Source organism: Lissotriton vulgaris, chromosome 5 (genome assembly GCF_964263255.1).
Source record: "Lissotriton vulgaris chromosome 5, aLisVul1.2, whole genome shotgun sequence".
NCBI classification, from domain to species: domain Eukaryota; kingdom Metazoa; phylum Chordata; class Amphibia; order Caudata; family Salamandridae; genus Lissotriton; species Lissotriton vulgaris.
In genome coordinates, this window is record NC_141693.1 from 1,957,065,239 (window position 1) to 1,957,209,417 (window position 144,179).

A 144,179-nucleotide genomic window follows, 5' to 3' on the forward strand; every position below is an offset into this window, starting at 1 on the left:
TATTAAACTTAAATGTAGAAAAAACGCTACAGAACTATTAGCTTAGTTTTTAAATATTTTACATTAATATAAAAACATTATATCAATTAAAAATATGTTTCTGAGATTAGAATTGAAAAGTAAATTCTATTTTAACCATTTTAAATAATTGAATTTAATTTAACCATATTTCCTATGGGGTTTTATTTTAAGTAACTACAACCAATATTTTATATGGGAGGGTGCTGCAGTACCATGAGTAGTACTGGACTTACTCTAAATCTGAGCCGGAGTAATTCACTGTAGTCTTTGGACACTTTTTGGGTGTAGAAACTTTAGAAGTGCAGTTTTGAATATAAATTGGCGTATTCTTTTATGTGTGTCTACATGTCTCTCCCCAACCCTCTCTAAACTCCTCCTTATTCCTCCTGAACCCCCTCCCCCCATTAAGCAGTTAGTATGCTCCATTTTCCTGGCACTTTCCTATTCCCTCCCACATTTACTATTAAGTAGTAAACTTACATGTATGAGGATCTCCCATTAGAAAAGACAGACAATGAGAGGTGAAGATTTACACTCGTAGGTTTGTGAGTAGCAATTTGTAGCACTTTAGTTGTACTACTGCAGTACTACTAAATGTATTACAAAATGCAGTTTGTGAATATATCCCAAAGGGTGTGTGTGTTTAGCATGTGTGTGGGCATGTGCTAACGTGTGTGAGCATCTGTGTGAACGTGTGTGCTTGTGTGTATGTGCATGTGAGCATGTAGGTGAACTTCTATGAGTGCATACATGTATGTTACTGTGTGCACATTTGTTCGAGGGTTTGTGAGCATGTGTGCTTAGCATTAGTGTGTGTGCATATGTGCAAGTGTGTGTGTGGGTGAACGTGCGTATTTAGCATGTGTACTAGGCTGTACGCCAGTCTCTGGGTTTTCCTGTCCTCATGCAGAAGGGTGGAGGGTGCCAGAGTCAGTGTGACTAATTGAAACGATTGAATCAATCAAACACCTATTGATTAGAGTGACACCACGTCATCCAGACAGCAGAGTCACACATAAGAGTCACTGACGGGAGTGTACATGTTCACATTTACAACCATTGGGTGCACTAATGTTTCTTCCAGGTGCACTCTTAAACAGATGCGCTTGGTGTAGAGTGGGACAAGCAGCGAATATCACCGACTAGAGCCCTGTCCACAGCATAGGTATGGCAGCTCGGGCCAGCGCTGAGGAGAGTGCTTTGATGGTAGACAAAGGAGGTGGACCAGCTTTGGTTTCAAGGTATGGAAAGGCATCCCCATGCGGGCAGGTGCTGGCGGAAAGATCGGAGATCTCAGTGATCCTTGTGGCCCTCTCCCTAGGAGCACCTTCACGGGGCGAACTGGCCGCCCAGCCTCCATGTGGTGCCCAGTCAGTGCACCTCCTAACAGTTATGCCGCCTCTGTGCCTCTGCGCCCACGTCTGTAATATGAAGCAGGCAGAAAGGTAAAGTGTTTCCTCAATTCTATGGGGTCACGCTGCCGTGCACATGAGGTAACATCCCATAGTGATCGGTCCAGCAAAAATTGGATGTATGACTTAGATATTTGGGTTACAGCTTCAGTCCTTACCGCAGGCTCCTTCATCGCTGATTCGATGTGAGTGGACTAATGTAAGTTTGCTAGGATCCAAAATCTCTGTTTTGTTGGCGATGAGGCGTCTCGGCTTGGCAGATGCACATCCTTGGATGATGCATGCGTATTCGTGAAGTCAGTCGATTCCAGCCTGTGGCAGCGATGATGAGTGATTGATGTGCGCCTTGGTGGTTTCAGGATCACGCCCTGTGAGAAGTTGGCCTGATATGTGGTGTTTCCAATTCTGGAACCTCCTTGTATCAGTCCAAACAATCCCTTATGGTGTCTGGTTGTAAGTCAACCTTTTTAGACAAGCTATCCTAGGGGTAGCATGGACTAAGCAGCCTTAAAGGCTTAACTTAAGAGGTCGTGTTAAGCAAGCTGTTTTACCACATACAATCCTGTAATACCAAATGAAAGGACACCACACAAGTATATATTATAAAAATATATGTGTTTATTTCTAAATGAATCCCCAGTACTCTTTATGAGCAAAGGGGCACAAGCGTTAAATCAAAAGCACAGTATAACATATAAAGTTGCACAATTATGGATGAGGGCGGGTGGCCACTCAAACCATATACTAAAAAAATGGTATAAGAGATACCAATCGAACAGTGGTTAGGCCTAGGGCCTAGAGAATCGCTGGGAGCAGTCAGGACTAGCAATGCTGAAGTCGGGGGAAGCCCGCAGAATTCGGGTGCAGCACGTAAAGTGCGGCTTGCACCAATGCAATGTCAATGGTGCGTAAAAGTTACACAAAGTTAGTTTAAAGATACTTCCGCTGAACCTAGAGGAACAAAACTTAAGACACAGAACCTAGAGGTGTGTACCAACGTGGGCACACCGGCGTTGCAATGTTACCTCACCCACAGGAAGTGGGTGCACAGGGTCGAAGTGGCGTCGGGTTTTGACACGCAGGCTCTTGGTGCTTGGAGCTGAAGATGCTGCAGGCGATGGGAAGCAGAAGTGTCCGGTGTGATCCAAGGGTGGATCGAAGTCGAGATGAATCTGAAAGCAGAGGGGACAGAGTCTGGGTCACTAGGCAGTGACCAGGGTGGAACCAGGACGGAACCAGGCAATGTCGGGCGCAATCAGATGGTTTTTGAGAGGCTTCTCTCCGCTGTCACGAGGGCTCTGGGGCATCTGCGATGTCCAGGAGCAGGTCACAATCTGTCCGACGCAGGCTCTCGCCGTCAGCACCGTTGGCTTCAAGATTGGAGCAAACAGCACTTGGCAAAAGCAATCCACACGGAACCGGGAGATTGCTTCTCACTCAGACCAGGAGGGTCAGAGCGGGGGCTCCTTTTCACAGGAGCTGGTGCAAATCTGGAGCAACCAGAAAAGCAAGTCGGTTTAAGGTTTTCGTCGGCACAGGGGCCACGAGCCAGCTGGCAAGTGACCGGGCCAACGCGTCAAGCCAACACAAGCAGAAGGGCCCCACGCAGCACTCGTCGAGTGTGGAGGGGGTAGCTTTGGTGCAAGTGTAGCTCAGGGTTGGGGCTTCTCAAACCCCGGTGTACAGCTTCGAGGGTCACTCGTGGGCTGCACGGTCAGCGTCTTGTGGCCTTTTCAAGATGGCGTGCCCCACGCTGCCGGTCGCCTCCACGGGTCTCAGCTCTGCAGGGACTGTGGATCGGGCTGGAGGAAGGCAGGCAAGCTTGATTTCGTCGGTCTCTGTCGCTCGAGTTCCGGCAGGAACTGCAACAAAGCAAGGGTCGAGGTGCTGGATGGTACCTGTTTGCACAGGGTGGTCACTCCTTGACCACAAGGGAGATTCTTCAGTCTTCTACGTTGAGTAGGATGTCGAAGGGTCCAGAGTTTCGTTTCTTATGTTTCTTCAGGATAATCTGAGTTGCATTGGCACTGCTCCCACTCTTATTCGAATCTGGTGGGCTGGACATCCTGCTAGGTCCCCTCCTATAGGTGGGACCCAGGAAGGGGGTGGATACACCCCTTTCCTTTGATCCAGGCCGCGCTGGGACTGGGGCTGGTGTGCCCCAGAACCGGTTTGGCCGGATTATGCAAGGGGCAGCCTTGTGCTCCCCAGGCAGTGTCTGGTTTCTTTGAAACCTCCCTGCTACAATCCACTATCTCCTGTCTGGGGTGGTGTAACACCGCCCTGCGACAGGAAACCCTTTGTCCAGGCCACCATTTGCTGAGTTTCGGTCAGCAGCAGGAGGCCAGACCTGTGTCTGTGGCAGAGGCATCCATTTTGTGGATCTGAGGCTCTTTTAAAATCAACCGCGTTTCAGTAAAGCAACATGTCTTCTCCCTCTAGAAGGGTGGAATGCTACCCCCGTCGCCAGAACTGGCGAGGGGGTAGTATTCCAATTCGTATGACACCTTACACGACATGTTTTGATAAAGCCAAACCAAAGTTGCTATATAACCGCAAGGATTATACAGCACTTAATAGTTTATGGTATGGCATTATCCCGGATCAGCTTAGGTAGTTGTTCCCGACCGTTGCAGACAGGCTCAGCTCATGCCAGAGCTCCATCTCACATACAACCATGCACTCTGCCTCCAGGATTGATAAGGCCTTCCATAGGAGTGACTCACAGGTTTATATGTGTCCAGATATAGGTTTAGATATAGGTATACTATATCTAAGCAAGGGGTGATTACACCCACTTGCCCCAGCTGAGTGGTCAGCCAGTTGTGTCAATTTAAGAACCAGCCAGGGGTGGCAAAAGCTATGCTTCAGCCACTGGTAGGCCTTGGTGGCACCTATGCCCTGAGCACCTATAGTGCATGGTACAGGGGCTGACAAGGAGTCCATTTTCCAATTGTGGTATGTACCTATAGCACATGTATTACAAATTTAGAGAGAGAACAGCAGGCTGGGGGTCTGATTAGCAGGCCCACAGCCTCAGTAAGTCGAAAACCAGTGAAGCAAAAAGCAAAAATTGGGGTGACCATAGGATAGCAGACCCTACTCTCCTACACGCCCTGTCTCAGTTCTGTGTAATAATGTGATGCCGCCTCACCACTCTTCCTTCTGCAAGGAACAAAAGAAGCCCCACTAGAGACTCACTAATAGGCCGCGGAGCACAATGACATCATTTGTAGGGAGAGCTGCTGGATCATAACACAATGTTGTGTTCAGGATTGCTGCCAAGTGTCGCAATGCAAATAACAAAAAACAAGGAGAAGTGATCCTGGTCTGGTGTCCACATGCCAATATCCAGCACATCCTGCAGAGTCTTTTATCATAGAATGGTCCAACAATAAAGAACGCCATAGGTGTGTTCATGTGATTTAGTGACACGTGTGCGACACTACATTGTCTCTGTCCAATCTCGGGTCTAAGATAGAGAGAAACATCTGAATCGGAGATGGGCTTCAATGTCCTCGCCCCGACTCAGAGGTTTGAGGCAAGAGGATGAATCTGGATGAATCTGCAAGAGACCAGCCTTGGAAGGCCTGCCATGGGAGATGGGCTCCAGTGTCCTCGTCTAGAATAAAAGGTCTGAGGCAGGGAGATGAATCTTCAATGGACCATCCTGGAAGGTCTGCCATGGGAAGTGGGCTTCAGTGTCCTCATTCAGTCTCAGAGGTCTAAGGCAGGGAGATGAATCTTCAATGGACAATCCTGGAAGGTCTGCCATGGGAAGTGGGCTTCAGTGTCCTCATTCAGTCTCAGAGGTCTGAGGCAGGGAGATGAATCTTCAATGGACCATCCTGGAAGGTCTGCCATTGGAGATGGGCTTCAGTGTTCTCATTCAGTCTCAGAGGTCTGAGGCAGGGAGATGAATCTTCAATGGACCATCCTGGAAGGTCTGCCATTGGAGATGGGCTTCAGTGTCCTCATTCAGTCTCAGAGGTCTGAGGCAGGGAGATGAATCTTCAATGGACCATCCTGGAAGGTCTGCCATTGGAGATGGGCTTCAATGTCCTCATTCTGTCTCAGAGGTCTAAGGCAGGGAGATGAATCTTCAATGGACAATCCTGGAAGGTCTGCCATGGGAGGCGGGCTTCAGTGTCCTCATTCAGTCTCAGAGGTCTGAGGCAGGGAGATGAATCTGCAAGGTGCCTGCCTGGAAGGTCTGCCATGGGAGGCGGGCTTCAGTGTCCTCATTCAGTCTCAGAGGTCTGAGGCAGGGAGATGAATCTTCAATGGACAATCCTGGAAGGTCTGCCATGGGAAGTGGGCTTCAGTGTCCTCATTCAGTCTCAGAGGTCTAAGGCAGGGAGATGAATCTTCAATGGACAATCCTGGAAGGTCTGCCATGGGAAGTGGGCTTCAGTGTCCTCATTCAGTCTCAGAGGTCTAAGGCAGGGAGATGAATCTTCAATGGACAATCCTGGAAGGTCTGCCATGGGAAGTGGGCTTCAGTGTCCTCATTCAGTCTCAGAGGTCTGAGGCAGGGAGATGAATCTTCAATGGACCATCCTGGAAGGTCTGCCATGGGAAGTGGGCTTCAGTGTCCTCATTCAGTCTCAGAGGTCTAAGGCAGGGAGATGAATCTTCAATGGACAATCCTGGAAGGTCTGCCATGGGAAGTGGGCTTCAGTGTCCTCATTCAGTCTCAGAGGTCTGAGGCAGGGAGATGAATCTTCAATGGACCATCCTGGAAGGTCTGCCATGGGAGGCAGGCTTCAGTGTCCTCATTCAGTCTCAGAGGTCTGAGGCAGGGAGATGAATCTGCAAGGTGCCTGCCTGGAAGGTCTGCCATGGGAGGCGGGCTTCAGTGTCCTCATTCAGTCTCAGAGGTCTGAGGCAGGGAGATGAATCTTCAATGGACAATCCTGGAAGGTCTGCCATGGGAAGTGGGCTTCAGTGTCCTCATTCAGTCTCAGAGGTCTGAGGCAGGGAGATGAATCTTCAATGGACAATCCTGGAAGGTCTGCCATGGGAAGTGGGCTTCAGTGTCCTCATTCAGTCTCAGAGGTCTGAGGCAGGGAGATGAATCTTCAATGGACAATCCTGGAAGGTCTGCCATGGGAAGTGGGCTTCAGTGTCCTCATTCAGTCTCAGAGGTCTAAGGCAGGGAGATTAATCTTCAATGGACCATCCATCCTGGAAGGCCTGCCATGGGAAGTGGGCTTCAGTGTCCTCATTCAGTCTCAGAGGTCTAAGGCAGGGAGATGAATCTTCAATGGACTATCCTGGAAGCTCTGCCATGGGAGGCGGGCTTCAGTATCCTCATTCAGTCTCAGAGGTCTGAGGCAGAGAGATGAAGCTGCAAGCTGCCTGCCTGGAAGGCTTGCCATGGGAGATGGGCTTCAGTGTCCTCATTCAGTCTCAGAGGTCTGAGGCAGGGAGATGAATCTTCAATGGACCATCCTGGAAGGCCTGCCATGGGAGGCGGGCTTCAGTGTCCTTGTTCAGTCCAAGAGTTGTGAGAGAGGCTGAGGCTCTTCTATATCCCAGGTGTCATGTAGATGTTGCTGTCCACATCTCTGGAGGGCTGGAACAACATAACATAAGAGGCATGATAGGTTCTTGTCCTCGAGTACTTTGTGCTTAGAAATGATGAAGTATAAGCTGAGAAAGTAAACGCAACATACACAGCTGAGAGCCAAGAGTGAAAGGAGAAAGAAATCCAAGGCAGATGGGACAGGGTCAAGTAAGTGAAAAGAGAAGAGTCAGTGTAAATTAAGGAACTTGAGCAGTGTGTACTGAGATGCTCGGGATACCAAGAAGGACTCTGTAAGCACATAAAACCCAGGAGATCTAATCTCACACTGCATATTAGTTAGTAAGTGCACTGGGTGCTGTGTAAGGGTGGCTTCTGTGAAAGGGAGTAACAGAGGTCCCCTTACAGGGACAATGAGTCATCTCACGCTGGTTTCGAATGATTAGGAGCATTGACCTCTGTGTAAAGGTGTAATGAAGTCATCTCAATCTGGGTATGTGTTAGGAAGTGCAGTCAGTCCTGTCATTTTGTGTAACAGAGGTCATCTCACTCTGAATATGTGTTAGCAGAAGCAGTGACTCCTTTTATCTGGTGTAACAGAGGTCATCTCTCTGGGTATGTATCGTCAGGCGCAGTGAGTCCTGTTCTCTGGTATAGCAAAGGTCATCTCTCTGGGTATGTGTCATCAGGCACAGTGAGTCCTGTTGTCTGGTATAACAGAGGTCATCTCTCTGGGTATGTGTCGTCAGTCACAGAGAGTACTGTTGTCTGGTATAACAGAGGTCATCTCTCTGGGTATGTGTCATCAGGCACAGTGAGTCCTGTTGTCTGGTATAACAGAGGTCATCTCTCTGGGTCATCTACCAACCCATATCCCTCCTCCCTTTCCCCGCCAAAGTCATTGAGAAAGCCGTCAACAGCCAGCTCGCCGCCTTCCTTGAATCCAACAACTCCCTCGATCCCTCTCAGTCCGAATTTCGATCCAAACACAGCACCGAAACAGCCCTCATTGCAGCGACAGACGACATCCGAACACTACTGGATAATGGAGAAACAGCGGCCCTCATTCTACTCGACCTCTCCGCCGCTTTCAACACAGTCTGCCACAGCACCCTCATACAACGCCTCAGCAACATCGGCATACAAGGAAAAGCCTTGGGCTGGATCATCTCATTCCTCGCCGGGCGAACTCAAAGAGTCTGACTTCCCCCATTCAACTCAGAGGCCACTGAAGTCATCTGTGGCGTACCACAAGGATCATCACTCAGTCCCACCCTCTTCAACGTTTACATGAGCCCACTCGCATCCATCACGCGCCATCACAACCTTAACTATCAACAAGTGGTCCTGAGCTTACAAGAATGAAGGAAACATATATATATAGATCACAATGGAATTCTATATAGTTCAGGATTCCTTGACCAGCCGGTCAGGGAATGTTTATTTGTTCAATGAGTATAGGATTTCAGAATGCAACATATAACCCAAAACATACGGGTTACATTAGGGCACAATCCTGTGCCAAGCGTAAGGAGAGAGGTAAGGAAGTGAGGGCAAGTGAAAGAAAATATCAGGCAAACAGAGTGAGCTTACAGGTCACTGAATTAAATTCACATTGACAGTGTATCCTGGAGTCATTCATACACACAATGATATCAGGGAATTAACTGTATGAATTACTCTACGGTCGTCGACGTTTCGATCCCCAGCTCAGTTACAACGGGATCATCATCAGGACAAGTAAAATAATTTTGCCTGAACAAAAAGTCAATTATAGCACCTGTTTTTGAATAAAAGGGGGGAAAAAAGAACAGAAATATGTACAGTCATTAGTCTAGTCAGCGCTCACATTGTAACTATAGACATTGCATGCGTATTCGCAGTATTAGGTGTTGCCGTGAGGCGTGAGTTTTTTGTGAAAGGCCTCAGGTACTCATGCATTTTTTCCAAAAAATCTTTCCATGATTTGTGAAGCGCCACACATACATTTGTGGTAGTGAGTACTCAATTGGTTGTGAATAGTGAGACTAGTTGATGGGAAAATTGGAGAGCCGTGAGGGTTGTGAGGCTTGTGGAGGTGAACCAACAAGGTGTGATCGGGGGTGAACGGGCCAGTGCTGGCAGGTCGGGGCGTTTGACGACTGTTGGCTAGTTGGACCTACCAAGGTGGTGGGGTGAAGTACGATTAACTTCAACGGGCAGATCTGTTTAATATCATCAGCGCGATTTGTTCTGTTGAAAATAGAGATTATATCAGGGGATGTCCTTTTCAATTAGGGAATGGAGAGGAAATTGGGGAAGGAAAACCAAAGTTGGCCTATTTACCATTAATGTGAATCTTTCCTTTTTGGAGTAGTCCAAACAGAGATGCTGTGCAGGCGCAGTGAATAATCCAGAATTACGCCTGATCTGTAACAGATATTACCGTGAATACACGTTTTTTACATTAGGAAACACTTATTCTGTGGCCAAGGTGAGGGAAGTTAAATTACCATTTGCCTTACATAGGAGTATGGCACCAAGGGAAACGTCTTGTGAATAGTCAGCCAAGTACTGTGGTATTTAATAATTATCCAGCTGTAGAGGTACATAAAACAGTTAGATAAGAAAGAATATTGGTCTCCAAACGTTAAGAAATAGTTTGCTAGGGTTGGGTTTTCTTATTACCATGCTTATGCTTGGAGGTTGCAGTTGCAGAGGTTTGTAGAAAGACTGGTTAGTTGGCGTGTAAATTATACGTCCAACCACTGTGGAGGAAAAGAGTAGAGGTTTAATTTAAAATTGGGTGAGGGGATTGAGGAAACACCAGGAAGTGGCGCGGTAAATTACCGGCAGCTTTTGGGCAGGGTCGCCTTCCTCTGCTGTAGAATAACGGCGACTCGTGCGGCCAGGCGGATCCCTGGTCCGCTCTAGGGAAAAGTAAAAATTATTAGGAATACCCTGCAAGCTTTTTGTCTGCTATTCTGCTTCGGGGCGGCGGATCTCCAAGACTTACCGGGTTTCAAGGAACGCTTTGCCACGGGAGCTGCTCTCGATGGGGCGCTTCCGGGTGTGAGGAGACCTCCCATATTATTGGTTTCAATAGGGAGTCACGTGGTTCGAGCTGGGTGGCGCTTACTCCATCTCATTGGTGGAGCGCCGGACAAGTCGTCTGTAGCGAGTCACGTGATACGGGCTGGCTGGGGCTTGTTCAATTCTACTGGTGGATCGCCAGACACGTGATGAGGGGGGGAAAAAAGCCAGAGTGGCTTCATTGTTTATGCGAGTGGCCATTTTGGGCAGGGAAGATATTCCTACACAGGGCGACAGATAAATCCTTCCTACAGTTCGGGGGGGTAGAATTTTGCATAATTATTTCTTAGGGTGTGAGTTTTCTGTGTAATTAAAATTAAAGTGTTAAAAATAAAAGGTTGTGAAAATTAGATAATAAATATTAAATAATAAATGCAAATTAAAAAAATGTGCTCATGCTGTGACCAACATCATTTGTAATTAATTATAAGGAACTTACAGACCTATACATGAGTGTAACCTAATATGCATAACAATATCTTGCAGATTTTTGCCAAAAAGGACCTTTCTGAATTCCGGCTGTTCCGGGCCAAAGTTTATAATTGAGGGCACTTTGTGGGCTTACAACAGCGTTGTCCAGTCCTCACTTCTGTTGAGCCCCGTGTGGATAGTATCAAATTGTATAATTGTCTTTAGTTCTTCTCGATTAAGGAGTTGAGCCAGGTTGCCTCCTCTTTGTGGAACTTTTACTGTTTTTAGCACCGTCCACTCGATGTCATCTGCCGTATGTTTCAGTTCTGCATAGTGTTCAACGAGGGGTGCATTTGGCGTTCCACATCGTATACGGCTTCTGTGCTGGCCGATGCGGGTCTTTATTTTCTGGGTCGTTTGGCCAACGTACATTTTTGGACACGGGCATACAATTGCATAAATGACATTGTGACTGTTGCAATTGGTGAAACTTTTCATTGTCAATGTCACATTATTATGGCTAAAGTTTCGTGCCTCGATAGTGAATTCGCACATTGTACAGCATCCACACTTAACGTGCCCCAGAATAGGAGGGAGACCCCAGTTACTTTCGATTGTGGTAGATGGAGTGGGAGCTGGTAATGCCGCTCTTACTAGATGGTCTTTCAGATTTTTACTCTTTTTAAAGGCAAATAGTGGCCTCTCTAGATGTATTGGGCCTGCATTCAAAGTGGGCCAATGCTTGAGAATGGACTGCCGTATTTTATTGGAAACAGGGGAAAAGGTGGTTACACATGCTATGCGTTCAGTTCTGTCTCTTTGTTTTGGTGTCAAAAGGGCTTCCCGGGGGCAGTACCAGGCCCTTTTAGTGGCTGTTTTGACCAATCTCCTCGGGTAGCCGCGTGCTTTCAATTTGCTCGACAGCACCTCTGCTTCCCTGAAGTAATCTGCTTTAACTGAGCAATTTCTTCTGATTCGCAGAAATTGGGAATAAGGTAGGGAGTCCCTTAATGCCTTAGGATGGTTGCTGTTGTAGCTCAAAAGTGTGTTGCGTTCCGTGGGCTTACGGAAAAGGCGTGTCAACAGTTCATTGTCATGATGGAAAATGGTCAAATCAAGGAAAGCTATCTGGTTTTTGTCATGGGTCAGGGTGAAACTGAGGCCGGCACAGTTGTTGTTCAACCAGTGATTAAAGGCATGCAGTGTAGATATGTCATGGTTCCATATAAGGAAGATGTCGTCTATATAGCGACGCCATAAGCAAATCCCTGTGTAAAAGGGGTTGCTTTCGGTTAGGATGTTGCCAGTCTCTAGGGCATCCATGAATAGGATTGCCAGGTTGGGGGCAAAAATAGCCCCCATGGAAGTCCCCTTAACCTGTTGGTAATACGTATTCTCAAACAGGAAATAGTTCCTAGTTAGGCACAATTCAAGGAGCTGTAGGATGAAGATGGTTGGGACCCTGTGAGGACGTGGTCTTGAGTCTAGGGTTTTCTGGATGACCAGTAAAGCTGCTGTCTGTGGTATGTTTGTGTACAACGACTCAACGTCCATTGTACAGAGGGTATGTATCGCTGGGTCGAAAGAGTGATGTTCCACTAAATTGATCATCTGCATACTGTCCCTCACATAACAGATAGTAGAGGGAACAAATTCTTTAATGAAGAAATCAACATAAGAGCCCAAGGGCTCTAAGATTGAGCCGCAGGCGGATACTATGGGTCTGCCTGGGGGGCTGTTAACACTCTTATGGACTTTCGGGAGAGTATAGATAACTGGCTGGCGTGGGCTTTTTACATTCAAGAATAGCTGTTCCTTCTTACTGAGGAAGCCCTGGGAAACTGCATCCGTGGTGATCTTAAGTATTGTCTCTTGTATAGTTTTGGTGGGGTTGCCTGGTAGCCTCTGGTAGTGCTCTGTGTTCCCTAACTGCCGTAAGATCTCAAGTTTGTAGGAATCAGCATCTTGGAGGACAATTCCACCGCCCTTGTCGGCGCTCTTGATGACTAGAAGAGAGTTGTTCTTAAGTGATTTGATGGCGTCTTTTTCTGCCCTGGATATATTATAGGGGACATATAGTTTTTTCTTTTCGATGGCAACTAGGTCCTTATGTACCAATTTTTCAAAGGTTCTAACCTCTGAGGGGATCATGCTAGCCGATGGGAGAAATGTGGAAGGTGGACGGAATGGAGTATTAGCATTGGTTGCAGGAGGGGGATGTAGTTGAAAAAAGGCTTTCAGACGGATTAATCTGAAAAACCTGAGGAGTTCGGTTTGTAACTCCATAAAATCTGGACGGATAGTAGGTACAAAAGAAAGTCCTTTCTTTAGTAAGGCTATCTCTGGGTCCTGCAATAAGTGTCTGGATAAATTGAAAATTGGTATTAGTTCTGATATATTGGAGGGGCGCGAGGAATTTGTGGTACCTGTGAGGCTTACCACTGATAAAAATTGTTCCTGGTCTTGCGTTCCCCCGGAGGGTTGACCCATCTCTGCGGTTTCTTGACCCTGCCTCTTTGCGGGGTATTGGGTTGGCCCCTCGATAAAAAATTAGTTTGGGCTCCTCCCCCGCGTCTTTGATTACTGCCACCCTCACCTGGATCAGAGCTTTCAGATGAATCCTCTGAGGTTTCAGAGAAGCCTACTATGTTTTGGCGTCTATTGTACTTGCCCCAGGGTCTGCTGTTAGGATTAAATTGCGGCCTATTGACATAAAAGTCTTTCTGGAGGTAGGGGTAAGTGTTTTCCACGTTATAGTTTTTGATATCTTTCTTTATTTTGTTGGACTTTTTATTCTGTTCGATGCGGTGGAATTCTGCCACCGTCTTTTCTACCTGTTCTAATAGTTTTTTACAGTCTGAGGACGGGTCAGAGTCATTAATTTGTTTCAGTAAGTCGCTAATTTCAGTTTCTAGCGTTTTCAGGGTCTCTGAGGCAATATCGATACCTAGGGCTAGCCAATGTCGGGAGCACGTTGTGCCTATGTAGCTAAAGTTGGAGATGTACTTCGGGTTGTCTGTAAAGATCCCCGGTATATTACGGACCTGTAGACCTACGGGAATTACATCTGCTTTAAGGTAATCTGTCAGCATAAGTACCATGAGTTGTAGTCGTACTTGTTTCTTTTTTAATTTCTCCAATTGCTCAGGTAAAGAAGAGTTAGTAACTGTGGGTGCATCAGGGGTATCCGATAGTAAGGATGGTCCAGAACAGAGTTGTTTAAGGTATTCTGCGGTGTACAAGGGAGCATGTGCTGACATAACTATTCAGAGTGAAAGGTACAGGAGAAGTAGTGTGGTGGCACTAGGGTGCCCAGCCTCGTAGTGACGAGGGTAAAGGTTTCAAGAGAAAAACCCCTGCAATCATGCGATTGCGCTTAATTGTTCAAGGAAGGACAAGGGGAACCCATAGAATCGCTCGGGACCATGGGTGGCAAGTAATTATCAAAACAACAAGTGGTCCTGAGCTTACAAGAATGAAGGAAACATATATATATAGATCACAATGGAATTCTATATAGTTCAGGATTCCTTGACCAGCCGGTCAGGGAATGTTTATTTGTTCAATGAGTATAGGATTTCAGAATGCAACATATAACCCAAAACATACGGGTTACATTAGGGCACAATCCTGTGCCAAGCGTAAGGAGAGAGGTAAGGAAGTGAGGGCAAGTGAAAGAAAATATCAGGCAAACAGAGTGAGCTTACAGGTCACTGAATTAAATTCACATTGACAGTGTATCCTGGAGTCATTCATACACACAATGATATCAGGGAATTAACTGTATGAATTACTCTACGGTCGTCGACGTTTCGATCCCCAGCTCAGTTACAACGGGATCATCATCAGGACAAGTAAAATAATTTTGCCTGAACAAAAAGTCAATTATAGCACCTGTTTTTGAATAAAAGGGGGGAAAAAAGAACAGAAATATGTACAGTCATTATTAGTCTAGTCAGCGCTCACATTGTAACTATAGACATTGCATGCGTATTCGCAGTATTCGGTGTTGCCGTGAGGCGTGAGTTTTTTGTGAAAGGCCTCAGGTACTCATGCATTTTTCCCAAAAAATCTTTCCATGATTTGTGAAGCGCCACACATACATTTGTGGTAGTGAGTACTCAATTGGTTGTGAATAGTGAGACTAGTTGATGGGAAAATTGGAGAGCCGTGAGGGTTGTGAGGCTTGTGGAGGTGAACCAACAAGGTGTGATCGGGGGTGAACGGGCCAGTGCTGGCAGGTCGGGGCGTTTGACGACTGTTGGCTAGTTGGACCTACCAAGGTGGTGGGGTGAAGTACGATTAACTTCAACGGGCAGATCTGTTTAATATCATCAGCGCGATTTGTTCTGTTGAAAATAGAGATTATATCAGGGGATGTCCTTTTCAATTAGGGAATGGAGAGGAAATTGGGAAAGGAAAACCAAAGTTGGCCTATTTACCATTAATGTGAATCTTTCCTTTTTGGAGTAGTCCAAACAGAGATGCTGTGCAGGCGCAGTGAATAATCCAGAATTACGCCTGATCTGTAACAGATATTACCGTGAATACACGTTTTTTACATTAGGAAACACTTATTCTGTGGCCAAGGTGAGGGAAGTTAAATTACCATTTGCCTTACATAGGAGTATGGCACCAAGGGAAACGTCTTGTGAATAGTCAGCCAAGTACTGTGGTATTTAATAATTATCCAGCTGTAGAGGTACATAAAACAGTTAGATAAGAAAGAATATTGGTCTCCAAACGTTAAGAAATAGTTTGCTAGGGTTGGGTTTTCTTATTACCATGCTTATGCTTGGAGGTTGCAGTTGCAGAGGTTTGTAGAAAGACTGGTTAGTTGGCGTGTAAATTATACGTCCAACCACTGTGGAGGAAAAGAGTAGAGGTTTAATTTAAAATTGGGTGAGGGGATTGAGGAAACACCAGGAAGTGGCGCGGTAAATTACCGGCAGCTTTTGGGCAGGGTCGCCTTCCTCTGCTGTAGAATAACGGCGACTCGTGCGGCCAGGCGGATCCCTGGTCCGCTCTAGGGAAAAGTAAAAATTATTAGGAATACCCTGCAAGCTTTTTGTCTGCTATTCTGCTTCGGGGCGGCGGATCTCCAAGACTTACCGGGTTTCAAGGAACGCTTTGCCACGGGAGCTGCTCTCGATGGGGCGCTTCCGGGTGTGAGGAGACCTCCCATATTATTGGTTTCAATAGGGAGTCACGTGGTTCGAGCTGGGTGGCGCTTACTCCATCTCATTGGTGGAGCGCCGGACAAGTCGTCTGTAGCGAGTCACGTGATACGGGCTGGCTGGGGCTTGTTCAATTCTACTGGTGGATCGCCAGACACGTGATGAGGGGGGGAAAAAAGCCAGAGTGGCTTCATTGTTTATGCGAGTGGCCATTTTGGGCAGGGAAGATATTCCTACACAGGGCGACAGATAAATCCTTCCTACAGTTCGGGGGGGTAGAATTTTGCATAATTATTTCTTAGGGTGTGAGTTTTCTGTGTAATTAAAATTAAAGTGTTAAAAATAAAAGGTTGTGAAAATTAGATAATAAATATTAAATAATAAATGCAAATTAAAAAAATGTGCTCATGCTGTGACCAACATCATTTGTAATTAATTATAAGGAACTTACAGACCTATACATGAGTGTAACCTAATATGCATAACAATATCTCGCAGATTTTTGCCAAAAAGGACCTTTCTGAATTCCGGCTGTTCCGGGCCAAAGTTTATAATTGAGGGCACTTTGTGGGCTTACAACAGCGTTGTCCAGTCCTCACTTCTGTTGAGCCCCGTGTGGATGGTATCAAATTGTATAATTGTCTTTAGTTCTTCTCGATTAAGGAGTTGAGCCAGGTTGCCTCCTCTTTGTGGAACTTTTACTGTTTTTAGCACCGTCCACTCGATGTCATCTGCCGTATGTTTAAGTTCTGCATAGTGTTCAACGAGGGGTGCATTTGGCGTTCCACATCGTATACGGCTTCTGTGCTGGCCGATGCGGGTCTTTATTTTCTGGGTAGTTTGGCCAACGTACATTTTTGGACACGGGCATACAATTGCATAAATGACATTGTGACTGTTGCAATTGGTGAAACTTTTCATTGTCAATGTCACATTATTATGGCTAAAGTTTCGTGCCTCGATACATTCGCACAAAAAACTCACGCCTCACGGCAACACCGAATACTGCGAATACGCATGCAATGTCTATAGTTACAATGTGAGCGCTGACTAGACTAATAATGACTGTACATATTTCTGTTCTTTTTTCCCCCCTTTTATTCAAAAACAGGTGCTATAATTGACTTTTTGTTCAGGCAAAATTATTTTACTTGTCCTGATGATGATCCCGTTGTAACTGAGCTGGGGATCGAAACGTCGACGACCGTAGAGTAATTCATACAGTTAATTCCCTGATATCATTGTGTGTATGAATGACTCCAGGATACACTGTCAATGTGAATTTAATTCAGTGACCTGTAAGCTCACTCTGTTTGCCTGATATTTTCTTTCACTTGCCCTCACTTCCTTACCTCTCTCCTTACGCTTGGCACAGGATTGTGCCCTAATGTAACCCGTATGTTTTGGGTTATATGTTGCATTCTGAAATCCTATACTCATTGAACAAATAAACATTCCCTGACCGGCTGGTCAAGGAATCCTGAACTATATAGAATTCCATTGTGATCTATATATATATGTTTCCTTCATTCTTGTAAGCTCAGGACCACTTGTTGTTTTGATAATTACTTGCCACCCATGGTCCCGAGCGATTCTATGGGTTCCCCTTGTCCTTCCTTGAACAATTAAGCGCAATCGCATGATTGCAGGGGTTTTTCTCTTGAAACCTTTACCCTCGTCACTACGAGGCTGGGCACCCTAGTGCCACCACACTACTTATCCTGTACCTTTCACTCTGAATAGTTATGTCAGCACATGCTCCCTTGTACACCGCAGAATACCTTAAACAACTCTGTTCTGGACCATCCTTACTATCGGATACCCCTGATGCACCCACAGTTACTAACTCTTCTTTACCTGAGCAATTGGAGAAATTAAAAAAGAAACAAGTACGACTACAACTCATGGTACTTATGCTGACAGATTACCTTAAAGCAGATGTAATTCCCGTAGGTCTACAGGTCCGTAATATACCGGGGATCTTTACAGACAACCCGAAGTACATCTCCAACTTTAGCTACATAGGCACAACGTGCTCCCGACATTGGCTAGCCCTAGGTATCGATATTGCCTCAGAGACCCTGAAAACGCTAGAAACTGAAATTAGCGACTTACTGAAACAAATTAATGACTCTGACCCGTCCTCAGACTGTAAAAAACTATTAGAACAGGTAGAAAAGACGGTGGCAGAATTCCACCGCATCGAACAGAATAAAAAGTCCAACAAAATAAAGAAAGATATCAAAAACTATAACGTGGAAAACACTTACCCCTACCTCCAGAAAGACTTTTATGTCAATAGGCCGCAATTTAATCCTAACAGCAGACCCTGGGGCAGGTACAATAGACGCCAAAACATAGTAGGCTTCTCTGAAACCTCAGAGGATTCATCTGAAAGCTCTGATCCAGGTGAGGGTGGCAGTAATCAAAGACGCGGGGGAGGAGCCCAAACTAATTTTTTATCGAGGGGCCAACCCAATACCCCGCAAAGAGGCAGGGTCAAGAAACCGCAGAGATGGGTCAACCCTCCAGGGGAACGCAAGACCAGGAACAATTTTTATCAGTGGTAAGCCTCACAGGCACCACAAATTCCTCGCGCCCCTCCAATATATCAGAACTAATACCAATTTTCAATTTATCCAGACACTTATTGCAGGACCCAGAGATAGCCTTACTAAAGAAAGGACTTTCTTTTGTACCTACTATCCGTCCAGATTTTATGGAGTTACAAACCGAACTCCTCAGGTTTTTCAGATTAATCCGTCTGAAAGCCTTTTTTCAACTACATCCCCCTCCTGCAACCAATGCTAATACTCCATTCCGTCCACCTTCCACATTTCTCCCATCGGCTAGCATGATCCCCTCAGAGGTTAGAACCTTTGAAAAATTGGTACATAAGGACCTAGTTGCCATCGAAAAGAAAAAACTATATGTCCCCTATAATATATCCAGGGCAGAAAAAGACGCCATCAAATCACTTAAGAACAACTCTCTTCTAGTCATCAAGAGCGCCGACAAGGGCGGTGGAATTGTCCTCCAAGATGCCGATTCCTACAAACTTGAGATCTTACGGCAGTTAGGGAACACAGAGCACTACCAGAGGCTACCAGGCAACCCCACCAAAACTATACAAGAGACAATACTTAAGATCACCACGGATGCAGTTTCCCAGGGCTTCCTCAGTAAGAAGGAACACCTATTCTTGAATGTAAAAAGCCCACGCCAGCCTGTTATCTATACTCTCCCGAAAGTCCATAAGAGTGTTAACAGCCCCCCAGGCAGACCCATAGTATCCGCCTGCGGCTCAATCTTAGAGCCCTTGGGCTCTTATGTTGATTTCTTCATTAAAGAATTTGTTCCCTCTACTATCTGTTATGTGAGGGACAGTATGCAGATGATCAATTTAGTGGAACATCACTCTTTCGACCCAGCGATACATACCCTCTGTACAATGGACGTTGAGTCGTTGTACACAAACATACCACAGACAGCGGCTTTACTGGTCATCCAGAAAACCCTAGACTCAAGACCACGTCCTCACAGGGTCCCAACCATCTTCATCCTACAGCTCCTTGAATTGTGCCTAACTAGGAACTATTTCCTGTTTGAGAATACGTATTACCAACAGGTTAAGGGGACTTCCATGGGGGCTATTTTTGCCCCCAACCTGGCAATCCTATTCATGGATGCCCTAGAGACTGGCAACATCCTAACCGAAAGCAACCCCTTTTACACAGGGATTTGCTTATGGCGTCGCTATATAGACGACATCTTCCTTATATGGAACCATGACATATCTACACTGCATGCCTTTAATCACTGGTTGAACAACAACTGTGCCGGCCTCAGTTTCACCCTGACCCATGACAAAAACCAGATAGCTTTCCTTGATTTGACCATTTTCCATCATGACAATGAACTGTTGACACGCCTTTTCCGTAAGCCCACGGAACGCAACACACTTTTGAGCTACAACAGCAACCATCCTAAGGCATTAAGGGACTCCCTACCTTATTCCCAATTTCTGCGAATCAGAAGAAATTGCTCAGTTAAAGCAGATTACTTCAGGGAAGCAGAGGTGCTGTCGAGCAAATTGAAAGCACGCGGCTACCCGAGGAGATTGGTCAAAACAGCCACTAAAAGGGCCTGGTACTGCCCCCGGGAAGCCCTTTTGACACCAAAACAAAGAGACAGAACTGAACGCATAGCATGTGTAACCACCTTTTCCCCTGTTTCCAATAAAATACGGCAGTCCATTCTCAAGCATTGGCCCACTTTGAATGCAGGCCCAATACATCTAGAGAGGCCACTATTTGCCTTTAAAAAGAGTAAAAATCTGAAAGACCATCTAGTAAGAGCGGCATTACCAGCTCCCACTCCATCTACCACAATCGAAAGTAACTGGGGTCTCCCTCCTATTCTGGGGCACGTTAAGTGTGGATGCTGTACAATGTGCGAATTCACTATCGAGGCACGAAACTTTAGCCATAATAATGTGACATTGACAATGAAAAGTTTCACCAATTGCAACAGTCACAATGTCATTTTTGCAATTGTATGCCCGTGTCCAAAAATGTACGTTGGCCAAACGACCCAGAAAATAAAGACCCGCATCGGCCAGCACAGAAGCCGTATACGATGTGGAACGCCAAATGCACCCCTCGTTGAACACTATGCAGAACTGAAACATACGGCAGATGACATCGAGTGGACGGTGCTAAAAACAGTAAAAGTTCCACAAAGAGGAGGCAACCTGGCTCAACTCCTTAATCGAGAAGAACTAAAGACAATTATACAATTTGATACCATTCACACGGGGCTCAACAGAAGTGAGGACTGGACAACGCTGTTGTAAGCCCACAAAGTGCCCTCAATTATAAACTTTGGCCCGGAACAGCCGGAATTCAGAAAGGTCCTTTTTGGCAAAAATCTGCAAGATATTGTTATGCATATTAGGTTACACTCATGTATAGGTCTGTAAGTTCCTTATAATTAATTACAAATGATGTTGGTCACAGCATGAGCACATTTTTTTAATTTGCATTTATTATTTAATATTTATTATCTAATTTTCACAACCTTTTATTTTTAACACTTTAATTTTAATTACACAGAAAACTCACACCCTAAGAAATAATTATGCAAAATTCTACCCCCCCGAACTGTAGGAAGGATTTATCTGTCGCCCTGTGTAGGAATATCTTCCCTGCCCAAAATGGCCACTCGCATAAACAATGAAGCCACTCTGGCTTTTTTCCCCCCCTCATCACGTGTCTGGCGATCCACCAGTAGAATTGAACAAGCCCCAGCCAGCCCGTATCACGTGACTCGCTACAGACGACTTGTCCGGCGCTCCACCAATGAGATGGAGTAAGCGCCACCCAGCTCGAACAACGTGACTCCCTATTGAAACCAATAATATGGGAGGTCTCCTCACACCCGGAAGCGCCCCATCGAGAGCAGCTCCCGTGGCAAAGCGTTCCTTGAAACCCGGTAAGTCTTGGAGATCCGCCGCCCCGAAGCAGAATAGCAGACAAAAAGCTTGCAGGGTATTCCTAATAATTTTTACTTTTCCCTAGAGCGGACCAGGGATCCGCCTGGCCGCACGAGTCGCCGTTATTCTACAGCAGAGGAAGGCGACCCTGCCCAAAAGCTGCCGGTAATTTACCGCGCCACTTCCTGGTGTTTCCTCAATCCCCTCACCCAATTTTAAATTAAACCTCTACTCTTTTCCTCCACAGTGGTTGGACGTATAATTTACACGCCAACTAACCAGTCTTTCTACAAACCTCTGCAACTGCAACCTCCAAGCATAAGCATGGTAATAAGAAAACCCAACCCTAGCAAACTATTTCTTAACGTTTGGAGACCAATATTCTTTCTTATCTAACTGTTTTATGTACCTCTACAGCTGGATAATTATTAAATACCACAGTACTTGGCTGACTATTCACAAGACGTTTCCCTTGGTGCCATACTCCTATGTAAGGCAAATGGTAATTTAACTTCCCTCACCTTGGCCACAGAATAAGTGTTTCCTAATGTAAAAAACGTGTATTCACGGTAATATCTGTTACAGATCAGGCGTAATTCTGGATTATTCACTGCGCCTGCACAGCATCTCTGTTTGGACTACTCCAAAAAGGAAAGATTCACATTAATGGTAAATAGGCCAACTTTGGTTTTCCTTCCCCAATTTCCTCTCCATTCCCTAATTGAAAAGGACATCCCCTGATATAATCTCTATTTTCAACAGAACAAATCGCGCTGATGATATTAAACAGATCTGCCCGTTGAAGTTAATCGTACTTCACCCCACCACCTTGGTAGGTCCAACTAGCCAACAGTCGTCAAACGCCCCGACCTGCCAGCACTGGCCCGTTCACCCCCGATCACACCTTGTTGGTTCACCTCCACAAGCCTCACAATCCTCACGGCTCTCCAATTTTCCCATCAACTAGTCTCACTATTCACAACCAATTGAGTACTCACTACCACAAATGTATGTGTGGCGCTTCACAAATCATGGAAAGATTTTTTGGGAAAAATGCATGAGTACCTGAGGCCTTTCACAAAAAACTCACGCCTCACGGCAACACCGAATACTGCGAATACGCATGCAATGTCTATAGCTACAATGTGAGCGCTGACTAGACTAATAATGACTGTACATATTTCTGTTCTTTTTTCCCCCCTTTTATTCAAAAACAGGTGCTATAATTGACTTTTTGTTCAGGCAAAATTATTTTACTTGTCCTGATGATGATCCCGTTGTAACTGAGCTGGGGATCGAAACGTCGACGACCGTAGAGTAATTCATACAGTTAATTCCCTGATATCATTGTGTGTATGAATGACTCCAGGATACACTGTCAATGTGAATTTAATTCAGTGACCTGTAAGCTCACTCTGTTTGCCTGATATTTTCTTTCACTTGCCCTCACTTCCTTACCTCTCTCCTTACGCTTGGCACAGGATTGTGCCCTAATGTAACCCGTATGTTTTGGGTTATATGTTGCATTCTGAAATCCTATACTCATTGAACAAATAAACATTCCCTGACCGGCTGGTCAAGGAATCCTGAACTATATAGAATTCCATTGTGATCTATATATATATGTTTCCTTCATTCTTGTAAGCTCAGGACCACTTGTTGTTTTGATAATTACTTGCCACCCATGGTCCCGAGCGATTCTATGGGTTCCCCTTGTCCTTCCTTGAACAATCACAACCTTAACATCATCTCTTACGCCGACGACACCCAGTTAATCCTTTCCCTCACCAAGGACCCTAACACCGCCAAGGCCAATCTTGACGAAGGCATGAAAAAAGTAGCCGAATGGATGAAACACAGCCGCCTAAAACTCAACTCAGACAAAACGGAGGTGCTCATCCTGGGATCTTCCCCCTCTGCCTGGGACGACTCTTGGTGGCCTTCCGCTCTGGGCACAGCACCCATACCCACAGACCACGCTCGTAACCTTGGCTTCATCCTTGACTCCTCTCTCTCAATGTCCAGACAGGTCAACGCAGTCTCATACTTCAACGTACTTCGAATTCTCAAAAAGATCTTCCGCTGGATCCCCCTCGAGACAAGAAAGACTGTCACCCAGGCACTGGTCACGAGTCGACTGGATTATGGTAACACACTATACGCCGGAATCACAGCAAAATTACTGAAAAAACTCCAACTCATCCAAAACGCATCAGCGAGACTCATACTGGACATCCCTCGCCAAGATCACATCACCGGACACCTAAAAGACCTCCACTGGCTTCCCGTCAACAAGAGAATTACGTTCCGTCTTCTCACCCACGCACACAAGGCCCTCTACAAACTAGGACCCGAATGCCTCAACACTCGACTGTCCTTCTACACACCCACCCGCCAACTAAGATCGTCCAATCAAGCCCTCGCTGCAGTCCCGCGCATCCGAAAATCCACCATGGGTGGCAGATCCTTCTCCTTCCTGGCGGCCAAGACCTGGAACTCACTCCCCTCACCTCCGCCTTACTCAAAACCACATCTCCTTCAGAAAAGAACTTAAAACCTGGCTATTCGACAAAAAATTAACCCCCTTCCCCAAGCGCCTTGAGACCCTCTGGGTGAGTAGTGCGCTATATAAATCCCTGAACTTAACTTAACTTAACTCTGGGTATGTGTCAGCAGGCACAGTGAGTCTTGTTGTCTGGTATAACAGAGTGATTCAGAAAAGGGGGTGGTGATGAACACCCCCTTGTCTGAATCGTTTTTCGCCACTATAGGTGTGGCAGGGTATACTCAGAGATGAGTCCCTTGCTCACTGCACCATCAGGATTCAAGCAAGCCGGGCCGACGATGGCTGAAATGCCAGAAACCGGTCCCCTGAAGCTTGTCTCCTTTCTGGTGAAGAATTGGCTTGGTAGTTTGGTCTGCCCTGTTCCCATGCTTTGCACTTTACTCCTGAGGCTTGAGCCGGCAGGATAATTTTTAAAATTACCTCGCTACTGATTTTAAATTGTGTTGCTTTTCCCCGTGTGTCCTCTCCCCTCCCCTTAGCACTTGACTGAACGCGCATTGACTACTACTTGAGCGTCAGACAAGGCAAAGGCAATTGTTTTATATTTAATCTTGCCCTTAGTTAGGCGGCAGAATACTTGCTTTGCCCTTGTGGGTGTGGCCGAATCACGGGCCGTCATCTGCGGGGACTAACTAAGCAATTGAGATAGGACAGCGGCCATCTTAGTGAGGGCTCGCACTGCACGTCGCTCGGCCGACTGCATAAAACCAGTGAAGGCACGTGAGCAATTCCTACTGCTTTGCACTTTACTCCTGAGGCTTGAGCCGGGAGGATCATTTTTAAAATTACCTCGCTACTGATTTTAAATTGTGTTGCTTTTCCCCGTGTGTCCTCTCCACTCCCCTTAGCACTTGACTGAACGCGCATTGACTACTACTTGAGCGTCAGACAAGGCAAAGGCGATTGTTTTATATTTAATCTTGCCCTTAGTTAGGCGGCAGAATACTTGCTTTACCCTTGTGGGTGTGGCCGAATCACGGGCCGTCATCTGCGGGGACTAACTAAGCAATTGAGATAGGACAGCGGCCATCTTAGTGAGGGCTCGCACTGCACGTCGCTCGGCCGACTGCATAAAACCATACGTCAATGGCTCCGCGCCCATCCGCGATCGACCGCGGGGCAGGACTCCATGACCCCACAGATCAATCAACTGACACAGCCTCTAACGCATATCATCATTGTATTCACTATTCTAAAACGGACCTCCTTACTATTGGTAAGAACAGAATTCAACCCTGCCTCCACACCATAGACCCTGATTTGATGCCCACGCACTGCAATATATGCAACATGTCACTTCCCACACTAAATAACACCGCTGACCCAATAGCTAAACTGAAGATGACACTGTTAAATTGCAGATCAATGATAAAGCACAAAACGGAAATCCACGACCTGTTAGAAAACAATGATTTTGACGCAATGTTTCTTACCGAAACATGGCTAGAAGAATCATCTTCCCCTGACATTCTAGAAGCTATACCAGCTAACTATAGTCTTCTGAGAATCGACAGGCACAAACAACGTGGTGGGGGACTCGCACTCATTTGTAAAAAAGAGTTAGAGTGTACTCTAACTAACACGCCATCATTAACAGTGAATGCGGCGTATTCTCTATAATACTAGATTCATCTACTACTATAACAGCCCTACTTATCTACCGTCCTCCTGGATCTCCGGGTCCTTTTTGTAACCAACTTATAGAAGCGGCGACGCAGCTGGCAATAAGACATTAAAAACCTTATGATCTTAGGCGATTTGAATCTTCATTTTGAAGATACTAACGCAAAAGAAGCACAAACACTAAGAACCGCGCTCAACTCACTGGGCTTAAAACTACTGTCCACTAACCCTACCCACCAACAAGGACATCTCTAAGATCCGATTTTTGCTAGTTGGGAGGGAATCGAAATTTTCCCCCCCATCCCGTTAATATGATCTGACCATTACATGATAACCTCTGAAATGCCAAGTAACCTCACTAAACACACACCTACCAAAACCTACTCTCACAAACCTCGTAACTGGAAGAACTACACCCCGGACCTCTTTAAATGTTCATTAGATGAACAACCTCCTGCCATGGGGCAATCCTAACAAGAGGCATGGAATAATTACGAACTTTGGTTAAGTGAGGCATTCGATAAAATAGCCCCGTGGACCACCAAACCACCAGTTAGACGAACGAAATCAGAGCTGTGGTTCACTGAAAAACTTAAACTTGCAAAAGCCCAATGCAAATCATCAGAGCGCAAATGGAGAAAAAGTTATACTCCTGAACTTAAGAAAAACTATAGAACTAAGCTTAAAGAATATAAAAAATTGATAAGAGAAGAGAAAAGTGTTTTCATTAAAAACAGAATTGAGGAGGCAAACAATCCCATGAAGGAACTGTTTTGCATCTACAAAGAACTAACAAATTCCTCACGTCTAGATACCCAAGACACGTATTCCAAAGAAATTTGCGAACAAATAGAAGACTTTTTCGTAGAAAAAGTAGAGAAAATCCATGCTACTTTCCCTAAAGCCACTAACTTGGTTAATAATGTAGTTACTAAAGCTCCCCCAACACAAAATCCTACACTTACCAAGTTTACTACACCTGACAAAAAGGATCTACTTAATATCATCAATGGAATACATTCAGGATCACCCAATGATGTGTGCCCACAGAAAAAAAGTAAGGACATTATGGAAAACACACTTATTAATCATATCAGCCATATGATTACTCTATCCTTTCAGGGGTGTATTGTTCCAGAGGCTTGGAAAATCGCCCAAGTAATACCTTTAAAAAAAAAAAACCTAACATTCCCATCTCACAGCTCCAAAATCTTAGACCAATCTCCCTTCTCCCATATTGTGCCAAAATCATTGAAAAAATAGTTAACAAACAACTTATGGCATTTTTGGAAAGAGAAACCTTACTCCATCCATCCCAATCGGGATTCAGACCAGGTTATTCCACCGAATCCGCAGTCCTGTACTCTACAGAATACATCTGCAAGATGGTGGACGAGGGCGAGACGGCAGCGTTGGTCATGCTTGACCTCAGTGCAGCATTTGATACCGTGCTGCACTCCACGCTGTTGTCTCGTCTCTCGGATATAGGTGTGACAGGATCTGCTCTTGCCTGGATGGAATCCTTCCTTACCAATAGATCGTTCCAGCTACATTGCCCACCCTTCAGATCATCTCCTCCAGTTTGAGTCCTGCATTATTCAACATCTACATGGAACCCCTGGCACACATTGTAGAGGATTTTGGGGTGGGCATTGTCAGCTATGCTGACAACACTCAATTAATGTTCAAATTAACACAGGACAGTAATGACTATGCCACCAACTTTTCTAACTGTATGGCGGCAGTAGCCACTTGGATGGACAACAATTGTCTCCACTTAAATGGTGACAAGACGGAGGTGCTGGTGGTAGGGAAGGAAACCTCCATATGGTCTCACGCATGGTGGCCCAGTGAACTGGGAGAACCACCCAGTCCTGTAAAAACGGTAAGAAACCTAGGGATCATGCTAGACTCTGACCTCTCTGGCAAATCCCAAGTCAGCAAAATTACAGGAAAATGCTTCGGCACACTAAAAGTCCTCCGAAAAATCATTGACCTTATTCCCACCGGAGCTAGAAAAACAATAGTCCATGCTCTCATAACTCCCCACTTGGATTATGGAAATGCCCTCCTGATAGGTCTTAACCAGAAAGGCCTGCACCAGCTACAATGTATACAAAATGCAGCTGCTCGACTGGTGCTAGGCCTTTCGAGAAAAACATCCACCAAAGCAGCCTTAGCCAAGCTGCATTGGCTTCCTGTCAAGGAGAGAATCAGATTCAAAAGCCTCTGCTACGCCCATCGAATAGCTCACAACAAAGGCCCCATCTATCTCAGAAGCCTCCTGACCATCCATCGCCCAACCAGAGACTTAAGATCATCAGGAATGATGCAATTCAAACTTCCCCGTATTACGAGAGCTAAAATGGGAGGTAAATCCTTCCGTTTTCTGGCTACTAAATATTGGAACGCCCTTCCACTCCAACTTCGGATGGAACCTTCCGAAACACTATTCAGGGCAAAACTGAAAACTATCTTATTCCCTAAATAAACTCCGTTCGCACTCCCCTTAAGTATCAACTCCTCTAGTTTGATTTGTAAGCAGTTAGCGCGGGGACACACAGTTCTGTGCAGCCAGGCGCTTTACAAATGTTTTTATTATTATTATTATGATGCACTGGGCCAGGGACAGACTAATTTGCATATAGCCAGGTTCTGAGCTGGGATGGTGCAGTGAGCTAAATAACGGTGATGGATCAAGCCCTGATCTTTGGACTGGGTAAGAGTGGTCTGCTTAATTCAGACACTCTGTTCATCACCACCCCCTTTTCTGGTATAACAAAGGTCATCTCTCTCTGGCTATGTGTCGTCAGGCACAGTGAGTCCTGTTGTCTGGTATAACAGAGGTCATATCTCTGGGTATGTATCGTCAGGCACAGTGAGTCCTGTTGTCTGGTATAGCAAAGGTCATCTCTCTGGGTATGTGTCGTCAGGCACAGTGAGTCCTGTTGTCTAGTATAACAGAGGTCATCTCTCTGGGTATGTGTCAGCAGGCACAGTGAGTCCTGTTGTCCGGTATAACAGAGGTCATCTCTCTGGGTATGTGTTAGCAGGTGCAGTGAGTCCTGCCATCTGGGGTAACAGATGTAATCTCTCTGGGCATGTGTTTGCAGGCGCAGTGAGTCCTGTCATCTTGCGTAACAGATGTTGTCTCTCTGTGTATGTGTCAGCTGGTGCAGTGAGCACTTTCGTCTGGTGTAACAGAGGTCATCTTTCTGGGCATGTGTTAGCAGGCACAGTGAGTCCTGTCATCTGGTATAACAGAGGTCATCTTTCTGGGTATGTGTCAGCATGTGCAGTCAGTACTGTTGTGTAGTGTTACAGAGGTCATACTATCCCGGGTTCTAAGTTACTATTTGCATTGAGTGACGTCTGGTGCTGTAGAAGAGGATCACACATAATGCTTAATAGATGCAGTGTCTGATGACACTTGTGGTACATTGCATGTACCACAGCACACACAAGCAACAGGAGAGGAGCAAAGGATGCCACTGTGATCGCAGCTGTTGAGTAGTTCCCGAAGAGTTCTATCTGCTGTAACACAGCACTCTACTTACCTTAGTAAGGGCCTTATCCTTGAGGCTCGAGAGCAAACGCTGTGGCAGCATGTTCTCATACACCCCCAAATTCCAGTTCGATTTTAGATCTGTCAAGAAGTAACATAGAATAGGAGACACATCACTTTAATGAGACGATATTCTCTCCTGGCTTTGTTGTGATACATATACGTCTAGTGGTTACGTTGAGTCTTACTCTAAGAGATGAGTTTAGATGTGATAAAGTTGCAAAGTTAATTTATGATCTAGTGCCTAAGCCAAGGTGTCATCTTTTAGCCGAGTCAACACGTGGTCTAGTCGATAAATTACAATGAAGACTTGTAGCTACCACACTATGGGGCCCATAAGTATGTCGGGCGGGTCACCACCGCCCGCATGGTGGTGGCGATCTGCCCGACATATTTGCCCCCCCGCATGCCAATTCCCCCCGCCATATTACTATGGCGGAGGGGACCCCGGCGGACGGAAAGACCGTCCGCCGGTTGTCCGCCTGGTCAATTAGTCGTCCGGGCGGAGACACTATTAATATGGTGGCGGTGGCTGGTAGACACCGCCATCCATATTAAGATGCATGCAGGGTTTTGTCTTTCCGTGGCGGCGTTACCGCCATGGAAAGGCAGGCGGTTCTTAACATTGGGGGCCCGTAGCGGGCCCCCAGTGATTCTGGGGGGTGGGGGGAGCACATGGGGGGTACCTATGGTACCCTCCTGCATTTGACAGTACAAAGTGGCTAGCGGTGCCTGTCTCGTTTTACATTCAAATGCACAACTAGCATATTTGGCATTGCGGCGGGCGTTGCTTTCACCACCGCCCGCCGCAATGTTAGAAATGCGGGATGCACATGCCAGTGTGGCGGGCGCAACCTAATGGGATGTGCATGACCGCCACGTGCATTGCGGGTGGTCCCATTTCCCGGGGGTATCCGCCCGCCATGCTAATGACCCCCTATGTCTCTAACGTGTACGTAAGGATGTTAGTTAGTGGCTAGGTAAAGATGTAACTTAGTGCCTGATTTAAAATCTCGGCGCATGGGTTACTCTATTATGTATTTCTGGACTGTAATAAAACAACATTTTGAAAATGCTGAAGGGTGTAAAAAGGTAATTTTCTCGGTAGATCTCTTTGTAATGCTGGGTGACGACACCAGTGACGAATTGTGTCAAAACAACATGTCAATGTCATTTAGTTTGGAAATAAGAATTATCCATCATTCCCTTAACAGAAATGTTGCAGAAATTCTGCACAAAACAATAACTATGTGCAGGACTATAAGGCCTTGGTATATAGGGACTGGGTATTCCTACCACCTTAGTGCCCATGAGCCCAGGACCGACTAGCTATAGTGTCTCACGTGCTCTCCTACTCACTCAAAGAGAAACAAGTGATTAGACACCCCAGAACACAACACTCCCAGATCTCTCAGGAATCGCTGTACCAAGAAACACCCTTTCACTCGCACTCTTGTACTTGTCCACAGTAAGATCTGACAGAAACACGAAACAGTTTGAAATATTTGAAATATTTATTCTTACTAACGTGCCCTAACATGCAGTATACGTGCCACAACAAGCAAGAAAATAAATGCATGTACAAATACATTCAGCATAGCAGCTAGTCCATAAATCATGATGGGAGACAGTCTAGCCTAACCTCCCTCCCCTTGCTAAGAAGCAGTATTATTATATATTAAAATATCTCTGGGTTTAGTGAGCAGACTCGATACCTTAGCCTATAGATGGTAGATCTACATCATAGGTGCTGTCTTGCTCTTCTCCCTGGAGAGGTCCCTCTCCAAATTTGTCTCACCTATTAATTAATTATTAATTCAGTTGCAGTGTCAGTGATCATGGACTATCAGTAGCAGGGACAGTGATCATGGACTATCTGTAGCAGGGTCAGTGATCATGGACTATCAGTAGCAGTGTCAGTGATCATGGACTATAAGTAACAGTGTCCGTGATCATGGACTATCAGTAGCAGTGCCAGTGATCATGAACTATCAGTAGAAGTGCCAGTGATCATGGACTATCAGTAGCAGTGCCAGTGATCATGAACTATCAGTAGAAGTGCCAGTGATCATGGACTATCAGTAGCAGTGCCAGTGATCATGAACTATCAGTAGAAGTGCCAGTGATCATGGACTATCAGTAGCAGTGCCAGTGATTATGAACTATCAGTAGAAGTGCCAGTGATCATGGACTATCAGTAGCAGTGCCAGTGATCATAGACTATCAGTAGCAGTGCCAGTGATCATGGACTATTAGTAGCAGTGCCAGTGATCATGGACTATCAGTAGCAGTGCCAGTGATCATAGACTATCAGTTGCAGTGTCAGTGATCATGGACTATCAGTAGCAGTGCCAGTGATCATAGACTATCAGTTGCAGTGTCAGTGATCATGGACTATCAGTAGCAGTGCCAGTGATCATAGACTATCAGTAGCAGTGCCAGTGATCATGGACTATCAGTAGCAGTGCCAGTGATCATAGACTATCAGTAGCAGGGTCAGTGATCATGGACTATCAGTAGCAGTGTCCGTGATCATGGACTATCAGTAGCAGGGTCAGTGATCATCGACTATCAGTAGCAGGGTCAGTGATCATGGACTATCAGTAGCAGTGCCAGTGATCATGAACTATCAGTAGCAGTGCCAGTGATCATGAACTATCAGTAGCAGGGTCAGTGATCATGGACTATCAGTAGCAGTGTCCGTGATCATGGACTATCAGTAGCAGGGTCAGTGATCATCGACTATCAGTAGCAGGGTCAGTGATCATGGACTATCAGTAGCAGTGCCAGTGATCATGAACTATCAGTAGCAGTGCCAGTGATCATGAACTATCAGTAGCAGTGCCAGTGATCATGAACTATCAGTAGCAGTGCCAGTGATCATGGACTATCAGTAGCAGTGCCAGTGATCATGGACTATCAGTAGCAGTGCCAGTGATCGTGGACTATCTGTAGCAGTGCCAGTGATCATGAACTATCAGTAGAAGTGCCAGTGATCATGGACTATCAGTAGCAGTGCCAGTGATCATGGACTATCTGTAGCAGTGCCAGTGATCATAGACTATCAGTAGCAGTGCCAGTGAACATTAACTATCAGTAGCAGTGCCAGTGAAAATTAACTATCAGTAGCAGCGTCCACGATCATGAACTATTAGTAGCAGTGTCAGTGATAATGGACTATCAGTAGCAGGGCCAGTGATCATGGACTATCAGTAGCAGTGCCAGTAAGCATGCCCAATCTGATAATGTGCCAGTAAACATGTCCAAACGTATAGTGCCAGGAATCATGTCCCATCAGTAAGGGGACTGGAGTATGATTTATTCCTAAATATTATTGAAAATTATCATATATCTGTTGTATAGAGGCTGTTTCATACAACTGCTCTTTGCCAGTTTTGCTCTGACGAGGTGCATGGGGTTGGGAGAGGGTCAGACATGGTCATTACCCGGCACAGGTTTCTGGCTGCTTCCATGGCTGGGGAAGTCCAACGAAGATGTATCCCCACTCGGCAGAGGAGAAGGGCTCGGAGGATGACCTACAGGAGTAGTAGAACCCAAACTCAACAGCTGCTCCTTCGAGCCGTCTGCTCCTGGAAGAAGCAGAGAAGAAACACCATGAAAAAGATTCCAGCAGGAATGGATGATTACAGCTCTTCAACCAATCAATCAATCAGTAGATTTGTAAAGTGCTTCTTGTTAAACATGATGGTGTCAAGGCGCTGGTATCCACAGCTCTTAGATAGAGCAGGAATCAGATTCTGAGATTTTGAGGATGTCTTCGGGGGTGAGAAGTAGAGGAACAGCACTGACTGTATTATTGAGATGCACAGATGTCTACAGGCTGCTACTTTCAACATCAGAATTGAGGGCATTGGAATGTTGGGCGCTACAACAAAGACAATGGAGTGGCTTCAGGTCCATAACGGCTGGTAGAGGCCTTTGTCTCCAACCCTCCCATGTTTGTCTGTTTCTTCCTTTTCAATTTAGAGCAGTCTATCATCATGGGTGGAATGTTCTAATAGCCTTATACCCCTTCTGTCTCAGGCTATACCAGTTGTTAAAGGCCGTCTCCCTGGTTGATAAAAGCCTGTGGGTAGGTCTTTTATCAGCCAGTACTGCCCGCAGCAGTGGGTTAAATGCCTACATGCTTACTCGTGACTGGTGTATCATTCTCACCCGTTTAATATATATTGTCAACTTTGTGCCCCAATTGAAGGTGTCTTTAAGAAGGTTCAACTATTTTTCCTCTTAGTAAAGTGGCCAGCTTGAAGACACCTCTGTTGCACCTAAATTAAAAATAATGGGGCATATTATCAAGGGATTTATCTCCGCTTTTTTGGCTTTAAAAGCCAAGAAAGCGGAGATAAGATTATCTCCCTATCAGCAACAGGGTGCTAACACGCAAATTCGCATGTTAGCACCCTTTTTCTCTACGCTTCTCCTTGCATCTCTAATGAGATGCAAAGGGAGCGTTCCAGAGAAAAATAATAGGAGAAATGTTGTTAAGCGACATTTCTCCTATTATCAAGTATTTCGCTAACCCTGTTAGTGATAAAAAAGCAGCGCTAACCGCGGTTAGCACTGCTTTTTTTACACCTGGTATTTTCCTGACTTAGCCATGATATCCTATGGAAGGTGGATATCATGGCTAAATTTGTGAGCCCCTATCATCAAGCTAACTCCAAACTTCGAGAGATTATCGTTGGTTTTCCAGCGATAATCTCCCAATTGGCAGTTAGAGCGAGGATTTTTATCACTACTGAGATAAACCTTGCTAATAGCAAGTTATCTCTGCGATAATTTCCGGCGATGCTTAGCGTTAAAAAATTCATTGCTAAGCATCGTTAGCGGTAAATAGCGCTAAACGTTGGTAATATGCCCCAATAATTCCAACCCAGGTTCTCTCCTTCGTGGGGAGAACCTAGGTGGGAACCTCCTAAGAGACCTCCGGTGTCTCCTGTATGTATCACGGTGGCATGGACGTCTCCTCAATGCCCGCACCTTTATCCAAACCTCAATACAGCCATGAGCTACGGGCCAAATATTCCACAAAAAAAACAATTAATGCAGAATCCATTCTAGTTCACATGTGGAGTGCAGTTTAAAAAACACTAAAGCCACTCCATGGGTAAACTAGATAAAAAGATGCTTTTGGGCGCCCAGTTACCCCTGGGGGGTGACAGTGTTGTGCTTTACAAATGCTGTTTGATTGATTATTAAAAGGGAGACTTTTGCACCAAAACACAGAAAATTGCTTCTGTCCTGTCTGCCAATATCTCCTTGGATTGCAAAGCGAGCCGGGGAGGCATGAGCACAGAGTTGTCCCTGGCCGCCCATGGTTATTCCAACTAGTTGCCGGACAGAATGTTCTATCCACAGACACTGTTGCTGATTTGGAGGGAGCAGACTATAGGAATTACTGAGGGGGGCTGCTGCTCTGTAATTCTCTTTGCCATTAACCAATCAGAACAGGTATCCGGGGTTAGACTATTGTGAGTGGTTGCTGGGTAGTTAGTCTGAAGGGCGTTGTCCTGAGACTGCCACCAATCACTGACAGGACAGCAATCTTCCATTATTTGTGGCCCAATCCAAGACACCGCAGTGATTGTGTAAAAAGAAAAATATGCTTCCCATTAGAGGTAATTATACATAGGGAAATTAGATTTTCGTGGCTTTCCCTTTGATCCTAGCTTGCCTGGGGACGAGCCATCCTCTGAGGATCCGACACCGAGGGCTCAATCAATAGCAGCATTTTCCTGAGTTAACACTAAATACCAAAAATGTATCCAGTGCTCACGTAAAACTAACACAATACCTACGCATAACTAAATGGCTGAGATATAACTGTGGGTCACTAAATACTAACACTGCACCTAGTACTCACTTAACACTAAACTGCACCTATATTACTGAACACCAACACAATACCTAGGCTAAGTAAATGAATAAACTAACCCTGGGCTAAGTACTTCGCTACGCCCACGGAGTGGGCGTAGTGTTACCTACTTCGCCCTTTGCAAAGTAGGCGTAGCAGGCAACACTACGCCCACTCCGTGGGTGTAGCGAAGTTGCCCGCCACCCACCTCCCTCCCGCCCTCCCTAAATACTTAAATTACATTTAAAAATTAATTAATAACCACTTACCTTGTCCGCTGCGTCCCCGGGGCTCCCTCTTGTAATCGCGCGCCTTCTCGGATACTAATGCGCATGCGCGGCCGCCCGTGCATGCGCATTTCTTGCGAGGAATGCGCATGCACGGGCGACCGCACATGCGCATTAGTAACCAAGAGGGTGGCGCGATTACGAGAGGGAGCCCCAGGGGACGCAGCGTACAAGGTAAGTGGTTTTTAATTCATTTTTAAAGGTAATTTAAGTATTTAGGGAGGGCAGGAGGGAGGCGGGTGCTGCGTAGTTGGGCTACGCGAACCGCGTAGGCGGGCGTAGTTTCTCGCCCACTTCACGTAGCTTCGCATAGCCCCACTACGCCTACTACGCCCAGGGTTAGAATAAACTATAAATACAGATCAATAAATACGAGCACAGTACCTAGTACTGACTTGACACTAAACTACACCTCTGCATCACTAAACACCAACACAGTACCTAGGCATTACTAAATGACTAAGCTAAAACTGAGGATCCATAAATACTTACAGTATACCTAGTACTCACTTGAAACTAAACTACACCTCGGCATCACTAAACACCAACACACCAACACAATACCTTTGCATCACTAACTGACTAAGCTAAAACTGAGGATCAATAAATACTTACCTGTACCTAGTACTTATGTACACTAAACTGTACATCGGCATCACTAAGCACCATCACAATACCTCGGCATAACTAAATGACTAAGCTAAAACTGAGGATCAATAAATACGAACACTGTACCTAGTACTCACTTACTATACTACACCCCAGCATCACTAAACACCAACAAAATACCTAGGCATAACTAAATGACTGAGCTATCACTAGGGATCGAGAAATACAAACAATTTGCCTAGTACTCACTTAACACTAAACCACACCTCGGCATCACTAAACACTAACACAGTACCTAGGAATGACTAAAAGACTAAGCTATAACTATAGATCAATAAATACTAACTGTGTACCTATTACTCACTTAACACTATACTACACCTCAGCATCAGTAAACACCAACACAATACCTAGGCATACCTAAACGACTAAGCTATAACTGTAGATCAATAAATACTAACACTGTACCTAGTACTCACTTAACACTAAATCAAACCTCAGCATCACTAAACATCAATACAATACCTAGGCATAACTAAATGACTAAGCTAACACTAGGGATCCAGAAATACAAACACTGTGCCTAGTACTCACTTAACACCAAACCACACCTCGGCATCACTAAACACCAACACAGTACCTAGGCATGACTAAAAGACTAAGCTATAACTATAGATCAATAAATACTAACTGTGTACCTAGTACTCACTTAACACTATACTACACCTCAGCATCACTAAACACCAACACAATACCTAGGCATAGCTAAATGACTAACCTAAAACTGAGGATCAATAAAAACTAACACTGTACCTAGTACTGACTTAACACTAAACTACACCTCGGCATCACTAAACACCAACACAGTACCTAGGCATGACTAAAAGACTAAGCTTTAACTACAGATCAATAAATACTAACACTGTACCAAGTACTGACTTAACATTAAACTACACCTCGGCATCACTAAACACCAACACTAACTATAACTAGGGATCAAGAAATACAAACACTGTGCCTAGTACTTACTTAACACTAAACCACACCTCGGCATCACTAAACACCAACACCTCGGCATCACTAAACACCAACGCAGTACCTAGGCATGACTAAAAGACTAAGCTATAACTATAGATCAATAAATTCTAACACTGTACCTAGTACTGACTTAACACTAAACTACACCTCGGCATCCCTATATGCAAACGGATGTATGATAGTACAACGCGATCATTTTGATCGCGGTACTTTACATCGCGGATTTTACAACGCAAGTCGTTACAACGACTTGCGTTGGAGGGCGCGGATTGAGGATTATTATAATTTTCTATTCTAACACCAGGCCACGTAACAGTAGGGAAGGTGTTGGAATAGAAAATTACAATATTCCTTAAACAACAGCGCCATCCAGCGCAAGTCGTAGTAATGACTTGCGTTGTAATGGCAGCGTGGTAAAGGTCGTGCAGTGTAAACACAGCATTGTAAACAACGTTTCCCACGCAAACACAATACCTAGGCATCTCTAAATGACTAAGCTGTAACTAGGGATCAATAAATACTAACACTATACCAAGTAGTCACTTAACACTACACTACACCTATATTACTGAACACCAACACAATACCTAGGCTAACTAAATGACTAAACTATAACTATAGATCAATAAATATGAACACTGTACCTAGTACTGAATTAACACTACACTACACCTCGGCATCCCTATACGCAAACACAGTACCTAGGCATCACTAACTGACTAAGCTAAAACTGAGGATCAATAAATACTTACCTGTACCTAGTACTTCCTGTACACTAAACTGTACCTCGGCATCACTAAACACCAACACAATACCTAGGCATAACTAAATTTGACTAAGCTATAACTAGGGATCAATAAATACCAACAGTGCAGCTGGCATCAGGTAACACTAAAATACACCTCGGCATCACTAAACACCAACACAATACTTAGGTCTAGCTAAATGACTGGGCTACAACCAGGGATCAATTAATACTAACACTACATCCAGTGCACTAACACCAGAGGTGGGAACTCTACTCCGCCAGTGGAGTTTGCAGAGTTTTTCCCACTCCGCGCTTCGTTTGGAGCGCGGAGTTCAGCAAAATCTCCACCAACCACCACAGAGCAAAGTTCACCAGCGCGTGCCGCTCAGCTCACCCGAAAATTGGTCTTTGCCCATGTTGCAAGCACTGTGGCGTGTAAGTTACCGTAACAACAGTATGGCCATGCCCCCTCTTCTGTCCATCTCTGCACACCATAGGCCCTGGAACCCATCCGCTCCAAGCCTCGGTGTGACTCCCAGTCAGTCTCAACAAGAACGTATTCCAGTTGACACTGACATGGTGGGGAGGCTGGATCCTTGCAGCCCGCCTCCTACAGCACATCAGAAGATCCCTCCCGACCATGCCGTGCACATACAGCTACCTTGACTGCTGCTCACCAGTTAGGCTCCCATTGTGGGGCTCCTGGTTTAAAACCAGCATCTTTTGGGGCAGTGTTTTCAGGGACCCAGCGCCTTCCCTATCCTCGGAGCCCGACCCGAGAGTGGCTGCAACACCGAGAGTAGTAGACTGCACGGCAGGACAGGACACCAGAGGCAGCAGGACACAAGCAGCAGCCTCCATCCGCCCCCAGAGGCCTCTGAGCCACTGCCCTCCCCTGAGCCCCCAGCCATAGGCAACGCCGGCAAAGCACAACAAGCTACCCGGACTGCCATGCCACCCCACAGCCCCTGCAGATTTTGGAGGTAAGAGGACACACACAGCATGATTACAGGCACACAGCACCTGTTTCACTTCCCTCTCAACCAAAAAGCCAGGTGGCACTACTTCTTGCCTCTTTCAGCGCGCTCATGTGAAATGAACGGTCCCAGAGGAAGAAGTCAGTGCAGACTTTGAGCCAGTGATTGCAGATGGAGTGGAGCCCAGTGGAGAAGTGTGGCTCAGGGGTTAGAGGCGGCAGACCTGGAAGCTGAGATCGGCCCTGGACCAGGGTTCAATTCCCCGCTTCGGCGGGTCTTGGGCTCAAAAATTCCACGGACTCGATAATTCTCGCTCCGGTGCCTTTTCAACTCACGGGTTCACACTCTGCGACTCTGGGCAATAGCTAGCTTAATCTCCACAATGGCCCCTCGCGGTGGGATGCCTGGCTTTCACCTTGTGGATACCCTGCCGGGGTTATCTCACAGGGGAATACCAGGACGGGTTCCCTAAGCAAGCGCCGGGAAACCCTTTGTGGGTAGCTGTGCGCTATATAAGCTCAAATACATTTACATTTACATTTACATGGAGCCTGCCTGCACAAAAATATCTGTGGACCAGTACCTACTTTCCCTCAACAGACTTTGATCCAGAGCAACAGAGAGAAAAGCATCAAACGGAGTAAAGAAGGAGGAAGAGTGCTAAACAGTGACAAAGGGAGAAAGCAGTGGTGATAAAGAACAGGCAGGGAGTGTCTGGTGGTGGATTAAAAAGGCATGAGGTGGAATCAAGAAAGACAGCCTTGGTATTCAGCACCCTGACTGTTGGTAGCGCCAGCCGTTGCTGCTGAACATAACTTAGCCCTGGCACTTAATCCAGTACTAATTATGCTCTGGAAGAAGGATGCCGCTCGCACATCTCTGGCCAGCCGGTCCCCACCTCTCAACGTGGACAGCAACAGCAACAATACCTGCTGCTCGCCAAAGTAAGACCGAGCCTTCACTAAACACCTACATTATACCTAAGGCTTGCTTAACACTGCACTACCTAGGCATCCCTAAACACCAGCACTATACCTAGGGCTCACATAACAGCATCACTATTACATGCCTTAGATAAACTCAGACACTCTACTGATGGGGCACTACAAACACGCACTCTCCTCTCTGTAACGTTCTAGTGTTGCTGGCTGGAAGAGCGACCCGGATCCTGTCCCACACATTGTATCACTCTCTGGCCAGGCGTGGCCAGAGAGCCATAAATAAAAGGGCCGGGTCGCTCGGGAATTCCGGTCCCGACAAAGTAACTGTGGTTTCCTGTGTATATTACTGCTGGAGAGAATCATTCACTGTATGCCTGCGCGACCCCATCGCTAACTCCCCTCGCACATTACACTGGCGACGAGGCTGGGATTCCCAGAGGTGTGACCCCGCGCCCAGGAGAGAAACGCTCACTGTGAGGGGGAGGACAACGTGGAGTCGGCGAGGCCCCGCCGAGCCCGGCAGAGCCGCCGCGACAACTGGTGAGTCCGGAAAACAGCCATCCGAGACCAGAGTGCGAGGGATTTGAAATTAGCCCCATCTAGAGGCGTCCCTGCCGGTAAGGAAGCGGAGGAAGCGAGGCAGAGGCTGTGTGCACGTGTGGCGGTGCCCCAGGAGCCATCGGGGAAGCGCGGCGATCAAAGAGCCGGCCGCGCATGCGCAGTGCACAGGAGAAGCCCCCACTGGCCAGAACACGCGCTCAAAGCACGAGTAAACACAGCGCAAGATCGCAGCAGCCCTGAGTGAAGGGAAGCCCCCGAGTGAGCCGGGGAGAGAGGCAAAAGGACAATAAAACACACCTAAGGTGCCCCGACAGAGTCCAGACGCAGACCAACAAACAAGCAGCTGCAAGGTCACCAAAAAAACATTGGCAAACATAAATAAGAAACTCTACCCCTAAGAAACAGGCAGGGGTGGATACAAGTAGCCAGGCAGTCCCAACAACATAAGAACACACAGCAGTGACCCCCCTTCCATACCAAATAAGCATTGGCAAATGCAAGTGACCCGCAAAGGTGAAGGCAGAGAAACAGACAGCGGCATGCACAAGAGCCGACAAGAGGCAGCCCAACACACGAGACACAATGCCAAGGCCAGAAAGGCAGTCAGAGTGGGGGAAAAGGGGCCTGAAAAGACCGGAAGACTCCAAAGACACAAGCCAGGAAGTAACTGAAGTATGTCGAACGTGCAAGGGGCTGTGACACAGCAACCAGGAGCACCACCAGTGGTGAGGCATCCAGTACATTCCCAGATCACCGCACTCCCACAGTTTAGTGATCTTGCTGATCCAGCCACCGCGTCCCCAAGGTGGGAAGTATGGGTTGGCCGCCTCAATAATTACTTCAAAGCCACAAGAGAAACAGATGGAGCGGTAAAAAGATCACTGTTGTTACACTTTGCTGGTGATGAGATATATAAGCTATTTGAACATCTCCCAAACACTGGTGCTGCCAACAACTATGATGCTGCCGTCACTGCATTAAATGCTCACTTTGACCCCCAACTCAACCCTCATTATGAACGCTTTAAGCTTAGGCAAGCCAGACAACGAGAAGGAGAATCGATGGACACATACCATGCGCGCCTCAGGGAACTAGCAAGTACCTGCACGGAAGATGACCAAACCAAAGAGGTGACAGCGCAGCTTATCCAAGGGTGTCGCAACAAGACACTGCGGACCCTTATACTGCGGCAACCCAGGATCACCCTAGAAGAAATACTAATCCTTGCACGCTCGCATGAACTTTCAGATGTCCAAGCGACAGCCATGGAGGCCGCACTCACCTCCCACCACGATCAAACGGCCAGTGTCAAGGTAGAGCGGGCTGACGCAGTTCGTGCAGCATCCCCGGGAGGGAGAGGCCGATGGCCAACCAGAGTGCCACAGCGAGCATCATGCGGATGGTGTGGAAGAGAAGAGCATCCACTGAAGAGCTGCCGGCAAGAGGAAAGTCATGCTCAAAGTGTGGAATCCCAAACCACTTTGCAAGTGTATGCCGAGGAAGTGCACGAGGAAGAGGGAATACAGGGAGAAAGCCACCAACTGGGGCTGTAAGAAACCTGACGCCAGCTGATCCTCCAGCATCACGGACGGACAGAATCCCCAATCGCCTGGAAGATTCATCAACGGAGGAAGAAGAGGAAGAATGTTATTTTGTGTCGTTCGCGAGTGACCTCAAGAAGAGGCGGTGGCCGCAACCGAAGTGCAACATCTAATCGATGATTGGCAGAATTGGCCAGACCCCTGCGTTAAAGACTAACATGGAATGACCAAAATTCCGCCAATTCTGTGGGCGGAAAAAACATTCCGCCCACCTCTAATACACACCCTCTCTAGCACTTTATATGCTGTCCCAAGAGGGTCAGTACTGTTCTCTATTAGAACCCTCTTCATCCAAAGCTGCAGAACGGATCCTTTTCACAACATCACAAACATCTCTAAGCACAGTACCTTTTTCACCATCGAGGGGGGTATGTCCTGGCTTCTCCCTGTGAAAAGAAAAAGAAAATACACAATGTTCTCAATAGTGTTCAGAAGCACCAGCTACTGGGCAGAGTGCCCAGCATCCTGTCCGATACTGCGCCTGGCAATAACTGAGCAGTGGGGAAGAGAAACACTGGACATACTCTTGAGATACAAGGACACATTGGAGTTACACTGGTGATGCGCTACTGTTACATTGCAATTGCACTGCAGTCACACTCTTGAGTAATGCACTACCCTGGATTTGCATTGCACATACACTGCACAGACACTGCTCCCTACTGTCCAGCAATGGTGTTACAGCGCACAAACCCCGCAGACACACTCTTTCACAGTGCCCCATACTGGAGTTAAACTGTAACTGCACTGCAGACACACTGCTTCAAACCATATGGCAATGGGAAATCACTGCACATGCACCTTGTAGCCAATGGCCAGTGCTGTTCCATAGTTGAGTTACACTGAAATTACTTTGTACACACTGCTCTGCACTAAACTGTAATGGAGGTACACTGCACATACATCTTGTACCCTGCAATTACACTTCAAATGTACTCCACTAAACTGGAGTTACTCTACTTATATTGCAGGTAAACTGCATAGTACTGAGCTATACTCAATTTAACCAGTGAATTTCATTGCAAATATAACCCTTAACACTGGGTTATTCTGTATTTACACTGCTCTGTATTTCATCTGAGTTAACTGTAATTACACTGTAGATATTGAGTTCCATAAGGGAATACACGGATACGTTCTCTTGAGTTCCTCTACAGTCGCTGGTGTCAGATCTCTAACCACCAAGCACTAAGGGCTTAAGGCCCGATTTATATGTTGGCGGTATAGATACTCTATTGAAACGGCGATGGGGTATACATTCCGCCTACATGAAAGTCTGCCCACCCAATTTAAATGTACGTTGGCCTTCGGTTTGACTACTCCGTCACCGCCATAGTTGAAACTCTCAGACGGCCCGAAGGAGTAGGGGCCATCAGCGATGGGTGGACATGTAGCCATTATTTTACAGTCTGTCACCACGAGGCAAACCCTGACAGTGAGGGACAGTAACATGTAAATAATCCTTCCCCTGCCTTGGGAGATGACTCTGATGGCAAGGGAGCATACATTTTTAGTTTTTTTGGGAAAGAAAATCCCTTATCAGGATTTTCTTTTTGAAAATAAATACATAACACAAATGACACAACCCTGCACCACACAGTAAGATGCATTGACAGGAACTGCCATCACTGCGTTTCCTGTCAATGCTTTATAAATGACCGCCTGCTTGGGGGTCATTTATAAATTTGAGAGGTGGCCTCTTCGTCATGGGAACAGAGTAATTTACTCCGTCCCAATGGTGGTTCAGCGTTTCCATCCGTGAACATAGAAATGTGGGCATAAGTTAATGTGACCCCATAATTAAAATTGTCAAATACTAAGCCACACTGGAGGTACATTACAGACACCTTGCTCAATTCATAACTACAGTTGCATTTTACTGTAAATGCATTGCAGACACGCTGCTCTGTTCTGCAATACACCATACCTACATTTTACAGTGCAATATACAGAGTTGCACCGCATTACACTGCAAAATTACTGTTCGGTAATGAACAATACTGGAGTTACACTGTAATGCACTGCTCAGTAAAGAAGTACACTGAATTTACACTCCTGATACACTGTTACATACTAAGCAATACTAAACATACTCTGCAATCACTTTACACTGTACTGTATTTTCACTGCAGGTATACTACTCGCTATGAGCTATACTGGAGTTGCAGTGAACTCACATTGCTCTTTACTACACCACACTGGAGTCCCACTGTAAATATGCTCAGATTCTCAGACCCATAATGAAGCTTAACTGTAATGACACTGCATGCACCCTGCTAGGTACTTAACTACAATGGGGCTACTCTTTAATTACACTGCAAACAAACTGTGTATCATTAAATTGCTTTAGAGTTACATTGTTTCGTTGAACAGGTGTACTGCTATGAACTATATTGGAGTCAAATTGCAGACACACCCCAGAAAGCTCAATACTGAAACACACTGGATTTTCACTGAAGATGTACACTACAGGGCCTATTCACAAAGGTAAACTTACTTCTGAGTAAATTTCACATGTAAATGTACTATTATATTGTGTAGTATATTTACTACTACGGGCTATTCATCTTTTGTAAGTGTAAATTTGCTGCAAAGTGTAGACTTACAATTCTCCACCCCTAGATTTCAAGGGGTGTAGCCTAATTTACAAATATAATGTTACTACTGTTCATTTTTCACACAAAGACAGAGGTTTGCCCCACCTGGGTGGAGATTTCTCAATTATAAAATATAGCAAAAGTAAAAACGTTCATTAAACTTAAAAATTAGTTTGAACATTGTTTTGATAAATTGAAGTAAATTCACTTCATATATTTATTTCCCAGGTATAACCAAGTTAAAACATCTACTGCAATATTTACTAAATTGTACATTACATATTTCATTATTTTAAAATGTAATTAAAGATATTACATTTAAATCATTTTCAAAAATGTTATTTTGAAAAAATACTCACCTAAAGTAAAATGGTTATGTTTGTTTATTATGTAGTAAAATTATCAAATAAAAATATGAAGCTACATATTTTCTTTACATTACAAAAAGGTTATTCAAATATTGTGAAATAAGCTGGACCAGCAGTGATCTCTACACCTTGGGAGGAACCAGCTTTATGATGGTTCCTGTCAACATAGAAACAGTTTGGAGGATGACTGGCATTAGTTTTGGCAGTTATACAACACTCTATTAGATAATTCTTTGTTTTTAGAAAACAATCTGTCAAAGTGGGTGCTTGTTACCAAGAACCAAAAAACGAATGGCCTCCACCCCCAGGAGGTTTTTTTCCTTGGAAAGTTATTACTTCTTTTTGTGTCCCTCTATGCCATATTGTATCTGGCAATGACAGACAGAAAACAAGGAAATCACACATTCCACCCTAAATAGACTCCAATGGCCCACACTGTGTCAGGATGTCAGTGGAAACTTTCCACTGGCAGACTCAAATGGCCTCCATTGACCGAAAGGTGGTGGTCGTCTCAATCCTATATAAGGCAGGAGGATCATCAGTTTGGCAGACAGGATACTCCATTGCATTTGCGACTGATAACTCTGTCGACCAAACTTTAAATCGGCCCATGTCTTTTGTATGTACAAAGAAATCATGTGGACCACGGGGTGAAAAATAAATAATTTACTAAGGTATAAAGATCACCCTACAGTAGCAGATCTATTTAAAGCAGGTGCTGGTATATCTCACTTGGCTAGGTCGCATCAATGCGGTAAAAATGGCTGTACTTTCACGCATCTCTTCCAGGGGCTCCCGATTGAAGTAGATAGAACATTTTTCTTTGTAGCCTGCTCAATGATAATAAATTTCATTTGGCAGGGCCGTAGAGCCCTACTCCCCCACAAACGTCTGATGATTCCCAGGGAGGCAGGTGGCCTAGCATTGCCAGACTTGCTATCTTACTATAGAGCAGCCCAACTCTGAGTTATATCAGAATGGTCCCTTAAAGAATCCGATAAACATTGGCTGCATATGGAGAAGGTGGTAGTGGCAGAATGATTTGGAATGTCCTGTGGAAGCTTAGATGCCACCGTCCACACAATGCCTATCCAAACATTCCCAGCACCGCCATGTTAAAAGTGAGGGATGCGGTAACAGATCACGTGGGTTGACAAACCTTCCCACTATATACACACCTATCCACTGCAACACAGCTTTCCAGCCAGCACTCACTCCAGGTCCATTTGCCGTTTGGCGAGAGAGAGGGTGCTTAACGGTCTCTGAACAATTTCATGGATGGGACATCCTGACATTCGAGAACTGCTGCCATAATTTCAACTTGTCTGCATCAGAAATGTATCCTATTACTCAACTAAAACACTGGGTGTTACAGCCACCATCATGACTAGCTGCCACTAGATAATTACTTGCTATAGAGTGTTTTCTATGGACAGCTGGGGCAACTAGGTGTTGTATTTCATTCTTATATACACTCCTAATGTCCACCAGCTCCACCCCTACTCCTCGTCACATTTTCTTATGGGAGCAGTCACTAGGGATCAACATCGAAGCCAAGCAATGGCGCACGCTATACCATGAGATTTCTCGCTTTAATCGCTCCATGGGTCTACGTAAAGCACACTACAAAGTCCTCTCTGACTGGTACCTACACCCAGAGAAACTCTGGAAAATTCTCCCAAATACATCAGACTGATGCCGGAGAGGGGTGTGGACTGTTGGGAGACTTTCTGCATGTCTGGTGGGCCTGTCCAACCATACAGCCTTACTGTACCAATATCCCAGGGCAAATAAAAGAAATATTGGATTACCTAATCGCCTCCAGGCTTTTCGCTGCTCTCTATAAATCTAAAAATCAAATCAAATCAAATCAAATCTGTACCCAGGAGTTTGTTCTCTTGGGCTTCCAAGATCCTGCCCTCAAGCGACAAACTCTGGGAGATCATTCAATGCTGTGTCTTTGCTTGGTTGCGGCTAAGATAACCCGCAGCATGGTAAAAAGCCAAGGCCCTTTACATGTCCCAATGGCATATTCGACTTATGCAAGCCCTTACAATGGAACCTATGGTTGACATTCTAGCTGATACTTGGAAATGTTTTGATTATGTATGGGGACCCCTGGTACAATTCCTTTCACGGGGATTCCTGCTCTTCTCCTGCTACACCCACACAAGGGCACTTCGTGATATAATAATTCCCACTGCTATGTTAACTTTGACATGTGCTGGATCATGTCAAGCAATTACATCCCCCACACACAAGACCGGAACCCTACTCGATACTTACCATATCCACTACTTCCCCCATGCCTATTGCAATATATTTTTTATTTTTTCCTTATACAATTTGTTTGTGTTCATAGGTCTCTTATCTAAAGAAAAGGGTGCTTCCAGTATTCACTAATGCATTACTTGATAATTGTTGGTGTACCATTCATTGCTTTATGTATTTTGGATTGTAACCGTCAATTACATATGGTGATCTGAAACTCCTATTAGCTTCTGATTCAATGGTGGCTTGATGTAATACTGACATTCTCTTGTAAAACATTTTGCCTTTAAAAACCAATAAAAAAAGTTTGTTAAAAAAGAAAACGAACGGGGGGCATGGCCGAGGCGGCGTACATGGCGGACGCAGCCTGAGAGAGCTCCGTCCCGCCAAGCTCTTATCCTGCAGATATCCTCTGGTTCCCCTGCCCGAAATCAGCCCGGACTGACAGATTCGCCTACCAGACACGGCGGCGGAGCAGCGGTGACCGATTGAGGGCTGCAGGGGCTTGCTGCGCGGTGTCCTGGGCCCCGGCGTGGAGGGGCCTGTGCCCACGGGTGAGGCCGGGGCTCTCGTCCGCGAACAAACGGACCGGAAGTGAGATGCGGCCGGCGAGCCGTGGAGGAAGGAGCCGGACCTGGTCACATCGATTACAGAGGCAGCGGCGGAGGAGGTACCTGGGTCGCGCATCGGGGGGGCAGTGGACGATCAACTGGAGGCCCCCGCCCCACGCAATCACCAGGCTTACGGGCCGAATCGGCGGCTGGGCAGGCTGCCGCGGGGCTGCGGCGGCCGCTCTTTGAAGCGGTGAAGAGCCCCCTCCGTTCTCCCCTGGAGGCGCGATTTGGCTTCCCCCCCCTCCGAGTACCTTCTCCTGTGGCAGGGTGGAGTTCTGTGGTGCTGCTCGAGTGGGGGGGGGTGTGAGACACTTGGCAAAGGGGCATTGAACCAGCGTTTTCCCCCCAGTGGTGCACGGTACTTTTGAAAAAAAAAAACGCCACCCCCCCGCCCCCCGCCACAGACCTGCTGCGGGGCCACGGGACGGATCCCGCTACACAGTGGGGGAGACGGGGACCTGGCGACATACTGCCCTGCGGTGCACTGGTCCCGTGGGGGCTAAAGCCGGCCTTGGTGGAGTGGGACTGCAGGCCAGTGGTGCCCTGCGGAGCAACACCCGTGGAATCGATTCTGACGTGGGCTCACTGGCTGGAGGCTGGAAAGAGACACACCTGGTGATGGTGTGGTCGGAACGCAGGGGTGTGGTGCCCAAGGCAGTGGTGAGTCTCGGCCAAGGAGGGGCCTCTTGCATATTGTCAGCCCTATAGTTCACAGTTTGGGCCTCATCTTTGCATTTCCTGGCCGCCATGACGAGGGGAGGAAATAGCGGCCACTCCTCCAAACAGGGCACCATAGACAAATTTACAGGCCCGCCGGGGGGGGCCGGAGCGGCTGGGGGTCCCCCTGCGCCGGTCCCGGACAATGCTACCCTCATGGCGGCGATAACGCAATCCCGGGACATGTTGGATGCCAAAATTGGAGCGGTCGGGGCGGACGTAACGCTGCTGCGCCAGGACCTGCGCAACGCAGTGGCCCGCATATCGGAGGCCGAACGAGGATCACTGGGGTGGAGGACGATGTTGCGACCCTCAAGAAGAAGGTGGCTAACATGGAGGGCATCCAGAGGGGCCTTACTCTGAGGGCAGAGGACGCGGAAGGGCGCGCCCGACGGAATAACCTACGTTTTGTGGGTTTTCCAGAAGATTGCGAGAAGGGTGACATGGAGGCCTTCCTGACCACGTGGATAGAAAGTTGGATGCCGCCAGAATCATTATCGCGCTGCTTTATCGTCGAACGGGCACACAGGGCGCTAACACAGAAGCCACCGGTAGGAGAACGCCCTAGGCCAGTGATAGCCAAACTCCTGAACTATCACGACCGCGACATGATTCTGCGCCAAGCTTGTCCGAAGGACCCTCTGCTCTATGACAACCATAAGATCCTAATTTTTCCGGACTACACCAAGCTAGTGCAGAAGCAGCGCCAATCCTTCACTGAAGCTAAAGCGAAGCTGCGAGGTCTGCACATTCAATACGCCCTGCTCTATCCGGCCCGCCTGCGGGTGGTGTTCCAATCCAGGACTCTGTTCTTCAATACCCCGGAGGAGGTCTTCGCCTGGACTGACGAGACAGTCCGCATTCGAGTGCACACCCCCCCCCCCCGGGTTGGGACTCGGACTCCTCCACGGCCGGGCCCCCTTGGACTCCGCGGAGGTCGCGCAGCAGAAGTAATTGGAGGTCCCGCACAAAGAACAACTCATCCGCAGGGGACTTGGCAGCGGTGACTACTGGGGCTCCAGGCTCTCAGGATCCGGCGTCTTAGCTTCCACAACGCCAGGCGAGGGCTCTATTGCGCTTAATGGGGAGTTGACTTGCTCCCCCCTTTTGTGAACAGCTGTGGCAGATCGAAGCCAAGACATCCTTGTACAAGTAACTTTACAGTTTTGGGACTCGGGTGGGGGGACTGCTTACGGAGGGCGGACTTGGCCCCTCTGTTGGTTTAGTTGTTAAGGGGTTCTGGGTTGCGATGGGGGTCAATTGGTGGGGTCGGCTGTCTGTCTCAAGTTGGGGGCGGGAGCTGAGCTTCACCGCGACAGGTACTTCATTGTTCATTGAGGTATGGGGTGGGGGCGGGAGGGGAGTTGTGGGATGTTGACTACAGTTGGGGTAGGGGGGTCAGGGACTGAGGGAGGAGGGGGGGTGGAGGGGTCCTGCTCACGATTGTCTCGAAAGATGCTGCTGTGGTGTTCACATTTGCTAAGCCTCTTGCCTGCTGTACGAATTCACCGGCGCTTAGATGGGGGCTGAAAACCCGAGGCGGGCGCAACTAGGTGCCCTCATGAGAGTGATGAGCTGGAATGTGAGGGGTGTGCTTGACAAGATTAAGCGGGGAGCGGTGTTGCGACAGGGGAAGAAAGAGAATGTCGATGTCATGATGCTGCAAGAAACACACCTCATGGGTAACAAAGCACTGAGCCTACAGAGATATGGTTATGACCAGGTTTACCATGCGGGCTTTGGGAGGGGTTCTAGGGGGGGGGGCTTTGCTGATACATCGTAGGCTGGCTTTTTCACACACCAAACACTGGATAGACCCCCAGGGCAGGTATGTCTTTGTACATGGGATGGTCGGCTCAGACTCCGTGGTCCTAGGGAGCGTCTATGCTCCACCCCCGCTGCAGTGGGCCCTTATCGAAAAACTCTTCACAATATGGGCGGAGATACCTGAGAGTCTTGCGGTGATTGGGGGAGACTGGAACAATGTCATGCAGTGTCGGCTTGATCGCCTCAGACTTAGGGGAGATCCCGCTGTTGATACCCCCACTAAATTGTACGACATGGTAAATAGTTTGAACTGGGTAGACTCATGGCGATATCTCCATCCGCACAAGAGGGAATATTCTTACGTCTCAGCGGTCCACCGCTCCTTTTCGTGACTAGATTACGTATTTGTTCCTGCGGCGGTTATCTCCAGAGTAGTCTCAGCGGCTATTTGGCCGCGGGGACTGTCAGACCACTCCCCTGTAGTTGTTGAGGTCGCCCTCGGCAGGGTGAGTCGCCCGTTCCGGTGGAGACTCTCCGCCTGGCATTTGCAGCGAGAGGAGTATCAACAACATTTAGAAGTGGCTATTGCCCAGTACTGGGAGGACAATCTGGGCTCGGTCTCTGATCCACGGGCGGTTTGGGAGGCTATGAAGCCCACGCTGCGCGGGGTGGACATAACCTGGTGTGCGGCAGCACAGCGCAAACGACGGGAGGAATTGGTGCGGGCGGCGGCGGAGGTGGAGCGGTTCGAAACTCAATGTGGGGTGGCAAACCGCTTGGAAGACGTAGGGCAACTGTTGCTGGCGCAACAGACGTACGCCTCTCTCCAGCTAGACGAGGCCCGCAAGATCTGGCTGGCGACCAGGAGTAGGATTTATCAATGGGGCGACAAGTTCAGCACCATGCTTCATAGGCTCTGCCAGAGGGTGTTTCAGGCACAGGACTTGCCGGGTCTTCGAGATGATACCGGGGCCTCCATTACGGCTCCCAAGTTGCTTGCGGACAGTTTCGCTGGCTACTTTGCAGCGCAGTGTGCCCCGAGGGACCTTCTCTCGGCCCTTGACGTTGATAAATTTATAGCTGATCTCCCGCCCCGTGCGCTCTCTGATGAAGTGCGAGAGCTCCTTGAGGCCCCGCTTTCGGCAGATGAATTGGGCACGGCATTGGGGGAACTTAATACTGGTAAGGCTCCCGGGCCCAATGGTTTCCAGAGTGAGTTCTTTAAACGCTACCATCTACAGTTGGGCCCGCGCGGGAGGAGGGCCTACTGCCGGCAGACTGGAGGCATGCAGAGATTGTTGTCTTCTGTAAACCCGGCCGCCCCCCGGAGCGCCACGAGTCCTATCAGCCAATCTCACTCCTAAACATAGAGGCCAAAATACTTGCTAAAGCACACGCGAATTGCCTTCTTCCCTATATAACAGAGTTGGTCCATCCAGATCAGGCCGGATTCATGCCCCGCAGGGCGACGAGACACAATATTAGGTGAGCCCATGTAGCTGTGGAAGCGATGAGTAAGACCGGGAGCCAAGCGGCGCTGCTGCTAGCTGATATCGACAGAGCCTTCGATTCCCTGAGCTGGAACTACTTATTTGCCCTCCTTCCGCGCCTCAACTTGGGGCCCCACTTTCTGTCTTATGTTAAGCTTCTCTATACCGATCTGACGGCCTCTGTGAGGGTGGCAGGGGAGGTATCGGCCGCCTTCCCGGTAGGACGTGGCACCCGACGGGGTGCCCCCTCTCGCCTTATTTGTTTGCTCTGGCAATGGAGCCGTTGGCGGCGTGGGTCCGGATTGATGCACAGCTGACGGGGTTTGAGTGGCAGGCGGGACCGTCGGACAGAATCGTGCTTTATGCTGATGATGTCCTGTTCTTCCTTACCAATGTGAATCGCTCTGGGCCACGGGTCCTGGACATTATGAGAATCTTTGGCGAGGTCTCCGGGCTCTGCTTGAAACCGCAGAAATCCACTTTGTGGACTTTGGGTAGCCACTTCGAAGTTGGGTCGTGGGCCTCGACTTTGCAGCGAGCCGTCGGGGGCCTCAAATATTTGGGAGTGTTCCTGACGACTGTGCCGACCATAGCTTGGGAGCGCAACATGGTTCCTGTGTGGGACAAAGTGCAACAGGAAATGAAATGCGGGTCCCGCATGCCTCTTAATATTTATGGAAGGTCAGCCATCTTCAAGATGGTGGCCCTCCCCAGAATGTTATACCAACTACAGAACCACCCATTCCCGATTCCGCCGCAGTGGTTCCGGCTGGTCAACTCGGCTCTTGGTCGCTTTTTGTGGGCCGGTGGCGCGGCTAGGGTAGCGCTGCGAACCTGCTTTCTATCCACATATTGCGGAGGGTTAGCGACTTCGGATATTCTGTCGTATTACCAGGCTTCGCATCTGGTGGTCCTGAATGACTGGTGGTACTGTGACGGGGGGGACCCGGCGTATGCCCTGGAGCGCTTCCTGATGGAGCCTGATCCCCTTCACACGGTCTTATACTCATCCCAGCTGCGTAAGAGGCTGCCTAGTGTAACGCAAGTGGTGTTCCAGATATGGCGGCAGGCGCTGCGCCGCATGGGATGGTGGGGTAAGTTGACTGGGGAGACCCCGCTCTGGCATAACGGGCAACTGCTGGCTCTGATGTCCCTTTCAGGATTCAAGAGTTGGGACTTGATAGGAATTTCCACCCTGGGCCAGGTCCTTAGAGGCACCACGCTTAAGTCCTTTCAGGATCTTAGTGCAGAATTTGATATGCCCCGCACCCAGTTTTTTTCGCTACCTGCAGTTTAGACATGCTTTGGCTCCTGCGCTGGAGGGCTTGGCCACGCTACCCGAATTCAGCCCGATAGAAGCAAAAGTCTTTATGGGGGACTTGGAGGAACATAAAATTTCCAAAATATACCAAACATTAGTGACACACTGCTCATCGGACCTACAGCCTCTAAGAGAGCGATGGGAACGAGACGTGGGAGAACTGGAGGAGGAGGACTGGCGGGAGGCTCTGGAGTCCCCCAGGGGAGCAGCAATAGCAAATCGTCTACGGCTCATACAATTCAAATACTTGCACCGTACATACTACACCAGAGAGAGATTGTGGAAGGCAGGGTTGATTGAGTCCCCGGCGTGCTTGCGATGCGGTCATGAGGTTGGTACCCTGTTGCATACAGTGTGGGAATGTGGTGGACTGGCGCGGTTCTGGAAGGGTGTGTGGGATTGTTTGTCGGAGGTGCTGGGGTGGGAGCTCCCTCGCACGGCGAAATTAGGCCTGCTCCATGTGCTTGAAGGGGTAGGTGGGAATGTGTACAAGCGGCACTGGTTATTATTGGGACTCACGCTGGCCAAACGTGATGTGGCCCAGGCCTGGAAGGAACCTGGGGCTCCTAAGGTGGTCGGGTGGAAAAAAGGCATGGACTTCTGCATGGGACTGGAGAGGCCGGTGTTCGAGGCCAGGGGCTGTCCCACAAAACACTATAAGATATGGAAGAGGTGGGCGGACTACAGGGGATTGTGGCTCGAGCCCCTGCCGCCGCCACGGAGCGAGGAGGGGCAGATGTAGGGGGCATATTGAGGCTTGATTCTTTTTATGTTGGATTGTATGCTCTTCAGAGCAGTGTTGGGAGGCGGAATGTTGCAGGACCGGGAGGGGGGGGGGGGGTGGCCGGGTAGTTAGGGGGGGGAGGGGAAGGGCACTGTTTCATTAAATGTATCGCATAACATGACCCATGATTGTCGTCGCAGTCCCTCCGGGGTTCGGAGCGCTGTAGATGTTTATCTCTGCGATTCAATAAAACCAGTTTTGAAAAAAAAAAGAGAAAAAAGAAAACGAACAGGCATTGGCAGAGCGAATAAATCTTGCTTTAATGTGCCAACATGTGTGACCATAGTTATTAACAAAATGTGTTCACATTAGTTGCATGCACAAATTCAGTTTCTCACGTTAAAGGCTGCCCTTCTGGCTTTGCCAATGCTGGAAAAAATGTAAATAAGGATTGCTTTCTTCATAGAAAACTTATTCGAGATAAAGTATTGAATGATAAAACAGTGTGATTGAGTGTATTTTGCAGGTGTAAAATAGCCCCTCGTTTATTTTAGTGGGATGGCGGCACAATACACCAAAAAGACAATAGCATGAGGTGAGAAAGTAATACTCCCCAAGGTGCAGTCAAAGCCCACTCTTTAGATATTTTAAAAAACTATTACCAGTACGTCTGCAGCCAGCTATGAAGTAAATCCAGACCTAAAATGAGAATCCTTTGAATTTATCTAAACAATTATAATATGAGAAATGTATTTTCTGACAAAAATATGTTCACTATTATATTTCTTTGTGTCGATAAATTTTATTGTCAAAATCTGTGATTTAAAATCTTTAACGGAAGTGCACAAATGAAATTTAAATAGCCAGCCAGGATTTATTAAAAGGTTGCGTAAGACACTTACAACTATGTGAAGAAATTATTTTAATAAAATGTGCATTATTATGTAAGACATTGATATAGATTCATTGAATAAACAAGTAAATATTTTAGCACTTGCATGCGATAAGCAAATTACTTAGGATTCCACTGAACACATGTGGAAATACTTTACAAATGGTGTACAGCAGTCTTCAAATTTAATAAAATAATAAATTCTTTAAAGAAAAGTCTACCAAACAATTTTCAAAGGTTTGATCAGCTTTTGCACAATTTCCTACAAAGTGCAAGTCTTTATAAATCTGCATTGGTTTATTTTTAAAACTAATCATTATTTTAAAATGTTTTTTTAAAGTGCAAGTAAGTTAACATCTGATGGTAGTACATGCTGTCATAGTTACTTAATATTTTTATGTGTTACTTGCCACTTTCAAAGTAAAAATAATATATAGTAAATGGAAAATATCTTTCGAAAGTATACAGATTTGGTATGAAAAAAATGTTAATTTACCATTCAGTAGTATTCATTCTTTTTTAAAACATCCATAAAAGTTTCTAGAATTGTCTTGAATATTTTTTTAAATTGCTAATTGTAGAATTTTGTCTCAGTGAAGGTACTTCCCATTTGAGTCCACCTGTTACATTTTCTGTAAAAGCGGTCATCATCCTCCCGTGCCTGTATTGAACAACTTGTACTACAAGACTTGGGTGATGTGGAAATTTCACAAGAAAAATATTTACTGAAGTTTTTAAAGTGAATGAATCAGAGGAAACGCCTACCCTCAGAATCCTACACCATCCCCTATACCCTGGATCTGTCCAATGGTAACGAAGGATGAAACACTCACGTTTTCTGTTTCTTCGGGGCTAGCAGGGCCACAGCCAGAGTGACGATGATACACAGTTCCACAGTGGCACAAGACGCAAAGACTACTTTCAGGAAGTCCCAGTTTCGAATGTGGGCAGCAGCCCCAGCTTCACAAAGGGCGCTGATGTCTGCCTCTGTCAGACAGGGGGGGACAAGAGTGTAGTCAAGTGAACATGTATAACATTCAGAGGAGTAAAGCTGGCTGAAAGGACTAGGGCAACAGTTACATCCTAAGAACCAGGGATAAAGGAGCTTGTAGGGTAGCATGACTGGTGACACCGCACCGGGCGCTGACTTTAGGGGTGGAGGTGCGATGTTTTCAAACATATTGTGGAATTAAAAGCACCTGCTGCAGCATTCCTTGCCTCCAGCAATTTCCAAGCAACAATAAAAATGTCACGATAACTCTGGTGATTGATGGACCTGCTGGAGAGAGATAACTTTTGTCTAGTGGCAGTTTTGACTCATCATAAAGTAGCGCAGAGGATTAATATGCTTGCCTCAAAGCACACATAGCATGCAGATCACAGGAGTAAATATGATGTCAATAGTTCAGTGGGGTACTGATTTTGCAGGGGAGATCCTTTTGTTACTTTCAATTAATAAATTAAAATCCTAAGTTCCTAACATAGAACAGTGAGCTATTAAATGTCATCAAAGAGCTGCATGCAAACTGCAAGGTATAAATAAGAGCATTGTGATTTTCTCTCCAGTCTTTCATTATCCTAATTTTGCAAAAATGGTTCATTTGGGTAAAATCAATTCTTATGAATGAAGACAACCCCTGACCATGGTGGTACGTTTTAAATTAGGAGTTTGTGCTTTTCTAGATCAACTCACCTTAAATTATACTGTCCACCAATACAGATGACATGTGACTCCTATACCATGTGATCATCTTTCTTATGTAACATTTCATATACACTGATTTACATACATGTGAATCGTTGTCTCTATGCAACTTGTGTGTGATGTAAAGTGCTCTGACACCCTACACAGGTACGAGTAGCGCTATAAAACAAAAGAAAAGCATGCGAGAGAGAGAGTGGTTATGGAGACGTGAGGGGCTCTGTTCAATGGTGGCAGTGAGATAATTCATGGAGAAGGTGGTGATTGGAGGGTGCCACCAAACATAGTCGCATGGGGCACCACCAGCGCTAAAACCAGCCCTGCTTGTGGCAGCAAAATATCACCCGCAGGTAGCAACCATTTTGAAAGTGAGGCGAAGGAGGTAGCAGTAAAACAGTAACATCTTTGTAACTAAGTGTAGGTGACCCTAGATAAGGGGAAGGAAGAAGCATCAGGAGGCAAATTGATCACAAGAGGAAAATAAAATAGCATTGGCAAAGCCAACAGGTCTTGCTCTTTTTAAGAAGCAATGCATCTGCATTTTTCCATGTCCCAATGCAGGTTGCAACACCCTAGGCTATTACTGGAGGTACTTCTAGTTAGACAGTTGTGTAGCAGGCTTCGGTACCCTAGGCTTTTACTAGGGGTCCCATGAGAATCGCAAGCCATTTTTCCAGAAACCACCATCTCAGGGCAGGTCTAAAGTCCATGCACTGCAGAGGTGGTATGAAGCGAGACATGGTAGAGTAGAGATGGCAGGAATGGAAGGTAACTTACGTATAGTAAGTTAGGTGTTATAGGTATGGTAGATTATGTATATCATGTTAGCTATCCTATATACCGCTGGTACTCATAGTACGGGCCGCCTGCGGCCCGGCACGTGTTCACTGGTGGTCCGGGGACCTTGCCTTGCAGTTTCCACAGCCGGCAGTAAACACAGAAGATGACTGCAGGAGCATGCGTAGTGAATACGTAATAAATAGGCATTCATTACGTATGCTGGTGCGGCCATCTTCTGTGTTGACTGCCGGCCTCCGTGACGGCAGGGCACCTTCAGAAAGCTTCCCAAAAAGCTCTTTAATAGTCAGCTGTAAGCGCTTTCCCAGCTGACTTTTAAAAGGGCGTTTTGGGAAGCTTCCTGTTTGGACAGAGACAGATAGAGGTGACAGATAGAGGCATTGAGACAAATAGAGACACAGAGACAGAGATAGAAATAGACAGAGGCAGACAGAGATAGAGACAGGGACAGGCAGATAGAGACAAGAATAGACAAAGACAGGGACAGACAGAGACAGGGACAGATTGAGACAGAGCCAGATAGAGACCGGGACAGACAGAGACAGAGACAGATAGAGGCAGGGATAGCTCGAGACAGATAGAGATAGACAGAGACAGATAGAGACAGGGAGGAACAGATAGAGGCAGGGAGAGACAGGTAGAAACAGATAGAGGCAGACACAAGGATAGACAGAGAAAGGGAAAGAAAGGGACAGATAGAGACAGGGACAAACAGAGACAGATAGAGGTAGAGATAAATGTAATGTAAATACCAATTTATAACGCGCGACAATCGCTCCAAGGAGCATCTAGGCGCCCAGAAAGGACCACCAGCTGTTAGGTAGTTCCTATGCTTACTTGACCGAGACCCGAATTACACTAGGCTTTTGGCAGTCGTATCTTGTAAATAGGGGCAGAGATAGTTAGAGGCAGAGACAGATAGATGGGGATACAGATAGAGACAGAGACAGAGATAGAGACAGATAGAGAGAGGCAGATAGAGGCAGATACAAATAGAGACAGGTAGAAGCAGAGACAGGTAGAGGCAGAGACAGATAGAGGCAGAGACAGATGGAGACAGGGACAGACAGAGACAGATAGAGGCAGACCGACAGAGGAAGAGACAGACAGATAGAGGCAGAGACAGACAGAGACATAGACAGATGGTGACAGGGACAGACAGACAGCTAGAGGCAGAGACAGATAGAGGCAGAGACAGATGGAAGCAAAAACAGATAGAGGCAGATAGAGGCAGAGACAGACAGTGATAGAGACAGAGATAGAGACAGGAACAGACAGAGGCAGAGACAGATAGAGGCAGAGACAAACAGAGATAGAGATAGAGACAGATAGACACAGGGACAGACAGAGACAGCGAGAGACAGAGACAGATAGAGACAGGGCCAGACAGAGGGAGGAGGGAGACAGGCAGAGGGAGAGAGAAGTAGGGAGGCAGAGGGAGAGAGAGGGAGTGAGACCGAGGGGGGAGTGAGACAGAGAGGGAGGGAGACAGAGAGAAGGGAAACAGACAGATGGAGACAGACAGAGGGAGACAGACCGAGGAGACAGAGGGAGATAGAGGGAGGGAGAGGGAGAGAGAGAGACAGACAGAGAGAGAGAGAGAGGGAGGGAGACAGAGGGAGACGGAGAGAGAGAGAGGGAGACAGAGAGAGAGAGAGAGAGAGAGAGAGAGAGAGAGAGAAGTGTGTATGTTGAGTATGGTGGCTCAGTGGACGAATCAGTCCACTGCAGGGGCCTGTGTTCAACCTCACAGTCCCAGTTTTTTATGCTCTAGCCCCACCCCCACCCCCACTGACCCCACCCCCACTGGTGCAGCCCTTGGCCACAAACCACACTAAATTTGGCTACCGAGAGAAAGTTTGTGAGTACCCATTCTGAGGTTCCGTGACGATTCGAACCCGTGTTTTCGACATCGTCGTAAACCCATAATTTCGGTACCAGTGAACCGTAAATGATCCATATAGTATATCCTGGTGTTTTCGCTATGCTACGAGCAAGAGCACTCTTGTTATGGGCACGTTTCCGGTACACCGATGGCATCCATTCTAGAATATGACATCCATCTTGTATTCTTGCCCTCACATAGTCAATGAACAAACAGTGACCTCTGATCAATTCATTTCGCTCAAAGGACACGTAGGCTTTAGCCGGCATTTCACCTTGCTAATGACACGTACACCTTAAGTCAGAAACGCATATGTTATGGTAGGTAAAGTACTATAGGTGAGGTAGCTACATATGTGTGGCTGTTTTGTAAGTTTGTGGTAGGTGTGGAATGTTGGGTGAAGTAGGTAGGGATAAAGTATGTAAGAAGGTATGGTAGGTTAGTATGTATGGTCAATAGATATGGTATCTTGGTTTAGTAAGTACAGTAGGTAGGTACTGAAGAAATGGTATATGTTAGTTATGGTACGTAAGGTAGGTTAAATACGGTAGGTAGATACAGCATGTATTATTATTATTAATATGTTTGAGCTTGTAAAGCGCACTATTACCCGGAGGTTTCCTGGCGCTGTGTAACGCTGGGGAACCCGTCCTGGCTTTCCCTGTGGGATGGTCCCTGCTGGGAGTCCCCAAGGTGGAGCCATGCATGCCCGGCGTTGGAGGGGCCGTTGTGGAGATTAGGCAAGCTGATGCCCAGAGTTGCCGAATGGGGCCCCTGATTAGAGTAGGCACCGAAGTGAGAATTATCGAGTCTGCTGACCAAAGTCCACGACCCTGCCGTGTCGGGAATTGAACCCTGGTCCCGGCCGACTTCTGCTCCCGGGTCTGCCACCTCTAACCAGGGAGCCACACCACTCCATACTTACAAATGAATGGCAGTTATGTTTGGTAAAGTAGGTACGGCTTGATAGATATGGCAGAAAATATAAATCAGGTTAAGTACAGTAGGTAGGTTGGGTATTATAGATTAGGTATAGCAGGTAGACATGGAAGGTAAGTACGGTAGGTGGGTATGGAAGTAAGGTAAAAGTGATACGTTAGATATGGTAGGCTGGTATGGTAAATTCAGTATGATAGGTTAGGAATGAGACGAGGTTAGATTCTGGAGGTACACGTGGATGGTACGAAGGGTAGGCAGGCAGGTACAGTAGATACCTGCCTGCCTACAGGAAAGTTTGATATGGTGGGTTAGGCACGGCCGGTAGATTAGGTATGACTGGGTAGATATGAAAGGCAGGTTTGGAGGTTAGTATAGGTAAAGTAGGGTAAATAGGTAGGAACTGTAACTAGGGTTGATACCTATGTTTGAAAGGTAGACATGATAAGTTACATATCGTAGGTTAATGTTGTGATTGGCAGTAGCGCAAGAAACAAGAACACCACTAACCTTTTCCTGGGGCCAAGCAGAGACGATGTCTGATGCTAAGTCCCTTAATTCCTCCTAGCACGACCCCCAGCAGAGAATTCTAAATACTCTGCCTGACTTCGTGCCCCGGGGGGAAAAAAGGGAAAAGAGGAAGATGTTGTATTCACGAGAATCCTCACAGGGACGTGGTTAACACTCTTGGCTGGGTCTAGTATACCTTCAAGGCTGCAGGTAGGGTGACAAAACACACTATTACTCATATGATCAAGGAAGCTCTGCTCACTGTATTGTATACGTGCCTTTCTTCCACTCACCAAGATTCCTCAATTCCCAACGATATATGGAAGTATTGATACTAGCTTCCAATCCTTAAATAACTTCCAGTGTAGACCCAGTCTTTTTTAGAGGGAATGTTTGAAAACGAACAAGTCCCAGAATGAAACTTCAGGAAGCACATACAACAAGGACTTCATTAGCTTACGAGTCTCATAAAGAAAAGAACGTTTCTTTTCTCTTGTTTCTTCGTGTTGTTATCGACACAACACAGAGACTAAAACAGCCACAAACATTTTCTTTGCATCCGGAAAGGAAATAGTGTCCTTGCACTTTAAGAATTGTATATCCAAAAAGAAGAGAGCAGGCGGTTTTCCGAAGTTCTGCACCTGCTTTGCTCTCCACAAAAAACCCTCTCTCGAACTATTAGCGTTCACCCTGAACGCGTCCGTAACCCGGTCGCGTTACAGGATCAAAACGCTTTTCTTTTCTCGCTGGCTGCCAGAAGCGTCTCTGCACTTCTAAACAGACGCCGCTGCTTCTCTGACTAACGAAGCGTAAACAAGTATTCAGTGTCAGGGATTAATGTTCACTTATGAAAAAGGCGAGCCCGCACTTTTATCACGATAAAGTAAGAAATAGTCACGAATACCCTCCGGTCTTCCAGAACTCGATATCCAGGACAAAAACTCCCACGAGGCTTGAATCTTCACGCTGGGATCCGGCGGGGAACACCATCCGCCATTCCTCGCTGAACAAACAGATTAATTGACAAGCACCTTCCCCTTGCAAAGGAGGGGCTTAAGACCAATGAGAATACCCCAAGGCAGTCTGGTATTCGTAGTTTGAAGGACTTTTCCCGTTTTCTCAGCATAGCAGGAATTCAGTCCCCTGGTCCTTAAAATCGCTACAGAACCCCCTCTCGAGGACAGCCGACCCGGCGGTCGTCCAGGCTTACCAGGATGCCTCTCATGGAATTGAGCGACCAACTCAGGACAATTCAGATTAGCCACAGGCTCCCAAGTCCTCTCCTCCGGTCCATAACCCTTCCAACCCACCAAGTACTGAATCCGACCCCTAACCATACGGGAGTCAAGAATTGCCTGAACCTCATATTCCTCCTGCCCATTAATGTCAATAGGAAGGGGCCTATCCGAAAGCCTAGTACTAGCAGGACAAGTCTGGAGGAGGGAGACATGAAAAACAGGATGTATCTTCCAGGTATCAGGGAGGGACAACCTCATAGCCACAGGGTTGATAACCTCAACTATGCTGTATGGCCCCACATATTTAGGTTTCAACTTATTTTCCCCTTTCAAATGTAAATGCCTAGTGGAAAGCCACACCCTGTCCCCCACCCCATAGTCGGGTTCAGGTGTCCTCCTCCTATCTGCAAAACGTTTCTGGGAAGACTGAGCAATCGCCAAGCTGTTCCGTGCAGCAACCAGCAGAGCCTTGAGATGGGCATGATGTTCATGTATGCTTGGTACAGGAGAGTGCACGGGCACCTCAAAGGGAAGTGCATTAGGATGATAGCCAAAAAGACAAAAAAAAGGGGAACAACCCAAGGTGGAATGAATGGCATTATTATAGGCAAACTCAGCCATCCAAATCAACGTAGTCCTATCCATATCTTTTTGCAGAGCAAAGCAGCGAAGATACTGCTCCAACGTCTGATTCAGACGTTTCGTTTTGCCATCAGTCTGGGGGTGATAGGACGAAGAGAGTCGAGCATCGACATCCATGGTCTTACAGAGAGCCTTCCAAAATCGGGAAGTGAATTGAGTTCCTCTATCCGTTATGAGCACACAAGGAATGCCATGAGCTCGAACGATATGTTGCAGAAACACCTGTGCCAGTTCAGCTGAAGTGGGTAGACCAGTCAATGGAATAAAATGTCCCATCTTTGTCAAATGGTCTACGACCACTAGGATCACTGTCTTATCATCACAGGGTGGCATTTCAACTATAAAGTCCATGGACAGAGTGTGCCAGGGTCTTGGGGGAATAGGTAGAGGTCTCAGAAGTCCAATAGGTTTGACATGAATGGATTTCCCTTGCATGCAAACAGCACAGTTCTTTATATACTGCTGCACATCTTCCCTAAGGCTGGACCACCAAAAATCACGTTCCACACCAGCAATGGTCTTATAGATCCCCAAATGGCCACCCAAGGGGGAGTCATGTATCCATTTCAACACTTGTAGCTGCAGGATCTCAGTAGGGACATAGATAGCGGACCCATGGTAGGCAAGATCATCTTTTTCCGCGCGATGTTCAGGATCTTCTTGTACCCATTCTTGTACATCAGTATCTGCAAGAGCTACACGCACATCTTCCAAAAATTCCTGTGTGGACAACAAGGCTATTGAGGGTGACTGACCACCCATTTCTTTCAAAATTAGCGGGGGTTCTTCTTCACTCACTGCACGTTGTTCCTCTGTTTCGCCTGTGCGAGACAGGGCATCCGCTTTTCCGTTCTGTGGCCCAGGTTTGTATTTGATAACAAAATCGTAATCTGAAAAGGACAATGTTCATCTCAGTTGCCGAGGCGTAAGCGCCTTTGCAGTTTTCAGGAACAGCAGGTTCCTGTGATCAGTGTAGATTTCAACAGTATGAGCAGCTCCCAATAGATAATGACGCCATTCCTCACATGCCCTTTTTATTGCAAGAAGTTCCTTATCCGAGATAGAATAATAAATCTCACAGGGAGTGAGTTTTTTCGAAAAATAGGCAACAGGATGCAATTGGCCAGTTTCAGGATGGCGTTGTGATAAAATTCCACCTATTGCATATTGAGAGGCGTCCGTTTCTAGCACAAAGGGTATCTGTGGATCTGGATGGCGAAGAATTGGAGCCCGCGTGAACTGATCTTTCAAGAACTGGAAAGATCTAGCTGCCTCCTGGTTCCATACAAACGGAGTATTTTTTCTCAACAAGCTGGAAATAGGATGGATAATCTTGGAGAAGTCTTTAATAAACCGTCTGTAATAATTGGCAAAGCCAAGGAAACTCTGTACTGATTTGACGTTTTGAGGAGTACTCCAGCCTATGATAGCCTCTATCTTACTAGAGTCCATTTGAAATCCTTTTGCATTGATGATATAACCAAGGAATGCAACCTCAGTAACATGAAACAGGCATTTTTCGAGCTTAGCATACAATGAATTATGCTGCAATTTACTGAGTACGATTTTCACATGCTCCACATGCTCAGGAAGTGTAGACGAATAGATCAAAATGTCATCAATGTATACAATACAAAATGTCTCCAGACAACCTCTCAACACTTCATCCATGAAATACTGGAAGGCGGCAGGGGCGTTACAAAGCCCGAAGGGCATCACTCTGTATTCGAACAATCCAAATTTTGTTCGAAATGCGGTCTTCCACTCATCCCCGCTCTGAACTCTGACCAAATGGTACGCCCCTCTAAGATCGAGTTTGGTGAAAAAACGGGCTCCCTTCAATTGGTCCAAGAGCACAGGTATAAGAGGGAGCGGATATCGATTCTTAATTGTCATTCTATTGATGGCTCTATAATCGATACACGGTCTTAACTCGTCGCAGTCCTTCTTCGGAATGAAAAACATAGGGGATGAGGCAGGAGATGTTGAATGCCGAATAAACCCTGTCGCCAAATTCTCATCGAGGTAGTTCCTCAGGTACAGCGTCTCCTTTTCTGTCAAGGCATATACTCGACTACACGGGATGTCTGCTCCAGGAAGTAGTTCGATACGGCAGTCGTATACACGATGTGGAGGTAGATCAGTTGCTTTTTGTTTATCGAACAAGGAACGATAAGACTTGTATTCTTCAGGAAGAACGATAGCACAACAATAATGTCCTCTAGAACATTCTGTCACTAGACACACTGAAGGTGTGGTGTTGATCGCTTCAGTGTTTGACATTTCCTGTCTACAATTCTCTTTGCAAAATTCCGACGACAGAGTGATTGTGCGAGCAGCCCAACTGACCTTAGGATCGTGAAGGGTCAACCATGGCATTCCTAGGATAAGACGGAATTGAGGTGCATTAATCAGGTCGAATTGTATATGTTCTTGTTGATTCTGGCTCGTCTGCATCAATAACGCACAAGTATGATATGACACAGGACCCGATGACAGGACGGTACCATCTACTGCTTTCACTAGCTCCGGTTTGTCCTTCTTTTCGCATATTATTCCAATCTTCATAGCGTATTCTTGATCAATGTAATTTCCGGTAGCACCAGAATCAAGCAACGCATCTATCTCCATGGCGTCACGAGAATTGACCCACAGGGTTACCTTCAGGTTCATGTGTGCTACTGCTGGATGTAAGGTGTTCGCAAGCATAGGTGAGATCGTTTGAGGTTGACAACCCAAGGCAGAGACCTCTTCCTGATTTGGGCTTTCTAGTTTTCCGCCGGTCGTCCTGATTGTATCATAGCCTGGTTAGGTGGCACCGAGGGTCGTCCAGGCAGAGCATTCCTCGCTCTGCAATCCTTAATGAAATGGCCTCCTTTGCCACAATACAGGCATTGCTTCAGTCGTCGTCTCTTCTCCTTCTCTTCCTTGGAGAGGGGTCCCCGTATACCTCCGATCTGCATAGGCTCTAACCCTTCAGGCATCTTTGGATGATCCTCAGTGGTACTTTTAAAACGAGGGTAGAAGAAACGACCTTCTCCTCTGTTCCGATCACCCCTTCTTTCCAGGAGTCTATGATCAAATTGGACTGTCAGATCAATAAGTTCTTCGCAGGTGGTAGGTAGTTGCACTACTTGTGCCAACACGTCTTTAAGCTCTCCTCGTAGTCCTTGATAGAAGATGGATATTCTTTTTGCCGTAGGCCACTCTGTTTCGAGCACTAGTCGATTAAACAATGTGATATAAGATAGCAAGTCTTGAGACCCTTGTCGCAATGTTAATAGTTCTCTATCCAAGGACAACATATGTAGTTTTCTATCAAATAGTCTTCGTAGTTCCGAACAAAAGTCCTCAAAACTGTGCAACACAGGATCATTTCTCTCTAGCAATGGAATAGTCCAACTTGATGCATTGCCTCCCATATACGACATTATAAACGCCGTTTTTGCAGCATCATCCTGAAACACCCCAGGTTTGCACAAAAAGTGTAACCTACACTGATTCAAAAAAGTCTCGAAGTTACGGGGATCCCCGTAAAACCTTTCTGGGGGCGCTAAAGGAATACCAGTGTTTTGTACAACATGAACAGTTGGCACAGAGTCAGAAGGGGAGGATGTAGCTGGAGAAGACAGAGAGAACCCACCCCCTTCAGCTCCCGGGGAAACAGTAGATACAGGGGGTGGCAATGTGGCTGGCTTTATATAAGAAACCCCTCCCGGGCTTTTACGTGCTAACCCTGCCACTTCTTTCCGAAGAACACCCACTTCCTTATATAGTGCATGATTCTCAGTTCTAGAAGTATTGACCTCCTGTTGCAGAGCCGCAAGGCTCTCCACCACAGAATTCAATACACTTTCGATATTCATCGTCTAGGCCGAGCGTGTATACTTGGGCTTGTCAATCTGTCGTGATTGTTAGTAGCGCAAGAAACAAGAACAGCACTAACCTTTTCCTGGGGCCAAGCAGAGACGATGTCTGATGCTAAGTCCCTTAATTCCTCCCAGCACGACCCCCAGCAGAGAATTCTAAATACTCTGCCTGACTTCGTGCCCCGGGGGGAAAAAAGGGAAAAGAGGAAGATGTTGTATTCACGAGAATCCTCACAGGGACGTGGTTAACACTCTTGGCTGGGTCTAGTATACCTTCAAGGCTGCAGGTAGGGTGACAAAACACACTGTTACTCATATGATCAAGGAAGCTCTGCTCACTGTATTGTATACGTGCCTTTCTTCCACTCACCAAGATTCCTCAATTCCCAACGATATATGGAAGTATTGATACTAGCTTCCAATCCTTAAATAACTTCCAGTGTAGACCCAGTCTTTTTTAGAGGGAATGTTAGAAAACGAACAAGTCCCAGAATGAAACTTCAGGAAGCACATACAACAAGGACTTCATTAGCTTACGAGTCTCATAAAGAAAAGAACGTTTCTTTTCTCTTGTTTCTTCGTGTTGTTATCGACACAACACGGAGACTAAAACAGCCACAAACATTTTATTTGCATCCGGAAAGGAAATAGTGTCCTTGCACTTTAAGAATTGTATATCCAAAAAGAAGAGAGCAGGCGGTTTTCCGAAGTTCTGCACCTGCTTTGCTCTCCACAAAAAACCCTCTCTCGAACTATTAGCGTTCACCCTGAACGCGTCCGTAACCCGGTCGCGTTACAGGATCAAAACGCTTTTCTTTTCTCGCTGGCTGCCAGAAGCGTCTCTGCACTTCTAAACAGACGCCGCGGCTTCTCTGACTAACGAAGCGTAAACAAGTATTCAGTGTCAGGGATTAATGTTCACTTATGAAAAAGGCGAGCCCGCACTTTTATCACGATAATGCAAGAAATAGTCACGAATACCCTCCGGTCTTCCAGAACTCGATATCCAGGACAAAAACTCCCACGAGGCTTGAATCTTCACGCTGGGATCCGGCGGGGAACACCATCCGCCATTCCTCGCTGAACAAACAGATTAATTGACAAGCACCTTCCCCCTGCAAAGGAGGGGCTTAAGACCAATGAGAATACCCCAAGGCAGTCTGGTATTCGTAGTTTGAAGGACTTTTCGCGTTTTCTCAGCATAGCAGGAATTCAGTCCCCTGGTCCTTAAAATCGCTACAGTTAAGCATAAGTACGGTGGGTGAAGCATGGGCAGTAGGTTAGGTATGATATGCATGGTACTCTTGTTATGCTAGAAATGATGGGTAGCTATTATATGTAGGTACACTAGGCATGGTAAATAAATAGGCATGTATGGTAGTTATGGGATCGTATGCTAGGTATCCTATAAGGGTGGGCAAAAAATTCCCCTTTTTCTGATCATTAAAAGCGATGTTATTAGAATATGAACTTGTTTACAAATTATGGCCCTGTCATTGAGAAGCACAGACATCTACTGTTACATTATTAACAAAGGGCCTGATTTATATATTGGTGGAGAGGGTACTCCATCGCAACATCAACAGAGTTTCTTCGCCACCAATTTAGTGGTCTGCCCACCGCATTTACATGCAGGCGGACCTCAGATTAATCGCACCGGAGCCTACTTGTGTCTGTGTGGTTATTCCCCTCCACTGTGTGTGAGGATTACGGGCCATTGGAGAAATGGCTACATCCAATTTAGATGGGCAGGCATGTAGTCAATTTTTACTATTCCTTAAGGAACAGTGAAACCATTCTAATACTCCCTCACCATGGGAGAAGCCTCCCATGGCAAGGAGAGCATTACTTTTTTCTTTTCAAAAAGAAAATCCCATTTTGGAATTTTATTTTTTAAAAGAAAAAAGGAATACTGATGCTGAAGGGCTGATTCCTTCCGACACAGCCTAGCAGCAAAGAATAAAATTCATTTACGGGAACCACTGCGCTGACGGCGGTTCCTTTCAATACTTTTATAAATGACCGCGGGCTAACCGGTCATTTCTAAATCTGGCAGGTGAAGTAGTCTCGGCCTGGCGGAAGTAAATTCCTCCACCAGGCCAATGGGGAACACTCCGCCCACCAATATTCAAATCGGGATAAAGTATTTTTGTTGCATATTCAGGAATAGCTGTGTGCACAGACATCTTTATTTGGTGAACAACAAAACAGTACATTCAACAATATGTTATCATGCAGCAAAATAAAACAAATGAATGCTCAAGGGGGATTAGTAGATAGCATTCTGTCCTTATTTTATTTCATGACAGGCTCAGGCACCCAAAAGGAAAGCAGTAGAGCCATAAATCAGCCACTTAAATGTTGTTGGGCCAGCAACATCAATAAGCTATATATGAGCCGTAACAATGCTGTGCCCACAAAGTAAATGCTTTGAAGAATAGACACTGGGAATTTCAACACCTCAGGTTGCATTTGCATTTTAACAATCTACTCAGAATGCCATGGCATTGAGAGAGAGACCATCCAAGCAATGGCAAACCAGGTAAACGCATGAAAGCCAATGGCTGAAGAGGACTGACCCAAAGCCCACCCCTCTTTACTACTTCATACTTGTTTTGATACATTGATGACAGCAGCTCTCTTACATCACCGCCATACCACTCCCATGCTTTACATTGTTTATTCTCTTAACTGTAGTGTTTGTTAAGACATTGATCCATGAACACCTCCACCCTCCAAGCACCTGCCTCAGATTACCACCCTTGCAGCACGCTTAAGCTCCACCCTTCAAGGAGACCATTTGCTTGGCACATGACAGCCCACCTGGCAGGGGTGCTGCAGCTGCTCTACTAAAGTTGAAATAACATTCTTTAGCCACTCTCCATGCTCAACTGAGCAGAAAGTTTCTTACACAGTAAACAATGAGGAATCTGATGCACAACTTCAACTGAGAGTTCCTTTCTGTGGACAGTGGTGCTGGGAGAGTAAGGGGCAGAATTGAGACAACTCATAGAGTGACAGGGTCTGATGCCCTACACTGCCCTATCATTGAAGATCCCCAGCAGACCCTAGCCCCACCCAAAAGAGAAGGTCTACCTGTCACTTGAAAGGAATACTCCATTGCTTTTGGCTGCTTCAAGGCACACCAGAAGGGCTGCGGTGCCTCCGCGTGCTCCAGCTGGTAGATCTGCAGCTGCGAGTTATGCCCGTGTTGGTGGATGCTGTAGCTGCTCTGGTCGCCGTTCGTCAGGACGCCACGGCTATCTCTCCACTCCATCCCTTCCCCATCAAGGTGGACGGTCTTCGACCAGAGGCTGCAGCTCAGTATCAGGCAGCCACGGGCGTGCTTCCTTCCTGACAATAGAAAGAAGTCAGTCAACAGAGAAGGTGACCACCACCATAGAAATCTAGACTCAGTCTACAGTGGGGACCAGTGTGTCGAACACTACAAGATACGCCCTGACACAGGGACGTGGCCTACAGCAACCAGGTTCTCCGGTCAGCCGATGCTGTCCATCTACATTTACATGTGCTATTGAGACTTGGTGAATATTTCTTTTCAAATGTGGTGAGGAGATGCATATAGTTGTCCTATGGCTCTGACAATGAAGTTAGATTGTTAGAATTAAAGGAGTGTCCATGGGGTGCCCCCAGCACTGGGGATAGTGTTAAATATGGTGGGATGTGTCTGCGGGTCTCCAGCATTCAGGTAAAAGCGCACTAGAAATAGTGGATGTGCTTAGGAGTGTCCAGCATTGAGGAGAGAGTGAAGGAAGAGGGGGAAGGGTGCTCCAGACATCTCCAGCGATGAAGTGAGACGACACATGTGTGCATGGGGGTCTTCAGCACTGAAGAGAGCCTGAAGTTCTTTCTTAATCAGAGAAAGGTGGTGCACACCTCAAGCTACACTTACCTGAAGGTCTGAATAGGTGCTTCATAAGTGCATTTAGAAGTTTTGAACTGGCACCAAAACACTTCACAGGAAAGCCCTCAGTGCTTTTTATTCCATCAAGACAGACAAGCAGTCTCTGCTTATCAGAAAGGTAACTATTAAAAATATGTGACAACTTGATCTCTCCAATCTTAAGAACTTAACAGTGGGCCCTAGAGTACCAAATGCGTACAGACAAATTCCCAGCAGAAACTCTGTACCTTCAGCTCTAAACACACATTCTTTATGTGCACAGAGACATAGAGAACCGGGGAGCAGTATTAGCTGGCATATATATCGAGAGAGATCCCTGCCAGCCAAAGGGTGATCACTCTGTTTATGGTGCCCCTCCCCCGATGCACTATACGTAAGTCTGACTGCCAAGCAGCAGCCATATTTGTTTCACCCTCTCTTTTCTGTTCCAGAAACACAAATCAACACTTAAGCAGGAGTTTTTTCACTGCTTCTGGGGGCTGTTGTAGGTTTTCTCTTTCCTGATCTGTTCTGTCTTGTACAGCATTTCCAGGTAGGAAAATCCAGTGACAGTACCCCTGCCTTAAAAAGAAAGGGGCAACCATCACTGTGGCCTGGCAGCCCAGTGGAGGACGCCCCGTCCAGTCAAGGGTTTCTGACAGTGAAGCCTGAGTTCAGGGCTGGCTTTAGGGTGGTGCGACCGGTGCGCCGCACTGGGTACTGACCTGGAAAGGTGGGCACTGGCCTATGGAGGGAGCTGTGTTTAGCAATAACTTAAGATTCAAAAGTACTTTTTGCATAGTTCCTTGTACTTCTAGCTTTCAGGCAGCATTAAAAATGTCAAGATAACTCTTGTGATTAATCTTCCTGCTAGGGAGAGAGATCAGAGTTTTGTCTATTCACAGTTTAGAGTCACCAAAAAGTAGCGCATGGGGTTCATGCCTGCTGCAAAGAACGGATGTCTATTTTATGTGGATTGCTGAGTGGATCAGTAAAGCCAGCCTTTACCAGCACTTTGAAACAAATTAAATGTATGTGCGAGAGAGGGGTTATGAGAGATGAGGAGCACTTTTGCCGGGTGGTAGTGAGGGAATCAGAGGAGGAGGTCATGGGGGTCAGGGCACCCAAAAGGATTGTCTCACCGGGCACCACCAGTGCTAAAGTCAGCACTGCCTCTGTTGGAAACCCAAGGATTCCCCGACAGGCAAGGAGCTAGAGGAATCATGTTTAGTGAGGCAGGAGCTCTGGCACCTTATGGTAAGGCTACTGCTCCGCTAATCTCGAAATGAGAGCGCAAGCAGCCAAGTCCCCCCAAAAAATTCACTGGAATACTAACAAACCTGCTGGGGGTAGCCTCCCACCCCCTGCAGAATTCAAACAGACAGACCCACAAACTTGAGGAGGGACTGTGCAGGGACAAGAACATATACCTATAATATGAGGCAATTCAGAGAACAGCACTGAGCACAAGGGGTACTGCTGGGCACACCACTGCTAAGGGAGCAGCCACCAAGGCCCGTATTACTGTCAGTACACCTCCTTATGAGCATGTTTGCCTGTGTGCACATATCCATAATACGGCGTGGGCGCAGAGTCAAAGTGATTCCCTCATCTGATGCAAATGAGGCAACACCCTCCGAAGATCTCGCTGTATGCGCACCAGTGAAATCAGTATGACAAAAGGGTATGCACAAGGGTATGTGGCTTCTTCTGTAAGACTGTAGTGCCCCAGATGTACACATGCCCGTGGTGCTCTAGGGCACTAACTATATGCCCCCTAGTGGCCAGTCAAAGTGTGCCACTGACTGAGGTATGGGCTTCAATTAAGGAATACACAAATGTACCGGGAGACTTAGGGAACACAAGCTAGAATACTACAGATCACTGGGCAGGAACTTTAACTTGCTAAATGCACACTTTCAAGAACAACACCCAGCACAGAGAGAAATGCTTTTCAAATACAGACTGAGTGACCATCCAATAAAAACAGAGAATAGCCGACACAGATCAAATCATGATGCGTGACTTGGTAGAAGTAAAGACTGTGGCATTTTCTCCTATATTGCCTACCCTTAAAAGGTAGTAGAAACTACTGCTTCCCCAGTCTGAGAGGAAACTGAAGTATTTGCAGGTAAAACTGAAGAACTGCCATAAAAGGGCAGTATGAAGGGAGACCCCAGTACTAAGGAGAGTTGCGTCGGATAAAGTGTGTGTGCCCGGAGAGCCTACAACAACTGGGGGATAGAGAGAGAAAGGGGGAAGTGTCAGGGGTGTACAGCATAGAAAATAGACTGGGTCCTGTATTCAAAGCAACACACTTTATATGTGTTAGTGCTCCTCTTTTACAGAATATGGTTATATTGAAATGTTCTATTGTAATGGCCCATGTATTCTGTGTATTACTTGTTTAGAGAATGTTTGTTTATGATTAGAGAAGGCTCCTGTGGCAGTTGTACCTGCTAACCTGAGCCCTCAAGACTGCTTTACTTATTCTCCATGAAAATGAATTAATGAATTAATCTTCAACTCAAACTCAACCCGGACAAGACCGAACTGGTCCTGACCGGAGGTGGCTGCAGTCCCTGGTCTTCCTCCTTCTGGCCCCCTTCCCTTGGTGCCCCTCCACTCCCGGTTCCCAAAGTGAAAACCCTGGGTATCTTTCTCAATCCCCAGCTTACTGTTCTCCCACAAGTTAATTCTGTGGTCTCTTCATCTTTTTTTTCCCTCAGAGTGATTAGGAAAGTTTCCCGCTTCTTTTCCCCCCCAGCTCTAAAAATCATCATGCTGGCCATGGTACTGTCCCGTATAGACTATGGCAACATAGTCTATAATGGAGCCCCTGCATACATGATCCATCGTTTACAACTGGTGCAGAATCAGGCGGCCCGCCTGATCCATGGCCTTCCCAGATATCATCGGGTCACCCCTTTACTCAAAACTCTGCATTGGCTCCCCATAAGAGAGCGTGCCCTGTTTAAACTCGGCTGTCTTACCTATCAAGCCAGAGCGGGCACTGCTCCCGAGTTCATCTGTTCCCTCATCAAACCATACTGCCCAGGCAGAGAACTCCGCTCGGCCCATTTGGCCCTCCTTACCATCCCCCGCTTCAAAAAGCAGAGGGCGGGCGGAGCGAGATTCGCTGTCCTGGCTCCAACGTTTTGGAACTCCCTCCCGATTGCTCTGCGCACCTCACTCTCCTACCCCCTGTTCCGGAAAAACCTTAAAACGTTTTTGTTCACCCAAGCCTACCCCTAAATCTCTCCGCTGCTGCCATCCACTGATCACCACTAGCGCCATGAAACCGCTGGGTATGCGAGCGCTGTACAAATGTTTTTAAATTCAAATTCAAATTCAACTGAAGACTTCTGGCTCCTGTCTTCGATGTGCAGTTTGACCACGAACAAGACCTTTCAATGGTAGTAAGTAAAGGGAGAGGAATAGTTGAAACTAAAGAGGCTGGTGCAACACTTCCCATAACAAGTAGAGGAAATATACCCAAGTGGGCACACAAACTTTGTGTTTAACAAAAAGGGCTGAGGCAAAGACTGTGTCTCTCGAACAAATGTTATTGTCTGTTTTTAACTCTCGTGCAATAATGTTTGTATTTTTATGATGAACTGGTTTTAATATTCAATGTATTGTAATTGTTTTTTAGTGATCTTCCTGAATAAAATGGCCTTTATATAATGTTTGATTAAACATATTATTTTTAACTAATTTCAGCCATCAGTTTACTGACTACTGGTTTTTGTGCCAATACGTAACAGACTTAAGATTGGGAGTGGTCTAGTATAGTGGACCTGATTGAATGTGACATGGACTATGAATGTGAATTGAGGTGGGGATATTTAATTTCTCCCAGAGGACATCTTTATATAAAAATGTCTTGTTTGAACCCCAGTCCTTTGGGTTACCAAGCGTTTCTCTCTCTTTTTATATATACTTTAGAGTTTGCCAGTGAAGCACTACTTTTGTTTTCTTGTCTTTCTCTGAACAGCATTGTTTTACCTGGGCGGGGAAGTGCACCATTCCTGGATGTACTGCAATACCTGCTTGATGGGCGGATTGGAAAACAAAATGCATACCGCTGCTCTGTATTCACAAATGTGGTCTTTTCAAACCATATTGCTTACGTTTTGTAAGAATATATGCAATGGACATTGAAACTGGTCCCTTCCGGCCCTGTAGTCATGGCCTTAACTTTTCATGCAAAAGCACTCATTGATTTCTGAATAATAAGTGCAAAAGGGTTAAGGTAACCATGTTGTTCCTGCTTACATTTGACATGTTTTTACTTAATCTTACATTCCTTATGAGTGTTTGCTTTTTCCAGGATGTTGTCACTTTTTTTTAAAGCAGCATTTTGCTCTTGTCTAGTGCCTAATTAGAATTGAGTCGCCTCCAGGTGTGTATAGTGGGGAGCAATTAGGGCGAGTTTCTTTCAGTGGGGCAGTATGGTGTTCAGTGGAAGAGAGTATGTGGCACTATGGTCAGAGCTGCCAAATTTGGAACTGGGGAAGCAGGTTCAGCATTCATGACCAGTCCACCAGACCACTCTCCTGAGAGAGCACATTTCCATGCTGGACCTTAGAAGGCCCCGAAAGACTTTAGAAGAATGGTGTCTGAGCACCAGCAGGTGGACTATGGCGGTGGCAAGTGTGGGTTAACCTTGAAGGCCTGTCCACTACAACCCCAATTGAAGCTCACCTCGAGTCTTTTGGGCAGGCCTACGAAGCAGCACACCCTAGAGCAACAGTGACTCTGTCATTTAGGACACAGGACCCTTGAGCAGGAAGGCTTTAGGGGGGTGCGACCAATGAGATTGCACTGACTTTGGGTGGGGGCATCATGTTTGCGAGTATATTATGTTTCTAAAAGCACTTGCTGCCTTCTTCCTGGCCTCCAGAAATTTTTGGCAACAATAAAAATATCATGATAACTTCGGTGATTAATGTTCTTCCTAGAGAGAGAGATGGAGTTTTGTCAAGTGGAAGTTTTGACTTGTGGAAAGGTAGCACAGAGGGTTGATGTGCCTGCTGCAAAGAACATGTACCATGCAGATCACTAAGTCCACATAATGTAAATAGGCCAGTGGGTTACTGCTTTTGTCAGAGAGATCCTATTGTTACTTGCAGTTTATAAGTCAAAATCCTAACATAGAACAATGAGCTATTAACTGTCATCTAAGAACTGCATGCAAACTGCAAGGTATAAATGACAGCATTATGTTTTTTTCAAAGTCTTTGATTATCTTAATATTGCAAAAAAAGGTTTCATTTGGACAAAAATCAATTCTAGTTATTAAAGAGAACCCCCAACCATGGTATTACGTTCTAAATTCCGAGTTTGTATTTCTCCAGATCCATCACTATTAAACTATACAGTCTACTAGTATGATTGTCATATGACTCCTAGTCCTTTGTGTTATGTAACATTACCTATTGTGATTTACACATGTATGATTGATTGTCTCTGTGTAATGTGTGATATAAAGTTCTCTTACACCCAACACTGGTATCAGTGGCGCTGTAAATAAAATTAAATGCACCTGAGCGAGAATGTGGTTATGGAGACATGAGGGCCACTGTTAAAAGGTGGTAGTGAGGGAATCTGTGGCAGAGCGAGTCATTGGGGGGCACCAACATTGTTGCACATGGCTCCACCAGCGCTTAAGGCAGTCATTTCTTCTTCCTACAGTTCTAACACCAAATCAAAATCGTTGATTTGAAAACCCCTTAATCTGAAGCATACCTTCAAGGCAATGCATGATTTAGCAGTGGTCTCGGCTGTTCTAAGTCTTTTTTTATTCATGTACAATCTTTATTTGTTTGCAATGGTGTCTTGTAATTTTGTACTATATGTGTTGTGTTTTTGCACTTAACATAATTCTTGTGAGTAAAGAGGCCACACACAAAAAAGATTGGCCTACATCTCTTAGCATGTGTGTGTGGGATACTGGTGAGAGGATTTATGTTAAAACAAATTACGAAGTATTAATGTCATCCTAAGGTAGCACAATAATGGCACAGAAAAATAAAGGAGCCTTTTGAAATGCGCAATCATATCCATGGTGTGAGAGATTTTCTCTTGATTTATTTTATATTTTGAATGATCCCACCCCGTATCACCTCCAGAGGATCTACCCCCTTTATGAGGCAGAACTGGAAATTGTATCATGCACTCATACGGAAACATTCAGTTAACGAGGAGTAAATAATATACATCTTTGTGAGACCTGCACCTAGCTTTTCCATCCAATGTGACAAATGTGGTCCATTTAATACAGTTTTAAAATACATGGACTTTTTTCATTTGTATATTTATCTTTTTGTCCATGTTACTGATATCCACGTTAGGTCTCTTCAGGGATGCCAAATAAGAATAATAGACCTGCGATGTCACTTTCTGTGATGTCACTTCTTGTGATGTTACCAAGAGCGGCTCCTCCACTAGGGCGGAGGAGCGTTTCCCCACTGCTTTCTTACAGTGCGTGAAGCAGAAACACAAATTGCTAAAACTACCATTTTATGTTTCAGCTTCTGGCACTGCGAGAAAGCAGAAGTGTTTGGTTGGGGAGGCGGGTCTGCTTTGAGGCAGGGGAGGTGTGGCTTCCCCACTGTTGTGGTGCCGAACAAACCAGTCATGCTCACTCTGGCCTTTCTCCATGTAGGCTGCAATGCACCCTATATGGAAAAAATGGCCTCCCCATAGGTGCCTGGCTGATCGGCCTCCCGACTAATCACAATGCTGCCATTGCAGCGTTGTGATTGGCTTAGGGGAGGGAGGCTGCCTGCTTCCTGTTCCTGCCAGAGGCAGGAAAGCAGGAGAGCAGATCAGGAGCAGAGACAACGCAAGACCTGGGAAGGTAAGTTAATTTTATTTTTAAATTACCCCCATCACCCACCCCATCACCCACCCCATCCCACCTCACGTGCGAACCCCAGCGAGACCCCCCAATCGCGAGTCATGTCGGCTGCGACCGGATGTTACATGCAAATTAGATGGGCCTTACATCTTCCCTATCGCCCGGGCCCCAGAAGTTCTAGGACCGGCCCAGTGTGATGCTGTTTTATACTGTAGTTGTTGTGTTGAGTTCTCAGGTGGCGATCAGAAGTTGAAGAGCTCAAGCAGAACTTTTTTCCCACCTTAGATCTTGGTAATTGATAGTTTGTCTGTGGGATTTTAAAGAAATGTAAATCTGTAGACTGGAAATGCACCAGCATTTGTTGCCATCGCTAGTGTGATGAAATAACACAGTAAATTAACAGAACACACAGCTAAATAGCAACACCACATAAACAAAACAGGTCTCAATGTAACAAGAAGGTCAAAACAGACTGCAAAGCAACATCACAGAAACACACCCCAACAGCATACCACAATGAGATAGTACAAAAAAGGTACAAAATTTCATAGAAGACATAACATTCACAACAAAATGCTCTACAAAACAATTTGCACAAACATTCTTGTCACACATTACCTCCTGCAGAAAACTTGCTTTCATAATAGGGCGGTCGAAAAGTGTTTGCACCATGCACTGCCTTAACTTACAGCCGGGGGCACGAAATAGCGCCAGTCAACAATTATGTTATCAGCCATCTCTTAAAATGGCACTTGCAGTGCTTGCCTAACATGCTATGGCTGGGTGCCTCGAAAGCTTCCTCTGGACTAGATGGTGGGGGGACAAGTCTCACCTGCCAGGACAGCCAAGTCGTAGCTCGAAGTTGATTGGTTGAAGCCCCAGCACTGGTACCTCCCGGCGTCACCCACCTGCACATGCGCAATCAGCAGTGAGCGGTTCTGGAGAAGGACCAGGCGCCCGGTATGGACCACGCCAGACCTCGTCTGGTTGTTGCTGACCTCAAAGATGCGCTGGATGAATTTGGTCTGCAGGCCCATGTGTTCCCAGATCAGCCACTTCTCAGGTCCAAGTATGTTGGGTGTTTGACAGGAGAGCTCCACGGAGTCTCCCACCCGGGCGAAGAGATCTGGAAAATTAAGAAACACATTGAATGTAGGTGGAGCGAGAGGGAACACGAGGACAGGAGAGGAGGACACCCAATAGGAAGAGGAGAAGGAAGTGCTGAAGGAGAAGGGGAGGGCATTGGGCAAGAAACGAATGAGAAAGGAGGGCTGAAGGAGAACAGAGGGCATTGGGCAAGGAAAGAAGGGGACGAAAGCTGAGGGGGACTAGAGTAGACAGCGGCTGAATGGAGGCAACAAGAGATAGGATAGAAGATGAACAGGGCGGGTAGGCAAAGCGAGACCCTAAGGGACACGGCCAAAGCAAACCGAGGCTCAGGGACATATTGGAAAAGGGATGTAGAGGTGGAGTTTGGAGGGGGGAGGGCTGCACGTGATCAGCCTTGGATTGGCAAGGCAGGCCATAGGCCGACGGGCTTGTGGTGGAGACCAAGGGCACAAGTCCTAAAAAACAAGTGGGGGAGATTAACCAAGATAGGCAGTATGCAAGTTACTCTATGTCACGTGACATCATGGAACGTGACAGCTCACATGGCATTACAGGAAGTGGCACCCACAACCCATAACTTCACAGGAAGTGACATCACAAGAAGTGACTTCAGATCTTAAGACCTCACACATAAATTAGCAGGTCTATCATGAGCACATTTGAGCACATCACAATAGTTAACAAATGAGATTTTGCATAGGGGTTGTGCCAAAAACGTGACACAATGCTGACACAAAATGTGGGCCTCAACTTATACATTTCTTTTTTAAAACTCTACCACAAAAAAATTGGCAACAAGGAGAAACGTGGCAGTAAATCTGCTCTGCTGAATTGGTTACAAATAAGGGTGGGCGCAGTGCTCCGCTCCGTCCACGGAGTGTGCATAGTGTTTCAACACCACACACACGCCATGGCGGAGCGAATTTGCCTGCCACCCGCCTCCCTCCCGCCCTCTTCTAAATGCCCAAAATAATGTTAAACATTGTAAAACTAATTAAAAAAGACTTACCTGAGATGCGGCGTCCCGGGGCTCCCTCTTTCTGGTGTCGCGCTGACTTCTTCCAGACAAATGCGCATGCACGGGCGCCCGCACATGCGCATTTCTCGCAGGTAGTTTTACAATGTTTAACATTATTTTGGGCATTTAGAAGAGGGCGGGTGGGAGGCAGGCGGTGCGTAGTGGGGCTACGCGAAGTGTGTTGGTGGGCGTAGATTCCACCCCACTTCGTGGTGCTTCGCGTAGCCCCACTGCGCACACTACGCCCAGGGTTAGTTACAAAGTCTTTATTTTAAAATATCTTATTGGGTTAAGGCATCTTCTGCAGAGATGTTTGTATGCTATATCTCAGCGAATAATAATAATGATAAGTTAACTCTGGAGGTTAATGTATTTGCTGGAGGGATCTGTGTTTTGTCTAGTCCCATTTTTTAATCAAAGTAGCATAGAGGGTTAGTATGTCTCCTACACAGCAGCGTCTGGCATGGAGCCAGAGTGGCAGGCCCGAGTGTAGGGGGTGATGTAAAAATAAACGTACCTTCTCGCCGCCTTCCCTCACATTGTCTCAGTCTCTCCTCTCCGGGGCCAGAACAGGAAGCATCCAGGCTCCCTCCACTAAGCCAATGATTCGTCTGAGCGCCGTGGATCGGCGCTCAGCTAGGGAATGGGGGACTGGGCATGTTCTCCACGCAGGCTATAATGCAGCCTGCATGGAGAACATTTAAAGTGGGCATGACTGGTTTGGACAGCCCCAAAGGGCCGGCCAAACAGTCATTGCGCACTTGGAGTGGGCAACTCGCTCCTCCCCTGCCCTGAGAGCAGAGCAGCCACGCCCACCCCGCAAAGCTGTGCATCAGGAACAAATACAACAATATTAACCTAGAGTTATTATCATTGTATTTGTTCTTTCTTTCACTGCTTTACAGCAGTGGGGTGACGCCCCTCTGCCTTAGCGGAGGAGCCGCCACTAATCCTACAAAGCACATTATGTAACACTTAGATGACAGATTTTTATTTTATACAGATAGTTATGTGGCTTACTGCTTTTAACACAGCGATCAGCTTGTTACTTGCAGTTCATAAACTGTAATCCTATATAGCACAGTGAGTTACGAAGGATATCAGGCTTCCACACCTTGTAACCCTCACTGTCTTATGAGCACACCCTGCCCGATGATTTACACACATATGATTTGTCAGTGTATAATGTATACGTGTGATGTAAAGCGCTTAAACAACCTACACTGTACAGCAAATTCATTATGTTAAACCAGATCAATGCAGTCTCTTCCACCTGCTTCCTCCCCCTTCGCATACTCCAAAAGATCTTCAACTAGCTCCCCATCACAACAAGAAAGACCGTCACTCAAGCCCTAGTCACGAGCCGGCTGGACTACAGCAACGCACTCTACGCAGAAATCACAGCACACCTCCTAAAAAGACTACAGGCCATACAGAATTATTTTGTCAGACTCATCCTCGACCGCCCCAGACGAACCCACATCACCCCACCTCAGGAAGCTTTACTGGCTGCACATTCAGAAGAGATGTCAATTGAAGATGCTGTTCCACACCTACAAAGCCCTGCACAACCAAGGACCAGAATACATTAACCACCGCCTGAACTTCCACCAACCCTCCAGACACCTGCGCTCAATCTCCTTCTCTCACGCCCCATGCTTCCGCTAAAGCAACAGTGGAGGTTGCTCCTTCTCCTACCTCTCTGCCAAGTCCTGGAACAACCTCACCCTTCACCTCCGAACCTCATCCTTTCTGCTAGATTTCAGGAAAGGACTCGAGACCTGGCTGTTCCCCGCAAGGATCACAGTGCCTGGAGAGCCTCATATGATTAGCTGCACTTTCCAAATCCTGTTTGCTTGGTTGATTAGGATAAGTAACGCTATAGCGCTATAAAGGAAACAAAAAAATTGTGGTATTTATATTGTTATTTGTGTAAATAATGGGACAGACCAACATATATAATATTCTTTCAGTACATGAATATCTCTTAAATGAAAGGGCTAAACAAAGTCAAAAGCATGCCTCTCTACACTAATAACAAGCTGCGTGCCTTTGTTTCCCCTCCATGCATATAGGTGTGAGGCTCCAGATAGCTCCCAGCCAGGATACTCCAACAAAAGAAGGTCTGATGGCCTCTTAACTTTGGCCTATGAGCCCAGGCGTGCACCCTCAACTTGTGCCCTGTTGAGTCCCATTGGTGGGCCAGGGCTTTGGTGGCCTCCTCAGTCTCGGCCGCAAGGGCACAACGCCAAAGGCTGTTGATACAGCCTTCACATCCATATAATCATTGGCCGAAGGGGGCAGGATCTGAAGGACAAGACGTGCCAATACTTTTTTCAATTTCAGAAAAACAGTTCACCTATTTTTAATGAAAAGGCAACCGTCCTGGGGCGGTTAATCCAGACAGTTGAAATGCTTTAACTGAAGTGTAAGGCAGGGAGTCTTGTGCTGTGAACCTGGGGGAGGGGCAGACAGCTAAACAAGCCTTCCTGCCAGGGTGCCTGCTGCCCTGAAAGAAATGTAGTTTCAATCTGTAATTGCAATTGTATTGCAAATGCATTGGCTTAAGTGGTAGAATCACTGGTAACTTCATGATAACACAGATGTATTCTTTTTTTGAGGTATTGTAAGGTACTTATCAGCTGAGCTGTGAAGTGTGTGCTTTTCAAGAACAGTTATAAAAAATGCACTACATACAGACTGCGCATTACTAAAATCTATATTTTAGAAGCCCTTTTTTATCTTAAACATGTTTGGACATTTTTATTCCAGCCTATTTTCTACTTGGTGTATTGCAAGTTTAAAATAAAGGCTTGCATATTCACAGTGCTTTATGTCACAAACTTGTACCTCATAGCACTAAACATACACAAGTCATTATTCTCAACGACACCAACCAGGGATCAATTCTGTGGCTCTGTGGTTACAGACACAGACCCCTGCAGTGCATTAACGAATAGAGGTTTCATTATGTTCTATAGTGCATTTCCCACTGATGAACTAAACTTGCACATTAGGCCACACAAGGCCTGATGAATGGCACTGGAAAGGGGTCACAAAGAGCATAATGCTGCTGTAACTATTCCCCATAGTAGTTGCATTTGCCTTGTGGAAAGACAGGCTAGCAAACAAGCAAGTGACCCTCTGGTCGTATAACCACTCGGTGGTAAACTACTTCGCTGTGTCCTGGGCGTGCAGCGACATTTAGTGAAAATGTGGCCATTAGAGCTAGGCATGTACCGGGAGGCGAACACGTCAGTGCTGACGCCCTCGCTCTGTTCCACTGGTCCAGGTTTCGGCAGCTGGCCCCACTGGCGGACTAGGAGATGACACCGGAACCCACGACCAGACTGGGAAGAGCAACCAGCCTTAGCAGATTGCTGCACAAATGCCCTGAGAGTGGGGAGGAGGGGGTTAGTGAGAAGCACCGCTCCCGCTTTTGTTACAGGGGGCTGATATTGCTGCCCCCAGTAACAAAAACGGCATTCATGGGCATAAGACCATGCCCCACCCCTCCTGCCCACCGGGAAAATGCCCAGTGCCCGCTACTGCCAGTCCGGCCCTGCCAGAACCAATTGAGCTGTGGGAGCTGGTAGACTTGACTTAGGAATGCTGGTGGACAGACACTGGCACCCAAGAAAAGCAGCAAATACCGTAAGCGCCTGGAAGTCTTCCAACATATAACAGGCTTAAGTGACCTGAGCGACAGGTGGCCTACTGTCGCCGTAGACATGTTCATCCTTTGGGCCTTTACCGACGGAAGGAGCAAAGCATGGGCGCAGGCGCACTTGGCAGCGCTGGCTTACTTCGCAATCTACAAGCAGGGAATGACCCAGCGAGCACCTTCTACTGCAGGGCAATTGCAGGCAACCACCAAGGATTAGGTCTAACAGGATCCCCATCAACTTCACTTTTATCCTACATGATTGGTCAATATTGTTCTGCAATGATTTTAGTTAATCTGGAAACAAAAATATTCATTAATTCCCCATCAACTTCAAACTAATGGCAATAACTGTTTTGAGGACCCAAAAGTCTACTAAATATTGAAAACCTAATGCCTATTACATCCAACGGTGGGTATTTTATGTTTTTTATTAAGGAAGAGGAGGGTGGAGGGAGTAATGGCTGATAGGCAGGTTAGTGTAGAGGGGGCGAGGGGCAGCCTGGGACTGAGTAATGTTGGCAGATTTCTGTGTGTGGAAACTTCAGTGCCTGACCAGTGAGGTGGCCCTAGGTCTGGAATGAGGTACATTGGTGGAGCTACCAGTGGGGCGTGCTTCAGGTTGGTTATGTGTTAAGAAATGTCAAGTGTTCACAATGAAGGTGCATTGACAAAGCTCTGAGCAGAGTCTGCAGTCGACTGAGGCACTGTGCCCTTTCAGTCAGCCGGCTCAGTGCTGAGATGGCGTAGGATACCCGTCAACAGTAACTCACTGGTGCAGCTTGGTGCACTCAAACATTTCCTCAGCGGCCACAATGTACTGTCTGTGGCATGCCCAAGGGCTGCACCTATGCCAGCAGGGTGAGGAATGGGGTGATGGAAGGTGGGCATAGAGGGACGTGAAGCAGATGCATGGTGTGGACAACAAACTGAGCCTTCACCTGACTTCTGTCTGTCATCAAGGCTCTATTATTTTTAACAAAGAACTAAAGTCAAAGCATTAACTTTTATGTAAAACGTGAGAGAGAAAGAAATACTCATCTGATGGCTCAATTGCAAAATGTGAAAGCAGAAAACCTGGTATCAGTCCTGGCTTCCCCACTTGACCAAATTGTGTGATCCTGGGCGACTGGTTATTAGCACTTTGACTCCTTTTTCTTCATTACCACATATGAGAGCCCCTTGAAATACACAAGGTCAGGATGTGTGCTGTACAACACCTTCTCTTGTGTTTTATTTAATAAACTATAATGTTCCAATTATATAACAACCAAGGCTACACTCAAGGTGCACCTAACAAATGACTTGCTTCTTGGTTCAATAATGTCATTGTTTTCAGAATGGGGGCGGCATGAATCTTTCCAAGAACATGTTTGAAAACTATCTCTGCTAATAAAGGCCTCTCCATGCAGTGATATAATCTTATCTACTAAGGTAAAACATTCATGCATGTTAATAAAATAAACTTTTTGGGGAGTTTACAGAGAGTTTATCATGTTTTTACATGTTTAGTACAAAATTTCTTTAAACATAAAGGTGTTCCTAAAGATAAGTTGTCTAGGACACCTTTGATGCTTCTTTACCAGCTTTCTGAATGTTCTTGCTCTGTCAAGTGAACAGAAGCCCAGTGGTGCTGCCTTTCGCCAGGGGTCCGCAATTAAACGTCAGGAGGGCCGCATGTGGCCCCCGGGCCGTACTTTGAGTATCCCTGACTTAGAGCAACTAAGCACACTTGAATACTGTTTAAAACAACAGCAAAAATTGCAGCTCAAAAGAAATACACTAAAAATAACTTAACGCAACTTAATACAACTCAAAGCGGCAAGAAAACAGCTCATTACAACATACCCCAACTCAAAACAAACAGCACAAGGTTTCTTAACCCCTTCCATGCTGATGACGAACCCCAGCCGTCATGCACTACAGTGCTCGTGTGCTGATGACGGCTGGGGTTCGTCACGGGCCGCCCCTGTTCGTGTTGTTTACAGCACACCAGGGGAATCGCGGCCGCACGGAAAGGGTTAATACCACACAACTTAATGCAATGCAAACATGTTCAATCCAACTTTAAACACTGACATAAAACGCTGAGAATGTAACAACATTATCACACATGAAGTGACAGCGGGAGGGGGGAAGAGGAACTCACCCTTGGAGGCAAAGCCCACACGCAAGCCAAGGGTGAAGAGCAGGAGTACCACTGCCATGCTGAGCTGGTGGGTTGTGTCTGCCACACTCCACAGGGCCCTGTCTACTGTGCCTCATGCACCTCCTCCCAGCCACAGCAGGATGTGGTCTTGGTGGGTGGGGAAGTGGGGGGGCTTCCTCGCACACAGGCTCTTCCCAGTGTCGGGGGCTGCTTGCAGTGTTGAGAGCAGGTGCCTTGGCAACACAAACACTGTAGGTGGGGGACAGAGCTGTGCAGGAGGGGGCGGGTAGGTGTCTGGAGGGGCGCCTTGCTTGTAACTACTGTCCTGAAACTGGAGTGTGAACACAGTTACTGTTGGGAGTGAGGAGCAAACTGATCTTGGTGATGAAAGAATTATTACTCTGTTCTTAAGTTATGACTGCAGATTGAGTCTTAAAAGAGAATCTGCTATGGTGTGGGTCTAGAATCAGGCGTCGAAAAGAAAATAATGGACTATTGATGACTGGTTCCAACGCTGTGTACAAGGTCTCCCCCACTCCTCATGGTCACAATTGTTCAGTAAGGGAGCCCCACTCCCAATATCTATGTTGATGTAACCCAAGATGTTCCTTCATTATGAGGATTTCCTGAGAAGAAGAGGTCAGGGGAATAGGCAAACACCCCATATCCATGGAATGGGCACAGCTACTACACCAATTCAAACAACAGACCACGCGAGCGGAACCACCTGAGAGATCCCAGCCCCAGACGCCACATCTGTCCCTGACTGGACAGATAGAAGAACACAATGAGTCAGACCGGGTACACCACAGAGGTCATAAAGCAGTAGTCCCAACCGTCAGCACCCCACTATAATCTAGGAGCAACCGATATGGGCCCCCCACACATATGTAACCACAATCTGTTGTCACAATACAAGCAATCACACGGAAGACCACCGCCAACATATATCCACGCCGGCCCCTAATAACCACCCCAGTTTAATCCCAAAGTTAGCATTTAGTGATATAAGTCAGTAGTTCTGAAGTCGGCGTTAGTTGAAAGGGGGTGTACCTGCTACACGAAGCATTGCACTACACCCACAAACAAGTGTCTGGACAGACATAACCCCAGAACCAAGGGAATGCTAAACTAGCCATGCTACTGAAGACATACTGACAAAGCAAATGGAAATAACAAGTATGTAGGAACTGAAATGTAATAACGACAATCGCTGATCATGTGCTGTATGAAATGCTATTACAAATCTGAAAACCTACATTTGGTAACAAATACATGCTCGTACTCTGTATCAGAAATGTGTCAAAGTGCAGGTGAAATGTTAAAACCAGGTAACATATTTAAACAAAAAAGAAAATGAGGATTTCCTTGCTCAGACAACGGGGCAAACACACAGAAAGTCACCGAATTATTACCAAACATTTCTCCTAACAAAAAGCCAGAAGTATTGGTTTTGCCAATTCTTATTTAATTTAATTTGGATTGGCAGAAGTTTGAGAGATAAGTCCAGATCTCCACTGTGGGATTGCAGCATGCTATACGAGAGTCAACTGATGACGAAGAGCTTGATTCTCTAGGTCAGGGACTGCAGGGACGGCTCCTCCACGTGGGCGGAGGAGCGTCGCCCCACTGCTTTGTAGCAGTGTGAGAAGCAGAAACATAAAATGGTATTTTGAATACCATTTTATGTTCTGCTTCTTGCACTGCGAGAAAGCAGAAGGCAGGGTTTGGTTGGGGTGGGGGGGCGGTCCTGCCTCAGGCAGGGGAGGAGTGGCTAGTTCACTGTTGTGGGCACTGACTGTTAGGTCGGTCCCAGGGCCGACCAAACCAGTCATGCACACTCTGCATTTTCTCTATGTAGGCAAAATGGCTTCCCCATAGACGCCTGTGGGGTGGGCGTCCGAGTCAATCACAACGCTGCCATTGCAGTGTTGTGATTGGGTTAGGGGAGGGAGGCTGCTTGCTTCCTGATTAGAGAGGAAAGGAGACGTGACGCGGAACCGGTGGAAATGGTACTTTTTTATTTTTTATTGAATTAACACCCCCGTGCAACCCCCCCTCCCCGCGAGACCCCCACCCGCGAGTCATGCCGGCGGCGACTGCTGAACAGATTGTGAAAAGTCAGAAGTTTGCACTGTAAATGGTGAACTTAAAGGGCATATACAGCAAAATATTGCATTTTAAACACTTTTGTTCATCCAGTGCAAACCCGCTTGAGTTTACTGTGCACTCAGAACCTCACACTTCTCTACTGGAAAAGGAACAAAGGACGACTGGTAAGATTGCAGACTTGGGGGGAGGAGCCAAGCAGGCATTTGAAATGGCCGCATAGTCGCTCGGCTCCGTGAGCCCTTTCGCCCCACACATATATCCTGACATTTATCCTGCGCCACGAAGGTGTACTTTAATAGGAGAAGGAGAACGAGCACTTACCGTCTGCTTCTGAGGCTCCTGCGTGCGGCAGGCCCTGAGAACTGTCCCCGACTGCTCTGCGGCCCACGTGGTGATGAGACCGGGGCGTTGCCTTGGACGTGCATCCGGCCGCGACTGCAACAACAACGGCTGTTGGTGGTGGTGAGGAGCCGGTCGGAGGGTGCCGTTGACTTGAAGGGTCGCTGATGGCGGTAACAGCCCGGTCCACTTGGCGGTGACCCTTGAGGGGCAGTGTGGTGAAACAGGATCGGAGGGGCGCATGACTCCTGCCCCCTCCCTAAACTTTTTGCCCAGGCATAACCAAAGATTGCCCCCGATATAGGAGGGTGGCTCCCAGGGTGCGGCAGGGATTTAAGCCTTTTGGTGACTCTCCTTTGGGAAGTCCGCCTCCTGTGGCGTCCCGCATTGGGGTCTGCTCCCTGAGTGAGGTGAAGAGGGACGGGGCCAACTTGACTAAGATGGCGGCTGGTGCCCTCCTCTACGGTCCATGCCCAGGTCGGACGGCTGTCACACGGATGGGGCCGGGATGCTTGCAGCGAACGCAGGAGCCCACATCCAAGGACGTATTGGCTGCCTTAACGATTTTGCACGAGATCCTGATTTGTCATACTCGGGACCTGGGTAGAAGAATGGCCGCCATTGCTGTTTCGCCGTCTCTAGCGGCCACAGTCCGATCCCAAGGGAGTGCCGGCGTACTCGCAGCTATGGCCACGGAGGGAGTCCCAGCTCCGCCTAGGTACCGGGAGCCGCCAGAGGACCCGGTTCCTGTGACTGCTTGGGCCGACATGGTTCTACACGTGGGTGTCCCTTCGGGACACGCGTTCAATCGGCGGCTGGGGATGGAACACTATCTTCCTTATTGGATTGTCCCAGCAATGTCGCGGCGCTTGCCGGACTGTGTGACTCTCCTTTCCTGGATGGTACTATTGTGTGTGAACTCTGGGAAGTTCCCGGGATCAAGGTCGACCTTACCGGATCTCCGCTGTTTATACTCGGATGGGTTTGGATTGTTGTACTTTCCTATGGCTATGCTCCGACCTGACCCGCCCAGATCGTTTGGACCTTCCAGGCTGTACTGTAAATCGTTTGACAAGTGAACTTCTGGCGGTACCATTGCCAGACAGGGTCAGGGATGATGTGGTTCAGAGTCTATTGGCTTTATTGTTGACTGACGGTGCAGTGGGTATGTTTGACCGGGATTTCATCGCGGTTGTGGCCAGGACTTGATGTGCTTCATTACTCTTCTACTTCGTTCCTGGGATTTTCCTGGGTGTAGGGGTGAAGGGCGGGGATGGGCGGCAAGACCGAGGGCCCTCCTCCACTTATACTTTTTCTCTTTTTCTCTCTCTTTCTATATTTCGGGTCTCTAATAGGGCGACAAGCACGCGGCTGGGGGGTAGGCCATGGCCTTCTGCGGGTGTGCAGGGTGGGGGGTTGGTGTTTGTTCGGTATTTGTTTCCATGGCCCTTTAGTCTTTCTTCTCTTTTTAGTGCCATCGCCGTTCATGGACTCTGCAGTATGTTTAGTTTTGGGGGTGGGGTTTAGACTCGCTACGTGCCGGGGTTGTGCCTGCATTTCTCCTGCTTTGTGTGTCTTATCCCCGATATTTCCTTCGTATCTGTACTGTTTGTAGATATCCTGATTAGCGCGCAGCATTGTAGGACCGTGTGCGACTGTGCGGCACCCTTTTTTAGTTCCTTATTTGAAAATGAACCTCTCAAATCCTGATTTCAAGTTTGTACATCTGATTACAAGATCTGTCCTGGTATTTTTATGTTCCCGGATTTCGCACTGCTATAATTTCCATATTGCTTGCTGTACTCTTGCTCTGCTTAGCGGCCGGCCGGGATGGTTGTAGGCCCATACTTGTAAATGCTTGTACTACTAATAAAGGTTCACAAAAAAAAAAAAAGATTGCAGACTTGTTATAAACATATTAATATAGAAGAGTTCATCACTTGCGTGCTGTTATAGAGGAACTCGGTACAAAAGTGGGTGGTGATGGACGGAGCATCTGAATCAATCAAACACTCACACCCAGTCAAAAGATCTGGGTTTAATCCATCACCGTTCTTTAGCCCACTCTGCCACCCCAGTTCAGACATGGCTATATGCAAATCAGTCTGACCCTGTGCCTCATGGGAACAGTCCAGCCCGAACTGCCAAGCCATGTCTTCGCTGGACCGGAAACAAGCTTCCGAGGACCGGTTTCTGGCATTCCAGCCGTCTTCAGCCCGGCTTGCTTGAATCCAGTGGCAAAGTGAGCAAGGGACTCACGTCTGAGTATACCCTGCCACACTTATGGCGGCCAAAAGCGGTACAAAAGGGGGTGGTGATGGACGGAGCATCTGAATCAATCAAACACTCACACCCAGTCAAAAGATCTGGGTTTAATCCATCACCACTCGGCAAGGTTACAGAACTACGCTGGGCGGTACTGTGAATCACATGCGGATGAACCGGAGTGCTGTGAATTTGTAGTCAACAACTACAGTTCCAGTTGCTGCAAAATGATCAAACAGAACATGTGTATTTGTAAAGCGCATGTTCACCCATGGGCATCTTGGCACTGAATTATAGATGTTTATTATTACTCAAATCAATGCTACTCATTTTATTGACCTCCGAAGCATGAAAGGCTGAGTGGACCTGCCAGGATTGGAACCTGTGACCATGAGGTCAAACACAGGCCCCGCCAGTGGACACATTAGTCCACTAAGCCACCAGACCTAACGAAGAATGGAGAAATTTGTGAAAGGTAATGGAAAAGTGTTATGAAAGGAAGTGTGATTAGATATAGTAGTAGTGGTACTTAGGAAAATGTATTTTTGTTGCACCTTTATGAAAGTCTTTTAACTTCTTTCTGTTTTCCATGAACACCTGTAGGAATCTGCCCTCCCACTTTACTCTAGCAAAAGACATCACTTCTTTTGAAAACAAAATACTGGTTCAGGAGGGTTGAGGTCAAGTATAATGTTGAGCTCTCTCTGTTGCTTCTACCACAGCAGAACCAAATCATCTTTGCCATAGATCATAGCAGGATCTACAACATTATCCTTAGAAGTAAATGTTTAATTGATCTCTCAACCTAGCTCTACCAACGTCTTACCATATGTAAGCGTTTTCAGGTTAGACTTTCTTAAGGTTGCCTCTGAAATATTTTCAGAACCATCCTCACCAATTTAGGTATATGTCGATCACACAGTTTTCTACCTATCTCACCATGTCCCTACAGAAGGGAGGATTTTATTTTCTCCACAGTGTTTATCACGGCTAGGACCTATCCATCTCGATCTTCATGGTTCTCATCACCGGTTTGCGACACTACACCTTTAACAGCCGTCACATTTACATTTTTTTGATCAGTTTTCCCTTTTACACCGTTGAGCTAAGGGACCTTCCATGTTGCCCTTAAACAATGTAGTAGCCCACACTGGACACTTCTTTTTGTTCCCCAACTGAGCTTTACTACCACAGGGAAAACATCCAGTATCTCTCTTCCACATGTATTTCTTTTCCCTTTTTCAGTTTACTTCCATTTATGATGTCCGCCTCCCCAGAACCTCAACTCCTGTTGAATAATGACATTTCTCATGTACAGTTCACTGGATTTTCCATTCCTTTGGTAGTTATACCAGTTTGCAGCAAAGTGGGGTTTTCTGTAGGCACTCAGTGTTTTTGGGAATGTTTACAATTGGACTTTTCCACTAATTGAAACCTCACAATTCCTCCATGAATGTTCAAAAATTACAAATAGCAGACAAGGTTCTCAAAATTGCAACGTAATTATCCAATGGTTCACCCATCAGCTGTGCTCTTTGAAATAATTTATCCCCCTGAAAGACTGGAGTTCTCTTGGGACTGATTGTTCTATTCAGATTTGTTAACACTGAATCCCCACCACCAGCTCTCACTGTCACTGTATCCCTGTAGAAGTTGTAGTGAAGAGGGCCAAGCGTAGGTTTGATTGAAACAGCTTTTATTCCAGGAATGACAACTTAACATCCACAGGTGGCATAAAGCAGTTAACACCAGAGAAACCCACTGCAGAATGAAATCCTGACACTCAGGATTCTAGAAGACATCATAAGTTCTAAACATGACATCAAATAGGAATACAACACACCTCCCACCGAAAAAAAAAGAAAAAAAACGATAAGCCCTAAAAGAAAAGGAAAAGAAAAGAAAGAAAAAAAACAACATTAAGAGCAAACATAATCCTTAAGCTTTACAGGAACATGTTTTACACGAGAACTACTGCGTAAACTGACAGGCAGGGAAGAGCACGCCTGAGAAACAACATTTTGAGAAACAACATCATGAGGTACAGTATTTTGAGAAACAGCATGATGAGTATTAGACGGAGAGACCTGAAAAGGAGTATTGTTAGGACAAATTCGAGGCAGAGGTACTTGAGAAGAATGCAGATGATCAAAAGCTTCATGAGAACCATGAAAACCAGAATCAGAGGCAATAGGATCTAAATGGACATGCTTCTCATCTATGACATTTGACCTGCAAGCTGAAATACGCCTGAAGTTCCAGATCTTACCACCCTCAACTCTAACAGCTTTGCTAAAAACTTCTGTGACTTTGACAGGCAAAGACCACCTAGATATGCCTTTAGGAATGATACCTCCAAATTTCACCCTGACCAAATCACCAACAGAAATTTTGGGCGAAACAAATTTCGGGGAAGAATTCTTAACCATTTTGTCTTGGTATTTACCAATACGGTCTCTAATTCTATTCATATCCAGCTCTAAATACCCAGAATCTTTCGTCTTCAGCCACCAAGGAAAGATCTTGGTACCAGGTTTCCTGCAACGCAACATTTCAAAGGGGGACAAACCAGTAACAGAGTTGGGGGACATACGATAGGTGAACAAAGTGGCCTGCAGAGCTTTTTTCCACTTCAATCCACTCCGTAGGGCCAACTGGCAGGACTCCTTAATCACTCTGTTAAAACGTTCCACCTGGCCATTGGATTGTGGAGAATAATTCGAAACCCTTTTGTGGAGAATACCACAAGTTCCTAGAAAAGCAGAAAAAACTTCGCTTAGAAATTGAGGTCCATTGTCGGAGACAATTTCTTCTGGTAAACCCTCTCTACAAAAAACTTCATTTAAAAATTCAACAACAACTTCAGAATTGACTTTTTCAACAATTTTTAGCTCGGGCCACTTGGAGAAATAATCTATGAGAACCACGGCAAACATATCTTTTCCTGACTGGTAATTGAAAGGACCGATGATGTCAATTCCTAACTTCCTCCAAGGTCCACACACAAATTCAATAGGAGAAAACCCAGAAGAAATAGGTTTGACAGATTTGTCGCTCAAAGAACACGGAGAGCAGTTCCTTACCCACCTGTCAACCATCGCGTCCATACTAGGCCACCAATAGTACTCTCGGATTCTCCTTTTAGTCGTGGACATCCCCATGTGACCTTCATGAGCTAGCATGCAAATGGATTCACGGACATTGAGGGGAGGGACAATTTTGTCATCTCTGTAAACCATATCATCAATTACTGACAATTCGTCTTTAACTTTGAAGAAAGAGGCTAAATCACCACACAACTTCCTCTCTTCAGGCCAACCAGTGCTCAAGAAGGTTTTGACCTTAGCAAGAACCTCATCGTGACTCATAGCATCAGACCAAACGCTTTCAGTAATGGAATTTCCTACATCCTTACCACCAATTAGATTAACATCACTAAGAGAGAAAGCGACATCACATTCGTCAGAAGGAAACGTGTTAGAAGTATCACCAACAGGAAGACGTGACATACAGTCAGCATGTACATTTAGTCGTCCAGGGACATAAACAACTTCACACCGGTACTCTTGCAACTTAGCAGCAAGACGAGCCAGGCGAGCAGTGAGAGTTCGACCACCACCAGCAGACAACATGTTAACAAGAGGCTTATGATCGGTCCTCAAAATAAATTTCGTGCCCCAAAGGAATTGTTGAAAATGCTGAGTAGCCCAAGTGCAAGCAAGAAGCTCCTTCTCTATAGCAGAGTAATTAAACTCGGCGTCCCGTAAAGTCCGAGAGGCATAGGACACAACATATTCACCAAAACGGTCCTTTTGCATAAGTACGGCACCAAGCCCTACATTACTGGCATCTACACAAACAATGCAGTTTTTGTGGACAGAGAAAGGTTTAAGAAAGGGAGCATTGACAATTTTGCTTTTTAAAGAATCAAAAGAGGTTTGCTGTTCTGTACCCCAAACAAATTTAGCCTGTTTTTTAAGCAAAGACCGCAAAGGGTGTACAATAGTAGAGTAATCTTTTACAAATTTCCCATAAAATTCGGTGAGTCCTAGGAAAGACAACAGTTGTTCCTTTGAGGAAGGAATGGGAGCATCTGTAATACTTTTTACATGATTAAGTTTAGGTTTTATGCCATCTTTAGAGATCTCATGTCCCAAATATTCAACTTTGGGTTGCCTAAATTTGCATTTGTTAAACTTTAAAGTAAGACCCTTTTTTTGCACATTAGACAACACACAATGTAAATTCTGATCATGTTCCTTGACATCTGCCCCAAAAATTAGGATGTCATCTTGGAACGCGATGGCTCCTTTGCAGTCAAGAAGAACCTCTTTCATCAGGCGTTGGAACACAGAAGCAGCACTAGCGAGTCCAAAAGGCATTCGCAAATACTGGAACATGCCTTCAGGAGTCACAAAAGCTGTAAGTCTTTTGGAATCTTCGTGCAGCTCAACCTGATGATAGGCGCTAGCCAAATCAATGGTTGAAAAGACAGTAGCACCTGTGAGAGAAGAAATTAGTTCATGGATGTTAGGGAGAGGATGTTTATCTACCCAAATCTCCTTGTTTAATCTGCGGAGATCCACACACAGACGGAGTTCCCCAGAACTTTTGAGCGATAAAACAATGGGAGAAACCCAAGGGGAGGATTCTATGGGCTCAATGATTTGTTTAGATACAAGATCGCTCAAAATGTCCTTTAGCTTCTCACGATAGGCCAATGGAACATTCCTGACCCTGTGTTTGACTGGAATGGCATTATCATTCAGGATAATCTTGTGTTGAAAATCAACAAATTTACCTAAGGTGTCCTTGAAAACATCAGGGAACATTTTCTTAGTGTACTCTACAAACAGAGAATTGTCTTCCACATCACAAATACTCAAAACATAAGGTTCGCCTAAATAAACAGGGGGATTGGCATTGGGATCAAGTTTAATGCCAAGTAAACGTTGATGTGGCCAACTTAAGATAGCAACACCTTTGGTGGCAACATAAACTTTCCCTTTGGCGAATCTATCAGCAACCTGAATATCAGCCCAAAAGAAACCTTCCATGTTTATTTTTTTTCCAGTGTAACCACCTGGAGAAATGTCAGAGGTAAGAAGCTCTCTGTCACCCCAGAGGTTTTTGAAAAGATTCAAACCAATGATGGAATACCATGAACATGAATCCATCATTAGGAGAATGGGCTGGTTATCCACTAAAATGGTGTAAGAGGGAAACTCTTTCTGTTCAGAATCATCCACAGATAGGATACAATTGAAGCTTTGTAAAACTTCCTCCTCTTCCTGTGAAATGTAATTGACCCTTTGGGAAGAACGACAAACATTGGCAAAATGTCCTTTCCTTTTACATTTAACACAAACTCTATCCCAAGCTGGACACCCTCTATAATTTCCCAAATGATTAGAGCTACCACATCTATAACAATAAACATTTTTCCTGTAGGAAAACTTGTTTTCAACAACATTCTTGTTTTCAGGAACTTTCTTTTCATTGTCCTTTCTAGGAGGTAACCTATTAAAATTAGAAGGCGTGGTTTGGCTCTTCACTAAGGAAACTTCAGTTTCAGGAACTTGAGGTTTGGAGGCTTGACCTCTGATTTCCGAAACAAACAATTCGGATTGCTCAATGCCTTTAGCGATATTGATGACAGAACTCAAGGAAGATTCTGTGCCTAACCAAAGTCTCTCCTGAATTTTCTTGCTTTTGGTGCGCATCATTATCTGATCTCTGAGAACTTGTTCGTAAGAGATTGTTTCAAAGGCACATGAACAAGCTAGGGAACGTAAAGCAGAGACATAATCCTCAATGGATTCATCCTGTTTTTGAACGCGGGAATAAAATTTGAAGCGTTCCATAACAGTATTTATCTTTCTTCCAAAGCGAATTTTCATTTGAGCACAAGCCTTCTCGAAAACATCCATGTCTCCTGCATCATCAATTGAAGGAAGATTGTCAAACTCTTTAATGCCAGCTCCACCAAGGCAGTGTCTGAGAAGGGCTAATTTGCGTTTAGCAGAACACCCATCCTTTTCTAGGACATCAACATAGGCTGAGAACATAGGGTGCCATAAATCCCATTCAATATTGGGATCACCAGCAGTTTGTAAGAAGTGAGGTGGAGCAGAGATATTGGACATGTTTGTAGTATTTGTAAGTAAAATTGACAGAAACTGAAAAATTAAAAAAAACAAAATAAAGTAAGAATTCCAATACCTTGTGGTTAGTAGACCACTAACCAGCAAATCCGGTGAAAAAACGAGTTAAAATGATGAAGATATGACGAAAAGTAGAACAGCTTCGTGAAAGTTGCTTTCCGATTCACAAACAAGATGGCGGCACGTTGTGACGTCAGACGTCGTGAAGTTGAAAGGGTAATGCCCAGAATGCACTTGGTTTCCGGAATCGGCGAGAAGACAGAAGCTCTTCAGCGTTGCCAGGCGCAATGAAGGTTCTTTCGTGTTGCCTGGATGCAGCGGGTGCAGGTACAGCGGGTGCAGAGGTTCTACGCAGTTTAAAGGATGCGTTTAACGGAACCTAAGACTCGGTATGTAGAATATTTTCCAAATGGTGTAATAAGTAAAGAAAACTCACGGCTACCTCGTCGGAAATGGCAAGTTCAAGGTTGAATAATAAGAACGTCGGTAGAATTAATTCAAAGGCAGTTTCCGTGATTTTCAGCAGAAAAGTGAGCGTTGTCATCCACAATGTCCTTCTTGAAGTAGGAGTAGCTGTAGTTACCCAGTCGTCGCCAGAAATTATGTAGTGAAGAGGGCCAAGCGTAGGTTTGATTGAAACAGCTTTTATTCCAGGAATGACAACTTAACATCCACAGGTGGCATAAAGCAGTTAACACCAGAGAAACCCACAGCAGAATGAAATCCTGACACTCAGGATTCTAGAAGACATCATAAGTTCTAAACATGACATCAAATAGGAATACAACAGAAGTGTTTGAATATAGCCTTAGAGCCCGATATAGTGGGCTCTACTGGCCATTAATGACCTGCTCCTGCTTTCAGCGAGGGCCTTTAGCAGGGGAGTGGAACTTTAATGGCCGGTAGAGCCACTTCGGGCACTAAGGCTATAAGAGCATTCTTCTCCTAGAGGGCAGAATGTTCAAATTTGTAAAACAGAGGCCTCACGGAGCCCAAGAAGATAGAAATCCCCTTGGGCTCTGTGAGGTTTTTTATTCACAGCAACAGCGGTGAACAAAAATTATAATGTTGATGGTCCGGGCTTCTACCGGCCATTAGAAGCCCAGAGCAACCCATTGTCTGCAATGAAGCTCCCAACATTCCAGTGTTCTAATACATTATGGGACTCTGGCCCAAGACTGTGTGCAAACAATGCAAACTTTGTTTTAGAAGAGAAGACCTCCCCACGAATAGCATCCATTAAAGTTTAAATTATATATCCAAAGTGACAAATCTACTGAAGGATAATAAGGCAGTGAGTAAAACTGGGAGTAAATTTACACCATCCATTGTGGGAAGTAACTAACAGAATACTTCTTATAAAATCACCTGAGTAAAGGAATAAAAACAAAAAGGATAGGGGCTCAATCCCATTCCCAAACTGCAAATAGTAAAAGGGATGTCAATACGTTCTCTGAACCTGCTGAATACCTGTCATTTTCAGATTCAGCTACCAAGAAAAAATAACATGGAAAAACGTTCCTAAATGACTATACAACTCAGAAAAAGATGAGCCATCGAGCTGACGGACAATATGGCTCTGACAAACGAGGTGCCTTACAAACAATGTATCGCCTAGATGCCCTCAGAAACTAGGAAGGACCTATTGTCCCTTTTTGTACAACAAGATCTTGGTGGCTTTGTTTGGGTTTGGTTTGGTTTGGAATTAGGGGGCCAAAAGGGGCTACTGGGTCAAAGCCGTTGGGGGTGGAGTTGTTTGCCTGTGATGCTTTTTAGCCATCCTACTGTAGCTCTGCGGAACTTGGCCAAGTACAGCCGCATCAGCACTTGACTCTCAGTGGGAGCAGCAGCGAGCCGTCTCAAGGGTCTCAGGGCGGTTGATGTGGGGGTTCACCAGGCTCAGCACTCAGCAGACGAGCAGTATTTGTATAACGCGACTGTCCAGCACAGTGCTTATCTCTGTAAAAGAAGTACTTACACAGTAAGCTCAATTCTACACACTGCAGCCTCCTGGTGAGGATTCACCTGACCCCTTCGACCTCTATTTATCTAATGCACCCATTTGTAGGTTTCAGCACTCCCTCATTTGTGTCTGCTAGGCACTTGCAGGCACTCAGCCTCACCCACAGTTCAGGTCCATGGGATGCCTCTATCTGGCCTCCTGCTCTTGGACAGTCAAATGCCTTCTTCAGGACACCTATCATTGCAGACAGAAGGGCCCACAGGCCATAGCAAGGCCTTCTTCCTTCTGGACTGGGAGAGATGTCAATTCAGCTTCTTGGTTCTCACTGGGTCAAGGTGTTGCTGTGGTCCGGTCCTAGTGACAGGTCAGGGGATGGTGGCTGAGTTGCTTCAAGGTGCTTTAGTGCAGCAGTGGTGACCTGGCACACTTCTTCTCAGTACCTCTGCAGCCACACAGCCATTTAGGCGCATAGTAGAAGTGTCTCAAGGCAGCAGCATCACTTCTAGTGCTGTGGTCCCCTCAGGCACACATTGGGCAGGAACCACAGAACTAGTCATGGCACAAGTCTGGTCAGGCCCACTGCCACAGCCTCACATGGGTCTCTTCTTCAGCAGCGCAGACCCCTTGGGCACCCTTGTGGCAAGTGCCGCAGCTGAGAAACCAATGTCAATGCATGCACATTTGGCAAGGTCCACAGTTTAGCAATAGTCTCTTCAGCAGCGCAGACCTCCTGGCACTCTTTGGAGCAGAGCCACGGCTGCAACAGCAGGATGGACAGGGCAATCCACCAAGGAGATGGCTCACTCCTTTCTTCTTCTTCCAGGCAGCATCCTTTCGGCGTCCCAGGGCAGGGAGCAGCTCTTCTTTCTGATCCAAATCCAGGTAATGTCTCTCCACCTATGGGGACCTGGCATTAGGTAGAAACCAACCCTGGGTGGGCAGTAGTCAAATACCTTTTATTTCAGTAACAACCATAAAATGCGTGCATACTGATTATTTATCAAACAGTGCAAATCGAAAGTTTTTTATAAAGTGCATACAGCTTATTCATCATACAGTGCAAATACAAACTGTTTGATAAAGTGCATACATCTTATTCATCATACAGTGCACATACAAACTGTTTGATAAAGTGCATACATCTTATTCATCATACAGTGCAAATACAACGTTTTTGATAAAGTGCATACATCTTATTCATCATACAGTGCATGTTAATAAAGTGCCTACACAATACGATCCTTTAACATTCACATATTATAAAATCTGTTAAAAATAAAACCACTATTCAAAAGTGGAGCCAGATTAGTTAAAATGTCAATCCCTTCTTTTTTCAAATCAATAAAGTGCATACAGCTTTTCCATCATACGGTGTAAGTCCGGTATTGTCTATAAGGTGCATACACAAACCGATCCTTAAACATTTTCATATTTTAAAGTCCATTAGAAGAATACAACCACTAGTGAGAAATGGGACCACATTCTTTTTCAGTACAAATCCTACTGCTAATAAATGTGTAAGCTGAAAACTATGGGGCTTAGTTACCAGATCCTTGCGCCACCCGTACATCACTTTTCAAATGTTAAAAATTACGCAAAAGTGGTGCAAGACACTTGTAAATAAGCCCCTGTATGCGGAGCAGTGTCATTTTAAGAACTCTCAGTGCATATAGATGTTTCCTAAAGCCCATATTCCAGCAAATTGGATTAATCTATTTCTTTCTAAAATTGACAATAACCCCGGACAGAAGACTAAAATATGTGCAAGATTTATTATGGCTTCTAGTGTACATAAAGTGCATTTAATTTGTTCATTATCGTTATTGACTGGTTTCTAACTTGCTGTAAAAGATTTGATTTGAAAAATGTCAGAACGAAATTTCATGTGAAACTTTTTTGCCAAATGAAGTTGGACATTATCCAGAAACCGTTCAAAGCTTCGACTCGATTTAATGGTAAGAAATTGTACAGCCAGCCTTCCCAATCAAGGACTAGGAGGAAGGGTGCCCAGGACGTACTCACAGCATATCCGCTTCAAGTGCTTCTTTGAATTTGCTGTTACTGTTTGAGAATCACTGCAAAAGGAGGTTGAGCCAAGCTTGCCAGACTAAACATGGTGGAACCAGGGGAAGGTGGAAAGGCTATCGCGTCCCAACAATTCCCTTAGACCCTCTCTGTAGTGTACCACTTCCTGCGTTACCCATTGCCTTATCCGGAAGAGCATGACTTTTAAGACTCAGTCTTAGGCTCAGTTCTCAGGCTCAGTTCTTTTGATGTCAATATCCTGGTGCACAGGTATCAATGGTGTGGACTTGGGAAGGTATAAGAACCTTCTTATAAAGTTGTTCTCGCTCAGAGTAAGATGGTCTAGATTGTTCACAACCCAAACCTATGCATCATATAGTGCCACTGCTTGAGCCTTGTACTTGTAAACTTCAAGGGCCGGGGAGATTGCTTTAGATGAGCGGCTTGATACTTGATACTTATGTATCACAGCCATAGAGCTGTGGGGAAGAACATATTTACATTTGTTTACATTACACTCAAATCATTAAAATTGTTTACAAGCTCCAATTTTTGCTGCTGTACTAAAATGTTTTTCTTATAAGTCATAAGGCCTCATAGCCATGCATTTAGTTTTTCTCAGATTCGTTTCTAGACCCATGGTAGTGCAATATTCATTAACACTATCGAGTAGCCTTTCTAAGTCCTTTGACACCAGGGATAACAAAATTGTATAATCTACAAAATGTAAAGCAGGGACTGGGGCCCCACAGAGCTTCAGAGAATCCTGGTTGCTCTCCCGCAGATGCTTAACAGTGTCACTGATGTAAAGTGAGAACAGGGTGGGTGCGAGCACGCATCCCTTCCTCACTCCCCTCTTTTTGAGGATGGATTCTATAAGTTCATCATGTGGGCCCCATCAGACTTTGGCGTAATTGTCCTGGTGCAACCTATCCTAAATGAAACCAAAACAACTATGACCAAGAATGACTTGTACCCTGTAGCAGAAGTGTGAATATACCTGTATGAAAACTCAATAAAGTTCTTTGAAACAAAAAAAAGTTCTTCGGGTACTCCTTGGCTTTTTAGCGTGGCCCTTAAAAGACCCCTTCAGGACAATATCAAAAGCCGCCTTGAAATCAACAAATGCGACATACAGGTGCCCACCCCTCAGCTTACTAGACTTCCACGTAATACACCTGAGCCTAGAAACCGGATCAATTGTACTGACGCTTCCTGACCCTGCTTGGTAGGATGACAAGATGTCATTTTCATCCATCCAATCGTTCAGTTTGTTAATGACCTGTCTATGATATCTTTTTTGTAGGGTGTCTGAGAGACTTTTTGGTCCATATTTTTCCGGATCCTATCTACTCCCTTTTTTAAAGATGGAGACTTTTTCAGCTCCTCTCCGTGTCTTGGGGACCGTCACGCCTGAAGCCACTGCATTACAGAGTAGCTATGCATAGGGTGTCCGATATCCTTATTGTGTTTAAATAGATCTCCCAGAATATTTTCCAGCCTAATTACATCAATGACCTTCCTTGTCTCTTCTAACCTAAAATGAGCTATGTAGTCTATACCGTTATTTATATACCATTCAGTGACCCTTGAGGCACCTGGTCATACTCCACAGTCTTAGAGTAAAGATCTGAAAAATGTCACCTCCAGGTGCCTGACTTGCTCCACTTGAGAAGTCTGCATGTTAGGAATGAGAGGGTCGGGTACTAGGAAGCCGATCCACTTATAAAATCATGAATCTATTGTCCCTTAGAAGACAAGTTGCGGAATATGCATTGCACAGCATGCTCACATCTTACTACGAATGTCCATGTGATCCCTCGCATGGATTTGAATTTTTTTTTGCAAATCCATATCTATTGATAGTAGTCGTCTCGAGACCTTGGCACTTCGCGTGCAAGCTGCAGCCTCACTCATTTCTATAGGGCATCTCTAGAGTTCAGCAAGCTTGGTAAAATCGACAGGTTTGCAACTGACAGCGGATACCCGCGTGGGCAGAGTAGAGAGCCAGTGATCCTTATCTGTGGTTAGTCATTGGGTTGCAGAAAGAAAGAGCGCATTGACAAGAGTCAAAACAAGTATATATCAAAACGAAAGAGCTTCAGGAAATGTTCAGGAAATGTTACATTGTCCAAGCGACCTGTGCGAAACCACCAAACATAAAGGTGAGAAAACCGCCACGAGGCTTCTGTGAAGCCATATCTACCCGCAAAAGCAATAAGGCACAAAAGTAAGGGACGCAGACCTTCTTTTGAGAAGATGGAAGATTTATCCTTTGATATTGACAGTGAAATACTAGTCACATTTAACATTGAACAACTTTACACCAACATTCCTCAGGAAGAAGCAGTCATTTCATCTATGGTGGGAGAGTGTGATAAACCACATATTGCTCCCATCACATTAAATGTTGAGCTGCAAGGGATTGCATTGATGAGGAATTTCTTCCTTTACCTCAGTGACATCTTCTTGCGGGTCAAGGGGGCTGCTATGGGACCTTTCTTCACTCCGAGCATAGCCATGCCTTATGTTGACATCTTTGAGAAAACACACATATACTTGCACAAAGTCCAATTCATCATAACATCTCCCTTTGGCATAGATATATTGATGATGTGTTCATGATCTGGAAAGGGGGTAACAACACTCTAGTTCTCTTTCTCGAACGTCTCAATAGATGGAGCACACATTCAGTCTACACTTCACGTGTAAGACATCTAGTTCTGGCAGTCAAGGTCGAAATGGTGAGCTATATACAAGCCTTTAAGAAAAACCCACAGAAAGGAACTTTACCCTGCAATATCGAAGAGATCATCCACTGGCCCCAGTGGACTATTTGCCAGTTTCTATGGGTCCGCCGTACTTGGAACCTCAAAACTGAATCCTTCATTGAAACTGTAACGTGGTGTAACAAACTCTTTGACGAAAGTTATCCTTGTAAACTAATCAGACAGTCAAAGAAGCACGCTTGGTAATGCCCCCATGAGGTCCTACCTACACCCAGACCTAAGAAACCACCACTAAGTGGCAGAACGATTTGTGTTATAACTTTTTATTGTGTGAGAACATACTGATCTCCTTTGAGAATAAAATCTCAAAGATGTGATCTAACATCCAGGAGAAGCAGGAAGCTTCTCTCATGAATCTCAGCCAACTTCTTAAAACAGCAAACTAACCAAAGGCCTCAACCCTCCCAGCAATACCATCCTCAGGTACAGGTGTCATACATCATTTGTCCGCACATCTTACAAATCATAAATGTCTCTCTCCATCGCGGAAGAGTGGCCACTGAACTAAAGCAAGGAGTAACAACACCCCTACTGAAGACAATCAGTGAACCCATCAGAGTTATCAAACTACTGACTCATCTTAAATCTCCCCTTCATTAGCAAAATCCAAGCAAGTGAGATCACTAGGCAGCTTAAGGTCTCATCATTCCAACAATGTGCTACACAACACACAATCAGGCTTCAAGCCCAGGAGTTTACAGAGTCTGCTTTCTGATATAGACTTCTAGCGCATCTTCCTCACCCTTTGAGTATTCCCCAGGCTTCAGACAGGTTTCAGCTGTACCTCTGCGTGCTGGCCAGTGGCACCTTAGGGCTCCGAACTGACTCCATTGCGCTCAGGAAGTGATGTGTGGGGTCTATGTAGGTGCCACTTCCATGCGCTCATGTCATTTCCTTTCTTTCTTTGCTAAGATACACAGATCCAGAGCTACATCTCACTTCTTTGAAATCGTTACCTCGATCAAAAAAAAAGTTTTTCAGTGCACAAGGGACATGAATCCTCACAAAAGGACAGGTTTTATGCCCTTTAAGGACTGTCACAAACAAATATCTGGAACAGATTGTGAGAAGGTGGTTCTGGCCATCTGAACCGCCCGGATTTTTTACTTTTTGGATCCCCTGATTTTTGACCTTTTACTGTGGGAGAGCCTCATAGCCTGGGACTCACCCATGGTAAACTCATGGCAAAGTGACCTGCGTGTGTTTTCTCCCAGTGTCCATGTTGTGAGATAAAGCCTCTGCAATGCAGCCAGGTTAATGGGCACTGGGCTGGTTACATGTGGACACTTGTGCCCATGTTTAAGGGCTGTGCGGGGGAGATTCCTGTTGTGCGTAGCCCCGGTCTGTGAACAGGTAACCTGGCACAGTCTGGAATATGCAGAGTTGAGAGGTGAGCTTGATTAGGCCTTATAATGGGGGTGTACACATGTAGGGGAGAGTCAGTGTACTTTACTGTTTAGCTGTAGGAACATTAGATATACTCCTATGGGAAAGGCTGCCGCCCGGCACAGCTTCTGTTCCCTTGGGCCTATGAACTCCAGACACGCACAAAAGTACACTGTAAACTGTGTGAAAAGAACATTCTGCTATGTCTTAAAACATATCTTGTACGGCTTATGGGTAATCCAGAAATGTCATATTCCTCTGACTCAGCACAGAAACAGAGCCCAGGCCTTGTGTGACCCTGCCAGGCTGGATTAATTACCTCACAAAAAGCATTCCACAGGGCTGAGGTCTTCTCTGCAGGAGGGAGAGATGGAGTGAAGCTGCTTTGCATCAATCAGTCAGCTATCAGCCAGCACCAGGCAACAGGCCTGTTACAGGCCCGGGCCATGATGTCAGCGAGTGGGGGAAGTGGGATTTTCAGAGACCATGTGGCATGGGATCCCTGGACGATGCCATATTGAAGTATCCCAGAGGCATGAGCAGGAAGGTGGGAACAGGGGCAGAAAGGTGATGAGGCACTGCAGGATAGGCCAGGGGTGCATTCCTGCCATCATCCTCTGCCCCTCCTCGAAAGGTCTGGCACAGGAAGGAGAGCTCTCTGGGATGTGTTTTTGGCTGAGGAACACTGGAAATGGGCGCTGCTGACAAGGACAGTTGGAAGGAGTGACTGTCCCCAGGACTCTGGACTCTGACTCCGAGTGACTCAAGGACCACTGAAGGAAAGGCTGGGTTTCTGCGCAGGGGAGAGAAGCCCAGATGAGGAAACCAGGTGAAAGGCTGGTGCAGGGAGCCAGTGAAACTAGCTTCCTACCGAGTTTTTCCTCTTGGAGGCCAAGAGGCTGAAGGAAAGTGCTCCAGGTAGCTAGGGCTGGCCACCAGGATCAAAAAGAGACCAGAACATCTAAATGGGCCTAGCGGTGCCTAAGATCCGCCCCTGTGAAGGTCGGCAAACTCTGTAGATCTCACAACGAAGTGCATGGGGCTCCGCTGCCGGTTGCCAGTGAGCCCTCAGGGTGGGTCAGGTCCCAGGATCCGGCCCCAATAGAAGGCAAAGTCGGGAAGTGCCACAGCCCAGGGGTCCAGGATCCCATCCCTGGACCCGACATTGAAGCAGAGTCAGGGAGCACAGTCGCACTCCCTGTGAAGATGCCCGGGGGCCCAGAACCCCGCCCCTGAGCCCCGGAGAAGAGAAGGGGGAGGGGGGATCACCACCTCACTCCCCCCATGCGGCCGCTGGGCTCATCACACGCATCTGTCCGCTGGAGCAGGTAGTACAGAAGAGAAGGATTAGCTCCTGTGGCAGCACGCGAGTGTGCTAGTCGGGTGGGGAGCTGGCAAGAGCAGCAGGGTGGGCTCCCTGAACTGCTCTCCATGTCGTCATGGGTAAACGTGAGACCGCACGATGCAGGGATAGAAAAGCAGGGTAGCTGCTGCCACAACATGCATGCTTCCAGAGCAGCACCCCGTAATACCCTGCAGGGCCCAGCCGCATTTCTCTAGGAATATGGTTCGTATTCAGCATGTGGTGACCCCGGAAGGATGAGGTCACCACCATGATGAAGCAAATATGCAGGGGAAGCTGCAGGAACAGTCCAGACTCTCCCCCAAAAGAATTGGAAGGTCCCCACCATAAGCCTCTGGGGACATCAAAAGTAGAACTCCTTATGGGTTTTTGTTAAATTGCCAAGCTTTCCTGGAGCTGGAACTTCAGCGTGGAGGATAATTTCTTCTAGGGACAAGCACTATGGCTGCAAAGCTTGTGGTCAGAGTTGGTCCAATAGAAGTTTTCATGTTGTGAGAGACCCCCTAGGAGTGAAAGGTGGTAATTGCTCATATGTGCAGTTACAAAAATGATGCATATGTCATAGGCTTTAGAATGTAATTTTTCAATACAGCTCAAATGCACAGTGTTGTAATCATCACTGTGGTGCCCTCTAGGGGCTGAGATTGAACTGTGTAATTCATGTTATCAGTTATGATAAGTGCCCCACACTCTCATGCATGTGTAATTAGACCTTTATGCTTGCTAATGCTTTAATTTAATAATGATGCTGTCAGCCACTGTGATTGAAGTTGGTAGGCTTTATTGCCAGTAGTAGGTGCTCACAGTCAGGGTTATAGGTAATTATTGCATTTAGTCCCATAAGGAAATGCTTGTTAAAATACTGAGGTGGCCAGTCACTCGCTTGGTGCAAGTGGCAAGGACCCTCACTCTAAGTTATGTGCAACCCTTGGCATTTAGGGACAAGATAATGTTTACACATGGGAGTTGTGGTCCTAGCCCCCCCCCCCACCCCGGTGGGAGGGTAAGAATGTTTATGCAATGTCATTCAAAAGCATTTCCATCAACTTATGTATATTGTTAAATTGTTGCATTCTATTAAGTAGAGTGTGTAATAAAAGTACTTTTCCTTTTCCTAAAGAAAATCCCAGGCTGGACTGTCATTTATAGAGTGTTATTATTGTGTATCTACGAATGGTGATTACTAGCCCACACCACCTCCCTTGAGTAGGCCTTGGACTGCTCTGCAACGCTACCCTCTGAGAGTCAAGCACTACAATGGGGTGTTTGGTTCCCAGTGGAGGATAAATGTAGACCCATTACTTGTGCGGGCCACGCAACTAATGCCTCATTTTTCAACACAGATTCTCACTAAATTTGCCTGTAATATCTGAGGTTGAGCCATGACTCTAAGGACTGCAGTGACTGCATGTTGATGAACCCGAAGGCCATGCGAAACTGCCAGGCACAAATCTACATTGCTAAGCATCGGAAGACTCAGCGACAAGACCCGACCAAGTCAAAAGTACAGTTATTCTGACCTGGCTTTAAAATGACAACAGACACCATATAAGTGCACACTTAAGTACGATAAGTCCACCGACCCCATCCTACTCTGTGAGTGAGGAAAAACAGGATCATCCTGTCTTCCCAGCCGCTCCCAAAGCATTCAGCTCCTTCCGGTGCTTTCAGTTTATCCACCTGCTGTCACTTGGTAAGTACATTTTAAAAATGTTTGGATGGGTCCATGCATGTATGAATGTATGTGTATGTGTGCGTCCGTGCTGTGAATGGGTGTGTGCCTGTTTATGTGCTTGAGTATGTGTGTCCACCTCACCACTACCTCACATTATGGCCGCCACTGTCAAAAACTATATGCCCCTGTTATTGGGACAAATTTGTGGCTTGGTGACGTGCTCAGCAGACAGATTCCCTACAGGCAAAGTTATCAAACTTTTAGTTTGTTTTGTCCTTAGCCAGGCAAGGCCTTGCTCTGGGTACCTTTCAGCTCGTTTCACTTTTTTGTGGTTGCCAGTTCAGCCCTCTTTGAATATTATTATTATTATTATTATTAAATTAGTTTTGTAACGGCGCAGCTACCCAAAAAGGGTTTCCCGGCGCCTAGCACACAAATTGCTAGAAAAAGAGCAGTCAAGAACCGTTTGCTACTAAAAGAGCCAAGTTTTAAGATTTCTTCAAAATCTGAGATAGGACGGGTCATTCTTCAAGGACACCGGAAGAGAATTCCAGATTTTTGGGCCAAGAAAAGAAAAGGAACGGCCTCCCATTCTTGCAAGTTTAAATCTGGGAATCATGAAGTCTCCGTGGGCTGTAGAGCGCAGGGGACGAGAAGGAATGTACGGATGGATGAGCCCTTGCAGAAACGCTGGTGCCACACCTTGTTTGATTTTAAAGATGTATCACAGGGTTTTAAATTTAATTATTTGATCAATTCGAAGCCAGTGAAGGCCACATAAATACGGCGAGATGGAAGCCTGTCTAGGAACTTGACAAAGAAGGCGTACTGCATAGTTCTGGAGTACTTGTAGCTTTCTCAATACCGTTTGGCAGCTACCTAGATAGAGAACATTGCCGTAATCGAGGCAAGAGGTGATGAGTGCCTAGACTACCATGCATTGGGTTGAGGCAGGAAGCATCCAAATGATCTTACGAAGCCACCTCAAGATCGTGAAACAGATGGCAGCAACACTCGCCACCTGTTTTCTCATAGAGAGACTATCATCAATAATGATGCCCAGATTACGGACATGGGTGACAGGTAGGGGAAAGGAACCCATTTCCTGAGGACAGTGGTGAGGGCCCCATAGGTCCTTGTGCTTGCCCAGGATAAGGACCTCAGTCTTACCCCCATTTAACATAAAAAAGTTAAGGTGCATCCACTCTATCACTTGCCGTAGGCCGCACTGAAGGGCAGATGTTGTAGCGTCTTTAGTGGTGGAAAGCGAAAAGACAATCTGCGTATCATCCGCATACGAATATAGGGAAAGACCTGCCTCTTCCACAAACTCTGCCAGAGGTCTGACATAGAAGAGCAGGGGGCTTAAAATGGATCCCTGTGGGACTCCATAATCTGATACGCAGATCTTAGATGATGCCTTAGCAGAAAAGACTTGAAAAGTGCGACCCTGAAGGAATGAAGCAAACCAGGATAGTGCAGTGCCGTCCAGCCCAAGAGACCTAAGGGCGTTAAGCAAGATGTTATGCGACACAGTGTCGAATGCGGCACTCAAATCTAATAGAATGAGTGCCGCAGTTTCCCTTTGATCTAAATGCTGGCGCAGTTTCTCAGTGACCCCAAGCAGAGCGGTTTCAGTTGAAAAGTTGGCTCTGAACCCGGATTGTGAATAATGAAAAAAGCCAGCTTTGTCTATGTGTTGTGTCAGTTGAGTATTAATATGTTTCTCCAAAATTATGGAGAAAGCTGGAAGCAGAGATATAGGTCTAAAGTTAGATAGGACAGAAGGATCTGCTCCGGCCTTTTTCAACAAAGGGATGACCATGGCTCACTTCCACTCGGGGGGTACCAAGGCCTCCCGCATAGAGTAGAGACGTTAAGAAGATCGATAAAGACGCTTGAAGTTCTTCTGTGCTTCTTGTAAGGTTTACAGTATTTGTTTCCTCCCTCTCCGTTTGTCATGCCACTGTGAGACCTTAAGTTGGTCCTCTATTTAAGCCACTTCATAGCTGTTCCTTGCAGCGCTTCACCCTCAAGACAGTGTTCTGCATTGCCATCACATTGGCACAGTGTGTGATTGAGATTCAAGCTCTTTGTGTCCACTCATCATACACCACCTTTTCCCTTTTTAAACAAGTTTTGAGGACCCATGCATCCCACTTGCTTAAAGTTGTGACGCCTTCCACGTCTGTCAAAACATCACACTGCCCACGTTCTATGCTCACCCCTATAAGGAGGAGGAGAGACTTCATAGTTTGGACCCCAATACAGCACTCAGCTTCTACATAGATCATACCAAAGAACACCCAGTGGACAATCAGCTTTTTGTGGGGTTCTCTGGAGTGAAGAAAGGACAGACTGTGTAGAAGAGAACTATCTTTTGCTGGATCATGTTCTGCATAAGGATCTTCTGCACATTGGCTAAAAACAGCCTCGAGAAGGGCTGCGTGCTCATTCTACCAAGGACAAAGCTGCTACCATTGTACTAGCAGGCAGAGTCCCTGAACTAGACATTTCTCAGATGGCAACATGGGCGTTCCTTCACACATTCACAAAGCACTATTGTCTGGATAGTCAGGTTTGCTGAGAAGAGCATTTTGCCGGCTTGGTTCTGCAGGATTTTCTGGTATGAGTCTATTTACAGACCAACCTCCAACTAGGTATTGCTATGGATCTATACAAAAGGTGAGGAATCTGCAGCTAGAAGTTTCTATCAGAAGACCAAGTTACTTACCTTCGGTAACTCTTTCTTGTAGAGATTTTGGCAAGCCGCATATTCCTGACTGATCCTCCCTTCCTGCCTGTTCTGTGGTTGGCCACTATCCATTAATAAGATCCCAAGTCTAGGAATATGCACACTCATCTCCCCAATTTGCTTTTGGGTCTCTGCCTCTGGCGGCTCGGGGACAGTCTCGAAAGCAAATGTTGGCAGCGCATTTAAATCGCACCTATATAGGCCCCACACATATCGTTTTTGGAGCAGAACAGCATCAGTGCTGAGACGCACGGTGCCCCCTACTGTCATATAGAGGTTCGATACAGAAAAGGGGGTGGTGATGAACAGAGTGTCTGAATTAAGCAGACCACACTTACCCAGTCAAGAGATCAGGGCTTAATCCATCACCGTTATTTAGCTCACTGCATCACCCCAGTTCAGATCCTGGCTATATGCAAATTAGCCTGACCCCGTGCCTCATGGGAACAGGGCAGACCAAACTACCAAGCCAATTCTTCACCGGTAAGGAGACAAGCTTCCAGGGACCGGTTTCTGGTATTTCAGCCGTCGTCGGCCCGGCTTGCTTGAATCCTGGTGGTGCAGTGAGCAAGGGACTCATGTCTGAGTATACCCTGCCACACCTGTAGTGGCCAAAAGCGATACAGAAAAGAGGGTGGTGATGAACAGAGTGTCTGAATTAAGCAGACCACACTTACCCAGTCAAGAGATCAGGGCTTAATCCATCACCGTTATTTAGCTCACTGCATCACCCCAGTTCAGATCCTGGCTATATGCAAATTAGCCTGACCCCGTGCCTCATGGGAACAGAGCAGACCAAACTACCGAGCCAATTCTTCACTGGTAAGGAGACAAGCTTCCAGGGACCGGTTTCTGGCATTTCAGCCGTCGTCGGCCCGGCTTGCTTGAATCCTGGTGGTGCAGTGAGCAAGGGACTCACTTGCTCACTGCACCATCAGGATTCAAGCAAGCCGGGCCGAAGATGGCGGAAATGCCAGAAACCGGTCCCCGGAAGCTTGTTTCCTTCCCAGTATAAGAATTGGCTTAATAGTTTGGTCTGCCCTGTTCCCATGATGCACTGGGCCAGGGACAGACTAATTTGCATGTAGCCAGGTTCTGAGCTGGGATGGTGCAGTGAGCTAAAAAACGGTGATGGATCAAGCCCTGATCTTTGGACTGGGTAGGATTGTTCTGCTTAATTCAGATACTCTGTCCATCACTACCCCCTTTTCTGAATCGGCATATAGAGGTTCAGCTGGAAAGTTTTTAGATGCAGTCTTACACAGGGGATATTCAAAAGGTGAGGAATCTGCCGCTAGATAGAGTCTCTACCAAAAAGAGTGTTACCGTAAGTAACTTGTTCATCTTGGAACATCAGGGAAGATATCCTATCCTCCCCTGGAAAAGGGTATTCTGAAATCCTCATACTCTTGGACCTATCAGTGGCTTACAACAGAGTAGACTACACAACCCTGCTCAATAAGTTAGAAAATTGGGCCATGATAAACAGAACTTAACATCAGTGGCGTAACTTGTTCCTCTCAGGTCGATGCCAACAAATCTAAAGGGACTCATCTACCGCGACTACTAAATCCATCGGCTGCGGAGTCCGCCATAGATCCCCACTATTGACCGACATTTACGAAGCTCCTTCGTGGATCATCTGCCATGACCAATTTCATGATAGACAATAGGGGTGGGAGTACACCGCTTCACCTCTCAGGCAAGGTTCGCCCCTGGCATTCTGGTAAATGCAGTCACTTGTTGCTCACTTTGCTAAAAATATTTTCTAGTGTTTCCCCAAAGTTGGCGCAGATGATACTGATCTCTAGTGTTTCTGGTTTTTTAACCGTCATCAGTAGAGATTACAGGCTTACAATTTGGGGTTTGCTGAGTAGGCTGCCAAACATCATATCAGGTCAGGTACCTCTCACTGGCACGCAGGTGCTTCATCCACTAGCTCGTCAGCTCCATGTCTCACGGGAGAACTTTAAATAGACAACAGGGGTGGGAGCACATTTCATGATGATCAAACGGGTGCCTCTCTTCTCTAACAAAGATATTGAACCAAACTCACCAGTCCACTGATTCTTTTATACATTGATTATTACAATGTATTCTATATAGAAACACCCACAAAGGAGCTATAGAAACTTCAGATGATACAAAACCACGCAATCAAATTCATTAAAAACTTTACTTGGGCTCCCGGTGGAAGAAAGAGCCAAGTTCAAACTCCTCTACTAGTACTGGAATTTCTGGAAGAAGCAGGCTGAGAATACATACAGTGTCCAGCGTATCAAAGTGTGCCCCCAAGTTTAGCATTGCAAAGTGTTATTTTCAACACAACTTCCGAAGACAATTCAATGGTGGTCGCACAATCAGAACTCGAGGTGCATGCCTATGGAAAGAACTCACTTCGCCTTGACCTAAGACGTCAACGGATTCTGATGTACTTTGGGAGAAACCTAAAAAACATCCTCTTCCAAGATATCTATCCCACCTGTTAGCCCTCTAGGTACCACCTGCACTCTAACTAGAGGACAGGGTCCCTTTAGGCTTCTGCTCTCTGTCAGCAAGTACTCTTAGTTCTCGTAAGATCCGCTGGAGCCATCAGTCGCAATCCATGAGGTGACATCTCTCTGGAAGCCCTCCTGGCTATAAGTGACCTAGCGCTACGAAGTAGTAATGCATCCTAAGCTGGTGCTTTACAAATTAATAGAAACATAATAACTAATATTGTCCCCCCTGGTGCATCAGGAATTGTGTGGGGGCCACCTAGGAGCCTTGGTGGACCTCCAACCTTGAACATAGTTTTAAACTCTCAACCATTGCGAGTCTTCCAGGAACCAGCACTTGCGCCCCTGGGAGAGATTTAAAGTGTTTTCAAGCACTTCCAGAGCAGTGTTTTAGCTATGAAACTCAGGAGTTCATGGTCCTTTGTGTCTGGGTTCTGTGGTTAGTAGGCAAACTTTTAATGTAGAAATAAAACTTTCGCTGACATTTTCAGTTTTATAATGTTTATTTTGTATTTTTTGTCAAAACCCAAAGGCGTGGTTTTATGTCAAACATGTATATTTTCTGAGTGGTAAATGTGAGAGAACACCCTAGCCGCTAGGTCTGCCATTCTTATAAGTGATTACCACATATTTGCTTTAGCTTTATATTGCTGTATTGTAGTTTTAGGAGTTAGGTAGGGTTGGTGCACAAGTTGTTAAACTTGCCTCCAGCATAGGGAGAGTAGGGGGTTATAGAAGTACTCTGACCTCTTGTTGTGTATCCATGTACTTCACAAGTTCCTTTACAGAGTGTCCTCATTGTTTTTTTTTCATCTGCCATCTTATATATTTGTAATTGTGTGCATAGTATTTAGTTTTGCATGTATTGAAGTACTTTTTCTTCTTATAAGAAAAAGCACTGACTGACCAGTGATTGATTGGGTGTTATTTGTTGTGTTGCTGAGTTAAGAGGCTCTAGCTCAGCTTTGCATTGCTCATACTTGCTGCCCTAAGAGTCAAGTGCTAAAAGGGGTACCCCAGTTTGGGGGTCAGCAGTACAGGGTCTCAAGACACCAGATATGAAAGACTCCACAACAGATGTGGACCAGTTCTGTCTTATGCCTGCCTCACCGCCATGCTATTCACCACTGCGAATGGCAGGTCTGACCCCTCTCTCCAAGGCATCTTTTGAAGGCTTCACCAGCCTCCGCGGGGTTGCTTACCCAAGGCATGTAAGTCTATGACCATAGGCAACCTTCCAGCTATCACCCATAGCAGGGTCTGGCGTTGCCTCTAGGGAAGCGGAAGAGGGGCGCGCCAACAGGGAGTCAGAGAGAAGCACAGGCGGTAACCGTGCCCACCAGTAGAGTTCTGCTGCTCCATGGTGGCAGTGGTCCCAGCTCTCTTACTACCTGCATCACCTGCCCCTGGCAAAGGATGGCTTGCCATGGGACTTAACTATGACCCCCACACCATCTGTTTCCCCTCCACCTCATTTTGAGATTGAAACACTTGCTTGAAATTTGTGTTTGATAGGTCGACCCTTCTAGTATCATCTGCTTCCTTATATCAAAAAGCATTTGCCAGCAACTATATGCTAAACTGCTGTATTCTGCCTCTTAGTTCAGCCTGTATGTAGGCTGGAGTCAGCAGTACCAACCTCCTCTTATGTGCTGACTGCTACATGACACAGAGAAGCAGATCTGTGATTGGCTCCTTTATCTGAAGATGAAAGAGCTACATTTAACCTCTGGAGGAAGGAGTCAGGAAGTTACCTCAGGCTGCAATAAGTGCAATGAGAACAAACAGAAAAATGAAACACAAACTTGCAAATTTTAGCAAGATCTTTGTCATGATACTGTAGGTGTTACTGTTGACCCCATTCCCTTTAACCACATAGTTGCTGCTACGATGGATAAAACGTTAACTCAACCTAGGGTGCTCAGCGGTGTAGCTGCGGTGGCATTAGCGATGATGCAAGGAAAATGGGTCCCTGTTTGGATAGCACAAGTAGCCATAATTGGGATACAGGAGGCCTCCCTCATTTCTGAACACCAGTGCGACTGCACCTGCTGCACTAATGATAACTGTGCTCCTGTCCTGCTCCTATCAGTGGGGACACAGTCCTGTGGACCTTTCCCTCGGCTTGTACTTAGAAGCAAAATACCTTCATGTCAGTAAGCTGTCCAGTAGGCACGAGATGCTGAAAGACTTACTTGTGGGGGCATCTCAGGGGAGAAATAGTTCGTCCTGTATGGGGCTGTGCACCTGAGCTCTCCTGCTAGTGCCGGGACACTCCTCGGAGCAGCCATGCTCTTTATAAATCTATCATTCATTCATTTATACTGATACACAGTTGTAGTGCTGTGGATTTTATTTTTTATTTATTTTCTGAGTTTTATATAGAATGAACTTAACCCGAAGGTATCAGGTATCAAAGCGCTTTACATGAGCACCAGTTCCATTTTTTTGATTTACTTTTTATTTATTTTGTGGTTAAGCATAGAGAGATGAACTGATTTGCCCAGAATCGGGGGGGGGCACTAGAGGGAGCATGGCAAGATGGCTGTGCATTAGTGCAGCTCCACCAGTCGTTTTAATAATCCGACTAACATCCTGTATTTTGACACAGCAATAGCAATGCATCATGTTGAAGGCGCTATGGCATAAGGAAAGTGCCCTAGAATAATATCAGGCTGATTATTACGAGAAAGATCGAGTGGAGAAGGAGGGTAAGCGAAGAACAGTAATCTTGGTGCGACAGTGACCTGTATCAACATGGTGGCCGCAACTTGCAGCTAAATATCCTTGGCTGTCGCGGATCCCCGACGTGTACTATGGTGCGACTGCTGATGTGCAGGAGTGAAACTGGGCTGCAGCTGTGAGAGACTCTGTGCAGCGGGCCGCGAAAACTGAAGTACGAAGTGGGGGCATGGAGATTGGAGCACCGCTATTGGTGTACCGTGGAGCTTGCGGCCTGTGCCCTGGGACAACACTGTGGCGGGCTGTAAGCCTGCTGATATATCAGCTCTGGCGGAAGCTGCGAAGGGGTGAGATGCGACATTGCTGCCCCTGGGGCGAATGACTGTGTGCAGTGAGGTGCTTGGCGGTGATTCCACATCTCATGGATGCCCTTGTGCTTTGGAGGTGAGTTTTGCCCCACATTTAGCTTTGGAACGGACAATACAGAGGCCGGAGGCACATGCCGAGTGGCTGCTGTTGCTTGGGGGGCCCAATCGCTGTTGCCTTTGTGACTAAAGTGCATTATTGCATTGTGGGGCGACAGTGGGCCCTCCTCCATATCGATAAGTGGCTGGGTAAGCACCCACTTGGATAGTAGCAGCCGGTCCGGAGAAACTTAAAAATTTAGAGTACGAGGGATAGTCTGCTGCTGCGCTGAGGCCTAGACGGTCTCATCACTAAAAACAGGCAAGAAGGACGGCGTGGCTTGCTCGGCATTTATTGTGGCCTGCCCTCACCTTTGAGCTGTAATTGTGGACTCCGTTAACACGCAGGGTGCGCAGATAGTATCTGCTCATCCTTGCAGCAGGTAGGTAGTGGTTATTGTATACCCTGACCTAGTCATCATTAACTGGTGGGTAGCAGCTCAATAGACTAAACACTGCTGTGGTTGGGTTGTGCAGGGTGAAGAACACAACACTGTCCTAACCATTGGGCCAGGCATCATGGGCAAGCCTGACAAGACACAACCGCGCCTCACCTTTGATATGCGCAAAACTGGCCGATCCCCGGGCAAACCAGCCTCTGACTCGGAGGCGGAGGCCCCACAGGAGATTGCCCCAACTCTGGATTCCACTCTCTTTGCGTAGCAACATAGCTTGCAATCAATAGATGGTAAAATTGATGCGCTTAACCTACAAATGGACCATATGGCGGGAAAGCTGGACAAACAATGTACAAGATTGAGGGAGGTCGAGCAATGGGTGTCTTCTGTTGAGGATGACTTGCACACGGTATCAGATAAATCCCTCAACATGGAGAAGATACTTACAATCATCCAAGCTAAAAGCGAAGACTTGGAAGCACATTCCAAGAGGAATAACATACGTATAACGGGGATTCCAGAGTCGACAAACATTGGTAAAATGGAAATATATGTGATGGGGCTGGTCAAAGAAATATTTGGTGCTAAAAACTTGACACCTATGCAAATAGTGGAGCGAGCCCACTAACCTCTGGCAGTGCATCCTGGCGCCCCGCAGCGCCCCATAATTGCACAGCTGTTGAACTACCACGATTGAGATATGATCCTCCGCCTGTCTCGGGAGAAGGGCAGATCACACATCAGGGGAATGCAGTTGTGTTTTTTCCCGACTTCACCACCGCTGAGCAGGCTGCATGCAGAGAGTTCCTACCGGCCAAAAAGTTACTACAAACAGAGGAAATTCCGTACGCCATGTTATACCCAGCTAGACTGAAGATTGGTCCGGAGTCGGCATCCAAGATCTTCACAAACCCAGGAGCTGCAATGGATCATGCAAAGATTTTTTTAAAGCGTCGCCGGGACACCACCTCTGACCCTGATGAAGATGAACAGTAACCATGGGATGGTAATTATGCCTTGTTTGGGTCTCGTGGGGGTTTCATATGGTCTCGCCTGCTGAGCTGGTGGCGGTGGGGGGCTTACTCTGTACGCAAAACTCAACGGGCTGGCAATTTTTATTGGAGACATTCTGCCCATGGGTGGAGACTATGTATGCGATTATTGCTTACTGTACTCCGATTGTATTATGTCAGACCGCAATTTGACGCCATTGTATACCACTAAGAGGTTGTTGCGCACTGCCGTGTAGGGCTATGGACACACTCGGCCACCTCCCTTTAACACCGGAAGGCTTCATGCACTCTAGTATCCCCATATGGGTGTTACCCATCTGTTCTATTGGGTCGCTGGGGGTTGAGGGGTTCTCTCCTTTTTGCTGGGGCTGTCTTTGGCAAGTTGGGGGTGCTGACGTGGGTGGAGGTCAGGGCTGTGGGGTTTTGGCAGACATGGACAATGATAAAAGCAATGGGTGGTACAATGTTAATGTTTCAGCAATGTGGATTACGTACTGCTATTATACTGTATGATGAAAACTGCGGGCTTTGGAGATACGATGAAGATAATAACATGGAATGTACGTGGGTTAAATAACCCCCAAAAATCCGCAATGTGCTAGCTTTTCTAGATCGGCAGGATGTACAGGTTGCATTCCTTCAGGAGACACACCTTAATAAACACTCGGAACTAGGTGTTGGGTCTCACTGGGCAGTGGTGCGGGTTGCCTCCTCCTTCTCATCATATTCCAGGGGTGTTATGATATTGGTTAAGAGGGGTACCTCATACACACTCTTTAGGTCAGATATGGATGTACAGTGAAGGGTGCTACTTGTATTGGGTAAGATGGGAGATACGATGGTACTGTTTGACAACACGTATGGGCCTAATATCGATGATACTGCTGTCTTCAATGATGTGTGGAGACCCATCTCTTCATATCCATCTTCAGTTGTTACATGGGGAGGGGGCGATCTGAATGTATGTTCAGATGCTTAGCTACATCGGTCCACTGATATAGACGGACGCTGGAAGCAAGCAGTGCTGATTCTGGATGAGTTAATGGAGGCAGAGGGCCTTATAGATATTTTGGGGTACGCAATCCAAAGGTGAGGGAGGGCACATTTGTTTCCACAGTGCACAGCTCGTGGTCTAGACTTGATTATTGGCTGGTGTCCCGGGAGGTGGCCCCTTGCACTGTCATTGTGAAGCATTTGGCAAGGATGTTGTCGGACCACTCACCAGTATTGTTGGGGCTTAAGGTGCCGGTCTGTGTTCGACCCGCGTTCCAGTGGCAACTGCAACCATCCTCCTTAACCAATATAGTATTCCAAGCCATTATGGGGATGGCAATACATCACTTTTTCTCTGACAATAAAGGTTCGGTGGACAGTGCAGGCACTCTCTGGGAGGCTTTTAAAGTCACAATAAGGAGTGTGTGTATGGGTACTCAGGCAGGCGTGTTGAAAGACCTCAGGACAGAATAAAAACTCTAGCTGATGAGATTCACTTGTTGGAGCGTGAATATGAGCGATGCGTGACCTCTACTACTTTGACCCGGATGAGAGAGCTGGTGTCTGAACACAATGAAACAATAGATCAGGAGATATTACATAAATCTATGAGATCTATAGCACGCTATTATGGTGAGGGTGTGAGGCCTGGTCACTCACTGGTGCACAAGCTATCTATGCCCAAGGGGCAGGAACACATTACAGAATTGTTAGACGCAGACGACACTGCTCGGTACTCCATGCCCGAGATTAGCAGAGTGTTTATCGAATTCTACACTAAACTATATAGGCCTGGACAAGTGGTGCCAGATGCTGAGGTTAATGCCTATTTAAACGATATTGCACCAGGATGGCTATCAAACGGGCAGCAAGAATATTTAACTCAGCCATTTGCCGTTGAGGATGTGAAGGAGGCTATAAGGTCACTACCTACCTGCAGGGCGGTGGGGCTTGATGGTCTGCCCAGTGAGTTTGATAAGGCATATATAGGTGACCTTGCACATCACTTATTAAAAGTCTTTGCAGAAGCTTATGAAACTGTAGTACTTACCCCCTCCCTAAGGTAAGCACTATTAGTTACACTTCTGAAACCCGAGAAAGCAGCATATAGATGTGAATCATATAGGTTGCTTTCTCTTATAAATATAGATGCTAAAATAATAGCAAAAATGACAGCAACTAGGCTGCAACCCCTGATTCCTATGTTGGTTCTCCTGGATCAATTGGGGTTTGTTCCAAAATTATCCACAGCGCACAACCTTCGTACCATTTTTGCTGAATTACACCAGTTAGAGCCTGAGATGCCTGCTGTGGCGGTGCTGCTTAAATGCAGCCAAAGATTTTGACTCGTTCAAATGGGGCTATTTGTTTGTGGTCTTGCAGAGAATGGGTGTGCCATCCTTTTTTGTTAAGTGGATATGATTATTGTATACTAACTCAGAAGCTCGAGGGCGAGTTAATGGATGGGTGTTGGACACGCTTGCAATGTGTAGGGGCACAAGGCAGGGTTGTCCCCTATTTCCGATGCTTTTTCCCTGGCTTTGGAGCCGTTGTAATGCAAAATACGGCATAAACACTCGGAGGCCGCACTGAGGTTCAGACAGCGTCCGTTGGTCATCTCACTCTATGCAGATGACAAGTTACTGGCTTTTCTGTGACCCGGATATGCAACTATCACCAATACTGCGGGAATACGTGACTTTTGAAGGGCACTCGCGCTGTGGATCAATTGGGCTAAGTCTACGATCTTTCCATTGACTGATGGTTTACCCACTCGCCTGGTCCACTGACCCGGTAAAATAGCTGGGGATCTGGGTGCATAGGGATCCAGAGACTGTGTTGAACCTGAACTATGGTCGGGCTGTTGTTGCAATTGTGAGCAGACCCACCGCTGGACGTGTCTGCCGTCACCACCAGCAGACAGAATCTCTGTCATAAAAATGACTGTGCTCCCTGAGCTGCTGTAACTGTTTGTTAATGTCCCAATAAAACTAAACCTGGCATATTTTAAAACACTGCAGACATGTTTGCTGTCATTGATCTGGGCTGGCAAGCAACCGAGGTGCAGTTGGAATACACTAACTCTTTACAGACCCCTCTGGTATTATGAAACAAGATGTAGATGCCATTAAAAAACAATTTATGTTAAGGGTAAGAGTGTGTCGAGAGGAAAGGGAACTGCAAAAGCCTGCAGTGAGACAACACTATTTGCTAGTGAATTCCATCGCACTAGAACCATATCTATGTTTTGTGGCTAAGCCATTTCACAGGTTCCTTTTAACTAAATTTCGATTTAATCTTATACATTTTTACTTGGGAAGTTTTAGCACATGGGCGAAACCAGAGTCAGCACCGCCCTGTACTTGTGATCATTTTTCTGTACAAGACACCATGCACTTTATTATGTTTTGTGATTTCTTTTCTGATCAGAGAAAAAAATATATGTTACCTATTCTAAGGGAAGCCGGCTTTTCCCAGGTGAGACCAGCCATGTTTTATCTCCAATCATTGTGTAACATCCGTATCACATTTTGTATGGCAAACTTTTTAGTGGCGGCGGCTAGATCAGGATCACATAAGACATTATAAGATTTCCCCGTATGAATGTTTTTTTATACTCCTTTTTATAATCCTATTTTTAGCTTATATACTTTGCCACATGAATTCAATTGATATGAAATTGTTTAATTGTGTTTTACTTGTACATAAATGTTTTTATTCTCTTTGTATGACTTTTAACTAAATCGAATAAAGATTCTTTGACTGACTGAAGTGAAGTAGTGTGGCTCACTGGTTAGAGGCGGCAGATAGGTGTGGGCGGAAAATCCGTTACGCTCGCGGATTTTGCGGATTTTTGGGAAATTCGCAATCCGCGAGATTTGCGAATTTCCCGCAAAATCCGCAAATTCGCACGCAGCGGATTTTTTTGGCGGCGCGCGGCGTTGGTGATACAATTTTTGCGGCGCGCGGCGTTTATCATCGTTTGCCGAGTAGTTTTTTTCGATAGTTTGCGAGTGCTGCGCCATTTTGGATCTTGCTGTGTGATCTCGCGGGAATTGGCGAGCGCGATTACGTCATCGCGGCTTGCCAGCGATAGTTTGTCAACGCGAGTACGGCGAGATCACGTCTCGCGGTACTTCGCAATTGCGAGATTTGAGATGCGGCGAGCGAAAATATAAATTTGCAATTCTGCACAAGAAATCCACCAGCAAGCAGCATAAACCTTCTAGAAATGATGATTTTTATCTGAATAACTCCTTAGTTTGACATTTGCCTGCACTTTTTTAGCGAGGAGTCCATTTTGGGGAGGGGGGCAGGGGGTGGGAGGAAGGAAGTGCCCCACAGTCTTCAACTTCCTGTTCCTGTTCAGCAGGCTCCTCCCAGTACTTTGTCCATCTCCTGGTCACTTTTCATTTGGGTCTGGAGCTGGAAGGATTACTTTTTGTGGATGCTGCTGGATATTTGGATTTGAGGCCTTTTTGACTTTCTTTGGATCACTGTTGGATTAGAAATTTTACAAGTAAGTTTGTTTGGGGCATTACAGTTGCTGCAATTAAAATTTTGGAATTTTCGATTTTTGGGCTGTTTTGGGGCCTTTTGCCCAGGGGTACTCAGTGGTGGGTGGACTGAGTCTTTCTGTGGGTTGTCTTGAACTTAAACATCATGGAGGCCATGGATGAATTGGGATTGTGCTGATTTTTCTGTGTTTTTCGATTTTTGACCTGTTGTTGGGGCCTTGACCAGGGGTAGTGAGTGGTGCATGGGCCTAGTCTTTCTGTGGGCTGTCTTGAACTTTAACATCATGGAGGGCATGGATGGAATGGGATTGTGCTGATTTTTCTGTGTTTTTCGATTTTTGACCTGTTGTTGGGGCCTTGACCAGGGGTAGTGAGTGGTGCATGGGCCTAGTCTTTCTGTGGGGTGTCTTGAATTTAAACATCATGGAGGGCATGGATGGAATGGGATTGTGCTGATTTTGCAGTGTTTTTCGATTTTTGGGGGTGTTCATGGGGACAGGCCATGTGGGTGGGGGCCATTTTGAGTGCTGGTACAGGCAGGCCCTGGCCATGTGCTAGGAGGCAAGTGGCCATTTTGAATGCAGGCTTTGTTGTTAGGCCTCCAACCATTTTGCCTACTTTTCAACCTTTATTTATGCCCAGGGGTAGTGAGTCTTGCATGGGCCTAGTCTTTCTGTGGGTTGTCTTGAATTTAAACATCATGAAGGCCATGGATGGAATGGGATTGTGCTGATTTTGCAGTGTTTTACGATTTTTGGGGGTGTTCATGGGGAGGGACATGCCATGTGGCTGGTGGCCATTTTGAGTGCAGCTACAGGCACTGGCCATGTGCTGGCAGGCAAGTGGCCATTTTGAATGCAGGCTTTGTTGTTAGGCCTCCAACCATTTTGCCTACTTTTCAACCTTTATTTATGCCCAGGGGTAGTGAGTCTTGCATGGGCCTAGTCTTTCTGTGGGTTGTCTTGAATTTAAACATCATGGAGGCCATGGATGGAATGGGATTGTGCAGATTTTTCAGTGATTTTCGTTTTTTGGGCCTGTACTTGTGGCCTTTTCACCAGGGGTATTTGAGTCTAGCATGGGCCTAGTCTTTCTGTGGGCTGTCTTGAACTTAAACATCATGGAGGGCATGGATGGAATGGGATTGTGCTGATTTTTCTGTGTTTTTCGATTTTTGACCTGTTGTTGGGGCCTTGACCAGGGGTAGTGAGTGGTGCATGGGCCTAGTCTTTCTGTGGGGTGTCTTGAATTTAAACATCATGGAGGGCATGGATGGAATGGGATTGTGCTGATTTTGCAGTGTTTTTCGATTTTTGGGGGTGTTCATGGGGACAGGCCATGTGGGTGGGGGCCATTTTGAGTGCTGGTACAGGCAGGCCCTGGCCATGTGCTAGGAGGCAAGTGGCCATTTTGAATGCAGGCTTTGTTGTTAGGCCTCCAACCATTTTGCCTACTTTTCAACCTTTATTTATGCCCAGGGGTAGTGAGTCTTGCATGGGCCTAGTCTTTCTGTGGGTTGTCTTGAATTTAAACATCATGGAGGCCATGGATGGAATGGGATTGTGCAGATTTTTCAGTGATTTTCGTTTTTTGGGCCTGTACTTGTGGCCTTTTCACCAGGGGTATTTGAGTCTAGCATGGGCCTAGTCTTTCTGTGGGCTGTCTTGAACTTAAACATCATGGAGGGCATGGATTGAATGGGATTGTGCTGATTTTTCTGTGTTTTTCGATTTTTGACCTGTTGTTGGGGCCTTGACCAGGGGTAGTGAGTGGTGCATGGGCCTAGTCTTTCTGTGGGGTGTCTTGAATTTAAACATCATGGAGGGCATGGATGGAATGGGATTGTGCTGATTTTGCAGTGTTTTTCGATTTTTGGGGGTGTTCATGGGGACAGGCCATGTGGGTGGGGGCCATTTTGAGTGCTGGTACAGGCAGGCCTTGGCCATGTGCTAGGAGGCAAGTGGCCATTTTGAATGCAGGCTTTGTTGTTAGGCCTCCAACCATTTTGCCTACTTTTCAACCTTTATTTATGCCCAGGGGTAGTGAGTCTTGCATGGGCCTAGTCTTTCTGTGGGTTGTCTTGAATTTAAACATTATGGAGGGCATGGATGGATTGGGATTGTGCTGATTTTGCAGTGTTTTTCGATTTTTTTGTGCTCTATAACTGAACTGATGTTCCTCTGTCTTCCATTTTTTTTAGGTGCACAAGACTCAAGAGAACCACCAGTGCCAGGAAGAAGTCCTGCAGCGGTGTGTGTGTGCAGCATAACGTCACGCGACGTCACGTCTGGCCTCAGACAACTCTACAATTCGTGCAACTGCGGCCTGCTGTCTGACCTGCTCTGAAGAAGATGGCCCCGCCCCAAAGAAAGTTCTCCGTAGCTCCTCTAGCAAGAAAGTTGCTAGTAAGGAGCAGAAGAAGCAAGTTACCAAGGAGGCTGGTGTGCCACCCGCCACGTTTTTTGGGAGCAAAAAAAAAAGTACGCCTGCAGCAGCAGGATCTGCTGGGGACCAAGCTGGGAGCAGCACCCCTGCTCCATTGGGTTCAGTGCCTCCACCACCACGCCAACTTAAGTCAAAGCCCTTGAGTGCTTCAGAGGCAGTCAGTGTACTTCTCCAATCACCATCGACCAGTGATGTTGGCTCATCGCAAGAAAGTAGCAGCAATGTCCCTGAATCAACACAGGTTGTTGTAACTCATCTGACAAGTGTTGAACAACCACAGCCACAACAACAACACCATGTGCAAGTACACGCCCAAGTACATGTGGAAGGAGAGGCAGCAAAAGGAGATGCGCAAGCAAAGGTGCATGGAGGTTCACAAGTGCCCACAATAGTTGTTCCTCCCGAAGTAGGGGCACATCAGGAAATCGACAATGAAGCCGAGGTATCATTGGAAGCCACTCCTCCTGATGATCATTCATTGTCTTCCACATCCCTAGCAAGGAAAATATCAAGGGGGGTGTCTACATCTTCTTCAAGCCCACCTCGTTCTGATGCAAGTGATCTGTCTTGGGAACCACAACTGTGGTCTGACAGTGAGGCACACCATGATCTGACACCGGTACCTAAGCGTAAAAGGAAGGTCGTCCAAAAACTCAAACCTATGGAGTGTGATGAGGCTCAACAAGAAGTGACAGATACTGCTGGTGATGAAGCCTCTCACGATGACGACGAGCCAGTCATCACAAAGGTCACTGCAGCCCCACCGGGCATGCAGCAAAGAGACATTTTGACCCTATCCCGAGAAGCTGCTGAGCGTGATGATGATGTCGGCGAGGAGGCAATGGAAATGGAATCATTAGATTTGGAGTTAAGTAGTACACCAAAACCTACCGCTTCCATATTTCTTCCTCGCAAGAAGGTACCCACCTCGTCCTCGACCTCAATTCGTGGTGGTGAAAGTGCAAAACGTACTGAAGTTCGGCAATCCACATCCTCCACTTCATCTGGCATTAGCAGCAGGACCACCACCACCAGTATCGCCGCCTCCTCCGGCCCCCGAAGACATTTCAAGTCTCCAGTTTGGGACTTCTTTAGTGTTTGCCCAAAAAAGGAAAACGTAGCCATTTGTAGCCTTTGTAAGCTTCGATTTAGTCGTGGTAAGCTTGGTTCTAACTATGGTACCGGAGGCCAGAGAGGTCATCTTGAGAGAGCGCACCCTGTCCAATGGTTTCCGCACCTAGAGGCGGTCAAGAAAGCCGCAATTGCACGTAATGAAAACGTTGATTTTTCATCTGGTGATGACGAGGAGGTAGAAGACGATTCAAACACTTCACTTACACCCAGTTCCCCTGTCAGCAGCACACCCCATGGGAGCCACACTAAGAGTGTGGGAGAGAGTGAGACATCAATGCGGAAAAGTTCATCAGCGAGCGTAACTGGGTCGAAGAGATCATCATCATCCCGTAAATCCTTGGTCCAGGGCAACATTAAAAAGATGTTGTTTACAGAAGCGCAATATGAACGCAACCACCCAATGACCCATCTGTATAACACTAAGCTGGCTAAAATGCTAGCTCTGGACCTTCTCCCTTTTTCTTTTGTAGAAGGGGTTGGTTTTCTAGAATTAGTGACAGCGCTCTGCCCTAAATGGAAGGTTCCTAGCCGGTTCTATTTTGCCCGAGTTGCGGTTCCAGCACTACATGAAGATGTTCTGAAGGTGATTGGGGCAGCTTTGCAGAAGAGTGCTGTTCACACTATACATCTGACAACAGACATGTGGACCAGTGGCGCAGGCGCTGATTACATGTGCATCACTGCACACTGGGTCTCTTTTTCAGGGGCTAAAGCAAAGCTAAACGCAGGTGTTGACACTAACATTGTTTTTAAAGGTGCTCGGAAACATGCGACACTAGCCATGTTTGGTTTGGAGAAACGTCACACAGCAGAAAACATTTTGGATGTCTTTAACACAAAGGTCCTTAACTGGCTGTCCCCACTAAAACGCAAGGTTGGTTATGTTTCCACGGACAATGGCGCCAATATAGTTAAGGCCATGAGGGACGGTTACTATTTCAGAGTGCCGTGTTTGGCGCACTGTATAAACCTGGTTGTCCAAAAATTCTTGGGTAATAAAGGCAGTGCAGCGTACAGTGTATTGGAGACCTGCCGAAAAATGTGCAAGCATTTCAGGCATTCTTTTAAGGCCCGGAAGCAGCTGAGGAGCCTGCTATATCAACGTCAAATGCCAGTGAAAGCACTCATCCAGGAGGTGGTAACACGTTGGAACTCAACCTTCTACATGCTTGAGCGTCTGTATGAGCAGTATACGGAACTCGATCAATATTTCTTTAAAGAGGGAACAGAGGAGCTGAGGATGGGTGGGCCGCAATGGAACATAGTTGAAAGCCTGACACGCATGCTTCGTCCTTTTGAGTTCTTCACGCGTGCAGTCAGCAAGGAGGACTCTAATTTGGGAAAAGCTATCCCATTGTTGTACATGCTGGAGGACCAACTGAAGGAGGTGTGTTCTGTGTTTGGAAAAGATGACAAAAACCAAGACTCTTTGCTTCTGGCTGAGCAATTATTAGAGCTCCTACAAGGTGATGAACGTCTTAAAAAGATCCACTCAGAACAGCATTACATTTGTGCTACTATTCTGGATCCACGCTACAAAAAGGCGCTGGCAGGCCAAGCATTCTTTCCTTTTGATGATGAACATGTTCCAAAGTACAAACGTTGGCTAGCCTTGTCAGCCAAGAAGTTTGAAACAGAACGGCTGGAAATTGAAGGAAATGGCAGTACATCAGCAGGCCATCCCCAGTCAAAACAATCCACTTCTGCACCTGTGGCTGTGGCACAAGTGACCTCTCAGCCGTTAAAGACACCGGCAACCGGATCATCTGCACGAAAGACAACAGAAACATTGGAGGCTGAAGAGGATTGGCTAGCTCTGCGTGGGTTTGGTTCTCAAAAGGTCAGAGGCACAGCAAGAGCTAAGCAAAGTGGAGGAACCTTGGATGAGGACCTTGAGTCGATGGTGAAGGACTATCTGAATGACTCAACAGAGGTCTATGTTAATTCTGACCCATTGGCGTATTGGCATGGGAAAAAAGAATTGTGGCCACAGCTCACCAACCTGGCTTTAAACTACTTGTCTTGCCCACTCGCAAGCGTGTCTTCTGAACGGGTTTTCAGTGCGGCTGGTGGGATTGTAACTCCCAAACGGAGCCGCCTCTCGCCCAAAAATGTGGAGAGGTTAACAATGATCAAGATGAATCAGCACCTCATACCACCAGATTTCAGAGTACGAGAGAGCGTGCCGGATGAAGAGGAGGTGGCCAGCAACATAGATGAGGGAATTTCTACTCTGTCAGGTGACACTGAGCTCACCCTGCCTGAATTCGCAGAGTATGATGACGAAGCCTTATTCTTATTCCTGGACCGTGATACCGAGCCCTGAAAATGAGACAACGAATCAATAACTTTCTTTTTCATCCTTATTCACTTTTATTCCTGTGTGTCTGTCTTTCTTTGTTGTGCACAGTTAATATAATTCAAACTTTAATCAGATAATCACAAAAACAAGCCCATCACCAGAACTGTCTTCACTTGTTTGCTAATTGATTTGAAGGTGCCGCAGTCTGCATTCCTCAGGTTCACAAGTTCAGAAGAACATGCTCCTCTATCCTCCTCCTCCAGACTCCTATTTCCATCAAAGCAGAGGGCTGGTTTACGCCCAATGAAGAAAGACTCAGCACTTGTGGGGGTGTTGTTCTACCTCTCTGCAGGTGAGTTGACGGGTCTGGGGCCATTGCTGGGAAGCACTAAAAGTGGTTTGGACCAAATCCGAGGCGGAACATTTTTTGTGTTTTTGATGACTTGCTTGCCTTTGAGGTGCTCTTAGGGGGGGTTCCGTCTGTTTGTGGGTGAGTTTCGTGGTCTGGGAGCACTGCTGGGACACTCTAATCTTGATTGCATTTGCTTTTCAGGAAATCCGTCGTGGCAACCCCGACTTATGGCCTAGCTACGCAATGCGTTTGGACCGAAGGCCCAGAAATATTGCAAGTATGAGATTTTGCTTTTGGCCTGTTTGGGGGTGTTATGCTTCTTGGCGGGTGGGTTGGCGCCGCGGGTCTTGGGGCATTCCTGGGAAAGGTCTAATACCGGGTAGAAGTGGTTGGGACAAAATCCAGGCCGATTTTTTTTTGGCTATTTCTGACATTTTGCTCTATGTAGCGTTTTCGGGGGCCTGTTTGGGGGGCTTCCTGGTGTTTGTGGGTGAGTTTCGTGGTCTGGGAGCACTGCTGGCTATATATACTTTACTTTGCAAGAGGTTTGAAGCAAATCCATGGTGGCAGAGGGGACTTAGGGCCTAGCTGCAGAGCGCGCGCGGAGTGATTTGGGAAATTTGTGAAAAATTGACTAAGTCCCCATTTTTGTACTTTTGCTCTTTGGCTGTTTGGGGGTCTTCTACTCGTTTTCTCCTGGGTTGACGGCTCTGGGGCCATTGCTGGGAAGCTCTAATACCGGATAAAAGTGTTTTGGACCAAATCCCAGGCGGAAAATTTTTTGTGTTTTTGATGACTTGCTTGCCTTTGAGGTGCTCTTAGGGGGGGTTCCGTCTGTTTGTGGGTGAGTTTCGTGGTCTGGGAGCATTGCTGGGACACTCTAATCTTGATTGCATTTGCTTTTCAGGAAATCCGTCGTGCCAACCCCGACTTATGGCCTAGCTACGCAGCGCGTTTGGACCGAAGGCCCAGAAATATTGCAAGTATGAGATTTTGCTTTTGGCCTGTTTGGGGGTGTTATGCTTCTTGGCGGGTGGGTTGCCGGGTCTTGGGGCATTCCTGGGAAGGTCTAATACCGGGTAGAAGTGGTTGGGACAAAATCCAGGCCGATTTTTTTTGGGCTATTTCTGACATTTTGCTCTATGTAGCGTTTTCGGGGGCCTGTTTGGGGGGCTTCCTGGTGTTTGTGGGTGAGTTTCGTGGTCTGGGAGCACTGCTGGGACACTCTAATCTTGATTGCATTTGCTTTTCAGGAAATCCGTCGTGCCAACCCCGACTTATGGCCTAGCTACGCAGCGCGTTTGGACCGAAGGCCCAGAAATATTGCAAGTATGAGATTTTGCTTTTGGCCTGTTTGGGGGTGTTATGCTTCTTGGCGGGTGGGTTGCCGGGTCTTGGGGCATTCCTGGGAAGGTCTAATACCGGGTAGAAGTGGTTGGGACAAAATCCAGGCCGATTTTTTTTTGGCTATTTCTGACATTTTGCTCTATGTAGCGTTTTCGGGGGCCTGTTTGGGGGGCTTCCTGGTGTTTGTGGGTGAGTTTCGTGGTCTGGGAGCACTGCTGGGACACTCTAATCTTGATTGCATTTGCTTTTCAGGAAATCCGTCGTGCCAACCCCGACTTATGGCCTAGCTACGCAGCGCGTTTGGACCGAAGGCCCAGAAATATTGCAAGTATGAGATTTTGCTTTTGGCCTGTTTGGGGGTGTTATGCTTCTTGGCGGGTGGGTTGCCGGGTCTTGGGGCATTCCTGGGAAGGTCTAATACCGGGTAGAAGTGGTTGGGACAAAATCCTCGCGAAAAAGCCTTTAGTTTTGGCACTTTTTGTAACTTAGGGTTCGTTAGGGTTAGCCCTAGCAGCAGGATTGCATGTGTTTCGGGGTGTTCTAGATTTTTCCAACTGAGTTCTGGGGTCTTAGAGCACTCGTGAGAATGTGGTGTAATTTTGGTTGCAAGTCATTTGAAGAAAATCCTGTGTGGGAAAGGGGGGATTTGGCATAGTTAAAGAAAGCCTTTGCCACTATTCTTAACTTAGGGTTCGTTAGGGTTAGCAGTATTTCTATTGCATGTGTTTGAGTGGGGGGGATTTCGAGTCTTGGAGCGATGCTGGCTATGGCTACTTTTGCTTGGTTGCTTGCAAGTGGTTTGAATGCAATCCACGGTGGGTAATGGGTAATTAGGAAGGGGGTACTTCGGCCTACTTTTACTTTCAAAGTAAGTTTTGTCACCAGTTTTCTGCTAGGCCTCGTTTTTTGAGATTTGTTTGGGGGTCTTCTACATTTTTGCGACTGGCTTTAGTAAGGGTCTGGGTGGGAGCACTGCTAGGAAGATCTAATTTTGTTCTAAAACACAGTTTACAGTACACCTAGCTTGAGGGGCAAGATCCGCTACATTAATTTGCCCATACTTATTTATCCTTCAAAAGGTGACTCAGAGTACGCACTTTCAAAAATATTGTACTGTCTACTAGGAAAATCAAATTGTGACTTTTTGCACTCCACAGCCTACATACCTTATATTTATTTATCAGTGGTGTTGTAATATTATATCACTTCCTGTTTTTCGTTGAATAACTACAGGCCGGGTTTCAGTCTCTGCAATGGGGAAAAAAGGATGGAGTCAGGCTTCACAGTAGCGAGCCACAATTCAGCATCAGGCAGGCAGTGGACAGGGTGTCTTCTGGTGACCAACATCGATGGACGAAGCGTCGGCTGCAATGGAGGAGTGCCGCTAATAGGAGGATTTTTTTTCTGCAGGCAACTTACTTACCACTTCCAACAGGACCACTACAACCACATAGATACAGTATCCCTTGCCTTTTTCTCTGACTGTGACTGCATTTCTTGGATCTCTCTCTGCTTCTAAATTGATCCCTTAACACATCACTTAGTCCACTCCACTATCACATCTGCACCACACATAGTCATTTGTAAGTGCTCCTACGTAATTCGCAAGTCGCAGCACGCCCCAGGCCGTAGAGGACTGGGATGGCCCCAATGATGAAGCATGTCACCAAGGGGCAACCCTGGTGAGTGAGGGGACACCTAGAAAACAAGCAATTTCTCCTTTTCTATCTACTATACCTTCCAGACCAACCACACTGAGTGTTGTTGTGAATGGATTTATAGTGACCAGCAAGGCTCTCGGGTATCTGGCTAAGTACAGAGACCTTATGTTGAATATCGTTATCAATAATTCCACACAGGCCCTGTACTGTCGCATTCTTTCTTCCACAGTTGTCGAATGTACTACTTACTTTTCACTGACATGCATGCAGTAGTGCATGCACTTTCAAAGATTGATGGATAGGTTTGTACCCAAAGAATTGTTTATGTTCCATTCTTTGTCTATGCTGTGCTTTTTTTTACAGGGTGTCTTCTGGTGACCAACATCGATGGACGAAGCGTCGGCTGCAAAGGAGGAGTGCCGCTAAAAGGAGGATTTTTTTTCTGCAGGCAACTTACTTACCACTTCCAACAGGACCACTACAACCACATAGATACAGTATCCCTTGCCTTTTTCTCTGACTGTGACTGCATTTCTTGGATCTCTCTCTGCTTCTAAATTGATCCCTTAACACATCACTTAGTCCACTCCACTATCACATCTGCACCACACATAGTCATTTGTAAGTGCTCCTACGTAATTCGCAAGTCGCAGCACGCCCCAGGCCGTAGAGGACTGGGATGGCCCCAATGATGAAGCATGTCACCAAGGGGCAACCCTGGTGAGTGAGGGGACACCTAGAAAACAAGCAATTTCTCCTTTTCTATCTACTATACCTTCCAGACCAACCACACTGAGTGTTGTTGTGAATGGATTTATAGTGACCAGCAAGGCTCTCGGGTATCTGGCTAAGTACAGAGACCTTATGTTGAATATCGTTATCAATAATTCCACACAGGCCCTGTACTGTCGCATTCTTTCTTCCACAGTTGTCGAATGTACTACTTACTTTTCACTGACATGCATGCAGTAGTGCATGCACTTTCAAAGATTGATGGATAGGTTTGTACCCAAAGAATTGTTTATGTTCCATTCTTTGTCTATGCTGTGCTTTTTTTTACAGGGTGTCTTCTGGTGACCAACATCGATGGACGAAGCGTCGGCTGCAAAGGAGGAGTGCCGCTAAAAGGAGGATTTTTTTTCTGCAGGCAACTTACTTACCACTTCCAACAGGACCACTACAACCACATAGATACAGTATCCCTTGCCTTTTTCTCTGACTGTGACTGCATTTCTTGGATCTCTCTCTGCTTCTAAATTGATCCCTTAACACATCACTTAGTCCACTCCACTATCACATCTGCACCACACATAGTCATTTGTAAGTGCTCCTACGTAATTCGCAAGTCGCAGCACGCCCCAGGCCGTAGAGGACTGGGATGGCCCCAATGATGAAGCATGTCACCAAGGGGCAACCCTGGTGAGTGAGGGGACACCTAGAAAACAAGCAATTTCTCCTTTTCTATCTACTATACCTTCCAGACCAACCCCACTGAGTGTTGTTGTGAATGGATTTATAGTGACCAGCAAGGCTCTCGCTCGGGTATCTGGCTAAGTACAGAGACCTTATGTTGAATATCGTTATCAATAATTCCACACAGGCCCTGTACTGTCGCATTCTTTCTATTCTTCCACAGTTGTCGAATGTACTACTTACTTTTCACTGACATGTATGCAGTAGTGCATGCACTTTCAAAGATTGATGGATAGGTTTGTACCCAAAGATTTGTTTATGTTCACAATTGTTTGTGTATGCTGTGCTATTTTTTCTTGTCTCCCAAAACCTTTCCCAAAAACCCCCGTACCCATCCATTTTTCAAACCCTAACCCTCTTCCCCCGGGCTGTGTGGTTTTGATTGATGTGTGACTAAATGACAGCAATAAATCCACACACTTGCTGGGGAGGATAAGGTGATAGCAACAGGCTGGTGAAGAAATCCGAGGATATATTCTTACTCTGCTTGACAAAGAACCATTGCTAATGTGAAAGAACTTCAACCGAATTAGTAGTTATACTTTACCATTTGTTAGGCTACAATGTGGCACTGTTCTACTGTACTTCTGTCACCTGCTATATTCTCAGTTGTACCGTTGAATTGCTCAGGAGGACAAACCAGATTTCATTTTCTGTTTTTTCATAGGCATGCAACTGCCACTGTGTCACACCACTAGTACCACCGCTATGAGGAAATTTTATCCGACCAAGATTGCCAACCATATTCGCTGTCTCCCGTGGAGCCAGCCCTGGGTCTAGCCCTACTTTCAAACACAAATTACAGGTAAGATAAGCGTTTGGTGGTTTGGGGGTATAATGGAGTATTAGTACGAGAGACGAGAGACTGAAGGTAGTACTACTAAAGTCCTAGGACTCTTGGATTCACTTCGTCTGTGAGAGGCACTTAGTGTTGAAAACATTTGGGCATTTACACTTAAAGGAAGAAAATGGAACTAAACTTTCAGGAAAACAAAGTCAACGTTAAACCCCCACCCACCAGGCAAGCAGTAAGAAACGGGTATGCTCAGATAAAGTTTGAAAAAGTATATTTATATCCCTAACAAAATAATCTCCCGCAAGACCCTCCCTAACCCCAACGATTGTCCTTCAAAAGTCCCCAAAAACCCAACTCCCAATTCCCACCCCCCAAAAGTCTCTAAAAAAGGGGCAAGGGACACTATGGGCGGATGCTGTCAACTTTTTGGGCCAGGGCATCATGCTCCTGGCGGAGCAAGGCGTGCTCTACGCGAAGCCCCTCCAACTGGTTGGAAAAGTGGTGGAGCTCCTGCTGGAGGCGGGACACCATCAGGGTACTGCGGCGCAGGCGTGCCTTCAATGCCTTGTAGGTGCAACGGCTGTGAGAGGAAGCTGTAGCTGTTGTCCTTGCTACTCGGCGGTGGCGTTTGGCTTTGGCAGCCCGGCTCAGTCTGGGTGGACCACTGTGCTGGGTGGCACTGGCAGCCCGTGGGGGAACGGAGGCCGATGCAGACGACGTAGTTGTTGTGGTCGACTGCACACTTTCTTCGTCCTCCAGGGCCACCAGCCGCCGATATTCGGCCACAGTGGCATCGATCCTCCGTTGCCGGGCCGCTCTAGCCAGCTCCTTCCTCCTTGTTCGTTTGGAAGGAGAACCTATATGAAGAAAGAAAGACATAGTCTGTAACCAATGCTCCTTAAGATTAACTCAATCATTCAGCAGAAATTTGTGTTGCACTACAACTAGCAACTTGCAAACGCATTACATAACTATTGAGGCCAGTATCTATCTAACCTCACACTTCTTCATCCTTGCTCTAACATTAGTGGGAGTTTAAGGAACAAATTCAACGAGCACTATGGACTTCCATTAGAGTCGACTATGAAAGTACACCAGTCTTATTCTTCTTCTTGTCTCTTGTTTTGGAAAATTGGTACGTTATCTTCTGCAAGCCGGCATAATGCCAGCGCAGTAAACTTGCACCCGAGAAAAAGAGACGCACGCCATGAGGAGTGACCTAGACTTGCGTTGCGTTACTGTACCCGTCCAGTACATGCAGGTGGTGAAGCTCTTACTTTTCTATTACGGGTGGCACTGAGAATACTCTGTTACAACTCAAGGGCTACTCCTTAATTAATTTAACTTTCACCCTACAGTGGAAATGAGTACTAGAAATGGAAAATTGAAGAAGATAAATAATCTGATTATCTATCACTTCAAATGGGATGTTTTTGCTTATATATGGGATGACTTTTGGTGCTTTGCTTTTTATTGAGTGACCAGTGATACATCCACACATGAATGACTGAGTACTACTAAACTTATTAAGAGAGGTAGGGAGTGGCCACCGTAATAACCGGATCTATGCAGTGCTTGCAATACAAACTACTGCTACTATTGGTGGTAGTATTTGGACAAAATTAAAAGTTCTTTTCCTTGCCTTTCCTACACTGGAACGGACGTGCGGGTGCAGTGTTACATGCTCTTCAAAGTTACACTTAGTTCATCCACTGACCATCTACTCTCTCTAGATCATGGGTACTCACAAACTTTCTCTCAGGGGCTACATTTACAGTGTAGTTTGGGGCCGAGGGCCGCACTGGTGGGGGAGGAGTCAGAGGGGGCGGGGCTAAAGCAAAACGATAACTTGTGACCATGAGGTTGCACACAGGTCCCTGCAGCAGATGCCCTCACCCACTGAGCCACCAGACCCAGCATTTACATACATCTCTCTCCCTCCTGCTCTCCCTCCTGCCCTCCCTCTCCATCTCTCTCTCCCTCCTGCCCTCCCTCTACCTCCCCCTCTGTCATCTCACTGTGTGTGTGTCTATCTGTGTCAGCCTTCAGCCCGGGTTGAGACCGCTTCCTCAACGCGCACACACAGACAACAACACCAAAGTACTTAACAGGTCTTTAAAAGACCATTAACATATTATTGAGGCTTTGTTTGTTGTAGCGCCCCTGCTTCTCCACCCTGACAATCACTGCTTGCCCGGCCCCACAGAGGCTTTGTTCTATTTCACCTCTTTGTGGCCTTGCATCTCCACTCTGCTCTGTGGGGGCCGGGGGAGCAGTGATTGTCTGCAAGGTCTGCGCACCGCCAAGGAAGGCTTGCCGGGCCACCACCGGCCCGCGGGCCGTACTATGAGTACCCCTGCTCTAGATACACATATGCTATCTAAGAGTCAGATAGTAGCATGATCCAGGTATATGGACACATACAGTTTCTGTGTCACCCACCCAGGCTGTTGTCCTTCCACCCATCATTGCTTCATCATTCACCCAGCCATGCATCTCATATTCTTGCCTTCCCAGCTAGTCTTCAATCTCAATAAGTAAGGAATATATAAGAGCTTACCTCTGGCCGCCACCACCACCGTCTCAACTCTCACAGCCGCCGCCTCCTCCCCTGAAGAATCACCCTCCGCCTCCGTGTCGAGCACCACCACCTCCACACTGGCCCCGCCACCAGATGTTCCACCTACAAAGTACATTTAAGAATGTTAGAATAAAGCACTCACTAGTCTTTGGTCTAGGAATGAAGACATGTGAAAACAATGTAATTTGTGACTGTCTACGTTAAAGTTAAAAAAAATGTCCCTTTTTCCAGGGAAGGTTGTCTTGCTGCACTTTTTGGCACAACTGATGAAGGCTGTTTTTTTAACACGCACCATTTTTCTCCACACAGACAGAAGATGGACTTCTAACAACAAGATCAAGTTGAAATCAGGTGAGAGCTCGGCTCGACCACAAGAAATGTCTTCAATTAATCGTCAGCGCTAACCACTTTTCCATTATCAGTTAAACGTTTAGTTTTATTATGACTTCATTTTAATAAATGTGTTTACTTTTAATAAAGCTTTTAAACTTAAATACAATCTGTGTATTTTGGTCCAGACTAGAGTGACTGAGCGAAAGGTTTTGCAATTTTTGCAAGCATGAGTCCAGATAGAACACTTCAAAAGACATTATGGACAATCCCAGAGGACTGCACTAAGTTGATAGAGCTATTGTTGACTAGAATCATGGGAGTTTCGCCAACCGTGCAATCTTAGTTAGCTACACAGACAGACTAATAAGAATAATCTAGTAATACCACAGGGAGTCATAGTAGAGGCAGGATAAGAATTTAGATACAGTCTACAAGAAGAGCAAAGACAATTTTGAAAAAAGTCAAATGAGGAACGCTAGGAAAAATAGGTACTTGTCTAAAATGAAAACTTACTGGGGCCAGCAGAGGAGCCCTCGCCTGCCCGATCCTGGCCCTGTTGAACAGCATCCGCCGCCTGCTGCTCCTGTGTCCTCCTCTCGCCCCTGGGGGGAGCTGACGTACAACATGAAAGAAAGAACAGAAAACATGGATGATTGTTGCTTGTCAATGTCAACCAAATCAAACATTTCAAAAGAACAATAACAAAATATTTCCGCGAATTTATATTGATTAAGGTTAGTTTTCATTTATTTGCGGACCTGTGACTTCGAAAGTCACGTAACTCACTAAACAAAGTACTGAAACGTTCACCTAGGACTGGCAGGCAGCAGTCCGCAGGCAAGACGCAAAGTGACAGACAAACTCCATTGTGATTTCAGTCAGATCAGTGACAACACTAACAGTTGCCTGCTACATTACCAGTCATTGAAATAGTCAAACTATCAATCCACCGCCACTATTTTTCTTATTGTCAGGGGTACAAAGGAAGAGGCAGATTTAAGCCCCTTGCGGCTCTTTTGCGCCGTTCTTGCGTGACTTTTGTGACGCAGCAGCTAAACAAAAAAGGGCGCCATGGTGCGGCGTATAATATTATAAGAACGTGACGCATTTGGGAGATGCATCCCGTTATAAAGCCCTGCGCCATCAGGGGGCGTTCCGGCGCAAGGGAGGGCATTCCTGCGCTGGAACACATCCTAATAGTGGCTGAGGGAAATCTACAAAATTTCAATCAGTCACCTTTAGGACAATGATGCGTCACACAAACCCTGCACCTGCTTGAAGCAGACGTACGGCTTGACCCAGCATTGGGGAGATAGGGTACCCCAGAGCATTGCTGGAGCTGCGCCATCGTTGTGACGCAACTCCAGCAGTAAAGCTTCGGTGACGTTTTGGGCCCATGGTGCGCCGCATTGCAAATACGGCGCACCATGTTTGGTGGTGGTAGCGGGCCGCACAATTAATGGCGCATCCCTGCTACTTTGCAGGGATGCGACGGTAATTGCAATTCTGCCCCTTAGGGGCATACTTACTTACGCGTTCTGGCGCATCTCCAGAGATGCGCCAGATCAAATGCGTCACGCAAAACTACCCTTGCGACACGGCAGATGCGCCTCATTTACAATGCGGCGCGCCCTGGCGCAAGGGTAGGCACTTGCGTGACGCATCTCGTCACGTAAGAGCGGCGCATCGCTGGAGTCACGTCGCCAACGCAATGCAACTCCAGTAATGCTCAGGGCCACCCAATACTTAACATGCTGTGTCAGTCCTTTAGCCTGCTTCGAGCAGACATAAGGAATTGAATTGACGTAGCAGCGTCGCAGAAGTGCCTGCGTTAAATCTTGTAGATTTCACGCAGGCAATTTTGCGAGGCGCACAGCCGCCGGACCGCCCACCCTGCGTACTAGGAACGCACCCATTGTGGTGCAGGCCCATGGCTTTATAACGTGACGCATCTCCCTAGATGCGTCATGCTGTAAATGACTCGCAGGGATGCAGCACGTTTACGCCGCTGTTGCGTCACGCAAGGCAACGTAAACGTGGCAACGTAAACGTGGCGCAAGGGGCTTGTAAATGTAATCTGCCCCCTAGTGTCTAGCATTACGCAGTTCTGTAAAGTACACTCATACATAATAGTTACTCAGGCCAATGAGACCACGAAATAGAAAACAAATAAGCATAGTAGCAACGCCACTGAGAAGGAGAGCAGTGCACCTGAAACGCACAGAAGATTTTGAAATATAATTTAACTACAATGTAATCGTCATCAGCGGCATTATTGGCTTGCTCCATGTAAAAAACAAATATTTGCAATACAACAACACAGAGCAGGAGAAAACATCATAGTAGTGAGTGATTAAATGGCTACTACTACTCACCAAGCCCGGGGATCTCCAAGCCGAGCTGGTCCAGCAGGTCGCGCTCGCGGTCCAGGAGGTCCGTCCAGCGATGGGTGACCTGGCTGTAGGTGCGCTGGACCCCGTAGAGGTGGGATATGGCCCAGCACACCTTCTCCCACCGCTTCCGACGCTCCCGCATGTTGTAGCCGCCGGCCGCGATCCTGCCGCCTCCCGCGATGGTCCTGGGCAGGCGGCGCTGGACGAAGTAGACCAGCGCGCCCACTTCCTCCGGGCTGAATATCTCCCGTCGAGTCACCTGCTCCCCCCTCAATCTCCCGCATGCTGTCCTGGCACTGGGTCCAGCACTACTCCCCGCCGCCGCTGCGGCCCTCAAGTGCCTGGGCAGCTTCACGGCGCCTGGCTTGACCATGGTCTGGGCAGGTAAGGTAGGAAGAAGTTGAAAATTAAGAAAGAATAGGATAGGGAAGAAGAAAAGAAAAGAGTTTAAAAAAGTAGTTTAAAAGTAAAGAAAAATAGCAGAAAAGACAAAAATATACAGCTAGGAAAAGAGAGGGATAGATGAGAAGCAAAATCGTTAAAAAAAAACTGAAAATAAGCAAAGGATGGCAAAGATACCAAGAGGATTAAACACCATGCCCAGACACAGGAAATGAATGAAAAACAAGATGGCCGGCGCCCGTTCACGAGCGCGAAAGTAAGTTCGCGCGAGATTTTCCTCGCGATCTCGTGCGAACCTCTAGATTTCCCGCGCGATCTCGTGCGAACCTCTACTCGCAATGCGCTTACTGCGCGAGATTATACATAGCGGGCGGAAATGGAAACAAAATGGCCGCGCCCGTACTCGACCTTGGGGTAAATTCGCGTGTTGCGCTGCAAGCGGCTCGCGAATACTGCAAAAAAACTCGCGAAACAACAAGCCGCAAAAAAATAAAATGCTCATTCGCACGAATTGGCGGCTTCCGCGGTCGGTTTCGCACGACGCCGCGCCCCGCGAATAGCGCGAAAAAAACCGAAAAACGATTTCAGCAAAAGCAAAAGCAATGAGCAGGTGCAAAAGGTCAACCTCATGATTTGTAACGATTCTTTGTAGTGCTTCCTGAGGGGGCCCTCCAGAATTCGGTTGCCTGCTTGCAACTATTGTGTGACCCTGCTCTGACCTTAACTGTATGCCACAAAGGTCCTGATTTACAGCTAAAGGAGCAGACAAGCAGGTGCCAGGCTGGAACTTGAAATTCTTTCAGTGACACATTAATTAGCCCCTAATTCATTATTGTCAGTTGGGGCAGGGCAGGTGTTGTTAATAAAATAACCCCAAATTAATTCATGTCAGTTCAAGCAGGGCAGGTGGGCTTGCTTTTCCCCCCCATCTTCTACAGTGATGATGAACCAGAGGGTGGCATTGATGTAACAGAGGGTGGCATGGGTCAAAGAGAGGGTGCCAGTGGTGAAACAGAGGGTGCTGGGAGGCGGTGATGATGAACCAGACGTAGAAACAACATAGTCGCGACCGTTGCGAGCCGACAAGTAAGTTCGCAATTGCGAACTAGTACCAAATCCTCGCGAACTGGCAGAAACAATTGCGAACACACAAAAAAAAAATCCGCAAATTCGCGGGAATTCGCGGATTTTGCGGATTGCGAGTTCGCAAATCCGCAAAATTCGCGAACGCGAGGTCCGCAAAATTCGCCCATGGTTAGCGGCAGACCCGAGAGCAGAGGACGGCCCGGGACCAGGGTTCGATTCCTGGCGCGGCAGGTTTCTGGACCAGGGTCAGCGGACTCGATAGTTCTCTCGCCTCGGTGCCCACTCTGATCAGCGATCACACTCGGCAACTCTGGGCATTAGCTTGCCTCATCTTCACTAACGGCCCCACCAGACCGCCGGGGATGCCTGGTCTCACCCTGGAGATACCCATTAAGGGACCATCTCTCAGGGAAGCCAGGAAGGGTTTCGCAGCGGTCGAAGCGCCTTGGGACCCTACGGGTAAGTAGTGCGCTATATAAATGCCTATACATACATACACACACTGACTGACTGAGTATATATGCAGAGGAGTTACCTGAGGACTCAAAGCACATCCTGTCTTGCTCTAGTTATACATTGGAGTAGTGATCACCAAACTTGAAATGATTTTATGAGAACTGAATTTGTATTGCTCCACACTGCTAAATGTAAACTATAAAGCTGCCTGCTTCTCAGGTGTCATTCCAGGCTGTTGTTGGGATAGGGAGTAGGGGAGGTGGGTGGGAATTGTATTCACAAAAAGGAGGGAAAAAAACAACATTGTGATTTCAATATTGTCATAGCATACGCTTGAATGTTTTGTTATGATGCATACATTCGACCTAATAAATAAAAAACATAAAATAAAAAATAAAAAAAGTGATTTGTCCAGACTCAAACCCGGTTCCCCAGATTTGATGTCAACCTCCCTAGCCGTTAGGCCACATCCTTCATGTCTTATATGGTACCTTTCTGATAGCTCACTCAGATGTAGAGATAATAACGCCTACTTATAAAAGTTTTTCTAGTCCTAAAATATCGGTATAAATACCCTTCTCTAATTTCCTTATTACAGGTGACTTGTGACATAGGATGTAGCTGCTCAACTGGCAGCAACTAGGGTGAAAGGCAGGTGTATTTGAAATAAAGAAAACGGGAACTGTCCTATCTTGTTTTTTGAGCGTTTTGTAAAAAGAAAATGTTATCAGTAGAAAGAAGATATTTATGGCTACATGTTTATTTTTTACATGCTGTAGGTGATCACATGAAAGACTCTCTGCGTGTTTCTGTATACTCTGATTCACAGCATTTTCCAATCTGATTTACAGTACACTGAGTCTGATTTCTTTTAGCACATTTTTTTTTGTTGGTGTTTAGTTTCACAGTACAAATTGTTATTTAATTCTTCTTGTCTGCAATGGATGTGAAATAGAAAGAGAATATAAGCAGTTTATGGGAAATGTGAAGGTATGGTCTTGTATTATAAGGAATAAAATACCCTCTGCCATACTTTAAAAGAATATTTTGAGTCTCCTTGGAGTTTCACTAAACAGCATTTGCTGTTCTACAATACACCTCGGAGACTGATTCGATGTTGTCAATTCTGAATGGGTGATCCTCCATTAACCCATAGGATTGCACACCCACAGATGAAGTGGACCGGATGATTGAGAGTTCTCTGAAGAAGGTATGCACAGGTAATAATTTGGCTTTGAAGAAGATACATATGCACCTGACATCACTCAGTCCTTACTCGAGAATTTTAAGTTCTGGCATTGACTATGCAGGAATGAGAGGACTTGGCAGAACGTTTAGCCCTAATGGAGCAACAAGTATAGCTGTCTTCTGAGGTGGGTTATGATTGGGTTTGAGCTAGTGCTTTGGCTGCTGGAAGAACTTTCATGGTTGTTGTGAGACTGGAATGGGTAGGGCACCGAAAAGTGAACTCTTTGAAGATCAGCTGGACCAAATGGTGCAAGTGAGGAAACATGCTCTCGCTTACAATGGTATGATTTTGCCTTTCTCGGCCTACGGTTCTTAAGAGACCTGCAAGCACCATAAATAGTCACCAGTGGCAGGAAAACGTGTTTTCACCTTCCTTAAAAATGCAAAAACTAAGGTATTTATCTGTCAATGTATTTCCCCACAGACACAGAATGAGGAACACTCTTTAATAAATCAAACCCTTGCTCCTTTTTTCCAGTCTTCAGGACAGAAATGTCAGTGCAGTCCTCTACGCCGGCATCTCCAGCTCCTCAGAAGACTCCAAACCATACAGAACGCCACAGTCAGATTCATCCTGGACCTCCCCAAATGATCCCAGATCGACGTCCACCTGAGTACTTCCTTTGGTTCTCCATCCTGAAGAGATGCCAGTTCAAGATCCTCACTCATGCCTACAAAGCCGTCCATGATCAAGGACCATCCTACATCAATCCTCGACTGAACTTCCACCAACCCTCTAGACACCTGAGCTCCTCTTCACTCGCCCTCGCACATCTCCCCGCATCTGTCGCAGCCACAGCGGTGGCCGCTCCTTCTCCTATATCGCTGCGAAACCCTGGAACGACCTGCCCTTCCAGCTTCATACAACCCCCTCACTGGCAGACTTCTGAAAGATACTGAAGTCCTGGCTATTCAAGAAAGACTTTAGTGCCCAGGTACCCCAATCAGTGACAGAGGTGTGCTTTACAAATGCTGTTTGATTGATTTTATTGCTTTCTGGGAGGCAGTAGATATTCAAGTGCCCATTGGAGGCCATATCCAAGACTGTGCGGAAGCATGCAACGCTAATGTTTCAGGTCATTAGGTTCTGGGTGTGATTTGAACAATGCATTGTGGGACTCTGTGAACTAGATGTAGGAACACAGAGTGAGAATGTGATGAAGTATGAAATGAAACACTAAAAGGTGTTACCTGAAAGTCGTAGAATGCCCAAGGGCATTACGTGAACTGGTGACACACATATTACTGCTTAGGCTGTCGGTGTAGTGGCTGAGATGTTTTCCTGGAAATAAACCAGTTTGCCTGGACAACTTCTTGTAAATATACACAACCTACCTTTACACGCTGGTGATAAATGGGTGCTTCATATTACGTGGATGTTTGGATTTACACTGAGTTCCAGGAAACTCAAACCGCCCTAACACAAAGGTGAGCCTGCAGCACATCCTAGCATGTATCCTCACAAATGCTGGAGTGTTTAGCAGCTTCCAATTAAGCTAACTTGAAACATGGAGAGAAGTGACACTTCAGGCCATGCTGAGACGCACCTTTGCAACTCACATGAGTTATTTGTAGAAGTAGCAGTGTGTATACTGTAGTGACGGACCCACCCGGCCCGTCCTCACACGCACACACGCATGCATGCACCTCAGGGGCGGGTTTAGCCCCTGGGCATAAATAAAGGGGCGCGAAACCGCTCGGGGTCTTCGGCCCATAGCCAGTAGCCAGAGTGTGTAGTTTATTGTGTCCTGAGTTAGGTAGGCCGCACTACGTGGCCTAGGTTTATTACCGCCCCTACGGTCACCACACTGGCGACAGGGTGGGTCCCATCCCACGCCTCGCCCCGCAGAAGTGTGCCAGCGTACGTGCCTACTGCCTGGAGGGCTCGCGCCTGCTGCGCTTGAGCCCTCGGCGTTAGGCCGGGCGCCATGGGTGCCCACCAAAAAGTGCTGCCGAGCAGTCAGAGGAGTTTTGCGCCAGGCCGTGGCATCAAGGTGAGCCCCTGGAGGGTGTGCAGCCTGCGCGCGTGCGGCCCTATCTTCGCTGACGCTCCGGTACCGTCTGTACCGCAACCACGCCTAGAAGCGAACAGCGTCAAGCCCGCACCGACCGCTGCACCCGTGACATCGTCAGCGCACCGGGGGGAGGGTTTCGGCCCCCGTGCTTCTCCCGTGCCTGCCAGCCACCTCCTATGCCTTTCGTGCATCGGGGGACAGATCGGCCCTCGCGCGCACACGCCCCACACGCTTGCTGTCCCTGAAGGAGAGGAGGGGGATCTCTGACGGCCGCCTCCCCTCCCGCAAGTGGGAAGCCTGCTTCAGGCTCGGCGAGGAAGGAAAACAATAAGAAACAGCACATCAGGGACAGTGAAAGCTACCCCCCCTCGCACGTGAAAGCCCTTGCTCGGGCCCTGCCAGGGAGGAGGCAACAGTACACACTGCCCCAGACCTGCCACAACCCAGAACGCCAGGACCACGCCACTGCGAGGCACATACTACACCCAGCACAGCAAGTGTGCAGTAGCGCGCAAAGAGGAGGTTTCACAGCACCCCAGCCCGGTTTGCCCTGCACAGGCCCAACGTCATGACCGGCATCGGCCACTGCACAGAGGACCCTAAGACCACGCACCACTCCACGCAGTGAGAGCCACAGCATGACACGCAGCGGAGAAGCGCGCAAAACTGCCTCACAGTGAGGCACATCTCAGCACGATCGGCACCTAACACTTACCGCCCCGCCAGACAACATGAGCGTGCAGCCAGGGGATAATGGAGGAGCTGCAGCTGCTCCAGCAGTTGAACAGGCCCCACAACAGGCAGGGCCTCAGGCCGCCACACCATCTCAAGCTGGCGCCAATGCGGCAGGCCCAGCTGCGGCCGCCACGCCAGCGCCTGCCGGACATGGGCTAGCAGTCCCCCTCCAGCCTTTCGGTGAACTTTCCGACCCATTCACAGCGGCGGCACGCTGGCGCTTATGGATAGGAAGACTCGAACACTATTTTATCGGGGTTAGAGAGACGGATGGAAAGGTAAAACGCTCATTGCTGATCTGCTATGGAGGCGATGAACTCTACGAATTATTCGAGACGCTGCCGGACAGAGGCGAAGCCAATAACTACGACGCAGCGGTAATTGCGTTGAATCGATACTTTGACCCGAGGGTGAATCCTGACTACGAATGGTTTAAGCTGTGCCAAACACGCCAGGGTGAAT

At 46.5% G+C, this 144,179-nt stretch overlaps 1 protein-coding gene across 1 annotated transcript; it reads right to left on the reverse strand.

The window, feature by feature from the left end:
* Positions 1–6,827: 6,827 nt before the first annotated feature.
* LOC147717865 (uncharacterized) lies at positions 6,828–84,615 on the reverse strand. The gene is made up of 8 exons (XM_086920575.1): positions 84,557–84,615; positions 77,448–77,741; positions 68,943–69,200; positions 55,100–55,253; positions 41,854–41,891; positions 32,315–32,458; positions 28,861–28,949; positions 6,828–7,011 (listed from the first exon to the last, which is right to left on the reverse strand). Exons 1-8 carry the CDS (start codon positions 84,612–84,614, stop codon positions 6,964–6,966), a joined length of 1,083 nt encoding a protein of 360 aa, XP_086776701.1. The 5' UTR covers position 84,615; the 3' UTR covers positions 6,828–6,963.
* Between the last annotated feature and the right edge of the window lie 59,564 nt (positions 84,616–144,179).

What these genes read in the sequence shown, in the direction of transcription:
- LOC147717865 (XM_086920575.1), bottom strand. Translation starts at nt 84,614, where the DNA reads ATGGCAGTGGTACTCCTGCTCTTCACCCTTGGCTTGCGTGTGGGCTTT. An exon ending in TGTGGGCTTTGCCTCCAAGG is followed by an intron (nt 77,742 to 84,556) that starts GTGAGTTCCTCT and finishes TTAATTTTCCAG; the next exon opens with ATCTCTTCGCCCGGGTGGGA. An exon ending in AGGATAAGGCCCTTACTAAG is followed by an intron (nt 7,012 to 28,860) that starts GTAAGTAGAGTG and finishes ATGTTGTTCCAG; the next exon opens with CCCTCCAGAGATGTGGACAG.